At 40.3% G+C, this 144,179-nt stretch overlaps 3 protein-coding genes and 1 non-coding gene across 5 annotated transcripts; 3 read left to right on the top strand and 1 right to left on the bottom strand.

Moving 5' to 3' along the window:
- The first annotated feature begins 43,754 nt into the window (after positions 1 to 43,754).
- Positions 43,755 to 44,723, top strand: LOC146620335 (uncharacterized). The gene is made up of 2 exons (XM_085369881.1): positions 43,755 to 44,081; positions 44,409 to 44,723. The coding sequence occupies exons 1-2, from the start codon at positions 43,755 to 43,757 to the stop codon at positions 44,721 to 44,723; spliced, it is 642 nt and encodes a 213-aa protein (XP_085226007.1).
- An 11,451-nt stretch (positions 44,724 to 56,174) lies between these two features.
- On the bottom strand, positions 56,175 to 136,009 carry cfap46 (cilia and flagella associated protein 46). Of its 2 annotated transcripts, none has more exons than XM_085369554.1 (59): positions 135,961 to 136,009; positions 135,766 to 135,887; positions 133,445 to 133,576; positions 133,066 to 133,130; positions 132,013 to 132,177; positions 116,426 to 116,549; positions 115,690 to 115,784; positions 114,688 to 114,843; positions 114,403 to 114,502; positions 113,090 to 113,188; positions 112,474 to 112,664; positions 110,496 to 110,721; positions 110,098 to 110,215; positions 108,061 to 108,190; positions 107,391 to 107,509; positions 107,071 to 107,186; positions 105,390 to 105,502; positions 101,534 to 101,746; positions 99,382 to 99,583; positions 97,297 to 97,449; positions 95,666 to 95,776; positions 94,754 to 94,935; positions 93,409 to 93,540; positions 93,105 to 93,267; positions 91,920 to 91,992; positions 91,075 to 91,210; positions 90,813 to 90,996; positions 90,364 to 90,517; positions 89,523 to 89,746; positions 89,285 to 89,407; positions 88,272 to 88,433; positions 87,669 to 87,817; positions 86,207 to 86,305; positions 86,071 to 86,131; positions 85,393 to 85,512; positions 81,530 to 81,730; positions 81,336 to 81,442; positions 80,469 to 80,651; positions 79,119 to 79,257; positions 77,501 to 77,698; positions 74,695 to 74,883; positions 74,233 to 74,349; positions 71,934 to 72,113; positions 71,607 to 71,780; positions 69,577 to 69,674; positions 69,198 to 69,265; positions 67,743 to 67,909; positions 67,419 to 67,519; positions 67,025 to 67,095; positions 66,223 to 66,390; positions 61,954 to 62,033; positions 61,510 to 61,570; positions 61,354 to 61,386; positions 61,106 to 61,202; positions 60,847 to 60,959; positions 57,186 to 57,267; positions 56,876 to 57,012; positions 56,566 to 56,670; positions 56,175 to 56,296 (listed from the first exon to the last, which is right to left on the bottom strand). In XM_085369554.1, the coding sequence occupies exons 1-59, from the start codon at positions 136,007 to 136,009 to the stop codon at positions 56,175 to 56,177; spliced, it is 7,752 nt and encodes a 2,583-aa protein (XP_085225680.1). The 2 variants fall into 2 exon arrangements, with proteins under 2 accessions (XP_085225680.1, XP_085225679.1); XM_085369553.1 differs by having other exon boundaries at positions 67,731 to 67,909; positions 95,666 to 95,770.
- On the top strand, positions 81,979 to 82,072 carry trnai-uau (transfer RNA isoleucine (anticodon UAU)). The gene is made up of 2 exons: positions 81,979 to 82,016; positions 82,037 to 82,072. It is a non-coding gene; the product is annotated as a tRNA-Ile (tRNA).
- Positions 120,504 to 129,255, top strand: LOC146620333 (uncharacterized). Its single transcript, XM_085369552.1, has 3 exons — positions 120,504 to 121,002; positions 121,113 to 121,281; positions 129,018 to 129,255. Exons 1-3 carry the CDS (start codon positions 120,513 to 120,515, stop codon positions 129,142 to 129,144), a joined length of 786 nt encoding a protein of 261 aa, XP_085225678.1. The 5' UTR covers positions 120,504 to 120,512; the 3' UTR covers positions 129,145 to 129,255.
- Positions 136,010 to 144,179: the final 8,170 nt, after the last annotated feature.

Raw genomic sequence — 144,179 nt, 5'->3', positions numbered from 1 at the left:
ATAACAGCGGAAAACAAATCATGTTGAAAAAAAAGAAGAATGTTGCAGAACACTGTTGATCTGGTGACCTGATCATGACAAGCAACACTAAGCAGAAAAACAACACAGATTCTCTCGAACTCATAATTACACATTAAATGCAACTTGTGTTCATGTCTGACTCTCTCACAGTCCAATAAAGGAGACATGGAAATTACTTACGTACAAATTGCAGTGATCATGTGACACATAGTTTGCACTTCTGTAAGTTTACAGCTGGACAAGTTGCAGGTAAAATTTATTCCTGCAGCAGACAGTCTCACTTAAAGCGCACGGTCAAGAGAACAGCCTAGTAAAAACATCATGCTTCCAGATGATTTGTGTGTGTAACCTCGTCATATTTTTGGAATATTATAGTTTTCACTTCCCTAGCCTGATTTGCAGGGTGAGCAAAGCCAGTTAACAAAAAAGATATTCTGAGTATGTTAAAGTTGCTTCATACCGTGTCTAAGAAACGAAGGGAACACCAGAAAATTATGAACACGAAATAATATCAGCAAAATCACAACAGGGACCAACACTCCACAAATACCTAACATGGAGCCATGACTTCTCACTGGTTATTCTCTCTTTGGCTTATTTTTTGGAGGTTATGCACACTCTCTCCCTCATCACACAGATTACAACTGACAGTAAACAGTACAAACTTGCAAACTGCCTTTCAGATGGATGTAACACTCTAATAAAATCTGCTATTTAACAGTCAGTAGGTTCGACTAAAATAATGAGCGAGCTTGATGTTTTCTGTGGTTGGATTAATTCTTTGTATTGGCACAGGGATGTGCACATAATTCTGAGTAAGCTCAACCAGTTACATATTATAACACATAATCCATCAAGTCCAAGCACACAAAACCAGAATGCATGGCACATTTTACAGACTAGCAGGAACATTACGGCTTGGCTTTCAGTAACAAACGGCATCTTCTTGAGCTTCAAGGAAGAAAAAGGTCTAGTGAGAATTATTATTGTTATTTGACTATCTGGGCAGAATAATTGGTACTTGTGGTGTGTTTTTAATTTACACTCTACTGAGCTTTTTTGTACACTCTCCCCTTTTCAGGCTGTAATGGATGGAGAGGATGGAGGATAGAGAAACACAGTGTGTACATAGTTCTTCAGTCTGAGATCTAAATAGCACAACATAAAGCTACACAAAGAGTCAAAAGGGTCTCTCATGTTAGAAAGAAGGTTTTCTGTCTTCCTTCTCTTTCTATCTTACCTGTCTTCTAAATGGTTGCTTACAAGGTCCTGTCTGCTTTCCACGCAGAAGAAATCAATATTTGGAGCACATGCATGTTGTAAAACCTGAGCAACACATCACAGACTGTATAAACTAACTTATCAGGAAGCAGCGGGAATTTGTTCAGACCCCATTATGGTGCATTCATTGGGACATGTCCTTAATATTTTAAAATACTCTCAAAGACTAACACATGCCAGATCCATATGTGTAGATTAAACGGTGTGATCTGTAATTCATGAGCCGGCAGGAACCTCCACCCCCTCCATCATCTCCTCCCTCTTCTCTGTGCTCTCCTGGTCTGCAACCAGTGCAGACCCAGACGGTGGCAAACAAATGACCCCCCTACTTCATGTAATGGGGGATATTTGTGCAACATTTAATATATCACAGACACAGTGACTCAGTCCTCCAAGCTGGGAACAGTTATTGTAAATTCACACAGTCCATAAATTGTTTTACAAGGTATAGACTGAATGAGAGCACAAAGAAAAATCTGAATGTTTGGTGACATTAATACAGAAAATTTCATTGAAAAGACTTTATTATTTCAGGTTTTGAGCCCTCATGCAAATGTAAATACATACGACTGTTGCATTTAGTTTTAAACTTTGATATACTTACATTAAGCTACATACTGCAAAAAGAATCATATACGTAACATTATTATTCATTCATGTGTTTACATGAAACTTGCTGCTGGAAGTGATTTTTTGATTACTGGTAAATACTGTTTATGGGGCAAATAACTTGTTCTGAAGGATGTCTGGGAACTTCCTTAGAACCATGTCAAGTGGTCTGAGCATCTGACTAGGATACCTCCTGGTGAGGTGTTTCGGGCACCTCCAACTAGGAGGCCCAGGATCGACCCAGGACAAAGCACCTGCTTTAATAATACCTCAGTATCCCACCAGAAAGGTGAAGGAGTGTCTCTGGTACAACCCAGACCCCTCTACAAGATTTTAAAATTTCCATTATTACCAAACACATAATGCAGAACAACTGTTTTGTACTTTAAGTCTCGCTTCTTTAAAAAAAAATGTTGTTTATATGGAAAACAGAATATGGAAATATTAAATCCGTATTATCAGCAAAGCCAAACTGAAATACAAAACCAACCTAACAAATGGGTATGATCAAACCAAGACAACCAACCAAGGAGAAGAGAATTGCAGAGCAGTGCAAAGTTGAGGAAGAAGGTAGTTGAGAGTCAGTGCCCTGCTCAAGGGTCTGTGTTGAGTATTAGCACTTTCCTCTACTCACTTGAAACTGTCGGTCCATGCTTTGAAGGAACAGTGACGCCAGTGACTTCATATCTATCATGCAGTAGAAGCAGTAAATATTTACAGAGACTGTCAAACCACAGTTGACAGCTGAGATGAAAGTGTTAGTGCAGCCAAAGACAAAAAAAGAAGAGGATGGCACAAAACAAAGTAAAAATAATGTATATGTGCAGTTTTACAGCAGCCTTGTTGCTGGTGTACACACTCAGTGGATGCCAACCTAATCTCTAATGAATATATCAGTCAAAAACGGTGCCACAATGAAAAGTATAAATTTAATTAATGTGTCTAATTAATCATTTTCATCCTCTGACAAAGCTTAGCCTACTTATGGTTATGCTGTGCGGTGCATTCATCAAGCTCGGCTTATTTTGCTTTTGTTGGAGTTTCAGGTGGTCTTGCCCTGTTGATGCCAGCTGACAAAAGTATTATTACATTCAGCTAGTAGAAAGATTACAGACACTTCCTGCTCTCACTGATTCACACAAACCAGAAATCCTCCTCCTTCCCCTTTTTCTCTTCACAACTGAAATCATAGTTGTGAGACTCCTGAGTACAGAGTATTAGTGTACCAATTCTAAGCTTCCCCAAAGTATGTTGATGGATATAACTAGTATGGCATACACACTGTCCAAGCAAAGTAAAAAGATGATCAGGTAAAAATGTCGACATCTTTAATAACCTTATGTGTTCTGTTTCATGAGGCTCAAACACAAAGAGTCTCTTCACTCACATAACACTTCACATATAGGGAACTTTTTACCCTTCTTATAAATCACTATAAGTGCCTTTACTTTCAGCTAGTCAAAACACTCACAGGTGCCATCCATCATTGTGTACATATAGAGAGCAGAATGAAGGTAAGGGCTTAGACAGCACTCTGAAGCCATCAGTCTTTTCTGTTGAAGAAGATGAGACATAATATTGACTTACAAAAAGAGCAGTTCTACAGTAAACTTTTAAGTTTGTAATACTACTACAAACTACTACTACTTAAGACTGGTAACTTAGATCATGCACAGTTAAGCCCATTTAGCATTTGTAGTGGTGGCTCTGTGCACCACCAGCGCCACTGTGGGCTTTAAATCAGTGATTGAAATGCAGACTTCCAGCTTCAAATCAAGGAGTTTATTTTAACAGCCACATTCAATACACAATCCCCAGAGGATCAAAATGAAACTGGACAAAATAACTTAATTTCTAATATAAGGATTTAAAAAAAAAAAATACAGTTCTCAGTGACTGCCTGAGGTCTAGATGCCATGGACATCACCAAATGACATTTCCCTTCTCTTGAGATGCCCTGCCACACCTTTACTTTCAGTCACTGCATCTTTGTAAGTCTCTTTACCTTCAGTGTTGGCTTCAGTAACTGAAAAGCATGCTTTATTGCAGGGGTGGGCAATTATTTTTTCCAAAGTGCCACATGTGAAACCTGAGCTGTGTTAGAGATCTGAACCAACAATGACCTACATATATAAAAAAAAACACCCAGCACGCCCCTGCGGGCGGTTTATCCTTCAAGCTCGGGTCCTCTACCAGAGGCCTGGGAGCTTGAGGGTCCTGCGCAGTATCTTAGCTGTTCCCAGGACTGCGCTCTTCTGGACAGAGATCTCCGATGTTATTCCCGGGATCTGCTGGAGCCACTCGCCTAGCTTGGGAGTCACCGCACCTAGTGCTCCGATTACCACGGGGACCACCGTTACCTTCACCCTCCACATCCTCTCGAGCTCTTCTCTGAGCCCTTGGTATTTCTCCAGCTTCTCGTGTTCCTTCTTCCTGATATTGCTGTCATTCGGAACCACTACATCGATCACTACGGCCGTCTTCTTCTGTTTGTCTACCACCACTATGTCCGGTTGGTTAGCCACCACCATTTTGTCCGTCTGTATCTGGAAGTCCCACAGGATCTTAGCTCGGTCATTCTCCACCACCCTTGGGGGCATCTCCCATTTTGACCTCGGGACTTCTAGGTTATACTCGGCACAGATGTTCCTGTACACTATGCCGGCCACTTGGTTATGGCGTTCCATGTATGCCTTGCCTGCTAGCATCTTGCACCCTGCTGTTATGTGCTGGATTGTCTCTGGGGCATCTTTACACAGCCTGCACCTGGGGTCTTGCCTGGTGTGATAGACCCCAGCCTCTATGGATCTTGTACTCAGAGCTTGTTCTTGTGCTGCCATGATTAGTGCCTCTGTGCTGTCTTTCAGTCCAGCTTTGTCCAGCCACTGGTAGGATTTCTGGATATCAGCCACCTTCTCTATCTGCCGGTGGTACATACCGTGCAGGGGCCTGTCCTTCCATGATGGTTCCTCGTCTCCCTCCTCTTTCTTGGGTTTCTGCTGCCTGAGGTATTCACTGAGCACTCGGTCAGTTGGGGCCATCTTCCCAATGTATTCTTGGATGTTCCTTGTCTCATCCTGGACTGTGGTGCTGACACTCACCAGTCCCCGGCCCCCTTCCTTCCGCTTAGCGTACAGCCTCAGGGTGCTGGACTTGGGGTGAAACCCTCCATGCATGGTCAGGAGCTTTCTTGTCTTTATGTCAGTGGCTTCTATCTCCTCCTTTGGCCAGCCTATTACCCCAGCAGGGTACCTGATCACGGGCAGGGCGTATGTGTTGATGGCCCGGATCTTGTTCTTACCATTCAGCTGACTCCTCAGGACTTGCCTGACCCTCTGCAGGTACTTGGTGGTTGCAGCCTTTCTAGCGGCCTCTTCATGGTTCCCATTTGCCTGCGGGATCCCCAGGTACTTGTAACTGTCCTCTATGTCTGCAATGTTGCCTTCTGGTAGTTCAATCCCCTCAGTTCTGACTACCTTCCCTCTCTTTGTTACCATCCGACTACACTTCTCCAGTCCGAACGACATTCCAATGTCATTGCTGTATAGCCTGGTAGTGTGGATCAGTGAATCGATGTCTCGTTCACTCTTGGCATACAGCTTGATGTCATCCATGTACAGGAGGTGGCTGACAACTGCTCCGTTCCGTAGTCGGTATCCGTAGCCAGTCTTGTTAATGATCTCACTGAGGGGGTTCAGGCCTATGCAGAACAGCAGTGGGGACAGAGCATCTCCTTGGTAGATCCCGCACTTGATGGTGACTTGTGCTATGGGCTTGGAGTTGGCCTCTAGTGTTGTACGCCACATCCCCATTGAGTTCCTGATGAAGGCTCTTAGGGTCCCATTGATCTTGTACAATTCTAGGCATTCCAGTATCCAGCTGTGGGGCATTGAGTCATAGGCCTTCTTGTAATCAATCCAGGCAGTGCACAGGTTGGTCAGTCTGGTCTTGCAGTCTCGGCTGATTGTTCTGTCTACCAGTAGCTGGTGTTTTGCACCTCTGGTATTCTTGCCAATTCCTTTCTGTGTCCCGCTCATGTATTGACCCATGTGCCTGTTCATCTTAGCCGATATGATGCCTGACAGGAGCTTCCATGTAGTACTGAGGCAGGTTATTGGTCGGTAGTTGGAGGGGACCGGTCCCTTCTTGGGGTCCTTGGGGATCAGGACCGTCCGGCCTTCAGTTAGCCATTCCGGGTGTCTCTCGTTAACTAGCAGCTGGTTCATTTGTGCTGCCAGACGCTCGTGGAGTGCAGTCAGCTTCTTCAGCCAGTAGGCGTGAACCATGTCGGGCCCTGGTGCTGTCCAACTCTTCATACTGGAGACCCTTTCTTGGATATCTGCCACTGTGATGGTTACTGGACCCTGTTCAGGGAGGTCGCTGTGGTCTGCCCTCAGATCCACTAGCCACTGAGCATTGCCGTTATGGGTTGCATAATATGCTCTTCCAGTATTGCTCCGTCTCCAGCCTTGGTGGTGCTGTTCTGTTATTGTTCCCTTGCCACTGAGAGTACACCTTTGCTGGTTCTGTGGAGAACAGCTGGTTTATTCTCCTGCCTTCTATCTCTCTGGTGTACCTCCTCAAGCGGCTGGCCAAGGCTGTGAGTCTTTGCTTGGCAGTTTCCAAGGCCTCAGGTATGGACAGCTTGCTGTATTTCTTAGGCACCTTATTTGTCGCACCTTTCTGCAACTCTGTTAGTTGGCTAACCTCCCTCCGTGCTACTTTGATCTTGCCCTCTAGCCTCCTTCTCCATGGAGGGTACTGCCCCTTGTGGCTGTTCAACTTGTAGCCAAGCATCTCACTGATCCCGTATTGTAGATCAGCTTGTTAGTGTCGGTAATCGTGGTTGTAGGTATTGCCCGTAGTGCTGCATTAACATCATCTAGCAGACCTTCTGAGGGTACTTCACGTAATCTTGGTAACCGGCTACGGGGGATCCAGGTTTCAAGCTTGGCCATGATCCTATTTTTCAGGTCAGTTCCTCTCGCACTCAACGATCCTTCTCCTATCGCACTTGGGGCTATGTACCCAATCTCGGGTGGGGGTGATGATATCTCCCCCCTGACCTGGCGTCCTGACTCCTCCTTGCCGTAGCATTTGTGTTGTACCTCGTCAATCTCTAGCTGTGAGAGCAGTCCCTTCTTTCGAATGTTGGAACACTGAGCTACTAGTTGTTTCGCCGTCATTGTGGATGTTGGGTATCGAAGAATCCATAGGTCCCTCATCCTATTCATGTAGCCCCTTCCGCCGGGGTTACTTGCGTAGTAGCATTCCAACAATGCCCTGTTTTCGTCCCTTGCCCACCGATGCCTTCTTGTTCCAGTAGCCCACTTTTCGTCAGGGTGCCCTGGTTCCTCAACACCTGACGCGGACCTTGTTGATCCGGGCGACGTCCGAGCCGGCATGCCTTCATATTTATCTGTCTCGCTCATGTCTGCGGTAGGCTTGCTTAGCATAGGGGGTCTAGCCTTAGGACCCTTACTGGATACAGACGCCCCAGGCAGGAATCGAACTTGCGATCCTCTGTTCCAAAGGCGTGTAGTTTAACCACTACGCTATCCAGCTGCTCTCTCTCTCTCTCTCTCTCTCTCTCTCTCTATATATATATATATATATATATATATATCTCTCTCAAAAATACAAGTCATAACGAGGAAATCAATAATTACAGTATTTCATTTTATTTTTAACACATAGCTAAGAAATACTGAATAGTTGTTCAGTGAGAAAAATAACAACAAGTGCACTTATTTATCTGGACATAGCCCTGCAGAGTCCACCTAGCACTCTTGAATGCACTCTCCATCAGAAAACGCTTTACTGCCTTTTTTAAGAGTTTGTGGGATATGACACAACATATTTGCAAAAGTGCTCCGACATTTTTGGAGATGTTTGTTACCCACCAAGTTGATAGCTAGCCGGGGGTTCAAGGGTCACTAGAGCCGGCCAGAGCAGTGGATTCCCAGCACATCGTTTTCAGACCCCTGCGGTCTTTCGCTACTCAGGTTAAACATGATATATAAGTCACTTAGATGACTTAAAAATGTTATTGTTTGGCTTTTTTCAGTGTTTTATTTGTCCCTGAGTAAATCGGTTTGGCTGAGATTAAAGATTAGATTAGATTTGATGGTCGAGAATTTACGCCAGTGTCCTGTTATATTTTAGATAGCAAGAAGCAGATAGGTGAGTTTATTAAACTCCACCGAGACAGCGGTGACGCAAATCTGAAAGCTAGACCGTCCCATTTCACAGCCTCGCACTTCCGGCCTTCTCGGTCTTCGAAGGACCCGGCCCACATAAACCAAGAAGGCCGGGTCCTACGAAGGATGCGGCCTAGGTTTTGGGACACAGCTATTATGTAGTGGGCTTCAGATAATGGACCGTTTCTCACGTTCTCTATAATTTTCTCTTCCTATCATTCTGGTACAAGTTTATCTTGGTTCCATTTGCCCAAATATTTTTCTTTAGAATTGTCCAGGCTCTTGACTGTTGTTTGATTGTAGACTTAACGAAAGAATGAATTCTGTGATCATCCACTTTGGTTGTCCTGTATGGTCTCAGACCTTTTGGTGATGGTGAGCTGGCCAGAGTCGTGCACATGGCTGTAAAGGATTCATTCTTTTTAAAGTTTGCCAAAATATTTATCACGATGTAAAAAAAACAAAAAAAAAAAACCCTCTAGAATTTGTGCAAAGTGAGGCAAATAAAAAGATAATATTACTTAAAAATAGAGGAAGTCCAGCATCTGTCTGTGATATTTGAATACATTTTAGATTTTACTCTGTATGAACTCTTGCTAATAGATACCTTGAATTATATGTTGTATGCTTACCTTTCGCTCCACATCTGTGAAATCTTCCTCCTGCACAAAGTAGTTGTTTTTTTTTTCACAGTAAAGAATCATGAGTTTTCTATATAAGGTGTCTGATACGAGTCATTTCTGAAGAAGGCTTTAGGTCAGAAGGTCATTCAATGGCTGGCAATGGGAGACACACACACAGCATATGAGTGGTATCAATGAAAGACGGAGAAAATGTGATCCTTTACTAAGGGCAACATGCTGGAAGCTAACATAATATGACATCTGAACTGAAAACAAATCAGGAGAGTGGGCAGCAACAAAGGATTGTTAGGATTAATCAGCAGGACAGCAGTGAGCAGGGTCATGGGTGAAGATGGGGAGCATGACTGAATCTCTAGCACATATCATAGCATCCCTAGAAGATGGAGCTAATTAGTCAGTTTATGTGTGCGTGCCAAAAAGGGGGAAAAAAGGAAAACTTTTTTTTCAGTAATAATTTCCTCACTTTGACGAAGACAAATCCTGTCATCACATTTATACTGTCTAGATAAGATAAGATAACCTTTATTAGTCCCACACGTGGGAAATTTGTTTTGTCACAGCAGGAAGTGGACAGTGCAAAAGTTATGAGGCAAAAATTTGAATACAATAAGAATAAATACAGTACACAACTGTACAGAATAGAATAAAATAAAATACTATATACAGTAGAATAAAATAAAATAAAATAAATATACAATAAGATAAAAATAGAATACAAATACAAATACTATATACAACTGAGTCTACGGATGATATAAGACAAGTACCATCAAATTTCTGACAGAGCAGAAGTTATGGATTCCTAGATACTTAACAGGATTAAGACTAAAAGGAATTTCAGACTGTAAGTTACTGTAGTAAGTAGCACTAAGTGGCAAAGCCAGTATATCTATAGGCAGAGGTGTGGACTCGAGTCACATGACTTGGACTCGAGTCAGACTCGAGTCATTAATTTTATGACTTTAGACTTGACTTGAAAAAATGTTCTAAGACTTGTGACTTGACTTGGACTTTTACACCAATGACCTGGGACTTGAATTGGACTTGAACCGGTTTACTTGAAAAGACTTGATATTTCACCCCAAATATAAAATTTAACATGCATATTATATAGAGATTGAAAATGTGACGTCATTCAGGGGTAAAACCGCAAAGGATTCTGGGAACTCGTGGCAAGAGGTACTATCGCGCGCAGGCTTTCAATTGAAATCAGTTATACAGCGATAAAAAGAAACACAAAAATGTCAAGAAGCTGTTGTATTATTAACTGCAATAGCCGGTCGCATGACAGCCACGGGAAGCCGACGGGTAAAGAGATCGGTTGTTTTTTTTTTTTTGTTTTTTTTTTTTTTTTTTGTTAAATGACATCAGAAACAGCAGTATGCGACATTACGTGATGGCAGAGCTTCAGTTCATCCTTTGTCATTTTTTTTTTTTTTTTTTTTTTTTAATAAATAGGACAGGGGGAATGAATGAGAGAGAGAGGGGGAGAGAAAGAAAGAAAACCCAAGGGGAGAAGAGACGGTGAGAAGGGGGGGGAAGAGAGACAAAAAAAAAAAAAAAAAAAAAAAAAAAAAAACTCCTGGGTCACCTGTATGGAGAAAAAACAAACAAACAAACAAACAAACAAACAGAGGAGACAGCAAACAACAAAGAGCAACATAATAATAGAGAAAACAAAGCACCATCACAATAAACTAGCTAGTCATAGATATCAGTATTTACTAAGTAATAAACGATATTGTGCAGCACGCAAGATAGACAGCGCACAGTGTGCTTTGAGGCAGCAGCCAAGAAAGCTTTAGTCCGCATCTGTGAATACCCATGTGTGCATACCTGTGTGGATCAGCATGCTTGCATTCCAAAGGTTTCTCCATGTAATGATCTGCTAGGGAGTGTGGGGGGGCCACAGCCCCGTCCTCCAGGGTGTGAAGCGGGTATGGAGGAGATCAAAACTCCAGACATCCAGAGGCCCCCAGAACACAAGAGACCATGGAAGACCAACAGAGGGGCAGCCGCGCCACTGTTCCAGAGATCGGTTGTTATCGGATTACGTCGTTGAAGAGAAATTGTTCGAGCCATGTTTCCGAAGTAACAAAGAGGCGACGGATGGCCTGGATTGCAGCCATTCAAAGACCAAATATAACGTCCCAGAACACTCCAGCTCACAGGTTAATCTGCTCCAAACATTTACACAAAGGTCAGTCTGCTGTTGTAGTTAACACGTCATTTTCATAACATAATTGGTGATATAGGTTACAAGCAAGTCTGGCGCTGAACAGAAATTGTGGCGCTATGCTCCTTTATTTATTGTGCATAAATAGTGAATTGTCCTGACACAATATTGCGTTTCGCTTCTGTTATTATGGTACATTAACAAAAACATATACTTTTATTCACAGGATAAAACAGGTTTTTTGTATCACTAATTGTCCAGTACAATTACAGCATACAGTATTATTGTCACTGCTACATTTCTGTAATGAACCAGAAATTATTTCCACTACTAATTAATTACCGTTGAGCTCAAAGGTTATATTAATAAACGGTTAACGAATGTGTATTTATGAAGACGATTTGTGAGACTGGTAAACTTACCTTTGTTCGTACGATGGTCTTTACTTTCTACACGGTGCATTTCAAGGTCCTGCACCCATCCGTCGGTAAACTGTACCTGGGCTTGTTGCAGTGACCTGAAGTTACTAAACTTCATGAGTGTGTGCACTCACTCCAAGAACCGTATGATTATAAATATGCATATAAATATGCTACGATGAGATAGCTGACTTCATCTAACTAGCAAATGTTGTCCAGGCTACGTTGGTGATGCAGTTTTTTTTAATATGTATGATATTTTTGTCATGCGATTTTAAAGCCGGTCCTAAAACCGCATCCAAGAATAACATGCAGCTTATCTCAGAACTGTCGGTGAAAATTATTCTTGGAGCTAGGTTTAATTGAGCTGCATTTTAAAGAGGTACAATTTCACAATTTGTGTATATTTTCTAAGTTCACTATTTTGTCATGTGTTGAGAAAAACACAGATTTAAAAATTACATGGTCTAACATTTACATTTAGCATAACTGCAACATGCTTTTTTCGTTTTTTTTTTTTTTAAAGACTCGAAAGGACTTGAAATTCAAAGTTTCAGACTTGTGACTTTACTCGGACTTTTACACCAGTGACTTGAGACTCGACTCTGACTTGCCTGACATTACTTGAGACTTGACTTGAGACTTGAGGATAAAGACTTGAGACTTACTTGAGACTTGCAAAACAATGACTTGGTCCCACCTCTGTCTATAGGCTAATACATAAATTGTAATTGTATAACCTGAAAAGAAGCCAAGACTCTAGAATGTATACACAATTAACATAAAACTTTTCAGTCCATCTTATACATATAGAAGTAGATCATCTGCATAAAAGGGACAGTTCAATTCAATTCAGTTTTATTTATACAGCGCCAAATCACAACAAAAGTCGCCTCAAGGCGCTTTATATTGTAAGGTAGACCCTACAATAATACATACAGAGAAAAACCCAACAATCAAATGACCCCCTATGAGCAAGCACTTTGGCAACAGTGGGAAGGAAAAACTCCCTTTTAACAGGAAGAAACCTCCATCAGAACCAGGCTCAAGGAGGGGCGGGGCCATCTGCTGAGATCAGTTGGGGTGAGAGAAAGAAAAAGGAAAGTTTTAAGCCTCATCTTAAAAGTAGAGATAGTGTCTGTCTCCTGAATTCAAACTGGAAGCTGGTTCCACAGAAGAGGGGCCTGAAAACTGAAGGCTCTGCCTCCCATTCGACTTTTAAATACTCTAGGAACAACAAGTAGGCCTGCAGAGCAAGAGCGAAGTGCTCTAATAGGGTGATATGGTACTACAAGGTCATTAAGATAAGATGGGGCCTGATTATTTAAGACCTTATATGTGAGGAGCAGGATTTTGAATTCAATTCTGGATTTAACAGGAAGCCAATGAAGGGAAGCCAAAACAGGAGAAATCTGCTCTCTCTTTCTAGTCCCTGTCAGGACTCTTGCTGCAGCATTTTGGATTCACTGAAGGCTTTTCAGCAAGTTTTTTGGACATCCTGATAATAATGAATTACAGTCGTCCAGCCTGGAAGTAATAAATGCATGAACTAGTTTTTCAGCATCACTCTGAGACAGGATATTTCTAATTTTAGAGATGTTGCGCAAATGGAAGAAAGCAGTCCTACATATTTGTTTAATATGTGCATTGAAGGACATGTCCTGGTCAAAAATCACTCTTGACCAGCAAATAACACATCACAATGCAACTTTGATTTGCTGTTTGAGTGTCAGCTTTGATGGCCAAGAAAATCCCCCATTCTTAGATGTAGGATCTGGTATCAGGTCCATGTCTCATAATATCACATCAAAAATGTATTGGTACTAACAAGATACTTAGGCAACCTAGCTACAATTATGTGTCAGTTGGGGCATATCTTTTATTAAAATTAGGGAGGAAAACACTTCTGAGGCAAAATCCATACAGTTTAGACAAGGCTGCAAAGCTGGAAGCTAATCAATAGAATCAATCAGCTGGTTAATGATTTTGAACAGATTATGACGTTTCTTTGTGGAGCATGGAAGCTTCGGGAAGTAATTTGTATGTTTCCTGACTAATACATGCCTCCCCTTTAACAATGAGCTGACATTTATGGGCTTTGTGGATGCCATCGTGTTCTCAGCAGGAGCCCAAATTTTTCACTGAGCAATTCAAGTATGAAGACAATAGCCTGAGCAGGTGATTTAGGATCACTTTGCTCCTTGTTGTTTCACACACACCCTCCAAACAGAATAACAGGACAAATTGCATTGGCTCTTCTGCTATTTATTCTTTTTCCTGTTTATTCCACTGTGACTCTTAAAGGGCAAAAGGGAGTGCTCAGTTGATTGGACCAGAAGCTATTTTATGATTGCCAACATCAAACTCAAGCCTGTTTAGGTGCCTATGATGTTACGTTTGTGCCGTAGGTGTGTGTTTCCTCAGTATACTCTGCACAACAAATCATTCACTGCCAGCTCAATGAGGCTACATCTTGCTCATGTGTCGAGGGGGACATTATTCACAAAGTGGCCAAACTGCTGAAACGAGAGGTGGCAATGTCAGAGACTGAAAAAGCCATCAGACAGGAGAGGGTCATAGACAGCAACGTGAGCAAAGAGCTTACAGGATAAGTGTTTGCTGCTCTGTACAAATGTATTAAATAAAGAAGCTGAAGCTCCTGTTTTAGGAGCTTTAGTCCAAAAGCATTAAAGTTGAAGTGTTAATTGGTCAAAGGGCATCACCATCACAAACATCCACACTGCATGGAGAAGGGCCAAAACCGGTATTTAAGAACAGCAGCATGCCCTGAATGGATAATCCCTCACACCAGGTAATAGGCGGGTACAGTTCATTCTTTTGTAGGTGGTTGCTCTATATGTACAAAAATCACGTCATTTTTTAAAAATGAGCAAATCAAAGTGTCAACACTGTAACAACGTAGAATAGCTGGCCAGCCATGTAACATTCAGGTCAGCAGGATTATTTTGGATTTGTACACAATGTAATGTACAGCAACCCATTTACCTTATAGGAACTTCTCTGTTTTACAAAAAGATAAAAAAACAATACAAATATTTAAATAAAAATACTTAATTATATATATAATGTCTCAGGTGCCAACCACTGAAGAGACCAGCTGGCCAAAGTCCAGCAAAGCTCACCTCTATATATGAATACTGTCATAATACCAGTGCAGGAGCATGGGCTCCGTAGCAAAGGGAATTCACAAACTAGCAAAAATTTAAATTTTTTTCAGGGAAGAAGAGGATTTGACCATTTGACCAGAGGAGTGCCCAAGAGAAGATGATGGGTTAGTGCAGAGCTGAAGGTGAGCGTTTCATGTGTGTTGTTAATAGTGTCGTTGATTTCCTTACTTGGGATTTTCCTTAATTTGCAGATCAGGAGGTTTGTCAGGGTATTTCCAGGGTTTGGAAGCTCTGGAGAGCGGCCAGGCAGGTAAGTGCAAGTCTGGTGAGAATGACCAGGGCTGAGCTGGTCTTTAAATCCAGGGAAGTGAATGGAGACGAGGGGCAGGATTGATGGCTGAACCAGTGACCCAACAGGACAGCTCAATACCCACTCCTGAGAGAAAAAAGAATCATAAAAACAACACTATCTCATTTTGGAAAATAAACAGTGTAGTGCATTACATTAACAGCTGCTGCCGTCAGCTTCTCAGAACAAGTTTGTGCTTTTAACACCACAGTCATTCTCCACACGCACAATATGTTCATCAATATTCATAAGATGTTTGCAAAGGCCATTGACAGTATATGAGAGTAGTAGAAGGACAATGAGACAAAGATTGTTTTTAATTGTTTTCTTTTTACTACATAGGCTGTGTGGACAAGTATGCTTTTGAAATGATGCCTATCCAGTTTTACACACTCGCCCCCTGAGATCAGAAGACTGGCCTCTCATCAAAATGAGCATGAAGCCATAAAAGAATAAGGGCACTCAGAGAGTGCATCCTTCAAGGCCAGTGCCCTAGTTTGCATTTGTAAAGAAAGCAACCCAGATTTTCAACAGATTTTAATGGGTTCTTCCTTTGCTTATGTCCATCGCACCATCAGTTTGTTAGCTTTTCTTTAATGTGCCCGACAAATAGATGGACAGAGAAAAAGACACAGCAAATTAAGAGCAATGATTTTTCTGTAAAAATCTGTTCAAGTAAGTAGTTAACATTGAACGTAAGTGCAAAATGTACTTCATAAATGTGTGTTTCACAGGCTGTAGTGTGTGACACAGTGGGAGTGAGAGACATGAAGAGAATAACGTGAAAATGAGAGGTTCTAATCAGGGTTTGAATCGCAAATGCCGCATGAAAAGAAAAAAAATAGCAAAAGACACGTTTCTGAATGTTACGTTTCGGTGTTGTCAGTGTGTTGTTTTTGGCGTGACTGTTATGTGTTTCCTGTTTTACTTTGAAAGTCTGTGTTATCTTAGTGTTTTCAGTTTACGTTTCCCTGTCTCGTCAGTTCTGAGTTGCCCCAGCTGTGTTTCCCTCTTGTTGTCCATTTTCCTGATTGCTCCCTCTAGGTATTTAAACCCTGTGTTTCAGTGTGTCATGTTCGTGATCTCCCCCGTGTTGTAAATAGTTTGGTGTTTTGTTGTAAATAAATAGTTTGTTGTAAATAGCTGTAAATAGATTTGTCGATACTTTCGTTTTGGGATTTTGGTGGTGAGCTTTAGTGGGTTTTTTTCTGTGGGGTTTTTTTTTTTCTTTATTTTTACTTTTTTCGTGTTGCACTCCGGTTGCCTAGGCTGGGGTGTAACATGAAACACAGACACTATTTTTGCTGTATAGAGATAAACAGTGATAACATGCTTTGGTTGAAACATTAATTCCGAGAATTTAAATGAATGAATAAGTGCATTTAATTCATTTCACTACAGTAAAGAATTATTTATGGAAGAGGATTAAGGCCACCAGAAAAACAAAACGTGGGCACATCTTTATTTTTCTTCTTTTCCAGAATTCTGAGAAAAAAGTCAGATTTCTGAAATTCAAACCTTTTTCTCAAAATCCTGACTTTAATTTCAGAATTCCAACTTTAATCTCAGAATTCTGACTTTTTTCTGAGAATTCCAACTTTTTTCTCAGAAAAAAAGTTTCCTTTATCAGAATCCTGAAAAGGATATGGCAGAAATGTGACTAGACTGAGCAACATTAATTTTACTCTTCAGATAGTATGCATGAATATTTTATAGGAATATTGTACTCATTTGTTTGCATTTACAGTCTGATACTTAGACAGTTATATGTCACAGAGAATATACACCCACCACAACACCCATAAAATAAGCTGGCATTGCTCCCCGTCGGCCTTCTTAACAACAAAAAATAGATCAGGAATAATAATGCTGTTATACAAATCTATTAATTCTTTTGACTATAGGAAAGATTCTGCATTTATTTAATTGCTTTCATCTGTCCTAATTATGTACTGTAGCATCATAGCACAGGATGCATAGTTGTATTTACTCATCTGGCTCCTAATAATCACACTTTATTGTAATATATGAAGTTCACAAAGACAGTTTTCTTGTCACTGGTTGATTGCATTGCACTAATCTGAATTCACTGAGAAGTCTTGCAAGAAGGAAAAAGGAAGGAAGGAAGAAGGAAAAACCAGTCTCATTTAATTTGCCAATAAGAGTAACGATTCATGTGACAATTGTGTCTCATGTAGCATCACATATGACCTTGAACTTGATCTTGAGTACAGCTTGGATGAGGAGATGTTAGGTATTCACTGTGTACATGTTTCACTCAATTCTGATCAACACTGTAGGACACTTCTTTATCGCATAAGCTCATTGGTCCTTCAGCTGGATGAACAAGTAACGTTTCTGAGTCCATGCATCTTTTATGATTTTATATCATGCACTTTTATGCTCATTTAAATTCTTGTTTGCTCTGTACCTGTTGCTTTCCTATGTATTAGTGACAGTTATCTGCTTGCATATTTAGTACTTGCTTTGGTCCTATTTCTATTATCCTCCTCCTATACTCTATCTTACTTGTTAAGCACCTTGGCATACCCTTGGCATAAATAAAGTTTATTATTATTTATTTATTATGCATCAAAGTGGTCCAGTCTGACAGATGCAACAAAGGCCCTCTGTAAGGATGTACCACAGGCAGGGTTCAATGATCCATTAAAATGTTCTCTTGCACATTACCACTGAGTGCAATCCTTTACTTTGGTTTTTAGAATGAAAACTGTATAAAAGCTTTCATGCAAATTAGTTCTTTATATAAGGAGCTGATCACCCAGTGTTGCATTTTGTTCTTCAATGACATGTTAAGAAACTTATTAAAACTGAACTGGAGACTGAACTTGGACTTTTCTTCTCTCGTGTTAGTGAATTGAGGATTAAAAAAATAAGAAAATTAAAAAGTTAATTTCATGTTAAGCAAAAAGTCAGTCTCAAAGCAAGCATACTGTCACGGTCCTGGGCCATGTTGGCCCAGTATTCTTAGTTCTCATGTATATTTGTATTCAGTTCCCTGTTTAGGCTCTGTTTCCTGAGTTGCCCTGTTGTGTTGTTCCCTGAGTGCTTTCCCTTTGTGACTCTCACCCCCTGTGTGCCCCTCTGTGTATTCATGAGCCCTCGTCCCCTTTCGTGTTTATTCCGTGTCTCCCCTGCCCGTTATGTTGGTGTTCTACTTGTTCTCTCTCCTCCTGTCTGAACCTCTGTACTTCCTGTTTCGCCTCGCCCGTCTCCCCGCCAGTGTTGTGTTCACTCCTGCCATGTCTCGTGATTATTATCAGTGTCACCTGTGTTCCCCATGTGCTCCCACTCCGCTCGTTAACCCTTGGTGTATTTATGTCTGCGTCTCCCTCAGTGCTGTGTCGCGTTCTCCCTCATGTTGTGTGGATCTTCCTGTGTCTACCTGCGAGTGTTAGTTTACTTTTCCCAGTTTAGTTTTGTATTTCCTGTGTTCTGCTGTGCCAGCATTAAAGCTGTGTTTCTCGAGTTCATCCCCGTGTCTGTGAGTTTTGCATTTGGGTCCTCCTCCTGCTTGCCACACAGCGATCCATGACACATACAGATGTCTACAATTTATTATTCACACCTTGTGAATCAGCCTTTTGTAATCTTCTATTTTTAGATGAGCTAAGTAGCACAGAGCTAAAGAGCTAAATAGTTTCTGCTTAGCTTAATGACAGGGGTTTGTGATCGTTCTGCACCTCCAGCTAATGAACAATTAAAACTGATAGTATATACCATCAAATTACTTAATTTTTTATGTTCTTCAGTACACTGCTAATATTAGTATCTAGCTAGTGTAAATAGTGTTTTCAGTTGTAGTTTCAATCGCAAGTTTTCTGTTTCAGCGATATCAGGAACCACATAAGCTGTTTCTGTGCAGACACACAGTGTGTATGCAACCTAATGTACAGTTGCTGTGTTTTATAAACTCACTTTAACCCCTGGTTAGCAGTCATATGTAAAGTTTAAGGATGGCTGCTGTAGTGTTGTAGGTGGACCATCCAGTGCATTTGTAGTCTGAACACTTTTTTTTAGAACCACTATAGTCCTTTAGTGTGAATATGGTTGATAGCTTATTTTACTACGGGTTGCATTTGTTAATAGCTAAAGATCTGAGTGGAAATCTGGTTGCTGCATTTGTGTGGGTAACTTCAGGCATCACATTGATGAATGAGAAAAGAGGAGCTACGGTAGAGGTGGGTTGCAAAACAGCTTGCAGATGTAAATTAAGTGTGGGTAGGCGAAAGCAGATTAAATAATGTGCCCTATATGAGATTTGCCAGTTGGATGTGTAACGATGTCAGTTGAGCTCAGTGCCAACTTCCACACAGCTCCAGGCCGTCCTTGCATTCTCCTCTAATGCCTCATCAGTTACTATCCACAGAACAGATCAGTGAATATCTTTTGTTTCACACCACCTCAAGAAAACAGAGTAAAGAGACGGTTGTGCATGAAAATCCTGGACAATTAGCACTTTCACAAAATGCTTGGGTACCAATAGTCATGCCATGTTGCTAAGATGGACTTTTTCCTATTCTGATGAGCGCATTTTCAAAATATTCATATTTACATGCAATATTAACAGAACAGTGTTTTCAAGTCATCCTGGGAATATTTGCCAATTATATAATTCTACTGAGGAAAGCGGCTGTTGAAAACAACACAAGTGTATGAATGTTGTCAGCTTAACAAGATGAGTCATTTGTCAGGGCTTCTGCTCTTTAAAGGGCCCGGTCTAATTGCTGGTGTATAAATATTCCTCAGCATCAGTCTTTTTTCCTCAAGATGAAAAAGGACATTAGGGCTTTCTATTTCCCCCCACACTTTTCTTCCCATCATTAATTGATAAGATGTCATCATTTTGTCAAGGCTTCAGTGTTAATATTTTATCTCAGCAGGAGAAAAAAAAGCAAAAGCAGAAGATTGTGAATTCTGATGAAATGGACCTGAATGAAAAGACTCCGTGTTGTTGGTGCCTTTTGGGTGATTCAGAGGGAGACTAAAAATAAATCTAAATGTCAGTGATAGATTTTAGCTGGAGTAGGTAATGGATTTAAATACTTGCTAAATTGGGCTCTAAAATAATTAGTCTTGAGAGATTAGAATATTCTCTTTCACCTGCTCGGAGATGAGTCACTTTGGCACAGTAGTCTACTTGGTTAATTACACTTTTCTTTCAGTGCGTTTGTAAATCATCTAATCAATTTGCAGACATGCAGGTATTGCAAAATCAATTCTATTGATTATGTTAAAGTTGATATAAACTGGAGCTGTCAGAAAAGCTTTAATTCTTTCATTACACGTTATGGCATTCATAATTATTATCTGAATTGAATCTGCTCAGGTTTCCTGTCATCCACCAATCTCGGTTGAATCGGGCAGGCAGCTTTAAATTCTGTTTAACAGCTTCTTGCTGTCATTTCAGTGTGTGCACAGCTGCTCCATCGCAGTGCCTTCACTTTCTATGGTTGCTTGATTTGCCGATGGTTTCTAATTTGGGCTTCAAACACCTGCAGCAAACTCATCAAAGTGTACTGTAGCTCTGTACTTTAATTATATTTACTCTGACAGGCACCAGTGTAAGATGGTCAAAGAGGGCCCTGCCTATCGCGGTGTATCATAACATTCATTCTACTGCCTTCCTTTGCTCCTTTCCAGCATCTTACATTTGTGTTAGCTTTAGCTAATTAAAGTAGATTAGCAAGCGGTGGCCTCACAGCGTCGCTGCCATAACATGTTATAATGTTAGTGGTCAATGGAAGAACCAGAACTAAAAGAGATGAGGCAGATGACACCTAAATAAAATGATTACTGTTAGATTTTTTCCTGTTTCTTCATGACATGACCCTCACATACTGTATATATAGCTTTTAGGCAACTTCTTTTGTGCTCTACATGTCCAGTCTCCTATATTTTCTAAGTACACCTAGCACACCATGCTAGTTTTTTAAAGGTTTCAATGCTTTTCCATTTTTTCATTGGAAAAGCTTGTTGGGAATTACCTTGTTGGTGCCAAAATACAATTTTATGCCTGTCAAACTCTGTTATCGTTATTCTCATACTACAGAAATGCAAAGAATTTTATGTGTTTTTGCAAAGGTTGCTAGTAACAAAGTGCCTAAAGATACAAATTAGGTCTAAAATGAGTATTAAAACTATTTTATTTGTGTTTTTGTAACCCAGTGAGTTTACACGACTCAGTAATGCACTACAACATGTTATTGTTAATTGGGATTTATCATTACTCTGTTAATCACTGAGTTGATCAAAAATAAATCAATAATAAAAGATAAATACCGTAATTGTCGGGCTACTTTTTGCACAAGCTTTGAACCCTGCGGCTTTTAGTCAGGTGCGGCTTTTCTATGGATTGTCCATGATTTTTGTCATATCGTAAGACGATTTGTTTTGTTTGTTCCGCTGTTGTACGGCACTACGTTGCCTGGCGGAAGGGCATGTGATCAGACACACAGTATCTGGGTTCAAGAGTGGTATGTTGGTCACGTGTCCATCCGCCAGGCAACATAGTGCCGTACAAGTAGCGCGAAAAACAAACTTCAAATTAACGCTACGCGTTCAGCGGGAGTCGTGGATGACGAGCGGCGATAAACTTGCGAAAAGCAAGTTATGCTCAACTCCACCGGTGGAATCTGACAGCGTGGAAAAGTGTGAAAACATCCACGATCACCAACGGATTTCGAAGGGCTGGACTGCTGCATGATGGAGAGGAGGACACCGCCACGGCCCTTCTGAGGGTGTTTGACTCTGACACTGACAACGAGGATTTCTTTGGTTTTGTAAGTGACAACGAAGGAGAGAAGCTGAGAGTGGATGACGTAGCCATCCTGAGCCTGTTCGTATCCGACACTGGAGAAGAGGACTTTGGTGGTTTTAGTGCGCAGGAAGATGGTGGTGAATGACTGACTTTTCTTCTTGTTAAAGCCGTGTCACTGCACCTGAGCCTAAAAGGTAGTCTGAATCTATTTTTCTGGTGTGCTGTAGGTTATTGTTATGTACTACATTTGTTACTCATTTATGAAGCACAGTACATGTTTCGTACTTGTAATTACCGCTACTTGTACATATACCTAAAAAGTTATGCAAATATGTACCCATAACTTGTTTTTCAAAATATTAATAAAAGGGGTGTGTCTCCAAACAGCCATCTCTTTCCTGACAATTCCCTTTGTGCATATTCTCTTACATATGATAAGTCAACATTGAAACACCTGCGGCTTTTGGTCAGGTGCGGCTAATGTATGTACAAAACAGGATTTTCCCCTGATTTTAGCTTGTGCGGCTAATATTCAGGTGCGCTTTGTAGTCCGGGAAATACGGTACTATAAATATAAGAATAAAACCCAAAGAGTATATTTAACACCCCTACTGGTTAGGAAGGAACAAGCCCCGCCTTCCCCTGCTTTGTACCGTCACGTGCTCAGACACAGAGAGAGACGGAGGTGCACGAGACCATCGCTGATTTTCACCGCCAAGCTTTTCGCTGGAAAATAACTATTAACTTGATAAATTGAGCAAATATCCATACCGGAGATCTGCATGGACCTTGGAGAAACGGACCTGATTTATTGTGAACATTTCGGACCTTGAAACCATCGCAGTGAGTCAGAAGCTGTTAAGCTAACCTTGAAGCTAAAAAGCTAACAAGAAGTTAACAGGGAATATAATGGCCCAATTTCAATGTTGTAGATCTGCGCGGGAGCGGATGAAGTGGACAAGATCCTCTCAGAGTTGAACAAGATCCTCTCTGAGAGTTGAACATTAGAAGTGTGCTGGTGAGTTAAACTGGGACTGGGCGAATCAGGCTAATTGAAAAGCTAACTAGCCTAATGCTCATAGCTGCAGCTGTAGCTGACCACGTTTTCACTGTGGGAGAACACACGGGGTTTCTCACGGAGTTCAGCCATTTTGAGCACTCAGCTTGTGTGCTGTTGATGTTCTAGTATTACTTGTTGAATATTAAACGCACTAAAATTAGATGATGGAATAAGTTAATGTTGATCTTAAAGGTCATGAATCTACTTAATTTTGTTACATTTGATGCTTGAGCAGCACTGGATAGATGTCCGTGTGTATTCTTACTGTGCTGATACGTTACCACATACTGTAAAACTACAGCCTGTGAGTTTTTGTATATTCTTTTGGTAATTTTATTCTGTACATTGAGTGTAAATAATATATTGCTTCATTGCTATGCAGTGTAAAGCAATGCTCCTGTAATTCAGTTAAAGGGCAATACTGAAAACAAAACAATCTACCATAGTTTATGGTTTATTTCTGATTTCTGATAGAATTGTGCACCTTAATGATAGAATAAGCTGATTGTGATTTAAAGATTGCATTCATGATTAAGATGCACTGTATAGACTATAGTTAGAAATTAGAATTAATGTTTTGTGCTTGTTTTGTTATAGCACTTACATTATTTACATATGGCCATGTATATCATTAGAGTGTGAACTGAATTAGTAATAGTCCTGTTGTTTACAGGCTAGGTTTTTTTTTTTTTTTTTTTTTTTTTTTATGGGATCGTGAGACCTGGATCTCTTCCTGACGAGGAAGATGGCAAGCCTTTCCCTTTGAACCGAACCACAGCCATTCTGAGTTGGCCCAGAAGGGCAGGTTGCTCTTCTCTCATGAACAATTGCAACAGTGCGGTAGGACGAAATCGCACCAATCACAAACTTTTGACCTATTGGATCTGACTTGACTGAACACTGAACTATTAAGCCGGCAAGACTGACATATCTGAGCTCAGATAGGATTCTGATTGTTAACATTATTGCTGTCACTGTATTTTATTTTATGTTTTCATTCCTGTTCATGAAATGCTGTTAAATTGTTGCTAAATAGTTTAATACAATTCATAGCAACTTTACCTGTGGCTCCAGTCATTCTTCTCCACGCAACTCACTTTATCCCTCCTACGAATCTAGCTATTGGCCCATTCTCTCCATCTTACTTTAATTTCCCCTACCCTATCCTGTACTTGGCTACATTTTCATGTGAAAACACAAATCAACTGACTGGAAAATAAAGGAATATACTAAATAAAATAAATCAAGGAGGACACCATTTCATCGCCTTTTCATTATTTTCATTTCTCATCTTTCCTACTAAACTTGATTTAGACAAAACCAAATCCAATAAGCTAAATGTGATTAGGCACAGAACAGCCGTGTGCCTACTGAGCAGCACTCTTCATTGTCAGCATGCTGGAAATGAATCAGTCCCAAATGACCTCCTTTTCTTTGCTAGGACCCATGTAAAAATGTAAATGTAAAAAGGGAACCATTCCAACTTCCCCTCGGATGGAGTGAACACCTTGCTTGGGGTGTATATTAAATTGAGGGCGCAGGGTGTTCAGGGGTTGTTATAGTTCTGTTTGATTGTCTCCATCTATTGGGTCCGCTCTCCATTTCAAGGTGTACAACTCTCAAGCAGCTGCATAACCTTTGTCCTTGAATGTATAATGCCCACGGCTGTATGAATATATCTTTGCAAATATGAGTTTTACCACACACAAACACACACACACGGATATTTTTGTGCAGGTTGGAAAAGGTGTGAACTGCTGTGCATCTGGGTGTTTCCTGATCTGCAATTTTTTTCAACCCTAACTGTTTAGTTAGAAATATTATATCTCAAACATCACAGGTGAGTGTTTTTAGACACCTTTTAGCCACATATTACACAAGGCACACTGAGTAATTTCAGATAGAGGAGCTCAGGCAAACTTGCACACTTCTGTCCTTGAAAATGTACCATGAGAGTGTATAACAGCTTACAATATAAAGACTGAAATTGTTTGGAAAAAACCCTCTGCATTCTTTTTAAAGATTGGCCCAGTTTTTTGTCTTTCCTTCAGGCTATAAGAAGGAAGGTCAGACAGTTGGGTTAAAGAATAAATGACTGTAGGATCAAACATTTGAACCGGACTGACTCTGGAAATCTGGAACTCGTAAGTGAACAGAAAATTCTTGTCCCACCTTATAACCCTGTGGTTATAGAGGACTTTGGAAAAAGCAAACATAGTGTACAAATTCAAAAAACACAGCACAATCAATAACTCTGCATAGGTTCATATTTTATCCACCTAGCGCTTTGAAATGCCAATATCATAGACAAAGAGGAAAACAACTTTCTGACAAGTGGAGCCACACACTGTCACCGCAAGTGCCTTGTAACCAAGTCCCCCAAATCCCCTCAGATCACGGTGTGATGTATTGCTGTCTCGAACACTTCAAGGATCGTTTCCAGCTTTTTCTGCAGCTGTTTGGAGTTTTCCCAGGACCTCGGCATATGATCCACAGACCCATCCGTCTGGCTAGTTGCTGCACCTCAGTTGAAGTGTGTGACAAGTGGAAATGTTGTGACCTTCAAAGAACCCACACTTTATCCTTGGCTTAGGTGTGCTACACAGCACCCAAGCACTGTACAACAGAATTAATATGTGGGTGCAAAAAAGGACCAGAAGTGACCATATTGGGACAAGGAGATGTGGTTTATAATGATCAATTAATGCTAGCAGATGTAGCCATCATACTGCCTCCATATATACTAACCAGTGCTAAGTAAAATACATTAATAGAATTTCCCTCACCAAAGCTGCAACAGAGTTCTTGCACCTACTGTACACCACAGCAGGCTGATATACAATCATAATCAGTTGGATAAGTGTTAGGGGTGCAACGATACTCGTATCGATATTGAACCGTTCAATACAGTGCTTTCGGTTCGGTACGCATATGTATCGAACAATACAAAATTTGTAATTTATTTTATCAACTTTCCTTCTGACTAGAGCAGGGCGATATGGCCAAAAATATTTATCACGATATATATTTGAAAATTTGCAATAACGATATAACTGACGATATAATTGATGCGTGACAAAATACAACTCCACAACATTACTAGCGCAAAAAGACAACCTATCATTTATTTTCACTTAAACAAGAAGCTGGTTTTTATGTACATTAAAGCTTTATAAAAATGTAACAGTGCAAATGCAAATTCCTTGCTGAAAGTTTAACCAAAAGGCATTTCCAGTAGAAATAGGCTGACATATACTGAGCATAACCATGTATAATATCCACTGAAGTTAAAAAGAGGTGCTTTGCAACATTAAACTGCAGTGTGCAGTACGTATTTTTCGGACCATAAGGTGCACGGGATTATAAGGCACATTAGCAGTCAGATAAATCAAACTTTATTAAACTCATTCTTCTTGCTTCCTCCACTTCTGTACCATTGATTCATTAATGTTGAATTCTCTGGCAGCGGCTCTATTCCCATGTTGCTGCAGTATATTAATGACTAACCTCGTATTGTGGATGGATTATCTCAGTTGTTCTCCTGACTGAAGATTGGTCCTTTTACAGCATCCACAAATGCGATTGCATTTGTCTCTAACCATGAGGAACCTTAACGTTAACTTTTATAAGTGGAAAAGTGTTAGTGTTCGTCCTCCAGCTTCACTGTTATGTTATGCTAACATAGCTGTGTCGCTAGCGATCACGTAGCACATCATTATATACCAGCTAGCCCAACTTCAGTAACCCTACAAACGTCACTGCTGTTTAGTTTCCTGTCTTCATTTATGTTGGAAGTGATAGCAGAGCTGTACATTTGATTTTTTTCAGAAATCTCTCAGTCAGAACATGCTATATCATGCTTAGGTAACTAGCGAAACTAGCGAGCTAACTTCCGCTAGCTTCCTGCTAGCTTCTAACTCCGTTAAATGTAATACATTTTGTTTTCATGGATGCCTGGAAGTTAAACTTCATAGTTACACCTGGTAAAGCAGCAACGCTGATCGTTTTTATTAAAGATGAAAGAATTTAGACAGTTTTTAACTCACAGTGATGCTGCAGTTTTCGTTTGACCTGAAGTATATGGAGTTTAGGACCCAGATTACTCCCAGATTTAAGGGCATCTTAGTCCGACGGCCGCTTGCATGTTCTGCAAAAAAATGTGCTTTGTCGTGTATCTGACAGACAAACACCAAACCAGTTCCACATCACTGAAGTTGCACCATTTTTACAAACCAATTCTGGTTCATCTGTTTCACTCAACAATCGGCCATGTGCGTATGAAAACAAAGGCACTGCGCATGCGTGTTTTACTCATATTCTATCGCGATATTTCATTTTCCTATCGTTGCCTAACATTATACCGGTATTACCGTGAACGGTATAATATGGCCCAGCCCTACTTCTGACGATGCTGTCTGTGTTGAGCGCTCAGTGAATCTGCGTTCGACTACACCGCCTAGGCTGCACTGTCGAGCGCAGATCCACTGAGCGCTCAACACAGGCTGTATCCCAATTCAGGGTCTGCAGCATTAAAGTACGCATTTCAAGGCCGATTACGTCACAGCGGCGCGCCGAAGGCTGTCCCAATTCAAAGGCTGCTCGAAATGCGGCCCTGAAATGCGTCCTTCATTTCCCTGAATTTTAAGGCTGTGGCAGTGTAGACTTCGTGGTCCCATATATCCCACAATTCATAGCGCGGCAGTCGGTATGGAGAATTCTGCCGCAGACGGCAGAAGCGGAGCTGCCGAAGAGTAAACTGTGAAAAGTAAGTACTGAATATTATGTCACTTATTTATGTGCAAATGTTTAATAAGGAAGAACATTAAACATTACTGTTGGCCATATGTCGGCAAAGTTATGTGACATTAGTGACGTTTGTACTAACTTGGTTTTAAAGCCTTTACTTTAAAATATACGCCGTTCAATAGCTGAGCTTAATCTTACAGAGAATGATCAAAGCTCATGTAGAAACAAACAAACAACTGAACAAAAGATTTTCTCCTTCATTTCTGTCAAACAAAGCTATGACACGTTTCCAGTGGTTAGTATCATGGTTGCTAGGCAACCTGGGCAGCGCAACGGAGGCTTTTTTTTTAGCACATGATTCTCCTTATGGGGACATGATATGTTTAATATTGTGGCGAGCTCAGACAAGGTGGAGACGGAGGTGTCGTTTGGTCTTGCTTCCCGTGAGCTAGCCAGGGAGCACAGCCGTTTACTGACATCTGCAGAAGAACGCTGCCGCTAGCTAACTGCTCAGCGCGGCAACCGCACAGCAACAACAACAACAACACACAGGGCGCCCTCTGACCCCGAAGGACACACCGTCGCAGCGAGAGGGCGTCACCCGTCACTATGGCAACATAAACAAAACATAACTGTACAAACAGAACCCCGAACAGCCCTGACCCGCTACATAGCCCCCACCTAAGGGGTCAGTCGTCCCCGACGACCCCAGTACCCCACACAAAGTCCTTCAAATGTCCAGGTGCCTTCTTTTGGCGCACCGGCCGGTCACGACCGGCGGGGGAAAAGTCACTCGGGTCAGAACATGGGGTGCCACCATCATCCTACTTCTGACACCAATGTGGCGAGCTCAGACAACGAGGAGACGGAGGTGTCGTTTGGTCTTGCTTCCCGTGAGCTAGCCAGGGAGCACAGCCGTTTATTGACATCTGCAGAAGAACGCTGCCGCTAGCTAACTGCTCAGGGCGGCAACCGCACAACAACAACAACACACAGGGCGCCCTCTGACCCCGGAAGGACACACCGTCGCAGCGAGAGGGCGTCACCCGTCACTATGGCAACATAAACAAAACATAGCTGTACAAACAGAACCCCGAACAGCCCTGACCCGCTACAATATGCTGCTGAGAATATAGCCCAGAAGAAGCGTATAGTATAGCTTTTATTTTGGAAAGCGGGACGCTGACAGCACTAGTGGGAACACAATGAATATGACTGCACATTTACGCCGACATCATCCTAGTGCAAAGACAAGTGGAAGCAGACAAAAACAACAAGCACGCATGCTACAAACTTTACCCGAGTCATTTAGACAGCCGTTAGCACATGATTCTCCTTATGGGGACCTGATATGTTTAATATACTGCTGAGAATATAGCCCAGAAGAAGCGTATAATATAGCTTTTATTTTGGAAAGAGCCATTTCTCTGTAATAAACTCTCTTTTCCAAAGATGAGTGATTCCTCAATCAGATACAGGGCTCGCAAAATCGCTAGCCCAACGTCCCGGGGCTAGCGATTTTTCCAGTCGGGCTATAAAATCTATCTCTGCTCTGCCCGTCGGGCTATTGTAGGAAGGAAAAATATATGTCAATGCTTTTGCATTCTTTCGGAAACGTAGCTGGGTAATTATGTCATTGGCATCGATGAGCCACTGTCAATATGTGACATATTGAAATCGCGTTTGAATTTGCGCTTGTTTTTTGCTTTCACTTTGCAATCGCGGGAACTGTGTATAGAGAGCGACAGCACTGATTGGTGAGTGATGATAATTTCTGCACCAATTCCTCTGACATCATCTTATCAATCGTTAGCTTACTATGCAAACATGACAAGTGAAATCTCCCGCAGCTTAAACATATGAGAGGTTGATCGCGCAGAGAATCGCTGAGCGTTATGTGTGTGTATGTGTGTAAAAGCAGCAGGATATATATTTTAGTTCTGCTGAGCCAAATAAGACACGTCAGGGTGAAGAAGTGACAGCCAAAGAAAAGCTTACCACAAAACGGAAAAGTTATGACAAATCAGACTATAAGGCAAAAAGAAAGTGCAGCTTTATGGTTTCATGGACAAAAGAATTTCTGTGGCTGCAATATGATGAGCTAAATAACCAGGGCTGCACATAAGTGGTCCGCAGGTGCGCATTCGCTGTCAAAAAAAAACAAAAACGCACAAGATATGAAGTTGCAACGCGTGTTTGCATACATAAGATTTTCTGGAGGAGGACAGACATTTGTTTAAAACTCACTCAAAAAAAAGTAACGTATCACAGATTACTTGTTACTTTTTGTAAAAGTAACACAGTAGAAAATTATTTGTTACACTACTCACTAATTTACTTTCGTGTTGCTACACAAGGTTTACAATGTAAACCTTAGGCTGCAGTGCCACACACTGACAAAAATCCATATCCTAATGGGGACAAACATACATCTTTTAGGGTTTATGTAATAACAGCGGGAAAGCCTGGTTTGAGACCAGGGGCTATTATAAGGGGGTGGGGGACCCCGTGTCTTTGACGTGATTGGTCTCTCTTGGACAGACTTGGTGCTAGTGGAGCTTCCATGACTGGTCCTCGCAGACAGTCGCACAGTGACATACCGTGTTAGGTTTAAAATAGAACCAACAACACAAGGCAAAGTTGAAAACTAGTCCAAAGAGACTTCAGAGTGATCGCCACAGTGATTCCATTGTAGAAACAACAAGCATCAACAGTTACAAAAGTATAAATTCATAAAACTAAATAAAGGCAATCTTGGACCGGTGGGTCTTTTTAAAGGTATCAAAAGTGTTCATAGATGTTGAATCTGATGCGTCACGGAAGTGGGGAGGACTCAGGTGCAGACCGGGTTTCTCAGTTCAGTACAGGTTTTAGTTACAACAGGTGTAATATATATACACATGGTGGGGGGAAATCCAAAGATCCAAAAGGGAAATCTGGGAAAAGGGAAGGCTCTCTCATACTCGGCTCCACTTCACGATTCCACACACCAATTCACTCATTCACGAACTTGGGAACGCGCAGTTTTCTTTTGTCTTTAGCTTAGACGTGGCCTGATCTGCAGGTAATAAAAAACAACTCTGTACGAGATAGCCAGTATACTTATCAATACTGAATGCACCCAATTTTCTCACTGTGGAGAGAACTGAAGATGAAATGGGTCCAAGACTTTCAATTACCAGGACAGATGAATTGCTTATACTCTGAGAGAAATGTACATTTGAGTATTATCTGTTAGAGAGAGTTAAAACCTCTGTAATCACGCTTCTTTAAATTTTAAGAAATCAAAGGCAATCAAGTTTGAAATTGGTCTAAAATTCTGAGGGAGGGAAAATTTGCCTTTTTTTTTTTTTTTTTTTTACAAGAGGTTGGCAAACTAACTGCCTGTTTAAAATAGGAAGGGACAAAAGCCAGAAGTTCAACACTTATTCTTTACAGGCCAGTAGTGCAAATGATCTTTTTGAACAGTGAGGTTGGTAAAATGTTGAAAACAATGCTACCATGCAAGCCTGACTGCTTATCACTGCCTTTGGCACCGGCTGAAGATCAGTCTGCCGGGTTGGGATCACCATGCACTCAGCCCTAACATCACTCTGGGTGTGCAGATGATTGCACTGTGCAATTTATCATCATGCACTAATCTTTTTATGCAACAAAAATAAAAGTAATATCTAGATCAGGGGTCAGCAACCTTTAACACCCAAAGAGCCACTTGGACCCTGTTTCCAAGCAAAAGTAAACACTGAGAGCCGCAAATACTTTTTGACATCTAAAATGAAGATAACACTGTAAATATTGTTTTGTTTTTTTTACCTTTATGCTTTGTGTGAACTAAAGTGTGTTGCTTATGAAATCCATGAAGTGCTACAGAGAAAATTAAATTTTATTTTTGTAATTAACACATTTTGAACTCTTAAAGAAATATAACAAAAGGAAAGACACCCAGCTGAACTAAAATGATCCAGCAAACAAAAACTGTTGTGAGCCGCCACCCTTATATCGCCTTATATCGGGCTTTTGGAGCCTTGACCGGACTTTTAAAAAACAACTGGAAAAAAAAGCACTATCCTGCTAAAAAAATGAAAAATAGATATTTGCAAAATTCTGCCTAAATATGTATTTTACCTGGTTAATGTGTGTGGCGGGGCATGGTCTGCAGTGCCGCTGTATGGGAGTCGGACGCACCTGAGCGGCACCCGCAATCATACCTCGCCGCCTTAAAGTCTGTGCTCTCTCTGCTGTTGTGTTGTCGGACTCGTCCGAATACGAGTCAGATAAAGATATTTATTTACAATGAACAATCTTACAGAAGAAGCCCCAGTCGTCTTCTGCTTCTTCTTCTACTTCTTCTTTTTATCTCCAGAAACCAGGACTGTGATTGTGTGGTTAGTTTGGAAAATCCCCTGAAACAACCTCTTGAAAAACAACCTCTTCTTCTTCTTAAAAAACTGGTGAGTAAGCCCATAAGAGTACAAAGTTTTAGTTAGGTATCCGAGCAAGAGAGCTAAGGACCTTTTTTCATAAACTTCTATACAGCTGAAAGTCTTTCTGCAAGTACAGCCATTGTTACCTGTTACCAGAGGTGTAGTTCTTTGTGTTTAAGTATCTTAATTTTTTTTTACAACCATACAGTCTGTGTTTGCATGTTGGAATGACTAAACAAGGAGAAACACAGTGACCGTAATGATCAATCTGTAACAGAGCTCGGGGCCTGACTAATAAACCCTAAAGGGAGTAATATTGATAAACCCCTTTAATTATAAGACGTTGTTCTACAACAATACAGTCATGGCTCCAGTGCTCCTGTATTGTTACATCTATATTTGAGCCTTGTTGTAAATAATGACAGTGTGTATTTCTCTTGAGATCTCAGAGCATGTGATTCAGAGTTTGTGAATGACAACTCTCTTACTCTCCATACTGACTCTGAGGAGTAGAAGTAACAGGCCTTCATGCTGTCTTATAATACTTGAATCGATCCTACCTTAGGTTTCAAGCATTCCGCTTTGCTTAAAAAGCAATAATGTAAATATGTTTAATGTTCTGGCTTATTAAACGCAAACATCTGTTGTAGTTTCTTTGTAATAAGCAGGAGAACAGAGCTGCAAAATGCAAATGAACTTTGTCACTGATTGGCCTCTAACCAGCCAAAGATTCAGCCTCTCCTGCAGTAAGTAGCACCAAGCAGCTCACTTGGATACAGAAGAATTCGAAGTTTGGAAAGAAGAACAATTTTAAAGCAAGCATGATGTAATTAGCACTTCTTTGAGCAACAATTTCACAGATCTGGACTGTTTTATTAAAAAAAACAAAAAAACCCACACCATTATAATTTGTTATACAGTAAAAAAATTTTTATCCCAAAATAACATGTTGGAACATACTGGAATATTTAATGCCTATCATTAGAAATAAACCACTACAAAATTCCCTGGGCGTGGATACCTACATTCTGAGTACTTCAAACCTCTAACCCGCTCACCTAAACTGTTGATACTGGACTGCTTAATTTTGTCGACTGTGTCAACACAGCGTTTTCAGTTTTGGACCTGTTGTCGCTGTTTAGTTTTCCCATATGTTTCCTGTTTTATTGTGTTAGTCTTTTGTACATGTGCACTAGATTTAGCTTAATTATTCTTAGATTTATTCCAGCTGTGTTCTTACCTGTTTCCAATCCTCTTCACCATCCAGTCTGTTTAAGCCCTCAGTTTCTCTCAGTTTCTTGTCTCCTCCCAGCTTTTGTTTCCTGTCATTCAGTCATTTATGTTCAGCTCTGTCATGGTCCGGGTGTGTGCCAGTGTGTCTCCTTCCGAGCTGGCGTCTCCACCCCTGGGAGGGGCCTCAGTGTTTTTGCTGATCGCTCACACCTGTGGGTAATTTAGCCGGGGACTCATAAGGCCAGCGTACTCAATCTCTCTTCGCCAGATTCTCTGCTAACATCAGTCAGTGCAGGCCACCGCCATGATTCCCTATGTATTTTGTGAATCACCTTGCCTCACTGTATGTTTGTCTTTTGTGCGCCTCTCTCTTAGCTACACCTAACTGCCAATCCCTGCCAAAGAGCTCCTACTTGGATATTGGACCATCTGGCAGTCCCACAGGCTATTACCCGAATCACCTACCTGCCTCTCTGCCTCCACGCCAGGAGTTTTTGGATTACACACCCGGACTACTCACCCCTCTACGTCATCTCCGACCACCTGTGGCAAGTACGCAGTACGAAGGAGGATTCTGAACCAACAACATATTCATATGTCTCCTTATCCGTATCTGAACATCTGCACTCTGTTACAGTGACCCCGACCTTTTCCTGGATTTAATGTGACTCGCTTTCCAGTCCAATCCCCGGAATAGCTGTCCCCTCTGACCCGGACCAGATTGTTACTTAGATTCAGTGGTGGAACGTCGTACTTGTCTAACTCACCTTTTGTTTATGAATATTTGTGGAGTCATTAAACATTATCCTTAAAATCTACTTACGTGCTGTTCGGCGTCCTGCATTTGAGTCCTGTCACTCGTCTAAAACGGTCTCGGCCGTAACAAGCTCTCTCAGTTCAGTCCATCCAGTCTTTGTAATAAACATAGCACACTTTCTCAGCAGTCCTGCATTTGGGTGACAATTTTTAGAGTGAATACTCTAAATAACATTAGCCACGATGTATCAGTATTACCTAAAAGTACAACTAATCACATCTAGTTCTCTATGCATTTGTACAATAATAATGGTCAGCTTATTTCAAGACAACCTTAGTTTTATGCAGTGTTATCTTTTAGTAGTACTTAAAGTTCTAAAGTTAGCTGCTGAGCTACTGTTAGCTACTCTGTCAGAAAACATCACTTTGTTACACTCCTTTTTCTGCCTTGTTACCCAACTATTACCATTTTAATACAAAGCTGCAATAGAAAGTGCGACCAAGAGTTCAAACTTTTATCAGGGCCTTAGACCCCATGTATGTTCTCCTTAGTAGTAGTAAATAAATAAAAATAAAGCTTTTACACTGTAAAATCTAATTAGTTCCCATAACTTGAAAAAATTATCCAAACTCGTTGCATCAAAAAACGAATAAAGCTTACTTAAGAGAGGTAAGTTAGGGCAAGTTATTCATTCCGAAAATCCTAAATAAAAAATTGATTCCCAGCACACAAACTTCGTATTTGCTAAATTAGGCTAAGCTGGAAGGCTCTTCAAAGGGAGCGGAGCCAAAAGAGGTGAATCGTTGAAAAGAGTTGGACTTCCCATCACTAACACATAGTCAGTCCAGCAAACTGAGGAGAAGTGGTTTGAAAATGAAATCAACATTTAAAGGTGAATATTTATTTTCCCAGTGTTTCAGTTTTAAATGTAATTATTTACCAGTTTCTTTGATTACAAACAGAGCATTAGAAAAATCTGATGAGATGACTTAAAAGTAAAAAAAAGGTTTTACTAGTCACTGCTGTAAAAAGATGCTGTCAAAAGAAGAAAACTTACAGTCTAAAAAAAATTAGATGTCAAACTCTGACAGTCTTAGCTGGATGGCCACAGTGGGGGGGCGTGGCCTTTCTTCTGATGTAGGAGTCTTGGCTGAGGCTCCCTCCTTGTGTGGAATATACACCCGAAACCTTACTATGTTTGCGCTTCCTTCACTGCTGCCTTATAAAAGTCGAGCTGCACTGCGTGATGCAGGTAAATGTCTGTCAGACTTTCTTTATAAATCACAGTTAATTTGTATTTTTATGACCAGTCTAGCGTGCACCCTGCAGGTAAGCATCTGTAGAACATTACAGAAGGGAAAAAAAAAAAGCCCTAATGCCACTCTGATGAATGGAAAGCAGCACAGAGATACACATGGCACATATGGTGTCTCATCAGCAAGAATATTCCTACAACCATTAAGATTCACACGCTTACACCAGCAATCATGGGATCAAATGGATAAAAAGGGAGGGAGACACACAGTGGAGTACTGGAGTCGGTGGGGAATACTTAACAAAATGAGGAAGCAATCGTCCCACTGGGCGCAGAAGCCCACTTCCAGTAAATGAAATTCTTCTACTTGACTAAGTAGCTATTTTACTATGCTAATGAGAGTCCAGGACATTCTGTTAAACTCAGCCTTCTCAATCAGAAACATAATTTCCTAAACACAACCACAGTGAAGTGTGAAAACAGAAGGTGAGCAATCAGAAGGTTGCTGATGGAAGCAATCAGACCACAGATGAACTTATCTAATGTGACTGCATGGGACGATAGCCCATAGCATACAGTATCAGATACGGGTCTGCAGAAAGAACATAAAGAAGTTTATGAATATAAAAGCGATGCCACAGTCTTTATTGCTAGATTGCATCTCTGTAGTATATAAAACCTCCCCTGTGCTCATGCATAGTAGGAACTGTTTCCAATTTTGTTTAATGTTTGATTGTGATTATAGACTGGAAATGCTCTTTTCCCATGAAATGAAATTCTCTGACTCACTTGTGTATGAGCACTCCTGACTCCTAACACTAATTCCAGGTCTTTCAAGTCTCCTGACTGCTTTAGACGGTTCTGGTTGAGACATGATAGATGTGACAGCGATAATGTGTTATGTTTCTCTCCTTGTTTGTCATTTTGCACTTTCCGACTTTAATTTGGCACCTGTGCGTAGATCAGGAACAAACAGCATGTAGAACAATTCCACCGGTCCTGCACAACAAAGATCAACTTTGCCACATAATCAGTGTCCCTACTAAGACATGAAAATGAGTGTGTGTGTGGTGAGCACCAACAGGAGGCATATTCTCTCACCTGCTCCAGCTCTGGCTGGCATCGGCTCATCCTCCCCATGGCTACAGTGCAACTACCCCCTCTTCATCAAGTCGTCAGCTACATTAGTGGTAAATAGTGCATGGTTCTGTGTGTTATTTGATTATTACACATGCACTTATCATACACCTCCTCTCTCATCTTAGATCACATCCGGTGTGTCCGCCTTCCTCCTTTCCAGCTATTCTCTGTTGAACATTCCCACTGGTCTGGAAAACTCCCCAGCAAAGATGCTCATGTCCCGACACCTCTGCCCTGTGCCTCCATTCACCTGCCCAACATATTCTTGGGTTTTGTAATAAACACCGTGAAATTTTCTTGCTTGCTCTCAAGATTAAAGCATCTGTCTCAGCAGTTCTGTTTCGGTCCACTATTTCTGGCGAAAATCATGAAACAGGGTGAGGTGCTGAATTATCAGCTAATGCACCAAGAAAGCTTGGTTAGAAATGTTATTATAAGCTGGTCAACAGTTTAACATTTTTGCATGGGGACACATGAGGATTTACTCACTTTTCAAACCAGCCTCAAGCGACCACTTGATAAATTACAGGGCAGTTCTTTTGCTCTTGTTGCACTGGCTTAATTTTTGAGTTGGTTTATTCTACCTAACACCCTGAAACTCTAAGTCATCATCACCAATGACTCTAACCCTAACCCTGTGCAATAAGAATATGCAATTCTTAGCAATCAGGAAACAAATTAAATGATCATTTTAATGGACACATATCAAAAACTAATCCCCAAAGACTCTGTTTTGCCTTTCTTCAAAGTGCAGAATTACACTGTGGTCAGGGTTATCACCTTTGATGACTGAGAACTCAGAGGATTAAAGAAGATTTCATTTGGAATAAAAGAGCAAAATGTATCACAAAAATGTGTGGTGGGGCTGAGGGAGTACAGTAAGCAGATGGCTGATGTAGACAGCCTGGGTGGACAGGAGATGGACAGCCTGGATAAGATGAAGATGTTGAGGAGGAGGGAAGCACGATGGGTGGCTTGAAAGTCACAGTGACAGATGATTATGAATTTAAAGGACAGGGGGTAGGGGCCTGATTGGTTCAGAGAACGTGGGAAGACAGATTATTGGATAAAAATAGTTACACTGACATTTTGAATGAGGTGAATTTGACAGCGAGGAAAAACAGAAGCGATGAAGAAAAACAGAGTGTTAATAATGGACCATTTCACTGAGAAGAACAGAAACCGAACATGAGAGATCTACCTTTATTGAACTCATAGAGAAACTTTAAATTAACTCATTTCCTTATGTTATAATATTACATAAATATTATACTTTTTAAAATGGAAAGCAGATGTATAATACAACAACATCGATGGTTAGCATTTTTAGAGGGTTAGGGTTACCCTCAGGTTTTGAATAAGAGCTAAATCTTGCCTAATTTTCCATAAAATTTAAAGGAGCATAAAGGTGAATAAATAAACCGATTACACTAGAAAATATAAAGGGTGGTTAGTACTGTTGCCTCCCAGCAAGAAGGTCCTGAGTTTGACTCCACCATCCGGTTTAGGGTCTTTCTGTGTGGAGTTTGCTCTGGGTTTGTTCTCTGGGTATCTGGATATTATCGTAGGGACATCACATGGAATTCAGAGATTTGCTGATTGTAAACTGTGTTAGCTGTGGTAAAAAACAGGCTTCTGCCATAACAAACACCCCACTCTCCTTTATTAATATTAAATGTGATGCTGTTTTATCACAATCTGCACCTAGCTCGTGAGCCACAATGCTAAACATTTTATGAAAGGGTTCAGATCCCTTTTGCATGATTCTCTTTGAACACAATTTTAGGAATGGAGCTTGAATCTTTATGAGTAATGTTGTAACCCTAACCTCTTTAAAAATAAACCATGCCATTTTAATGAGTACATAACCTATTTTTCAAAATATAGGGATGGAAACAATGGAGCTTGGCAACTTGGCAAAAATATGGATCTTTTGGTTACGTTATCATCACATGACACATCAATATTGCAAACAAGGGACTCTGTAAATATAGGACAGTCACCATGACACAGCACATAGATGATAAAACTACCTGTGGCGAGGAGTGGAACAGCAAGTGAACTCCTTTTTGTTGTTTGGACATTGTTGCTTATTTAACCTTGAGCTCAAACTGGGCTCTGACAGCCTTGAAAGTATCAAAGAAGGCTATCAGTTGTTTCCTTGAATATTGAGTAAGACAACGCAGGGTCTTAGTCACATCGTCCATGAATCGACTTGCTCAGTGAAGTTAATTCACTTTATTATTTTTAGAATCACACTAGTGATTGGCTGAGATATGGAGCAGCAGTTGTTGATTAGTTATCAGACAGGCCTGTCAATGGAAATGTCAACAAATGTCTCCACAAAAAAGTGCAGATATTCAGGATGTCTAGAGGAGAGTTGGAGCATTAAAATGACATCTTAAATGACCTTTAGTGCAGCGGTCCCCAACCCCCGGGCCTCGGACCGGTACCGGTCCGTGAGTTGTTTGGTACCGGGCCGCGAGAGTTGAGGCTCAGGTGTGAAATGTATGGTTTTCAGGGTTTTTATCGGTTTTCAGCGTTATTTTGTTATCGTTTTTATCGTTAACTCTATTTTCCTGGGTCTTATCACGTGTGTTATGAATAAATCTTCTTTTTTTCGGTACCGGTACTAGTTTTATTTTGTTGTATTTATCCGCGACACCTTAAAGGCCGGTCCGTGAAAATATTGTCGGGCATGAACCGGTCCGTCGCGCAAAAAAGGTTGGGGACCGCTGCTTTAGTGTATTCAGTGGTCTAATCCCAACAGCTCCAGGATGTAGTTTGGAGGGTCACAAAGAAAAATAGGTTTTATTATTATGCTGTGACAATAAAACAATGTCCCCCATAACTTTCAGCGCTGTTATGGAGAATGTAAATTCTGCACGTATTTAATTAATTTTTAGTATATTCAAAATGATAGTGTGTTTAATAAGGACAGTTAAAAAACTGGAAAAGGGAAGAGGAAGGTGAGATCAAAACGGGACAAAGGATACTAATATGAGAAAGAATAAGATCATTTCAGTAAGTATATACATTTTTCTTATCTTTAGCATCCAACCTTTTCTGCTCCCCCCTGTCTATCCTTTGAAAACAGCTAATATATCTCAGATGTGTTATAGCAGACTGCAGACAAAAGGTCAAAGAAAGTCAGGTCTGCTCTGCATGGCAGGAGCAATAAAAGACTGGAAAAATGGTGTAACTCTAAAGAAAAGCACCTGGTGGAACATCCTACATCTAATTAATTTAATTTACAACACGTCAGTAACTGACCGTGTATGAAAAGAGCCTCCCAGAGAGGCTGAGTCTTTCAGACATACTGATGTGGAGGGATTAACTACCAAAAATACTGAACTATTTACCCACTAAACCTTTTGCAAAGAACAAAAATATCACTAAAAGATTGAGAAATCTCTACATGCAAGGACACTGAAAGACTCACTACAAGGCTGCATGGGGTGAGGGTCATTTCAGAAACAAAACACTGTCATTTGTTTAAAGTCTAATGTGCAAATAGAAATATTCAAATGCAGGAATATCCTGTGGTCTGTCAAAATCTGATATTACTTCTAGAAATCATACAAAGGTAAAGAGGAAGGAGCCATCAGTACGGTGTACATTTTAGGACATCGTCAGGTCCCAAGAAAAAAGTTGTCAGGTATCAGACAAAAAATTGTCAGGTCTCAGTTCTCAAGAAAAAAGTTGTCAGGTATCAGACAAAAAAATGTCAGGTTGTCAGGTATCAGACAAAAAATTGTCAGGTCTCAGTTGTCAAGAAAAAAGTTGTCAGGTATCAGACAAAAAATTGTCAGGTCTCAGTTCTCAAGAAAAAAGTTGTCAGGTATCAGACAAAAAAATGTCAGGTCTCAGTTCTCAAGAAAAAAGTTGTCAGGTATCAGCCAAAAAATTGTCTGGTCACAGTTCTCAAGAAAAAAGTTGTCAGGTATCAGCCAAAAAATTGTCAGGTCTCAGTTCTCAAGAAAAAAGTTGTCAGTTATCAGCCAAAAAATTGTCAGGTCTCAGTTCTCAAGAAAAAAGTTGTCAGGTATCAGACAAAAAAATGTCAGGTCTCAGTTCTCAAGAAAAAAGTTGTCAGGTATCAGACAAAAAATTGTCAGGTCTCAGTTCTCAAGAAAAAAGTTGTCAGGTATCAGACCAAAAAATTGTCTGGTCACAGTTCTCAAGAAAAAAGTTGTCAGGTATCAGAGAAAAAAATGTCAGGTCTCAGTTCTCAAGAAAAAAGTTGTCAGTTATCAGACAAAAAATTGTCAGGTCTCAGTTCTCAAGAAAAAAGTTGTCAGGTATCAGACAAAAAAATGTCAGGTCTCAGTTGTCAAGAAAAAAGTTGTCAGGTATCAGACAAAAAATGTCAGGTCTCAGTTGTCAAGAAAAAAGTTGTCAGGTATCAGACAAAAAATTGTCAGGTCTCAGTTCTCAAGAAAAAAGTTGTCAGGTATCAGACAAAAAATTGTCAGGTCTCAGTTCTCAAGAAAAAAGTTGTCAGTTATCAGACAAAAATTGTCTGGTCACAGTTCTCAAGAAAAAAGTTGTCAGGTATCAGACAAAAAAATGTCAGGTCTCAGTTCTCAAGAAAAAAGTTGTCAGGTATCAGACAAAAAATGTCAGGTCTCAGTTGTCAAGAAAAAAGTTGTCAGGTATCAGACAAAAAATGTCAGGTCTCAGTTGTCAAGAAAAAAGTTGTCAGGTATCAGACAAAAAATTGTCAGGTCTCAGTTGTCAAGAAAAAAGTTGTCAGTTATCAGACAAAAATTGTCTGGTCACAGTTCTCAAGAAAAAAGTTGTCAGGTATCAGACAAAAAAATGTCAGGTCTCAGTTCTCAAGAAAAAAGTTGTCAGGTATCAGAACACAAGGTACCAGAGAGAAAATCTTCCTGCAGGTGGCGGTGTTGTCATGTCCCACCCTGTGTTGCCAACTTAGCGAATTTGTCGCTATATTTAGCGAGTTTTCAGACCACCTTAGCGACTTTTTTTCTGAAACGCGACTAGCGACAAATCTGGCGACTTTTTCTGGCGTTATTAGAGACTTATTTATGACGATTTTTTGACGTGAAAGCGCGTATCGCTCTTACTCTCAATAAGCAGCGGGTGCTGCGGTGGGCACCTCGCCCGTGCCAAAGCGCTCACAGGCGGAGGATAGTCCTCCCCCAGCTGCTATCGGGGCAGGGCTCCCGCACTGACTGTAACACAGTCAGTTCTTCTTTTACTGTTATGTTGTTTTGTGGACCACAAAGTTTAAAACTACACACACACACACACACACACACACACACACACACACACACACACACACACACAATAACTCCACCAGAGTGCCTGTTTCGGGTCGCTTTTGGCGGTCCAAGCCCGGATAAAGGAGCAGGGTTGGAATTGTGACATTAAAAAAAACAATAATTGCTAAAAGAAATTTAATTTGTAGTTCTAAATAAATTCTAAATGCATTTAAGACGTTTTTTACTGACTTTATGTCTCTTCCACGATGTTACATTACATTAGCATGACCAATTATGCAAATTAGGCGATGACATCATTTAGCGACTTCTAGCGACTTTTAGGACAACCAATAGCGATTTTCCTTACTGAGGAGTTGGCAACACTGGTCCCACCCGAATTGATTTCCAAATACGTCATCAACGTGTGACAGTGGGAGAGCGTAAGGTCATTGACCTCACCGGAGTTTTACTGCGGTTCAGGCTCCTAACGACACAAGGGCTGTATCCCAATTCAGGGTCTGCAGCCTTAAAGTGCGCAGCCTTAACGGTCCACAAGGGCCGCGTACTTAAAGGCCGGAGGTGAGAGGCTTGTGAAATGGGACGGTCTAGCCTCCGTCGCGCTGCCCTGGATGCCTATTAACCATGACACTAACAGCTGGAAACGTTTCATACAGCTTTGTTTGACAGAAATGAAGGAGAAAATCTTTTGTTCATTTGTTTGTTTGTTTGTTTGTTTGTACATGAGCTTTGATTTGATAAGTATCTGAGGCTGACTGTGAAATCATGATTATTGGGCTTCACTTCTGTACTGAACAGTCATTTAAGATTACCTAGTAAATAACAATTAGCTAATGTTGTTCATGAGACTAAAGTCATCTCACTTTGGTAATGTAAATATAATATGGCCAATATTAAAGTTATAATTTCAATCATTATTAGTTACTTCAGCAGTGAATGAACTCTGTTTCAAATACTGAGCTTCAGTAAAGATTCAAGCTGCATTTATTTATATTATTTATATTTCCTGTCACCTTAAATCTTCACTCAAAGACAGGTTTCTTTGACACAGTATATATAACTGTGTTATATATATGAGAGACATACATTTGGTTGACATTTGGCCAACAGTAATGTTTTAATGTTCTTCGTTATTAAACATTCGCACATAAATAAGTAACATAATATTCAGTACTTACTTTTAAAAGTTTACTCTTCGGCCGCCCCTCTTTGGCCGTTTTTTTCCCCGGCAAAATTATCCAAACCCACCGCCGCGCTATGCATTCTGGGATATTTTGGGCCACGAAGTATACACCGCCACATCTTTAAAATTCAATGAAATGAAGGACGCATTTGAGGACCGCATTTCGAGCAGCCTTTGAATTGGGACAGCCTTCGTCGTGTCGCTGTGACGTAATTGGCCTTAAAATGCGGCCTTTAAGGCTGCAGATGCTGAATACAGCCAAGGTAAGTTTAACTTTGGTCGTCCCCTGAGCAAAGTGAGACTCATTTTTTAGGGTTCGTGGAGATGAGTGTGAAGATCCAAACAATCCCTGTCAGTGATGGAGAAGCTTTGATGAAAATATTTGGTAAAAAGTTCACCAGCATGAAGGAAATGAAGTTTCAAACTTTCCTTAGGAGGAGCCCAGCACGCCTGCTAAAAGAATAGTAAGTGTGGCGATGTGGATGCTTGCAGCGACTGCTGTATAGAGGCCATCCTGCTACACATGAAACACATCAGAGTCATAATTGTTATTTTAGTCACGTGTTTGTTTATTATTCTTATTGTTTGATCTGGGACTGTTTGCAGACATCTCAGAGAGAGGAGACACCAGCATCTGAACAGAGACTCAAACCAGCAACCTGCAGCTCCTTGCTTGGCTGCTCCAGTTTTCTCCTCACTCATGTTGCCCACCAGTGATTTCTAGCTGCCCACCCACACAGCAGGCTAGAATATGCGCTGAGCCTAAGCACCCGATACTTGGACATGTTTTCTTTATTAAATAATGAACCAGACCCCAAAAAGTAAACAGCTGTTATTGCTAGGCAACGGGAGCAGCATTTGGCGATGTAGCACCTGACATTCCTGACCATGTGGGCGGAGCATGCATGAAATGGAATGTTTAGTAGAACTGTGCAACACAAGCACTTAGTTACAGCATGTTTCATTGTATCCAGACACAGCTAGAGACACATCTACAGCAGCATCTCTGTGCAGGACAAACGACAGTTGACGAAGAAAACATCGAAAACTTCACTTCACTCCTCTACAATACGTTGGTTCCTTTGTTTAAAAGGCCAAAATGAATCGAGGGAGAACGAGAAGAGGATCGGCGAGTGCTTCACCTCACAATTCAGTACAGCTGATTAACCTGCAAGAAGAATTTCAAATGATACAGGCTGAAAATGTCAAATTAAAAGAAGAGGCAGAAAAATTAAGAGGAGAAGCTAAAAATTCAAAGTTTGAAACTGAAGTAGTATTGCAGGAATTACTGCATGTGGGTCTCAAACTTAAAGGAGAGAAAATGGGAAAACAACAGGCAGAAAACGAGAATGAAAACATGAAGAAAGAACTGTTGGAAGCTCAAAAAGCATTGGAGGAAGAGAAAAGCACAGCACAAGAAGCCAAAAATAAATATCAAACTGCAAAGAAGGAGGCAGGAAATGTGATACAGGAATTACAGGAGGTGCAGGAAGCTTTTGAAGAGGGAAAAAGGAAAATGCAGTTGGCGACACAAGAAGCTGCAAATGTAATGGCTGAAGCTGAAACACTAAGGAAGGAATTACTGTATGTAAAGCAACAACTTGAAGAAGAGAAAAAACGTAAACATGAGGCAGACAATGAGATTGAAAATTTGAAGAAAGAATTGTTGGAAGCTCAAAAAGTGTTGGAGGAAGAGAAAATTAAAATACAGGAAGCAAAGAAAGAAATGGAAGATACAAAGAGTTACACTCAAAACATGAAGAAGGAACTGATGAAAGTGCAAGAAGAACTTGCAGAAGAGAAAATTGAGGTGAAGGTATTCAAGGAAGAAATGACGGTGACCACGAAAGACTGCAAAGACGCACTTAAAGAAATACGAAAGCACAAAAAGGAAGCTAAAGAGCTCCTCAAACAGAAAGTGAAACTGGCCAAACAGCAGCTAAAAGAAAAATTTAAAGATGCCGAGGAGCAGCTCAACAAAACCTTAAAAGAACTGAAGGCAAAAGAAAAAGAAAAGAAAGCCGAGGACAGGAGGGGATTCTGGAGCAGACTGCTGAGAAAGAACTGACCCAGCAGCATCAATAGTTTCTTCCTCCTTCCCCCTCTCTCCACCTTTCTTTCACCCCATCCTTCTTCTTGGGACGTTTGTTTGTTTTTTAAAAACTCTAATCTAAATACATGTACTGAAATACACAAATAAAATTGCCATAACTTGACCTCATGTTGCCTGCTTCTTTTCTTGTGTGTCTGTGGATGTCAAACAGTAACACACTTTCTGCTCTGTGTCTTTAATTGTAAATAAATGCAATATGTTTTCATTTTAAAATGCATTGCAAAAAACTTCTGCTCTAAATCTTTTTTTTTAGCAAAAAGCTTTTTTTTTTTGCCTGTTGTGGACGTTTCCCATTTAAATAAAGCCTGCAGACGAGCGGTGAGCGGTAGCTAACATTCTTTAATCAAATTCAAATTCAAATTCAAATTTTATTTGTCACACACACACAACCATACACAGTATGACATGGGGGTGAAATGCTTGTAGCTGTACAATGCCCGACCATTAAATGACAGAAGAAATGTTTTACAATATTTACAATTTACTACAAAAATTTACAAATTAACTTAGGAATTTACAGTAAAGAATGTGCAAATAGCAGAAGAGATTATAAAGATAAGGATTATAAATTATAGGAATTATAGGATTATAGGAAATGTGTGGTGGTGCGTGTGGTGACGTGTGTGAGAGTCCAGTCTTATAGTGACGTGTTTGGGAGAGTCCAGTCCTACACCTGGTTCAGGCCCCGAATAGCCTGGGGGAAGAAGCTCCTCTTCATTCTCTCTGTTTTGGCCTTAAGGGAGCGGAAGCGCTTCCCAGACCTCAACAGTGAGAAGAGTCCATTGTTGGGATGGGAGAGGTCCATCATAATCTTCCTAGCTTTGGACTTGCACCGCTTGGTGTAGATGGACAGCAGGTCAGGGAGCTCTGATTGAATGATGCGTTCTGCCGAGCGCACCACCCTTTGCAGATCTCGTCTGTCCTGCTTGGTGCTGTTCCCAAACCAGGTGCAGATGTTTGACGTCAGGACGCTCTCGATGGTGCAGGAGTAGAAGTTCTTGAGCACCTTCAGTGGCAGATGGAAGTCTCTAAGTCTTCTGAGGAAGAAGAGACGCTGACGGGCTTTCTTAACCAGGGTGTTGATGTGACAGGACCATGACAGGTCCTGAGTGATGTGGACACCCAGGTATCGGAAACTGTCCACTCTCTCCACTGGCGTGCCACTGATGATGAGGGGTTTGTAATTCCTCGCCTGCTTTGTAGTGAAGTCCACGATCAGCTCCTTAGTCTTGCTGACGTTTAGGAGGAGGTTATTCTCCTGGCACCAGGTCTCCAGGTTCCTAATCTCCTCCAGGTAGGCCGTCTCGATGTTGTCGGAGATCAGGCCCACAACAGCAGTGTCGTCAGCAAACTTGACAATGGAGGTGGTGTCGGATGTGGCTACACAGTCATAAGTGTACAGTGAGTACAGCAGGGGGCTTAAAACACAGCCCTGAGGCACTCCAGTGCTGAGTGAGATGGAGGGGGAGACTTGTTTTCCCACCCTCACTGATTGGGGTCTGTCTGTGAGGAAGTTGAGGATCCACTGACACAGTGATGAGCTGAGTCCTAGATCCGTCAACTTGGTGAAAAGCTTAGAGGGAATTATTGTGTTGAATGCTGAACTGTAGTCCACGAACAGCATCCTAACATAATTCCCTCTGCCAGTGTCCAGGTGACTCAGGGATGTGTGGAGCAGGTGAGATATGGCATCGTCTGTGGAACGATTAGTCCGGTAAGCAAACTGAAGTGAGTCGAAACACACAAAGAACAGACAACCAGGCTTGATGAAGTCCCTGCATGACCGCGGGACAGACGGTCAGCAGAGTCTCCCTGAGCCTAGCATGGCTCTCAGTTAAATACCTTCTCCAGGAACAAAAGGCAGTACACAGCTGTTTCACACCTTAACACTAGAATTACTGAGCCTTTTTTTCCCTGGTGCGAGTCCCTACTACTAGATTTACTAGCCCTGCGTAAATTTGCGTAAATTCCACTGGCACTGCGTTGTCTTTACAGTCCCTGGCACAGCAGCTGCAGCAGCTTCAGCAGCCTGCGTCTGTGCTAATATTTCCTTGTGCTACATGAATCGGCAACGAAGTTCCTGAGCTAGAAGACTCAGAAACAATCTTCTTTTGCCTGTCCACCCTGTACATGCCTTGTACAAAATGTAGGCATTCACCGCCGCCAGGTCCAGCATATTGTAGAAAACCGCTACTGACCACCTGCGTGCTGCTGCTCTTATGGAATACATCCGCACAAGTTGAGTAAGTTCACGCCAGACTTTATTCACCGTGCCCCATAACGGCGTTTTGCGCTGCAGCAGTCTGTGCGACAGTGACAGTGAAGTAAAGAAATTGTCTGTTGTGACGTTTCTCCCATCATCCAAAAACGGCTCCATCAGTTTCATGACCACGTTCTCTGCCAGCCTCTCTCCCTTCTGACGACTGGGGTCTTTTCCCAAGTAAGGAGATGCACTGCAGACATATTTGGTGTCCAAGGCCGTGGCCATCCAGAACTTGATCCCAAATTTGTCTGGCTTGGTTGCGATATACTGTGTGAATGGACAACGAACCTCTGTAGGGAACAGCTGTTCATCTATGGTCATGTGTTCTCCTGGAGTGAAACTCTTAGCACAGTTCTTGTTGAAGCGTGTCCAGATGTCAGAGATCACCGCAAAATTGTTTTCACCCGTTCTGCCCGCGTGTCCTTGTCATCAAATCGAAGGTGTTGCATAATTGAAATGAATCTATCTCGGGGCATTGTCTCTTTGATTACTGGCACCAGAAATCTTTCTGACCAGCAATCCACAATGGCACCAACAGGACACATGATTGTTCTTACAAACAGGATTGAAATGAATGCCATCAGTTCATGAACTGACAAATTCCAGTCCGGCTCTGTTCTGTGGGCTTGATGGACCGTACACTCCCTGATGGTCTGCAGCATTCCCACGTCTAACAGGCAAAGGAAGCTTTGGAGCACACTTGTAATCTTACGCTGTCAGAAGATAAACAAATAGAGAATGGTAAATTTACATGGACCTCACTCTAAATGGGTTTATATAAATATCATATGTAATATGGCAGTGACAAACCTTAGCAGACTCTGTGGGTCCAGCTTGTGCAGTGAAGCACGAGCGATTTGCTACTGCACTGGGCATTCCAATGTCCAATGTTTTTTCTTGAGAACTGAGACCTGACAATTTTTTGTCTGATACCTGACAACTTTTTTCTTGAGAACTGAGACCTGACAATTTTTTGTCTGATACCTGACAACTTTTTTCCTGACAACTGAGACCTGACAATTTTTTGTCTGATACCTGACAACTTTTTTCTTGAGAACTGAGACCTGACATTTTTTGTCTGATACCTGAAAATTTTTTTCTTGAGACCTGACAATGTCCTAAAATGTACACCGTACATCAGGCTTTTCAGTACCCTACCTCAAAAGCCAGCATTGTTTGCTAAAGCATATAGTTAGGGCTGGATCAGGTGACCCTGAATTCAATTCAATTTTATTTATATAGCGCCAAATCACAACAAAAGTCGCCTCAAGGCGCTTCATCCTCCCTTAGTTATGCTGCAAAAGGTTTAGGCTGCTGGAGGATTCCCATGATGCACTGAGTGTTTCTTCTTCACTCACCTTTGTCACTCACTATTTGTTTACACACCTCTCTGCATTGAATCAGTACTTAATATTAATCTCTGCTTTTGTCTTTTGTCCTGTCTTCCTCTCTTCACCCCAGCTGGTTGCGGCAGATGGCCCTTCCCTGAGCCTAGTTCTGCTGGAGGGTTCTTCCAGTTAAAAGGGAGTTTTTCTTTCCCACTGTCGCCAAAGTGCTCGTTCATAGGCGGCCATGTAATTGTTGGGGTTTTTTATTTTATTTTTGTATGGCCTTCGCCTTACAATATAAAGCGCCTTGAGGCAACTGTTGTTTGGTGTTGAAAATCAGTAAAATGTGAGTAAGAAAGTGAAAGTAATTCAGTAAGTAAATAGGTAGGTACTTCACTGGTCCCACATGTGTTACAGCAGGATAAAGAGTAAACATATTTCATGAAGCGCCTATATATATATATATATATCTATATCTATATATATATATATATATATATATATATATATATATATATATATATATATATATATATATATATAAATAAATAAATAAAAGAATAAAAATAGGAATAAGAACAAAAAAGAACTGAACTTTTGACCCCAATTGAGGTAAAAAGACCAAATGAGATGTTACACTGCAGCATGTCATACATGTCATGTCCCTGACATCCTGCTTGTCTTGCTGGCATCAAATTTAAAGTGAGGATATACATTTTTAAGCAAACAAACAAAAAATCTTAATAAAGGAATGTGGAAAACAGCTTAAATTGCAGTGTGCTTTTTTTTGCATTTCACACCCGACTCTTGCATTTAGTTTTGTGTTGAGTAAAGGTGTGCCATTTCCATGCTTATCATGCAATATGGAATATGGAATACTGCCTCAGCAGTTCTACTCATTCAAGGTGAAGATAATCTGAGAAAATGTCACAGAATAGAAAACTGTCACTGCTGCCAGGGCGTGCTCCCTTTTTCTCTCCATCTGCAAATCTGAATTATTTAAATACTGTCATCATATTCTACTTTATTATTTTAGTTACTGGAAACATGAGCTTTTAATTACAGCCTTACTTGACACCTTATAATGAAATCAATTACAATTATAACACATATTCTCTACAGTATGCATAACAGATAAATTATCTATACTATTATCATTTTCTACTTAAATTTGGCTTTCTCTTTCCATCTCACTTACATTTCATCAAGTCCCCGTGGATCTGCACTTTCTGAGGCGTGATATGAGGCTCGTCACGTAACCTTCTACTCACCCCCTCTTCAGATGCCAAGCTGTTATTGAATCCGTAGCACAGCAATGTCCTTGAAATGTAATCTCACACATAAAGAAGAAGAGCTTATTCAGCCACATCTGAAACTCGACCTACTGTGCACCGCATCTCAACATTAAACTGGTGGAACTCACAGAGAACACGAGTGCTCAGTGAGCAAGCTTCAATCCTGGCTTCCTTGATATGATTACAACATCTAATCACATCTTTTTTAGACAGGATAATATGATTATTTCTATGGAGCCAAATGTAGTGGGGGATTATTGGTAATAAAATGATGCTGGATTACCGGGTGCGTTTTGCCTCCCTGTTGAAATAGCAACAAATCTGCAGTCTCTTGTTCTGGATGGAATTTAGATAAAGAGCGCCTGAAAACTTCAAAGCCAAGATCAAACAAAAACTTTTACTTATGTGTTCCAAGGATCATATAGAGGAACGGTCCACAATATTAAATTCTCTAAGGCTTACTTTGAGTCAGCAGGCAGGAAACCTTAGTGCTCAACTCCACAGGTTTCTGAGGCAGGGCCACTGAAGCTGTTTTGTTATGTGGAAAACTATAACTATGTAGCTATAGCACTAATGGTGGACTATTTGGATTAAACCCCCAAACTACCAGTGAGTCAGCTTTCTGAAGTTAGTTTTGAGATTTTAGTCCATAAAACTGTGTTAGACTTTTATGGTTATCACTCATTTTATTCTAGACCTGAGCACTGTATGCCTCTGTCCACATCCATGCTTTGGCTATGCCAGAGGCCATTAATGAAATGCAGATTCAAACTAGAATTAATTTACATCATGCAATTTGCCTCATTTCAGCCACCAAGCACTTTTGGAAAAACTTCCCAGAGAATGTCTGGGGTTTTTTTGGTTTTTTTGCAGTTCTGTGTCGAATCACAATACAATTTTGTCTTTATTTCGAAGGCAACTGCGTCTTTTTTTTTTAAAGCATCTGCAAGCGAATGCAGCTTCTCTTTAAATGTGTTGGTATTGGTGTTTACAAGAGATGTGAGTCTGCTAACCTCGAAAGATGTCAGCTCACACTAAGAAAAAAAGACAAATTGATGGCAAATGTGAGTTTTGATCAGGAGATGGAGTTCTACATAAGTGTTGTTTACTGAAGTCACAGTTAAAGCTGCATTTATTTGTGGAGAGCAGATTTCTGTGTTCAATTTGAATCGCTATTACCAGACTAAACACATAGATAAATGCGTGGAAGAGAAGAACTTGACTGATACAGAGCAGTGACCAACATCTGATTCTCTGATGTGGATTTTAAAGAGTATTTGGTGCGCTAACATACCCTGAAAAAATGTCACAACATAACTGAGCTGTGATGACCATGACCCAGCCCAATTACTCATCTTTGCACATGGGACAATTCAAGAGTGGGACAAACTGGTCGGCATTACAAATGTGACAGGGAAAAATGTTGGATTTCTGAAGTGGATGCAAGATAAAGTGCTACAGTATTTCTGAGTCTCAGTCAGCTCAAAATTGTGAGATGTACTGTAACTCAAAATAACTAATCTACAGATGCAGTCTGACTGAAGCGCCAAAAAAGATGAACAGAAACAGATAAATGATGCAAGAAGGACTGCAACCATCGGCAGTTCAAGCTTACTTGTTGATAAGTGGATGCCGTTTTACTCTCTGTCCATGACCTTGTACCAACTGCCAGACACAGAACATCTTTCAACTAGCCCACGGTTAAACAAACATGTGCACCTCATTCCTCCACATCTGTGCACCTTCCTCACATACAGTGGGGCAAGAACCTGGGAGGCAGCAGTTCACTTCTTGCTCTCACTTATTTTTAGAAAAGTTCTGAAGAAATTAAATAGCAAGTATATATACAGTTTTTCAGCAGCACCATTACTACTACTACTACTACTACTATTGCTGTAGGGATGGCAGTCATCCTTTTGTTTGATGTAAGGCTGGAAACACACAATGATAGTCCTTAGGGGATCATTCTTATGCATTTACAGCAGCCTTCATTAACCCTCACCTGCTGGTTTATGTTATTCTCTAATTAACCTGCAAAGCTTGTGCTATCCCTGCTCATCGAAGCTGTTCGGTCTATTTTATGCTAAGTTGCACATAATAAATATGCTAAAGCAAGATGCATATGGTAAACATCATAATGTTGGCATTTAACTAAAAGCATTACAGTGCCTATCATAAACAGATACAGATTTGACATTGTTGATGGGCTAAGTGTTGCGCTACGAGTTGATAAAAATATAAAAATTATTTCATAAGCATGTTGTGTTCTAAATGTTAATTTAGAAATACATTGACAGTTATTATTATAGATGGCAGATATGAGGTTTATTTTAATATAACAGCAGTGAGGACAGTGTTTAATGGATATAATGGTTATACACAGTTATATAACAGTCCCAGCAGCTCCAGGGTGTACTAATTTTCATTTTCAATAAATTATATTTAAAATCATTAAGCATAATATCATGTCTTGGGTAAATATTGATATTGTGTGATAGCTTCTCCAAAACCAAGTGCTGTAAAATCTAATACTCTCCCTCCTGCCTGAAACATTAATTAAAGACTAAAATGCATTCATTAATATCAGAAAGGCTATTTACACATTTTAAATACAGCTGTAATTCAAACTTCAGCATAAACACATATAAGTGAATTGATCTGATTTTCTGACTCTATTTGGGAGCTACTTTATAGGTTTGAATGCTACCCGTAAATAGGTAAATGCAGCAGTTTATCTAAATAATTACATGTTTTTCTTTGATGTAATTGCTTTTGCCAAATCAAGAAATGCAACTACTGTTTGACTGAGTTTGGTTTCTCTATGGAGAGGTGAAGGCCATTTAAGGGCCTTATTTAACAGGACATATTTCATAAAATATTCAGAACCCTTCACTTCAGATCAAGGTTTAAATTGGTGTTCTTACTGTTCAATCTACAGTCGACAACTGATAATGACTAATTTGTTAAACACAAACACGTCTGTAAATTACAAAAGCTTCGTTACAATTCCAGCTTTATCTGATTATGAGCATTCAACCTGACTGCAGTCTAGTCCAGTTTTGACAGGACGTTATTTTGAAAGACATAAATTTACAATATAAGGTCCTCCAATACACATTATATGGTAGGACAAAACAAAACGCCAAACAGAACACATTACAACACAAGTAACTGTAAATCTGCCGCCTCCTCTTACATACTCAGGAAAACCAAACTTCTTCCCCTTCATCAACCCTGATCCAGCCAGTTTTCACCCCAGCAGAGACTCACAGGGCAGCAGACACACTGCTCCCATTACAATTAGTAATGCAGCAGTACTTACAGCAGCGTGCTTTCTTCCCATCCTTGTATCTCGCCTCCCTCTATTGTGTTACAAATCCACTGCCCAGTGAAGACCTCTGTCTGACCTAGTTACATATATACAGCAAATAAAGGTCAAACGACAGACTTAGGAAGAGCATTTTCTGGCTGGTGTGTGTGTATATTCATAATGTCGTGGTCTGGGTGGTTTTCCACAGCATCAGCTCCTCCCCACTGGGTGGAGTCTTTGTTGTTCCTCACCTGATGGCAATCGGACCAGCAGTATTTATGACCGGCGCACTCAACTGGTCTTCGCCAGATTATCTGCCAACTTTACCTCTGAAAACCACCTACCAAGCTCTCCTGGATACCAGTTTGCTGCCACCGGTAATCCCTCTCCGTTTTGGAGCTGCCATTTTCTCCTGCCTGCCTCCCTGCCTTGCATGCAGCACCCACCTGGACCTCTCCTGCCTCCCCCCTCCACGCAACCCTCACCTGCAAGCTTTGCCCGGGCCCGCCACAGTTTTCCCTGCCCAGTACCTGCACCCAGTTATCCCTGCCATCTAGTTTTCACCACAGTATTTTTCTCTCGCCTCAGACATCTAGTTTATGTTCATTGATCCTAGTCTGCACTTTCTGTTAGCCTCTGAGCATTGTAAAAATAAAGTCTCTTTTCGTTACACCTCACCCCTGGCCTCCGGTTTTGAATCTGCGCTTGAGTCCATCCCATGTCCACGGGCCACTGCGCCTGACACATAATGCTTAACTGGGTTAGAAATGAGTGTAAAGCTGTCTTCTTAAAGCTCTTAGAGATTGACATGTTAGTGTCCGTGTGTATATGCACATGTGCACTGAGGGAGACATCTGTTTTTCTGCCCTGAGGGGTGAAAACGAAAGAAAAAGGCAGCAGTGACAGACAGTAAGCAGTAGTTATTTATCAGAATGTGAGGAAGAAGAAAAGTCTAATCCTGGCAAATTACTCTGAATGTCATCAGCAAAATAACACGCTGTCTAGACTTTGGCAACACATGATCTGAAACAATAACTTCTTAAACGTTGTGTAAAAATCAGCATTTTGTTCTAACAGTATTGTGTTTATCACAACTCACACAGCACTACAATCCCGCTGTGTCTTCACAGAAGAAATGCTCTAATCTTATAATCGATATCTGATTGAGGACATCATGAAGCAACATTTGGGCTTGACACAAATCAGCTAAATCAGTCTGAATGCTGCTAAGGGCAAAGTGTCAGAGACTGGCCACATCTACATAAATTTGTCATCTGATAAGGCAGTGAGATAACACTTGGGCCCTTCACACTTTTCTTATTCAGTGTCTATGAAAGAAAGCTGTGGTTTTTTGCACAGTTGATCATTGCTCATGATCAATAAACAACAGAGAGGGAGAAACAGTTATGTGTACAAGGTAAGAAGAAATAATTCAGTCACAGAAATACCAAGAAAACAGATATATTTCTACTAAAGTCAGACCCAAAAGCTGTGTCCCGGCCTAGATATTTAATCATCTGAAAATGTTAAATGAGTACTGCTAGTGACAAGCAGAGATAGGCAGTAAAGCGTTACTATAATCTTTCACGGGAACGTGAAATTCACAGAGAAAACCCCGTATCCCCCCACTGACATGACCGCTGTGGCACCGCGCCTCCAACAGCCTCACTCCTGCTACACAGGTGAAAAAAGACTTAGTGGGAAAGGACTTAGTGCAGAGAAAACCAGCAAGACTCTGCCACAAAATAATCCACTTGTGTATCATCAGCACAAGGCTAACTTGACTGATTAAATTCTCTTCTCTATTGAATTCATACAAAAACAGACACATATGGCGTTATAAACGACTATTTCTTGGTAGAAATTCTCTTTTGTACGAAAACTTCGGCAACGGAGTAGCAAAATAAGGTGTCTTAATTAATAAGCTTTAGAAATGCTGAAAAGATGATTTTGTAACCTTGGTACATGTGCAGGTTAGGTGTTTTTTATCTGCATGTGAGGAGAAAGCTAAGACTTCTTTTCTCTTTGCTAATTTCAGCTTTGGCTGAGCTGAATCTCAGTCAGTTACAATAAAATAGAGTCACATTTAAACCTCTGAGTATAATGTTCTTACAGTGAGAATATGTTTTTTCTCAAGGCTTAAATTTAGGACATTTATTAAACTAAAATGTAGAGTACTGGAATGTCTGATAAAGACACTCTTTAAACTAAAATGAGTGTACGCATTTACAGTTATTTTATGCTTCACTGTATGCTTCTGTAAGAATCAAATAAACTGACAGCCTGACATGGGAAAACAAAAGAACTCTGGTAGATGCTGTGTAGAAGAGACTAAATCAGCATCGACTGGTTATACTGTATAGGTGAGATTCTGAGAAAAGGCAATAACAGAACTGTAGTGAAGCTACTTAACTACAGTCAAGACTAAGCCACACTATCAGCCACTGTTTTCAGGCTCCGTTCTCAAATTCATCTACCCATTTATTTTCTTAATCACTCATCCAGTTTAGGGTTGTAGGGGTGCTGGAGCTTATCCCAGCTTTCACAGGGAGAAAGGCAGACTATACCCTGGACAGTTCACCAGTCTACTGCAGGGCCATCACATAGTGAAAGACAATCATTCACAATTTAAAATGACCAATTAAGCTAATATTCACGCCTTTGGACCGTGAGAGGCAGCCACAGCACCTGGAGTGAACAGCCGTTACATTTGATCCAGGACCTTTTCTTGTTATGATGTAACAATATTAGCCACTACACCACCCAATCTCACATTAATATGCAGGTTCTGTATGCCATTGCAAAGACGAGGCAAAGACATTAATGATACTTTGGTAGTTTGCAACTGCTGCAAAAAATAAACTAAAGCTAGATGTAGCACAGTAAAACCTGTAACACCCACCTGCACACTTCGGGTACCTCTGCTAGAAACAGCGGATCATTCTTTCAAACTTCTAAATTTATTTTATTTCCGTGGTCCCACAGGTACAGACATCAATCATAAAGAGGATAAATCACTGGAAGGTATCAACTCCCCAAGCACTAAAAGCTTTTATTTTTTGTTTGCTGTGAAGTAACATTTTTATTTTATAGAGTTGGGCACTACCATGAGTAGTAAAATCACTACTGAGACCAAAAATGTCTAAGTAAGTGACGGATCAACAATCTTTTTCTTAAATAAAGAAGCTTCAGTTAAGGATATCCAGATTATCACATGACAATCAAGTTGGGAAGGCCATAAAGAACGCAGTTGAAGGCAGATGGTGGGAGAGCCATTTCATGCTGATCATCACCTTCCTTTCTGTCTTGTGAGACAGCGAGGAGCTCTTGATCTACAGAGAAAGCAGTTAGCTGTAAGTTTTATTGAATTTTGCTCCTTTTGTGCAGTATTACCAGTTCTATATTTAGTTATGTAACAATTCTGCTCAATATAGATCAAACAGAATTTATAGACAGTGATTTTTTGTACTCAAAGAGAAACATAAGCATGCAAATTGAATGCATTAATAATAAATAGAATGCAAAAGTGAAGCTACATATATATATATATATATATATATATATATATATATATATATATATATATATATATTTATAGTACCATTTGATCCTTTGACCTTGTGAATACCTTGTGGTATCTCTGAACTGTCCCCTTTTCTGAGGGCATGTACGGCCTGGCCAGAGGTTTGTTGAATCCTTAGTATATCTGCAAGTGGTGGCACACACACACACACACACACACACACACACACACACACACACACGCACACACACACACACGCACACACACACACACAGTGCTAATGTAACGTCTAATAATACCCACAGGTGCAAAGTAAATATTTACACATACTAATTTACAATCTCAGCTTGCAGTAATGTAACGTTTTAAATACACGCCCAGAACCTACTGTCTAAAATAGCGGTCACATTATGTGTGTTCTGTTGAAAGCTGCTGTGCCACTGATTCAGGACTATACAGCCAGCACCACTCAAACTGAGCAGCAGAGCAGTCTCCACGGGATTCTGCAGGGCAAACGTTCCTGCACTGGAGAGAAGCAAAGTAAAGACACAAAGGGAGTAAATGTTGTCTACAAACCTTTACCAAGCAAACAGTCAAAAATACTGCCAAGAAAACAAAAACTTGGAAAATGCTTTAGGAAGGCAAAACAGAAATGGAAAATTTAGTTAGTATTTCATTCATTCTAACTTCTTTGATACCTCCTTTGCCTGCCAAGTTTGGACTGACGGAGAACACTGGCCTTGTTGTGAACCTGGTCAAAGAGCAGAGCCATGTGGCACTCTAAGGAAAAAAACATTATTGCCATCATTAGTTGGCAACAGAACATTCAATACTTTGGGTAATTTTAAGAAAAGTCTCTTGCTAAACAAAAGGATAAGATATATGCTAAATGCATGGCATCTTTTTACTTTTATTTTAATTACGCTGTTAAGCACAATGAATGACCAAGGTTGTGCTTAAAATGTTTACATTTTTGAAATAAAGTTGAGGGGTGTATGATGTATTTGAGAGATAACTGATTAAAGCTGCTGTGAATAACAGAGGGACAGTGCGTGTTAATTAACTAAAACATGACATTTTAGCCTCGGACCCACATCTGACCAACTCTCAATCTGATTTACAAAAACAGAAACATGAGATGAAATATGGAAAAGTTATGACAGAAGGTTAGTTTAAGAGCCAAAGAGGCTTTTAGCAGGATTCTCCTGCACATGCTCGTTGGACACTCCATTTACGTAGAAGCACACAGGCACTCGACCTGTGGCTGTGAAAAACTGGTGCTTTTGTCTGCTACATTTACTCCAGCTGACGGAGACAGTAATGTTGGTTTCCAAACCCTTTGGCTTTGTAGCTGTTTCATTTTTAGTATGGCAGTAAATGCATTCAACTCTGAGGTTGTTGTCAAAGCAACATTAAAGTAGTTTTGTTCTTTAAAGAGTCTTATTTTGTATGAAGTACTGTTTTGTCAGGATGACTGCAGTCCAGGACATGTTGTTTCCGTGTGGAGTAAATTATATTTTGCCATATGAGCACACCTCCCTGACCTTTTCATAGGTAAAAATGGAAAGCCAAAGGTGGTGAGAGCAGAAGCAACCCTCATACAAAGGGTACACCCTCATAGATTTTATGGCAGCTTCTCAAGGCTGGCTCATTTAAGTTGGACATTCAAAATTGACAATTCTTTCTGAAAACCACGGATACAGTCACCACTGTATCAGCCTGTATCTGGTTTTAATCAGCATACAGTTCAAATGTCAGCATCCACATGCACACGGCACCTCCGCGAGGACCCCTCTTGATGCTCAGTTTTATGTAAAGCTACTGGAACAGCACACTGGGACTTCTAGAGAATGCCTTTTATAGAGAAGACCTTGCTTATTTAGATAGTAAATATTACAACAGCATAGCTCCGTGATTGCCAGTGATACCCCTCAGCCAGTGTTGGGAAGGTTACTTTTAAAATGTATTCCACTACAGATTACAGAATACATGCCCCAAAATGTATTTTGTAACGTATTCCGTTACGTTACTCAATGAGAGTAACGTATTCTGAATACTTTGGATTACTTAATATATTATCGTGCTTTTTACAACTACATGAATGTACTATTGCTGTGTGATTTATTACTATTACTGAAGTTTATTCGACATAGCAATACCAACTAGATTTTTAAATCTTAATATAAAATGAGTAACAGTAGGGTGGACATTAGGTAAGGCAGCACTGTTTGCAACGATCTCGTATAGAAAACTATCCTGCGTGTATATAAAAAAGGTCTGCTGCTCCGAACCGTAGCAAAGGGACCTCTGGTTAATATGTCGGGTTCGTGTCGGGCTCGTAGCTGAAAACTAGCTTTACTTTGTTGTCTGGGTCAACTTTGCTAGCGAGAGACAGAGAGAGGCGTTGAAAGGCTGCTCCAACGGAACTTATTGTTTCGGAGGAAAACATGAACACAGTGTACAGTCGAGTCTTAATAGCTTACTTACAACTGGGCTACAGTGCCCATGAGGCTACATTCCTTAGGGCTATGCCTGTAACACTCTGCCTATTGCCCTCATATTAAATAATTTTTTGAACAACAATTTAAAAAAATATTTCGTCACATCATTATGCGCAAGTAGAGGTGAAATGGGCCACGAGATTGAGACCCAGAAATTAGAGCCTCTTAATGCGTTTTGTTTGGGTTTCCACCAGCGTGGAATGACCAAAAATAGAGAGGGGACAGCCTAACATACGAAACAGGAAAAGACCGCTGTGTAATCCATTTATTTTAACAAAGTAACTGTATTCTGAATACCACCTTTTTAAATGGTAACTGTAACGGAATGACCACACACACACCGCCCGATAGAGTGATGAGAATACCCCGTCAGCCTTTTACAACTGAGGGATAAAAACATACAAGCAGCAGATGGTGCTACATGTCCTCAATGACACCACTTTCCCCGAAAAACATAAATTGAACAAAACCTAATCACATCATGTTGGCCAGTTAAGCAGTAACAATCGACTGTGTTGTGAAGTAACAGCTGCAATTCAGACCACTGTGTCATTCACACTATAGTTAGCAGCACTAATGTCGGTCTAGTGGGTGCCACATATGTCCGGCCTGGGGCAGGACATATGAGGCACACTGCCAATCACATCTCAGATTACCTTTGCTTGCTGGTGAAGGAGATGAAAGGGGACGTGAAGGTGAAGCACAGTTGTTTTTAAAAAAATATCTTTTGAAAGTGTAAAAAGCATTTTTAGTGCCAGTTATCATTTATTTAAAAACTGCTGAAAGGGAGGAGTGAAGAAACTTTCTATAATCACTCAGAATGTCTCCTCACAGTAAACAGATTACGACAGGCAAAAGTTCCTGGGATTAGACTACCCTTCTTCTACAGTTTCAACTTCTGAAGAAGAAAGTGTAAATGACCCTTGTTAAATTTATTTTTACAAAACATTATTTCCATACAGTCAATTAACAGCAGCCTTCCCAGTGAGCATGGCCCAGTATTAAAGTCAAAATCATTAATCCTCATTATGTTTTTGATATTACTTTATTTATTACAGGCACTCAGTGAAGTTGAGGAAATGTTATTCCAAGTATTAGCTAGTAAAACCTCATTGATTTCTCACTGCAGTGCAAGGATGTTTATATTTATACTCACTCAGGGAATGAAACATTGACAGAGTTAAGGAGATTAAGCCCACTGCTCCATTTACTGTTTACATAATCTACAAAGCTGCTTCAAATTTTAATCATTCATTCATTCGTTTGTTCATTCATTCCAGTATTTTGCCTGTTGTTTTCACCCCAGTCTAGCACCTAAAACACGTCAGGAAACTCAAAGCTTTGTGTGATTTCATGAACTGATACATATAAGAGAACAAATGACTGTTGTTTTCTGCCGTGTCTTTGTTGTTGGTATTCTCTTATTGCTCTCGAATCTCTTCCTCTTCCATGTGTCAACTTCACTCCTCTGTTCCTTCTCGTTTCCCAAACCCGTCATTGGTGCCTTATTAACACAGTATTACCTTATCAAACATCTTCCAAGTATGCCAACCATGTCACAAATTATTTAGGTTATCATTTCATGTATATAATTAAAATACCATTTTTCTTTGCTTTGTCTGTACTAAGAACAACCTTATGAAGTTCATGTCAGTGTGACAATGACATTGGCTGGTTCTGTGTCATTCCACTCATTACAGTCTTCGTATTTTTTAATGCTCACATGCAGTAGTAGCCATAACAAAGTGATGAATGTACTGTGAGTTATTAAATTATGAGATGGAAGCAGTAAATGCATTGTCTTTACATTCCTTTATAAATACTACAATCACAGACGGGAAAATGAGTGTAAACGTACCAGACAAATTGAGGGATGCTAGTTTGTCAGGTGGTATGTTTTCCATGAAGTGTTCCACCCCCAGGTAAATAAAGCCACTGCATCTGCACAACATTTGCTCCATTTCTGACAGGCTTAACAAATATGAAGATATGTTAGCAAAGCAGAAGTGACTGGTCGTGTGTTGAATATAACAGATACAGTTGGCTGTTGCTGTGCTCAAAGAGCCAAGAGGGAAAAAATGGTGTATAACTTTGATTTGCTGCACTCTAAGACTCACCTGGGTGTCTGTTTGCTGCCCATGAAGCCCTCCCACAGATGAGTTACATGCTGGGTTTCCAAAATCTCCTTCATCTTCATGCTCAAACTGGTCCCTTCTGTGTGATATAATGTATATTATTCTAGACATCTTAAACACTTTATCTAACCTACAATGACCAGTTGCATGTCTTTGAATATATCCATCCATCCATCCATCCATCCATCCATCCATCCATTCTCTTCCACTAATATTAACAAATTACTTACCAAAGTGGCCATCATTGTAAGGATCAACGAGATCTTTAAAAGGCATGTTAAGAAGTATAACGGACCTGAATTAAATGAACTGAATTAAATACCCAATCTTATATGTGAAATTACATATTTCTTTTTAACAAAAGTAATTCTGAAAACAAAAGATACATTTGAAGTTACGCATGTCCACTGGAAAGGTGTTAGAAGGCAGCACATGACTGGCAGGTACCTGGGTAAACAAATTTTAGTTTTTACAGCTCAAAGCAGCTAAAAATGTATACAAAGTGGAAATAAATAAATGACATATCACATAAATGTGCAAACATGCAAATATTATTTTGTACACACTTATATGTGCCAACTAATGTATATCACGACTGAGAAAACAGAAGCAGAAAAGAGGGTTTGATGAAAAAACAGAAGTGATGCACAACAGGGGATAAATACCCAGAAGCTTGAACTAGGATCTTTATGAAAACATTATGTAATTGATTGAAAACCACACTTAAAAGAGACGCGGGGAGCAACTTAAATAATTGCCAGTGCTGACAGGAGGTAAAAGGAATATTGCTTTCTGTATCTGGCAGGCCCAGATTAATTTACTGAACTCACCGCTTTGATGACTTGGCTTTGATCTCCCCTCGTTTTAGTTCCCTTGCCACCTTTGGTCTCCTTTTTGTTGTCACTTTCAACTGCCACAAACAGGAAGCAGAATTAATACATACACTTGTCTGCAGGGCAGACTACACAGCTTTTGGACTGGTAAATAATTTTTATTTTTTTAAAACAACTTTCTCAGAGACAGCAAAGTCATTGGCACTTATTGGTGACAGAAGAACCAAAGGTTTCCTCCTGGCTGCAACGCCTTTGCAAAGGAAAACACTTGCTATTAGCATGTGTTATCATTTTCAGTGCATTACTCAAAACTGATGCTTTATACGTTATAAATAAGGTAGAAAACATTAAGTTTATTTTTATTATTCTGTTGTTCCATTTTTAGTGTCAGGCCATTAGCAGGCTGTAGAAGAAGGCTCCATCTGTTGGCTGACCAGTCCAACACTATTCCAAAGTGAAATCTGTTCAAATGTTGCAAAGATACTGAATGCAACAATTCAACTAATTTGGCATATCCCAAACTTCCATTTTATCTTTTAGGAAAAAACAATTTTGAGTAAAATAACAAAGAGAATAAAAAATAAAACCGTAACATCTCTTAAAACGAAAGTAGTTAAACTACCTATGAACATCCATTCTGATATACGCATTTTAATAACCCAACCGCCTTGATAACAAATGTCCTACTATAGCATGTACTCAAACATGTCATTAAAGTCAGATCTTTGCATAATGCACATCTCAGAAAAACGCAAAGTTACTTTTCATTTTTTTTAACGATTATAAACATGCATCCTCATCAGGTTACGCCCTTTAACCCGAACATCATTTACTAAAACTTATTTATTTAATCTATTCATAAATATCCAAAACTAGTTCATGCATTATAGTCCTTACAATCCTTTATTATCAGGCTAAGGCTCCATGAAGAGCCATCAGCTGAACCGAAAAGCCAAAATAAGAGTATTAAGAGAGACTAACAGAGAGACATATTTCTCCCATATCAGCTTGTCTCCAATCCTGAATGTAGAATTCTTCTTTTTACATACAATGTCCTGAATAATCAGGCTCTGTCGTCTCTTAAAGAACTCTTAATAGCTCATAATAATCATTCCGATAAGCTCTTGTGTCATTTATGGTCCCTTGAGTTTCCAAAAGTAGACAGTATTGGTTCCCCCTCATGTGGAACATGGACAGGATCTGCCGTTTAAAAGTTTGCTTCAAACTTTTCTTTTTGATAAACCTTGTACAGTGGTCCCTCGTTTATTGTGGGTGTTACATTCCAAAAATAACCCACGATAGGTGAAATCCACGAAGTAGCCAACTTTATTTTTTACAATTAATATAGATGTTTTAAGGCTGTAAACCCTTAACTTACACACTTTATACACTTTTCTCAGACAGGCATCAACATTTTCACACGTTTCTCTCTTGTTTAAACACTCTCAAAGTTCAAACCTTCGTAGAAAAATAAGTCCAGTATTATAGAACGAACCAAAGATCAAACCCTGTTTTCAGGTCCAGAACATGGGAATAGAGCAGCTGCCAGAGAATCAATGGTACAGACGTAGAGGAAGCAAGAAGAATGAGTAGAGTAAAGTTTGACTAATCTGACTGTTTGGTTTCACCTTCTAATCCTTTGACATTGACACTGTTATGCTTGTTGTCTTCTGCTAGCGAAGATCTATGTAGATTTGACAAGCTGAACGCATTCTGTACTGTACAGGAGACACGACACGAGATTGATTGAAAATGGTCTACAGCTGATCAGGATGCAAACCACAATGTAAAAAAAACCAAACAAAAAAACCATGCAAAACTGCACCCCCCCCCAAAATATCCGCAAAATAGCGAGGCTGTGAAAAGTGAACCGTGATATAGTGAGGGACCACTGTAGTTAGGAATGAATAACATGATCCTGAACCTTAGTTATACTGTTGTGGGCTCTGGCGTGTTGGTCATTATGCACTGGAGAATTTTTAAGCACTCACTCTTTTCACTTTTGTATTTACAATCTATTGCATGTCATTACATTTTCTTTTCTCTTTCTATGGTTCATCGTTTCTTGGCCTTGTTGTTTGTTGTTGCCTCTCCTCTTTTCTCCCATTTCTTTATTCTCACCCTCCCAAGGATTGAAAGTAGATGTAGTAGCACTTTATCAACCCCACAATAGTAGTAGTAGCTGTCTCTCCCTGACCCTGGTTCTGCCCCAGGTCTTGTCCTGTTAGAAGGAAGTCCTTCCTTCCTAACATCACCAAGTACCTGCACATAGGAGACCATTGCCTTAACACAACTGCACCTCATCTTATAATTACTTCAGTATGATTGAATAAAAATGCCTTTACTCTGTTTCAAATGTTATGTTAATATTTTGACTGCATACCTTTCATATCAGGATGTTTTTAAAGATCACACAGCATCACTGACTACATGCTATCAGTATGTTCTACCTTAATCTAGACCACCCACCGCAGTTTGCTGTGACTCCCATAGTTAATTATAAATCTTTCTGGCAATAAAAAATAATTCTAATATAGAAAACTGCTTAGCACCATGGTTTTTTTCCTAAGTGAAAATTAAATGTAAAATCTGACTGTACAGTTAAAATCACACAACCTGATCACTCAGTAACACACACACAGTAAAATCTGAAGAAGCAGTAAGAACAGACACGCGTGCAAAAGCATGTGTTTACCCCCCTGAGGGCAATCTTTTTATAGTTTGTGCTAATTTGTCCTGTGTGTACTTCATGCAAAGCAGTGCACAGAATAACAAATAGCCCTTTCAAAAGTGGTTTCAGGCGCTACATCTTCTTGACACAATGGTAAACTGTAGATGTCAAAATTATGGTAATCATGGTCTGGGGGAAAAAAAGCAAACACTAATTTTTTCTGTGGTCTGATCGTCACCCGTGTGTTTGATCCAGACATCAAAAGATGTATTAAGAAAAGCTTGTTGTAATATTTTCCCATCTGTGGCATACAAGTCTCAAGGGATACACAGACACACACATACATAAATAGTAGTTTAACAGTAACCTTTGAACAGTGACTCAAGAGATGCAAATGATTCAACCTTTAAAAAGGTACAGATGTCTGCAGGATCCCATTCAGTGCTCTTTTTACCTCCTTTCTATTCACCTATTCCTTTCCAAAATAGTAAAGCACTGAAACACCATCAACCCCCCAAAAAAGAGAAAGGAAACAACTGGACCGGGCACGATATGTGTAATAAAGTTGATTAAAATGATGCTCATTTGTTTCTGTTTTTACTGTATCAAAAATAAAAACACAATGTGAATACTGTCCTAGGCTTCATTTATTTGCCTTATAGCTTTGCAGCCATGTTGGTTGATTTATCTGAAACAAAAACCTATCCTTAATAAATGTGGATACAATTTCGAAGGGCGAAAGAGAAAAAAACGACAGTGTGTCAGTTTCGGTTAAGGTTCTTTCTTTTTTCTGCCTCTAAACCCTGCAATCAGTTCATCTTCTGGCACGCTGAGCAAGTCAAGACAGTAAGTGTGCAACAGTTTACGAAAAACTTGACGTGGTGCCTTTTTGCGGACCATTGTGGACCATTGACTGTGTCTGCTGATTACAAGCAGGAGACACAGTTAATGGACATCTATTTAAAAAAAGAAAAAAAAAAAGGTTGTGGTATTCACTTCACAGACGTCTTCATGAAATTCTGCATGACAGCAAGATGTGAAATGACCTTTCTCTCCTGAACAGATTTCTATGGATGGCTGCTTGCAGTCTACATCCTGATGTCAAGATACCTCTGCAAATGTAAGCTATTTTTCACTCAGATAACGAGGAATTATGTGATGTGAGGCAAAGGTCCGATCGTACACCTATGTATGGGTGGGTTTAGGCAACCCAGAAAGGGCTTCCTTCATTTATAGACCTCCGCTTCAAATATATATGAATGTGTGTGTGCGTGAGTGTGTTTGAGTGTGTGTGTGGGGTGTTTGTGTCCTCGACTATAACAAAGTCAAACTTAGGACCTTTTTAATAGTCCATTAATTTAAATTAAGGTCCATGGTTTAGCAATGCCTCACAGTCACATTGAATGGCTGGAGTATTGCAAATATTTAGCTGTAGTCTATAAATGTCAGATATAAATTCTTTATTGGGCTACATATAAATACAATCAATTTTCACATGGCTACTGGTGTTAAAGTTGCAGGTCCCTTGGAAAGGGTAAGAGATTTAGTTCGTGCTTACAAATATTTTAGAGTATATACATGTGTGAATGTATTACCTTTTTCTTCTCTCTTTAGGCGACTGTAAAAAAGCTGAAGGGAAAAGTCCCGAGTCACAGAACTCAGGCTATCTTCTTTCAGGATAGACATGGATTCCAGAGGCAGCTCCAGCAACCTCTTGTCTGCCAGTACCACCACATACTCCCCTGGTTCAGTTGGCATTTTAACTGTATATATCATATACATAAAAGTACAAGTTTCACATGCATCACATATTTTGTGACAGTGTAAATGTCATAGAGCAATATACTCCCAACTGTACAGACATTATAAGGCATCAACCTGTACAGTTTTTAACCATATGTGCAGAACTAAAAGTATTTAAAAAGAAAACTGTAGATGGTGTGATAATTCCAACAATGTGCAGTAGAAAAATCCCACCAAATTTTGGAATAATGGTTCATATGATACAGAGGAATCATGCCTTCAACAAACAGCACAGTTTGCAGGCTGGCTAGTAAGGCTGCATTCCTCTTTCTTTCCTAATCATCGGGATTCCCATGAGTGTACTGCAACCTAGCCACATTAATAGCCTTAAACAATATGGATCTTTATGCTTTTAAAAAAGGCATAGGCTTCAGTCACTTTGCATACTCTGAATGTGCAGAGGAGGTAAAATTGGTGTCATGCTCTGAATATTCTTCCTATGACATGACTAAAGGTAATTACAACCCATTCAATCTGGATTTATGACAATTTAATGCTTTTTAAAATCCTTATTCGATGCAAAAATAACCATAACAACCTTAGGCTGTCAGAGACACAGGCAAGCGTATGTTCAACAGCTCACTGCTCCTTTACCTGAGCTCTCTTTCTCTTCTTTATCTTTGGTTTTGGCCATTTCAGGGGTTGGCAGAGATGCAGCATCTGGCCTGAAGATAAGACCAGGTGAGGATCAGCAAAACTACACTTATGTAGAGGCATTTAAAGTATAAACCATTCATATTATCAGAATTGGTCAGACATTTGTTTCATAACTAAAACCCTGTGTACATAAACCATGGCATAAACAATACAAAAGATTCACATACACTTGAATTGTACACCATTCAAACACTCCATTCAATAGCTCCTTTTATAATTGAGTTCAGATTTCTGAGCATTAAAAAAGTGTTAAAGCCTCCTTCCCTGGGTTAAAAAAAAAACATGTAGGGAATATGTAGTTGTTAGGAATTAAAGTGTCTGACATATTCACCTTAAGCAAGAGAAGTCAAACTGTTTGAGGAGTGGATTTAAATATTCTTCCATGTCTTTTACAAGTTCTCTGAAACGACATGCTAACTCTCCTGATAGTTTCTGTATAGAGAAACAAGAGAGAAAGCAGGGTGAGGGGTTTTAGACCACTGATCAGTTTCACACGTACATTTCTTTCAGTTAGATGTTGCTTGGGAATAAAAGTTTTCCCAGTAAGTAAGAAATAGACATGACGTAAAATTAAGTGCAGCGTAGTGAGTGCATTCGTCGAGTAATAGAGTGAAAGGCAAGTCGTGGCTTTAACAGGACAGACATGGAGAAAAACCTGATACTCCTCAGAGGCCTCCAGCCTGTCCTCAACGCTGCGCAAAGAGTCTTTATTGAGGAGGGCATGTCTTGTCTCCTGGCAAAAAGCCCGAGTCTGTTCCCTCAGTGCCAGTAGAGCCTGTGGGCAGACTGAAACCTTGGCCATCCCAGAGCACGTCAAGCTACCTGGAACCACAGAATGACACACAATCAGACATGCATACTCACAGACGCTGAGTACTTACTGGCTTTGTAATTGGTCCCCGTGAGCATCTCTCACACCCTCCTCTTCTTGGTCTTTTCATCTATCCTTTTCTTTTCCTCACTGCTTGTTGTTTAATGAATTTTCTCACATTCTCAGGCAGTGCATCCAGCCCTTTGCACCACTCTTACCACTTCTTATGTCAATCAAATCCCAGAAAAGGTCATGAGTAAAGTAAGTAAAGCTATATGCTAATATCATGACTTATGAACTTATTATGACTTATGAAAGCTGGTGTTTCATGCCCCCCCCCCCCCCCCCCCCCCCCCCCCCCCCACCACCACCACCACACACACACACACACACACACACACTCTTCTTGATTTTATCCCCTCTTTTTGTTCTCATTAAATCTGAAATTTTCATTTGCCTTTCAGACAAATGTTACGTGGGAATATTAAATTCGCCTTGTTATGTATAAATGCAGACAACAATGATGCATGTGTGAGATAAAGACCACATTCCTCAGATGCAGATGCAAATCAGATGCAGTGTAAAGATACAGAGAAAAAGAAAGTACACATTCTTTCAATTCTAAGTTTTTATATATTAGGGTGTAATAAAATATCATCTGTTTCCCATAGCAGCTCATATAATTTGGTTAATGCAACCTTAGGCCAACAACAACATATGAAATGTCACAAAAAAGTAAAGCAAAATGCAGAAGCAATGTGTGAAAAACTAAATACACCATTCTAGCTTCTAGAACCATGTAATTGCTTTCTGTATAATTATCATGCTCTCACATTATTGTGGAGAAAGTCTGAGGCTCTTCTTTGTGACATTCCTTCAGTTCATTGATGTTTGTGGGGATTCCTTTATGCACAACTGCCTTAAGGTCCCGCTACATCATTTTAGCCATGTCAAAATCTGAATTTGACAGAACCATTACAACACACTGGTTCTTTTCTTTTTCAGCCATCCTGTTGTAGATTTGCTGCTGTACTTGGGATCATGTCCTGTTGCTTGACCCAATGTGGGTCAAGCTCTGGTTCTCGAATAGATTGCCTCATATTTGACTCTAGAATCAACAGCATTTGATTAGCAGTACCTAGCTGTTACTTACCATCTAAATTCATATGGAAGCAGTGAATGTATTTAAATTTGTTTTTTATACACTGCTTCTGCATTTTGGCTTAGTTTTTTGGCTTAGACACAGTGCCCACCTAAAGATCTATCTCAACAGTATTAGTTTAAAAATATGTATCACACCTGTAACTTGTGGTGTCCTTCCCTTCTGAGCTTTAGTTGCCTCATAGAAACCACCATAGAGTTGTGACCTAAAAAAAAACAACACAAAAAGGAAAATAATTTCTACTCTTTAACTATAAACCCTTAAAATATGTGGTGCATCACCTTTACTTAGAACATACTTAATTGAAAAGAACATAGAATTCTCTAGTCACGTTAAATGCTACTCTCAACATGAATCATTGGGCTCATTCAGCTCCTCCAAACAGGACTACAACTAGTGTGACTTGTGACCTGTGATTATTCACTCAGTTGCTTTAATACTATTGAGATAGGGGACAAAAGTTACACAAAAGAGACAACAAAGATATAAAATGGAAAATGAAAAAACATAAAGTACCCATCTTCAGAGTGCTGAAGCAGCAAGATCTTAAGAGTGGGGGGGAGTTCTCCCAGAATGCTCGGGTGGTTGGGGATGATTGTCAGGTGGCTGAAGGTCTGCAAATCAGATAGTAAAGATCACAAATGTATATATAGTCATAGCAACTGCTTTTTGTTTCTCTCTCTCAAATGAAAGATCTTACTGAGCAAAATTCTCATTTGAATTCCACAACCCCAATCCCAAAAAAGTTGGAACACTGTAACATTTAAATATCAAAATGTCCAAACTGAGACAATTTATAATTTTGTTAAAAATCATAGTTCATTTTGAATGTGATGACAGCAATACATCTGACAACTCGGGAGAGGGGCAACAAAAAGCTGCAAAAGTGAATGACACAAAAAAGAAACAGCTGGAGGCACATTTTATAAATAATTAGGTTAGAATTCTGAGATTAAAGTCAGAATTCTGAGAAAAAAATAATTCTGATGAAAAAGTCAGAATTCTGAGAAAAAAGTCAGAATTGTGACTTAAATCTCAGAATTGTGACTTTAATCACAGAATTCTGACTTTTTTCTCAGAATTCTGAGATAAAGTCACAATTCTGAGAAAAACGTCAGAATTGTGACTTTATCTCAGAATTCCGACTTTAATCTCAGAATTTTGAAAAAGAAGAAAAAAAAAGACGTGCCCACTTTTTTCCCCCCAGTGGCCCTAATCCTCTTCCATACATTTAAAATGGATTAAGCTGTTTAAGCCTTTTTTGGAAAACATGAACGCCATGTGCTCTGGACTAAAGAATTGAGAACTTGTTTTCAGGTCTCTGTTTAAAAGCCTGCGTCTCTGATGGTATGGATGTACATCAGTGCCTTCCTTGGAATGGCAATGGTTGGGGAAGATGTAATAAAATGATAAAATACAAATAGAAATGCACAATGTATTGCCAACTGCTGCACCTGTAAGAAAAACAAACTTACAACACTGGGAACATAAACATTCGAAAATGCACAGGTACATAAATCAATCTTCTTGTGGTTTGAGTGTGAGAGAGAGAATGAGAGAGACCGTTGGGGCGCACATGGTCATCTGGGACTCTATTGGGTGGGAGTCCCAGATGACCAGGGGCGATGGGCAGCCAACCCCACTAGAGGCTGGTGCGAGCCGGGATCAGCATCCCAGGGCTCCAGGGACCCAAGAATAACCCAGTACCTGGGAGAGCCTTAATATCAAAATTGAGGGGCAGATAGCAGCCCCACCCACCAACTGCTGGTTAGCCCACCTGTCCCCCAAAGCCCTATGTGTTTGATGATGTTGTGAACCTTAATGACTATAGTGTAGAGGGGCAGGTCGCTGCGCAGTACAGCGAGCAGAGCCAGATGAATGGCTCTACCCGCTGTGACCTACGAGACCCACAACCCTCCATCAAGACTCTACCCTAGAGGCTACCCCTGGAAGGATACAGCCGGGAAACAACTGGTTCAGTAGGCAAATTGGTATGTTCTGAAAACAACATCTTTCTCTGACATTACAAATGACAGAAATTACAAATTCTCTCATTCCTATTACCGTTTCCTAAATATTCTTCTCGTCCATAAATGCTGATTTAAATATTCTCCTTTAATATTCTCCTTTATTCTCCTTTGTGTCAATGCCTGTCTATCATCAGTTTTTCAATGCATATGTTTAGGAGGTCTCAGCAGCAGTTTTCTAAAGCTATAAACAGCTGTTTAACTCTTTCATTTCATTTTATAGCCAATATCAAAACATTGAACTGTTTCTGATAAAATTTGTTGGCTGCCCAGAATGCTCACAGGGCTGCAAATACTACAAAGACGTCAGACACTGGACTTGCTGCTTTGACATAAAACCCTTTAAAGCCCCAAAAAATGTTTCCAGCTCCACTGCTCTGTGTGACTTTGGAACCCTACAGTGCAATTGAAGCAAAGGGCATAACAGCACCACTATTATGCTCCCCATCAAGGGAATTTACTGAGCTGGGTATGACAGAATCCATAAATCATGAGCATGGGTGTTTGGTGACCTGCTACCTTGGAGAGGCTGCTAAGGGAGTCCTCCACTTCCCTTATCATGCTGCTGGGTCTCTCCTCGAGAGAAAGAAGCAGATTCCTGCGGATGCTGAGCAGAGCTGAGAGCTGGGATGCACTGGTGTCGGCACAAGCAGAATTTAGGACCTCAGCCATCACAGCAACAGTGCGGCAGCTCTGGGAATAAAGGAGACGGGTGGACGAAAGAGCGGTTAATCTTAAGAAATTACCATAAGTGTTCTTAAAGAACATCATAAGCAAGCAAAGACAAAATCTGAGCACACACACATCATCTTTGCAAAACACAATAGGAATGTGTTTTGCATGTACCTGAAGCAGGGCAAGATATTGACCTGCCACTGCAGGGTCAGACTGGCCATGACACTCCAACATGTTCAGAGATGCACCGGCCAAGATGGAGGAGGATAAATTGTGTTGGAGACATAGGCTGATGGACTCAGCCAGTGCTTTGCTGGCTTGTGCCAACAGTTGCTGAGCTTTCTGGCTTTTCTGTAGCAGAATAAAGAAACATAAGAAGCACACATGTACACATCATGGTCATGCAGTTGTAAATATATGTTTACATGCATGTTAAAATAGGACTTCTGGAGCCAAAGTAACAAAAATGTATACTTCTCTTTAATGAAAGTTACCCCTGCATATGGCTTAAAATCAAATTCTACAACTGTGATTGTATACATATGCAAATTAGTCTCTGCCTCACCCCTCTGTTGCTTGTCTACATAGCATCCCTGTAGTTGCTCTGTATCAGTGAACCCCATACACTCACAGTTAAGTTCTTGCTATATGGTGTAAGTGTTTTAGACGAGATATGAAAATCCAGTGAGTAATATGTAAATCTAAAGGTCCTGTCACACAGAGAAGGAGGCTGTTCCAGCACGTCAAGGGAGCGATAAAGTCACAGAAACAATGAAAAAATACACTGTGTCCAGAGCACACTGGAACATACCTATGTGCTAGCAGTTAAAACTAAACACAACTGTCAAAGCTTTTTTGCACATGCAGTATTTAAGTTAGAGTAACTTAACATGTTGTTGTCAACTAAGGTAATGCAATCTTCACTGTACCTCACTTGTGTCTGCTCAAGTTCGCTTCATGTGTGTCTGTTTTCACCGTGAAAAACACACAACAGAGAACAGGAGGAGAACGAGGAGACGCACACACACCTGATGTTTTCAGCCAGCTAAAAATGATACACCAAGTTGCCAGCTCTGACAGCCTCACCCCACGTTACAAGTTTCTTGCCTTTGGAAACTTTTTTTGGCTTCACAGACAATATATGTTTTATGTAAAAAGGTATTTTCCTAGGGTTATAATGCTATATCACAGGTGTGTAGAAATGTGTAACTACATTGGCAACAGTGTAAGTGTGATTTGTTAAAGCGAGCACTTTTTCCAAAACAGTGGTTGTGGAGCAAAACGAGCTCAAGGCTTTTTACGTCAAGGGTTCGACCGCTTTTTTCCTTAGAACACAGACAGTGGAATGCAATTTGTCAGAAATTTCAAATCATAGTTTTTCCTGTCAGCATGTGGAGCATAATCCATTTGAATATGATGTGCAGGTATTTCTGTATTTATACTACATTGGAGGTGACGTTTATCAGGTAAACAGTTATCTAGATGCCAAAAATACTGTTGACATCTAAAGTAAAAAGCAAATCATTGCAGAGAATAAAGAGTTCAACATTTTTACAATAAGTGTAAACAGATTTGGTGTTAAATGTATTTTCTGCCCCCCAAGAACTCAGCAATATTAAGGGTTTAATTATGAATAATAATATTTAAGGATGCGCTTTAAAATCTGGTCTATAAAATAGTTTGCAAGTGGTTTCTCCGATGGCTCATTTTAAAGATATTATGTAAATAATAAATACTTTCTACATGCTTACATGCTCTTACATGTTCCAGTTTCACTGTACAAAGCATACGTACAGCAACAATAACAGCATCTTGATCTATCTTTACATAGGGTGTGGAGCATGTAGACCACGATGATCACTTCTGTGAACACTGCTTATTTCATAAGGTTTCAGTTAATAGATAACAGTCCTAAATGGTGCTTTAATTCCTCATATTTCTTTAACTACAAGTGTTATTAAGTAAACTTAAGCAAGTCAAAAGAAGGAACAACAACAACAACAACAAAAAACCTCATCTTACCCCACCATGCTCTCTAACAGAGAATTAGCTTAACAGGCAAAGCACAGTCCCCAACCTCCCCAAATAAAACTGCATAATAGAGAAACTGGTTAAAGCTGTCTGTGCAGGTGATTATCTCATTTTGATAAAATTCAAATGGCGCCGGGATTTTAGGAATAATACATTTCGTGACAATATCATTAATCTCAAAGCAGACAGGCACGTCAAAACCGAATCTTACTTAACATTCCAAAATGTTGCCACATAAATAATACACTTCCTCCCTTTTTTCTTCTGCAAGTTTGATGTTTACAGGAGATCTTTCTGTGCTCACTTTCAATATGAGAACTATGCAGGATGCCTGGAAAGTTCCCTCCGAGGGATTTGAGAAGTGGGGAAAACCTTAATATAAAACCACAGATTAGAGATGAGTCTAGGGTGCAGGGATCACTTGTCAGAGGGTATGTACCTGCAGCTCAGAACTTTTGGCAGAGGTCGTTCGCAGCTTTTTTCTGCTCGATCCTCTGTCTTTCTGTGAATCCCCTTCCTCTGTGGAAACGGCTTTAGAACCGGCCCAGGCTTCCTTCTGCACAAAGTTGTTTCAAGATCATGATTAGTATAAAATTGCATCATGATCACAAACCTTGAAGTTCTAAGCTTCTCTGTCTTAAATTATGTAAAAGAATATCCATCTCTCTAATCACTATAAGCTTGTAACCCCGTGTTAGGTCATCTGTGCACCGGTGCATGCATGTGTGTATCTGGGCCTGCATCCAAAAAGGCCTTATTGTTCTCCAAGATTTCTGACTTCCACAGATAAAGAGAAATTATATGAATGATAAAGTTTCTACAGTTTTCCTTTCTATGGCCCATAGGGCTGCAGACATATACATTACATGTAAAGCTATAGCTGAACTTTTGGGTTATGCACCTGCTTATGTGTGTCCCACAGAGAACACAGATAAATGGGATCCTCCTGCACAGCCAGCAGTCTCATGTACTTTCCCAATAGGCTCATGCAGTGAGCTCTGGTCTCCATACTGTCCAGGGACTGAGAGCTGACTGCAGCCAGCTGGCCTAGAGCAATCTGCCCCAAGGTTGTTCCCACACTCATCCATTCCTGGACAAGACACAACAAAATTAAGGTCAGATGAGGAGATGGATCACAAACAAAGTGCTTACTTGCACTGACAAACAACTAGCTGAATTCACAGACTCTAAATTTGATTGGATACATTCATTCATTGATGTTTGGGAGTTGGCTGTAGAGAAATTTGCTTTGGAAGCAAATGCAAGCCCAGGTTTGATCTGTTTTTAGCTGATCAAATTTGAGTTGATCTGCTTTTCTCTTGTAATGGGAAAAGATTTTATGAAAGCCGCTAAGAAGAGGCAGAATCGGCCTGTGTGGAGGCAACATGAAGTACTCTAGCTACAAAATGTGTGTATTTCTCAAAAAATAATTTCCTATATGTGGAGAAAGTGATGAAGAGAAAAGCAAAAGAAGATGAAGGAAAAAATGTCCATCCCGGTTTTCCCTCCAAGGCACGAGCGATAAGCAGAGTTCTGTCCTTTCCTTCTAAGATTCCTAATTATTTAAAGTAACACTCAGGTATGCCATTCAGCTGGGTTAGTTACGACGTCGGGAGCAGCTTGGGAGAACAAGGAAACACAGACTGCTTCAGGTTGTCTTCCCAAATTGACTCAAAGGTTTATTTAGTACATAACAGCTTATATAGAGGAAAAAAAGGTTCGTGTGTCAGCAAGTTCTCAGTTCAAACCGGTACAGACCAAATAAGGAAACGTCTTCCTGCCTTGTGAGCAAAGAAGTATCCTGTGTGTAGTTTATCAGTTCAGCTACAATTTATGATCATCCCAGCAAAATACACTCCTAGACATAGAATACAGAGTTCTTTCATTAGTGAATTCTGAAACAAACCACCTGGCCTTTAACGAGCCTTTTTCTAAGAGATAAAGAAAAAGGGAGGATGGGAGTAAGGAAGTGGTCTCGTCTCTGTGGTATTTTCGACCTTGGGGTACCAGCCTGTGAGTCTTACACATTAATTCTTGGGTCACAGAGAAAGAGAAAAACAACTATTAAATGGGCCTTATTGAGTAACTCTTTTCTGTATAATATCACAATAAAACAATATCCTGTAAATGCTACCATGGTATCAAAATATCACAACAGAAGATAAGACAGAAAGATCGGAAACAAAGAACTGGGATTTTACAAAAATAACACACACTGTCTGATAGAAGGGCAAAGGTTGATAGTATTTGTCATGCTAGTAGAACTGCGAGCTCTCAGACTCATAATTTAAATGATCGATATTAAATTAATAATTTCCACTTCAGACTTCTGGATGATGCAGTTGCTAACGTCTTATTGGACTTTCCAAGCATGCATCAACTGTCAGACAGGACACTGAGAATGGATACAACTCTAAAGTAGTTGTCAACAGAGTTGAGGCTAAGAGCAGCCTTTGTAAATGTGGATCTTAACAGAAGAAATACATGCTAGTACTGAGTGCAATATGAGGCTCTCTCTCACCTGAGGAGCATTCTACAGCAGAGAGGAGTAAGTGCATACCAGCCCATGAACGCTGGCAGCTATTCAAACATCTCTTGCACATTGCATTACTAGAAATCCCACAGACGACTCTCATAACAGTGCACACACGATGGCTCCTAGTACTTTGCATGTTAGCACCCCCAAGTGGCAGCTAACCTGCACACACCTCTGAACTAAATTTTAAGGAAACATTAGGAAAAAATGGATCTTGGACATAATCAACTGTCTTAAAAACTGTACATAGGAAACATGACAAATGAACTAAGGGTTTATAGGAGGATGGGGTGTTTTTCATTTATTTAATAGCTGGTTTATTTTCTATCCTTAAAATATGTTTTAGATTCTAAGAGTATTTTCTTAGAAAAGATCATTTCAGCTAAACTGCAGTATGGTGGCAAAGTTTTAAGTCAAGCCTTGTTTTGTTGTGCTTTGTTACAGATACATGCAAACATACATGGAAATCCTGTAATGAGCTTGTGAATATTTGGTATGACCACCTTCATTTTTAAACTTAGCCTGAAATCTCTTTGGCAGCTTTCCTGTCATTTCTTTAAATAGTCTTAAGCAATAGTTCTCCAGGCTTCCTGAAGGACATTCAAAGCTCTTCTTTGGATGTTGTCTGCTTCTTGTTCTGTTCTCTGTCGAGATAATCCCACACTGCTTCAAAAATAATTTTGAAGTCTGGGCTCTGGGGAGGCCAATCAACTGACTGATAATGTTCCACTGGGCATGGAAAGTATTTGTGCCCAAATACTTTTAGATTAAATAACATTGAAAGAATACACATTTAAATAAATAAAAATCTACAGGAAATGTTTCCAGTTGTTATCTTTGTTAGTTTGTAAAAAAAAGTTTTAACATAACCATCCTGTAAAGGTTTATTATTATAACTGAGGCTAAGATTCCTACATGACTGTGAGTCTACTGTTTTGTATTATTATATTGTAAAAAAAAAAAAAAAAAAAAGAAGGAATAAAATAAAGCTATAATAATAATTCAAATGTGTAGAATGCAGAACGCCGGTGTATAGCAGAATCTAAAAATGTATCATATCAACTCATGTCAAATGAGGGGTCTGTGTTGTGCTAGGCATGATCGACTACATCTGAATCCAACAAAAAGATCTCACATTTGTACCACGATGTCAAAGTGTTTGCAGTCTAACCTCTTCTTTGGAGTTAGGCTCAGGTGTGCAGCGTGAATATTCCTCCAGTGCTATTTCAGCTAAGGTCATCTTCTCGCAGGCCAAAGCCTGCAGCGTCTCCTCGGCACAGCGCTCCTCTAGCATGGACAGGCAGAATTCAACCAGGGCCAGCCGCAGGCCAAGCAGCCTCCGCGCGGCTGCCAGTGACAGTCCATGTCTCTGGCAGGGATGAAAACAGCACCAGTGTAAATACACATGATACAAATACAAGAAGCAGATTATAACAGAACTCTAACATACACAAACATATTCTTTATATGTTGTTGTGTATGAGGCAGAACTCAAGAAATGTTATACTTCAAGAAAGTGTTATAGTAAGCGTAAGTGGGCAGTCTATGGTTTTTAAGATAAAACTCCAAACAACCTAGTGACATCACATGCTGTGTTCACACAAGAACACTAACTTCTTAAATCCAGCTTGACAGACAGTGTTAAATAGATGACAGCTTTTTAGAGAAGGGCTCCATGATGTAAATTAGCCTTAATGCAATTAGTGTTTCATTTCCACGTATCAGCTGACAAATATTCTCTCTGGTCTGTTTGGGTATACGAGTGGGCTGTGCTGATGAGTTCAGAGAAGATCCTAGATACAAAGTTGGATCAGATATTCTGAGATGTGGATATCAAGAAACTCGGGCAGCAGTTTGAAGGTGAAAACCCAGATTTAAATAGCACAGAATTAAAAAACGGGTGTACCCAGATTATAAATATGAATAAATGAGCATGACTTCAGAGGTTACAACTATTTTCAATGTAGGGTGGCAAAACTCATCCAGTATTGGGCAGCAGCACCACCTACTGAAAGCACAGTGCTACGGCATAGCTTTCAGCCTCCAACAGCTAAGTCAAACATCCATAGCAGATTTAATCAAAAAACGAATTGAACAAGGATTTGTGGCAGGTGTGGGAACTGTTGGATCGATCTCTCTTTTGTGATTCTATCAGAGCTGCATCCATCGTTATGCCAGTTCATCTCTGCCCCTGAAGCCCTCATATAACTTCATCTGTATGAGAGTGTGAGGGCTACACTGAGGCCCAGTAGCAGGTTAAAAAATGATTATGTTTAACTGTGAACTACTTAAGAAGATTTACATGAATGAATATGGAGGTATATAAAGAAAACATAGATACACTAATAATTAGCTATCATACAACAAGGAAGCCCAGAATATGACAGTGACACAGTAATACAAGCTTTATTGTGATTCGGTCAAGCAAAGAGCACAAACAAAGCCTGTTACTTAGATGTTCCAGAGTAAATTCCCTTCCTCATTCCAAATAAGCTCAAAACTTCTCTAAATAAAAACAAAAATTGAAAGAACTTCACCATCTGCACAACAATCTCAGCCAGAGTGCTTGGCTGTTAAACTCTGACTGTTATAACCAAACAAATGTACTATCACAGCTGCTCAAAGTCCTTTTTCAGCCTTATTTTCTGCTGCTTCAAACATGAGCAGACTTTCTGTGACTGGCTGAAAGCACAGATAGGAAAAGAAGTTTCTAAGAACATGTAAGAGATTAAAAAGCTCACAATGTTTTTTGCAGAAAACATCATGACAATGACAGATGACAGATTTACCTCTTCCTGTGGGGGGAGCAGACTCTCAGCATTCTGTACTGCATGTTCCTGCACCGTGACAGCAAGCTGCAGCTGAGAGAGCCCATTCATCAGGAAGCTCTGTTTCGACTCTCTTTCAGTAGTATGATTGGCTAGGATTCTGTAATAGTTGTAATAGGATAAAAAACGAATGATAGTAGAAGATAAAAAGCACACCAAGACAGAAAAAAAAGGTGTAATTCCAATCTGTCCCCTACATCCTCCCACTCGGTAATGAGTCTAACTCTGTGTGGGATCACACTTGCAGCTCCTGAAGGGCTTCTTAAATAAAACAAATTCGGGTGTATGCTTTTTTCAACATAAACTTTAACTACCAATCAGCAGCTGCAGCATTGTACACTCTAATGGATGGAAAATGCACCTACAGTTAGAGCATTTCATTTGTTGAATAAAGACAGTTTTTGTTTAGCCTCTGTTTGTTGGTTTGTATTTAATACTTGGATGAAAATACTTGGATGAAGTCAGTGACTGAAGTCTAGAACCCACAAGCATTACTTGAATTAAAGCTGAAAGTCCCCATTTCAATCACATCTTTGTAGTTTGATTTAAAATACACTGCAGCAGTGTACAGAGGCAAAACTACAAAAAATGGTCCAACAATAATGGGCCTCACGTGATTCCATTTTATGATACACTTCTTATGATTATTTTCTTCTTTATTGTTTGTTATTCTTATAACCTTCAAAACTATAAATGTTTTTTATCAAAAATTTAAAACATTAAAGTCCATCCATCCACTTATCAGGGTCGTGGAGGGGGGGAGCTGGAGCCTATCCCAGTTATTACAGGGCAAGAGGTAAGGTACACCCTGGACAAGTCACCAGTCTGTCATAGGGCTGAAATTCACATAGGCAATTTTGAATCATCACTTAACCACATGTCTTTGGACATGTAGGAAGAAGCTAGAGTACCCAGAGAAAACATGCAAACTCCAAATCAGACCTGATGGTGGAGCTGAACTCAGAACCTTCTTGATTGTTAGTCACAGTGCTAACGATTACACCACTGTACTGCATTGTCACCACCAAATTCTTTTCTTTTGTTTTGGATTTTTAGAAAGACAAAGTTTTGAACAGTACCCAAGTAGAAAACTATTTGAGTGTGCGCAGGGAGAGAGTGTACCAGCTGGATTTGGGCAAAAGTTTGTCTGTGTGAGAAAACAAGACTGAATGAAAACAAGCACGGGGAAACAGAGTTACACTTTAATTTGCTGTAGTGAAAACTGCACTTCCATACTGCACATAGCATGGTTTAAAACTGTTCCAATTTTAAATACTGTTCAATTTAGGCCTGGTGTAACTGTTGACTAACCTCAAACCATGCGCACATTCTCCATGTGCCTCTGCTGCCTGTTGTCTATAGCCGAGTTTAGTAAAGCCACTGGCGCTCTCTCTGAGTGTATCACAGGCAGTCATTAGCCTCTGGAAAGCCTCAGTGTGGAGTGTCTCCATAGGTTCCCCACTACCAATGGCACGTATACATTCCAAGGCTCCTCTGAAAAGCAACACATCACACTGAGTTAGATAAAGATTACATCAAATACATAATTGATGTAGACATTGCTACATAATCAGTGTTGTCAGTTTCTTTAAACATTTATAACATAATTTGAAACAGATGTTCAAATGAATTACACTGAATGCACATCATGTAAAGCAACTAGAATAGTTTCCAACATGCAAAGTAGATCTTATTTCTTAAAGTTTAAGCCAAAGTCTGTAGTGAAGGCACATTGCGACATTCTGTAAATGGCTTAAACAGTACTTAAAAATACAATATATATTATACAGCTAAATAAACCTTAGACTTAAAACAATACAATAGTTGTTTGGGACAAAGCATCAGTGTGTTCCAGATATATCTGCAAATGGTAGATAAATGGTAAATAAACTGTTAATTATATAGTGCTTTTCTACTCTGAGTACTCAAATCACTTCTTTAATGCTTAGCACTATTCAAAGCTGTATAAGATATTTATAAAAATATTCAACTGTGGTTAAATATAAAATTGATCTAAAATATTCATTGAGTGTGAGTGTTTCATTTTCACTTAAGATCAAAAGTAAAGTTCAGAAATGAAAACAAATCTTAAGAAAACAACAAACATTTATAATATAGTCAGCTTAACTAAGAAAAACCAAACACTATTAACATCTAAGTAGAAAGCTTCATGTTTACCTCATCTCTAATGAGGTGATCAAGAATGTGAGCGCTGGGGCTTGGTTTACCCGCTGCTCAAGTACTAGCTTCAGAGCTCTACAGCCTTGTTTTATAGTCTGATCAACCTATAAAAGAAAAAAAAAAGCCTTGAGGGAAAATTTCTACAAACACAACACTGTGCAAAGACTTATCAGAAGGTTGTAATTCGATACCTTTGTTTGAAAATCGTTGTCTCTCTGGCCTACCACAGCTGTGACTTTGGTAAGGGTAAGCTGGTACCAGAAGTCCTCATCCCCACCCAGGGTTTGGGCTTTGTCCAGCAGAGTCAGAGCCTGGGCATAGTTCTGCTCTTTACAAGCCAAACTGGCCAGATAGATCAAACTTCTTGATATAACACTTTGGTCTCCAAGCACCTCAACAGAAACAGTTTGAATCAGAAATTAAATCAATTATAGAAGAGTCAAAGCAACCAAATGCAATTTGGCTCTGAAGTAATTCTAGTCTAGACATCATCATAATTTTTGTAATTCAGTTTGTATAGTGTTAAAGACCACATATCATTTCCAAACTGTAATCAGAATACATCTTTCTGCAGCAAATTTCAGTAATCTTATTACGTGTTACACAATTAAGATGATACTTGAATTGCAACATAGCACAGGCTCCAGTGGCGCAATCGGTTAGCGCGCGGTACTTATATGACAGTACGCTGTAGAGCAATGCCGAGGTTGTGAGTTCGAGCCTCACCTGGAGCACCCTTTTAAATTCCTGTTGTCAACCATACAAAGCAACAGAGGGTGAAGTAGAGAGATGATAGCACCGGAAAAAAGAAGAAGTGAAAGATCCTAAGCCTTTAGTTAACATGCAGCGACCAGGCAAGGCGGAATTAGAAGATGATGGAGCCACCAGGGAAGAGGAAGGACGACATGCTGAGGGTTAGTGTGACAGACAAAGATGCCAGGGATAGGGTGAGATTGAGTCCACTGTAGTGACTCCTAAATTGAGCAACTCAAAGAAGTAGAACATTCACGTTGCCATCAGCTGCCTTCAGTTTCTGAGGCAAGAGGGGAAAAACAGTGAAGCAGTCTATAACTATAACTATGAGGGGACAAATATCTAATGATAAAGTTAGAAGCCCACTGCTTCTAACAAGGGATCGACTCTTTCAAAGACAGGATTAAAAGATAGAGGCAGCAGTGAAGAATCCCGGTCGATGTGATATTAGAGATAAATGTCAGGCAGCCAAAGGTAATGTACAACAGGCCATAACCAGGTGTTACAGTGGGATTTAGAAGGTTGGGGAAACCTAATGTCCAAACCTAAAATCACTTTGAAATAAAACTTGTGAAAATATGTATCGTGAGCTCCAGTAAATTTGTCTTCTTTGAGTTATCAGTTGATCTTTACTGCTGCTGCTCTAAACATTAGAGATGCAGCAGTTTTTTAACTGAATTTAACAAAATAAAAGGAGACAGAGCTGTTTAAACTGATGACTGCTACTCTTGATGTAACCCAACACTGACCATGAACACCACAGTCTGCCCTGCACTAGTCCAGCATAGTGCATTACTGTGAACTTCATCAGAAGATTGAAAACTATCCAGTTTAGCCTGCACTCATCTGCCAAGCATTCTTATGCAACCTCTAACTAATACAAACTATTATACTTTAATTGGGTTTTCAAGTAGGGTTGCCAACCGTCCCTTAAAATACGGAATCGTCCCGTATTTCGAAACAAAAGTACACGTCCCGTATTGAGCTAATAAGGGACGCACTTTGTCCCGTAATACAGTGAGAATCAAAAGTAGTCTATAAATGTTAATGGAATTAACGCTTTGTTTGAAAACATAATTCCCAGCCCCTCTCCTGCTTTGTGACCAATGAGCTGACAGCACACTTATGACAATTCGAGTATGACAATTCAGATTACCGCTCATCTCATTGGTCGAGGAAAGGTCGCTTGCGGAGAAAATACCGGAAGACAACAGATGACCACAACAAGAAGCATGGCCAACAGGGGAACAAACGCCGACACTGCGGTGCAAGTCTCGGATGACAGTACACCTAAAGCTGGGCAAACACTGTGCGATTTTTTTCAGTCACGTTATTCAGCTCCTGCTCAAACTGCACGATTGACTCGCAGGGGTTAGAAGTTGGTAGGTCACGATGCAGGTCTCACACTATACCGCCCGATGCTCTGATGCGACCTGAGTGCTCACACTGTGCCTCCATAACATGAAGGTTATAACAGAAAATCTGTCGCGCTCTCCCTCTGTCTTTCACTCACACAGACACACCACCACCATCAACTTTGCTAAATTGCTAATGAAAAACATTGATCAGGCAGCTGTGATTGAGCAGCGATGTAAATCCAACTATTTTCACGGTTGTTGTGGTCGTGATAATTTTGTGATGCCACATCGAAAAGGCTCGGATGAGCTTTCCAAAGTTCTACAAGTTGTGCCTCCATCGCTTGTGTCCAGATCACACGCTGCACAGCCGTGCTGCGCCGTCTTTTTCACCAACGTTTACGTTTGCGCGTGAGCAGTGTGAGCGGCTGTGGTGACACCCTCACGAGCGATTGATGATCGGGAGCTGGTCGTGAGGTGTTAATCACTTCTCGTTACCCCACGTATACTACACGATGCACGATGAAGGCCAAAATCGGTCCGATCACTCAAAAATCGGCTCAAAATGGGCCAAAAATCGCACAGTGTGAGCCCAGCATTAGAGCAGCAATGTTTGTTCCCCTCAGACAAAGGAAAAAAAAAGGCTGCAAAAGCACAGGGAGGAATGGGAAAAGGAAAACACCTGGCTGGAAAACGTTAATATGGGCATGTGCAGTGAATATCAGCGCTATGTGGCCAGAAGTGTGATAATATAATTTATTTTGTGTAATAAACAACTGCAAGAATAGATGATTACAACAAATTGATGACTAATACATAAAAGTAATACATAGATGAATAATGATGATGAGTTATGATGCGTAATCATGGGAACAAGCGGGTTTACAAACAGGAGCAGCTGATTAGCATTAGAAAAGCTGAAATAATACCTCAACTGAAGCCAATTGTACTAAATGCACTAAATGTGCACTGTTACAAGAATATTTTTCTTTCTATTGTTTTCTATTATTTTAAGTTAAGCAGGACAGAGTGCTTTTAAAGAAAGATTTACTTATATTCTCAAAAGTTAAGCATGACAGGCTTCTGTTTAAGAAAGAGACCTGTTTTACTGTGTTAATGTTGTCATTTTGAGCTAAAAATAAATGGCTAAATGATCATTTGTTTCACATGTGTTCATATCACAAAGAATAGAATATGCATCTACTTAAATCAACTTCAAGTCAAATGGTTAAAAAAATAATTTCACACACAAAAAAAGAGCTAGAAAATTCACCACACTGGGAAGGGTGAAGACAACTGGGTCGCCCGGCCCTGGCCACGAGGTGTCCCTTATTTATTTTTCAGGGAGTTGGCAACCCTATTTTCAAGTCTTTCACAATGAGAAAAAACATAACCTCTGAAGATGAAAATCTGTGATCAGCGAATTTTTTAAACTTATATATAACTTATTATTAAAAGCTATTATTAAATGCTTCAGCATTGTTCCAGATTGCTGTGGCCCATGCTAACCCCTGGCAGTACAGCAGAATTGCTGCGTCAATATCATTTTTCTGTGAAGTGTTATTTAGCCTGGTTTCCAAAAACACTGCTATCAACTTCAATACTAAAAGAAAATCCTCTCTATGTCCTCCTTAGTAGTTTATGGATTTGTGCCAGCATGTTAGCATGTAGCCTGTAGTTTTATTGTTGTGCCAGTGCATATTAGGCTATGCTGCAGGGTAATGGGTAGTGAAATACTTTACTTAGAATATCCTGGATGTAAAGTAACTTCATAGCTTGAATACTGTGTCTCGTGTTAGTTGAGGGTATTTTCTTGTCATAGTTGAGTCTATTAGAATAAATGTTCTTTCTGATAGTGGCGACAAAGAGTAGATCAGCAATATGTTTGTTAGAATGATAAATAAAGCTTAGGGTAATATTTTCAAATATTTCCTTCCTAACCTTACCATAGACACCATGTGGGCCTCAGCCAGGAGTTGTCTGGCTGACTCATAGAGTCCCACACTGAGGCAAACCTCAGCTTTGTCCAGCCAAATGTCCGGCGCACTCTCACCCATCTCTCCTTTCTGCCAAAGTATTCACCAAAGTATAAGACGATAACGTTTTTTTAAATAAACTGAATCAAACTCTTTCTCAAGCTTTCAGTTGACAACATGTTGCATACACATGAGATATCAAGAAGAAAATTACACATTACACATAGCACATCAAGTGTATGTGTAATATTTAATGTGGATGTAACATTACGTAACTAAATGTATGTAACATGTAAAAATCATTACATGTCCTGCTGGGATCAGAGTCTTATAGTGTTTATCAGCTGTGATTACATAATCAACATTATTAACAAGCTGAGATTATAGAGAATAACAGAGTTGGAAGAATGGGAAAAAAGTGATAACTATTTATAATTCTAGCCACAAAAATCATCATCTTAAACATCCAATATTAATCTGCCATAACTCTGTGCTATATTATAAAAGTACTAATTTAAATACCACAACTACTGGGGCTGTTGTCAATCATCCTCTGAGAAGCAATACAATGAATGCTAATTAAAGTATAATTTCTTTAACATGTAAACCATAAGCACAGATGCATCTGTTTTGTGAGAAGAAGCTGACCTGGTTGCGAGCTTTGCGGAGGCTGCTCCTCTCCTGCGAAAGCACTACGGCTCTGCGGCACCTGCAGTCATGAATATGATATCATAGGTTATTAAAGATGCACAAACATTAAATCTTTATAGCCCAGTTCACGTACCCCATTTGTTCTCGTTCTGGGACTGCACTCAGAGGCAGAAGCTTCTTCTGATATGGTGAGTGTGCCTCCAAACCCAGCTCAACACAGGTTCTGGCAATTCTAATAAGGTGAAAACAGGAAGAGGAACATGACATTCAATGATGGAGTAACTTATGGGACCGCAGGCTGACGCTCCTCAGTCAGTCAGTTAAGTCAAGTAATTATTTTACTCTGGGACACAATTTAAATGAGATGAAACGTGTGCTGGAAACAGCCACACTTACTGTATACAAAACTGACATAATATTTATTAATATTTGGAAACAGTAAGTATTCACTGATTGAGCCACACACAATTTTATCACTGCGTATCTTCAAGCTATGATCCAAAAGTTTTGGGAACAAGCCTAATAGGTAAAATGAAAACGCTCACCGGATTTAAATTTATCCAGTTTTTCATTCAAGATCTCTCAGTAGAAGTCTGTCGTGAGTGAAGAAAAGTGGGGAAAGTGGAAAACTTGGCAAGCAGGAAATGAACAAAAAACTGTGTGTATTTGCTTTTTAAGAAGATGATAAAATTTATAAGAGAAACTGATATTTATTATATTGAATTTCTTTCTCACTGGAGAAACTGCTCCACAGTGATAGTGGTCAGAATGGGCCTTTTGAGAAGTCATCTGAAAACAAAAACTGCACTGGAAGCCTTTTCAACAAATCTCATCAGATTTTAGCAGGAGATTTATTGACCAGTTCCCTGAACTTTTCAATCACACCTTGTACCTTAACAGTGATACAAGTGGTTAGAGAAGGTGGCGTGCAGCGCTTTTAAACATAGATCAGGATAAAGTAAGCTCCCCTGTAGCTGAGTCCATCCTACATGTTCTGACCCAATCAATTCTGTTTCATGAGCCCTGAGACATCACACAGCGCCTCCTTTAGCCATAAAGCTTTATACAACTTTTTTAAAATATATAGCATTACCTGAATACCTGTAAACTGACAGAATGTTGAAAAATTGATAGGCACACTAAACATGATGTAAATCGTAGCTTTATAGATAAAGTCAAAGGTTTATTTATTCAAATATTTAATTATTAGGAAAAAATGCTTGGTGTAAACTTGCTCTATACCAATAAAGTAAATCTGATGTAACCCGATTCCAGTAAACTATCAATTTAATTTGAACAAATGAAATTTGATGTTTTACATTGCACTTATGTAGCAAAAATTCCACGGAAAATTTACATGTTATCCAGTGATTTAAAGTCAGCAATTTGGGCGTAAATATTTTTTGAGTGCAGCTTTTTTTTTTTTTTACCAAGAGAATATTATCTTGTATTTAGTGAATAAAGTTCATCACTGAGCAAGTTATCTGATTTTTGTACCACCCTCTGAACCTCAAACGCTTTAAACAACATTCTTCTCATATACAGTAGGACTACCTAAGACCTGAGTGTGAGGTGTAGGTCACCCTGGTTTTTACCTAAGCCTGTAGAGGTCAGAGAGGCTTGTCATATCCAAAAGCTCATGAGCAATGGTCTCAGCTAGATGCACTGCAGGAAGGGTCAGGTGGCCGAGTGACAGTGAGTTCAGTTCTCTTTCCAGCAGGTTGAGATAAAACAGGCTTTGTTTCTACAGCCAAACACAAAGAGAAACATAAAGGTTTAAAGACTTTCACTAACAAGTATACATCAAGACTTTTCAGTGTTTTATCAGAATAGAAAATGGCTCTTTGCTCCTTTTTCTAACCAATTAGATGAAGTCTTGTTACATATTGCCATCCCACTGAGGCTGTAGATCCATGAATGGATCACAGTACATGTTTCATTTAGAATACCAGGGCTTTATCGTCTTCTGACAGCTTAACTTGATCCCCAAAGATCAATAAGTGTGCTTTCTTGTCAACAAAACTTTGCAGCAACACTGACTTTAAGTTACCGCTTCGCTTTTATATAGCCAAGTCTTTGATTCTATATAGCTGGGAGATACAACCTCTGCTAAATAAAAAGTGAAGTCTGAGACAATACCACAGATGTTACACCTTATAATGCAGAGAGAAATGTATGAGAGAAGTTTGTAGTCTTGCCTGCTTTGTAATGCTGTGAGTGTTGATACAGTGGGGGTTGCTGCTGGTTCTGAATATCTGCCTGGCCTGGTCGGGACAGACAAAGGAGGCCCAGTCCCTCGTGGTGGAAGGAGGTGTCTGATCCAAGACAACAGCTTTAGGTCTTTCATCAGCAGATGTAGGCTGGTCAAACAGATGAGACACAGTACTGACTTTTGTTAGGTTTTGTATTGTTGATTGTCATTTATGCTTAGAAATATTTAACCATATATGCTTAGAGGTGTATAATCAATTGTGTAGTGATAGGATGTGTGATCTTTAGCAGGCTGCAAAGGCTTGGTGTGTATTCCACACTGGAATGCACACCTACATCCTGGGAGCATGGGAAGTGGTCGTACCTTGTCTTATTGTCTTATGGTAGGATAAACGTATCTATATCTGTTTTAGGCTAAGTGCCTTTTGTTTAGATGAACTGTTGGACTTCCAGACCAGCAGGTTTAGGGAAGTCATTTATGGGGTCACACTCTGACCCCCCACACACACACACACACACACACACACACACACACACACACACACACACACACACACACACACACTCAGTATTCTTTGTTCACATGTATACCTATGTAAGATGTTATGTGTTAATGACCCTATGCATATTCATCATGTAACCACAATAAAAGGAGTGCTATGGGGAACCTGGCTGAGAGTCTGACGGAGGTCAAGTGGTGCAACGACACTTGACTCCAGGCAGGCCTCCCTTATGCATGAGTAACACGAAGAACTTTGCCTACTTGGTGTTCAATGCTTTTGCTGTGTAATTATATTGTCTTCAACGTTCCAGCGAATAGGTTCAAGCTACAAACCTATCAACTTTTTGTTTTTAACACCGGTGTGCAGTCAACACGTAACTTGTGAAACGTGAAATCAAACAGGCAGAGTGGATGAACATAACTGGCATAACTTTACATTAAGTCAAGTAACTGAGTTAAATTTCAAAGCAAGCAAAGGCACAAATATGAGAAACTTACCTGTTTGGCTTTTTTGTCTTTGCCCTTGTCTTTGCCTTTTTTGGATTCAGCAGAGGCAGGAGGTTGGAGTGCCTCACTCTTTGCCGTCTCCCTGGAAATCTCACACGCTGCTGCCATAGAAACCTGTAGTGAAATACGGTGCACACGTCATGGCACATACTGCACTCAGCTTGAGCCCAATTTGCATCTGAAGCCGCTGTCAAAGTTGTCAAGAGCAGTGGAGTTGAAGATGCACTACCTGCCATATCTGGAGCACAAAAGTGTAGGCTCTGAGCAGGTTAAGTTGGTGCTCAGGCGAAGTCTTGTCCTCCATGATGGCAAGCAGAGTGTGTGCTTGTATCAAGTAGTCCAGACGACGCACTTCCTTTAGACCGGACACATTTTGTGTAAATGACAACCCCTGGACTCCGAGCACGTACTCACTTTTCACAGGGCCCAAATCCCTCTCTACAGATTCATCCTCTGGAGAAAAAAGAGACATAAAAGATGTTAAACGAGAAACATATCTAGGATAATCTATCAGAATGACTGAAACACAGTTACAACTTAAGAGAATAATAAAGAGGTTTTATTGAAGAGGGCAGTTTATCTCTGAGGGAATATTAATGGTACTCACAGCAGGAGTACCATTATCTTATTCTCAGTGGGTACCCACGTGGGATCTTGACAAATCTGTTTCCTCGAGTGGTCAGTTTGTTTTCCTCTGATCCAGTCTGGGTTTTTTTTGTTTTGTTTGCACAGGGGAACACATGGCTTTAATGTTGAAGCAATTACACATAAGCAGTGGCAATGCTCATTTTAGGATCAGACTGATCAGATGTTAACCTAACACAGTGTAAAACATCAGGGATGGTTAAAAAAAAAAGCATGCAGACACATGTGCTAATGTGTAATCGCACACATGCAGACTTAATCCAAGTGGAAAAGCACTCCTGAGATGTGAACCTCAGGGGAATTCTCAGAATGTGTTACCTTCCCCCCCAGAGATTTTCAGAGTGCACAGTAGCAGAACTGGCAAAACTAGTCAGTGACACTTGTTTGACATAATACAATGAGCGAGACGAGACAGGGAGTCCTACCTACTCCATCTGCCTTCCCAGGTTCCATGTGTAGAAGGATATCTATTACCCATTGAACCTGAAGTTTGGCATCCTCTTTGGGGAAGTTGTGATTGTACAGCCACTGTCCAAAACTTAACAGAATGCTGACTTTCTGCCATTTAGTCTCTGCGCTCTGTTCAGAGATGACATTAAAAACACAAAAGTTAAAAAAAAAATCATAAACATGAAAAATTCAAGCCCGATCATATGGAACTCTTCACACCATATAAAAAGGTATTTGAAGTGGGTTGTAATGGCACGTCAGCACCACATGATGGTACTAAAACCATTGCTACAAATATTGCACTACCTCCATGCACAGTCAAAACACAGGGATTAATATTATGCACTTTATGACAGTTTTTTTTAATATGAAAAGTTTATAAATCATCCGCATGCATTATGTTTTCCATTTCGAGGTATATTACTGTGAGAGAGACGATGGCTTTCTGGTGGCAAGTCAGTTGTTTGGCTACCGTGTCAGCACACAGTGCCACCTGATGCCACATGAACGAATGGCACTGCTCCCCTTCATCTTCTAATTTCTGCATGTCTGGCAGTATGTTCTCTCCCAGCCGTGCTTTCACCAGCACACCATATTTGAGCAGAGACCTGGGTTAACACAACAAAGAGTCAAATGTCTATGTTTTTAAGCTCCTCTCATCTCTTCATGTTCATGATTTCACTCACAACCGGTGTCTACTGCGAGGCATGTCTCTCATAGCTTTGGCCAGCAGCTGCAGGGCGCTTTCAAAGTCTTCCTCATCGATGTAGATTTGGAGCAACAAACGGTAAATAGCTGCTCTCAGGGTTAGGACCTCTTCATCTTTCAAAGACGCAAATATACAGACACAGAAACATATAGAGTTTAAATGTTCGCCTCTAATGGAAAAGCAAACAAGTGTGTGTTCACCATTTTGTTATCAATTTGTTATCGGTAGCCAGCAAAAGCCACTAATGCTAACATAGCATGCATGTATTTAGACTGTGGGAGGAAAGCAAAGCATCCAGAAAAAAACACAGCCAAGCACAGGAAAACAGAGGTTTGAACCCAGAGCCAAACCATACCACCAATATACAAAACAGATACAGAATAAAACTCATTGCAGTTTTGGGAGAAAGTTCTATATGTGTTTCATTTAAATACATGGAGTGGACTGGTATTTATCTATTTATTAACACTGGATCTCAAAGCACTGTAAACTCAGCTGGACAGTAGGAAGAAGCCAAAGTACGGATGTACAGGGAGAAGATGCAAACTTCACACAGAAAGGCTCCAGCCAGGGTATGAACCTGAATCTGTGAGGCGAGACAGTAAACCACTGCACTACTGTGCATCACCGTCATGAGGACAACCAAGAGTAATTATGATTTATGATTTTATGACTTTCACTGCTTGGGAATTCACAGGTATGTTATTGTCCATCAAAAAGGAGCACATAGCTATACTGAGGTCAAATAATTAGCTGTAGGGTACATTTGTGTAGATTGTATCAAAGTATGTATTATATTTTGAGGCTCTTTTTGGTGCTTACTTGTTGCTCTGTGTTTTGATCTCCTTAGAGGCTGTGCTGCCAAGGTCAGCGGCCTTTTCACTTTGCTCTGCTGCTGAAATACAACAGGAAAAGGATTAATGCTTTATTTTAACTCTCTTGGGAAATCGAGCATTTGCCGTAGGTAGTCGGTCATAGTTAGAGCTCACTGATAACACATAGGAGCAAAGGCTGTGTGACCTTTCCTTATATATATCCCTGTCTCAATATCTGTAAATTCTCTTCCAGACTCACTGGTTAGCAATTTGGGAATACTATACAAAAAAAGTCCATCATCTGTATATAAGCTAGATCATGTTTACCCCCACTTACAACATGTTGCTTAAGAACAGTGTTGAGAAGAGAAGAGCACGACAGATAAACATCATTCTGAATTCTCACATAAGTGCTCTTTAATTATAGATTTTGCAGTTGAACTGCTGTTTATCCCCGTGGCTGGATTGCTGTTCACAGGCAGAGATGGGCAGATGTTTTGCACAATTGCCACACCCACAAGCTTTTCCCCTTTAGGACCAAAAGAAAAAAAAACTGCACTGATTTTCAGAGGATGTTAAGACACCTTAGTCACCTTGATAGCAACAAAAATCAAGCGTTCAAAAAGATATAATTAAAAAATGGCATGAAAGAAATAGAGATTTTTTTTATTTTTAATGCTTTGCTCATTAGTGGCTCTTTTTGTTGTTGACTTTTTAGGCTGACGTTTTGTCTTTTCGGCTGTTGATATAGCAGAAAATGTTATAAATGATCCGGGAGAGGCTGTCTGTCTGTGTCTAAACCATTTCCCATAACATGGAGGCTCAGTGTCTGTTTTCGTTACTGCTGAGCTCTGTGTTAGTGCTGTACCACCACATTGTTAAACATCACAGAAATCTAGCATTGTAGTTGTGGAAAAAATGTCTTCCCACATATGTATTTTGGCCAGGTGCAGACAAAGAACAGTAGGGAATACCTGCAGTCTGGAGATTGTCTACATATGGGAAATACTTCTATGTTAAGATATTTAATTTATATGTGCAATGTATCTATTTCTACTAAAGCTGGATAACGAATTATTTTGATTTACGTAGATATGGAGGGTCATCTATGTAAAATTCTTGCTCTGAATCGTTGGATAAATTGATATGGATGAATATGAGAATAGCTCATTAAATAACAAACGATTTATACATTTTCTTGTTTAGTGGTATGAACCAGGGCATTCAGGATCATCTTTAGGTTCTCCCGGAGCTGCTGCCTTTCCTCAGTGCTCCCTGTCAGAGGTAGACAAGTATTCCAGTAATGCCCGGCAGCAGTGACACACAATGTTGGACTGACAGCTTTCTCTGCGAAACTATGGACGAGAGAAAGGAGAACTCTGATTTAAGGGCAGAAATTTAAAATGCCTGAAAGTGCAGACTTAGAGACTAAAAAAAAACAAAAACATTTTCAGCCTAAAGCATTAATCAATAAATCAGTTTACTCTAAACAGTACCTGACACTTGACAGGAGCACTTCCATTGCCTCCCTATAAGAGTGTAGATCTCCCCTGGACTCATGGACTAAGCTCAAACCTCTCAGGCAGGTTGCGATGCTCAGCATTTCATTCACTGCAGTTGGGCCATACCTACACATGTGAGATCATCTATCAGGCATTATCAATCAACAAACCAAACTGTAAAAGTGAAATATGTTAGCAACCTATGGGCTGAACATGTTTGCTAGGTTAATTGGTAATTCTAAATTGGCTGTCGGTGTTGAGTGTGAATGGTTGTCTGTCTTTAAGTGTTATTCCTGCGAGAGGTTGGAGACCTGTCAAGGGTGTGAAGTAGCTGTTAGGTGGACAGCATTTACCCGCTATTTGTGTGAATGTACCTGATCAGAAAGTGGCTGCACACAGTAAGCAGATTTGGTGTTGTAGCTTTAACGCTAGTGAATGCACTCACATAGACAGCCAAACAAGAACGCCTGGGTGAGTGAAGAGCACTGGAAAACTAAACTGACAAACATATCTCACAGTCTGTTAAACCTAATAACTTAGAGGAGAAATAAGAGAACATTTTGCAGTATCTGTCAGTCCTGAAGGCCTGAATTTCTATTGAAAAAAACAAAAATAAAACAAACAAACCCCAAGACATGTTTTTTTGACTTTTTATAACTTGCTATATTTGTGTATAGTTTTGATTCAAAAACGAACTAAATGCTGTGCAAAAAGACTTTTTTAGACTAATTTGTGTAACTGTAACTTTAAGATCTTCACAGTACAGAACTGCATCTCTACATGTAACAGATATTAGACATTTAAAAACCGTACTGTCTATTTGAATAACGAATCATTAAGGGTGGCAATCATAAGTGGTGCGCCCTCTGTTGGAATCAAACACTCATTTAAGTTAGTCACCTTAAGATTCATTAATACAGTTTTCTTTTTTTTTCAGAGGCAGGATTCACATGGTTCACAGGCTGGTTCTGGCCCTCAGGCCATACTCTGCCCATGTAAGCTCTAGGTGAAATACTGGTAACACAGAACAAAAATATATGAGAATATCTCAATCAAACGAGATCAAACTTGGCACCGGACTTACTCGGGACGAAAGCAATACATCTGCCAAATCTGAAGCGGACTGGCTGTATAGTTGTCAAAGCCAAACAGAGCAGGCAAATAGACAGGTAGCTTAATACGCATCGATTTCTTGAATTATCAGTGGGTTATGGACAAGATGTCAACTGAGCCTCAAAGTCTTAACTACTTTGCCTGAAATGCTTTCTATAAGGAATCCCCATTTTTAAAAATGACCCTGGTACTTATTTTACAGTTGAAATAAACCAACCACACTTACAAAACACACGGCATGGTGTTGAGACTTTTTGTGGCTGCTTCCTCCAGCAGCAGAGCCCTCTTGGTGCAGCTGCACACTAAGCTGTAGTCCTTGACATCGTGGCAGAAGGCAGCCAGCTGGCACCACACCTGCAACTCCACCACGGCGTCGGACCATCTGCATTCCGACGCCATGCTCACCAGCTTTAGGTGAAGAGTGAAGAGAGGGGAGGGAATGAAAATGATGGTGGTGGCAGTGGTGGTCAGGGAAGAGGAAATGATGAGAGGGTTGTGGGAATACAAGGAAGGAGGACTGGAATTTGGAAGGGAACAAAATTAAGGGAAGGTAGGGGCAGACAGGGGAGGGTTGGGGCAGGGCCAGAAAAGTGATTGAATGGAGGCAGAAAAAGAAAGGTGAGAAATAAGGAAAGGAGTGGTGAGTGAAAAGGCAAGAGAAGAAAGTGAATGCATGGGTGTAAAGGATGAAGCAGGAGGAAGAAAAAGAAGGACAAGGACCGAAAAGAATGAATGGACATATGCAGACAAGAAAAAAATGGCAGAAAAAGCAGGAGCGGGATCGTAAAAAGTGAATGGAAAAAGCAGAAACATTGAGGATCTGTCCTTACTGATAAAAGAATAAGAGGAAGAGTGAAAGCAGATAGAGGGGTGGAATAAAGCCAAACTGTCTAAATGAGCAATTTTCAATAGGAAACTAAAATAAAATAAATGCACACGTGCTAATCATATCAGAGGAGTGACAACCATAATCCTAGTAAAGCTGGATGATCAAGGTTGGCACAGTACTTTTTTCATTTACTGACACTACTGACAAATGATGAGATGCAGACAGGCTGCAAGGGCTCAATGGGTCATGTTGACATCTGTTGTTGCAATCTGGGCATCAGCTACTGTAGGAAAACAGAGAAATACATACTGTGGAGAGACTGGGAACAGAGAACTCCATATGCCTCGGGTTCCTATTGCACTGGAGCATCTCCACTCCAACCAGCACACACGCCATCACAGACATGTCCTCATTCTCACTCTGCAAACACAGTGGAAAACAACTCATACTCAGCTGAAATCTACTCAATATATACATACAGTTTACTTAACTGAAACTCATATACATATACATTTGTGTATAAATTACACATAAAGATGTAGTATAATTAAGATATCGCATGTGTTCCAAATGCTGCGGAGATGCTCTTGTTGATAATGTATGACTTCCCATTGTGTGGAAAATGAGTCGATGAATGATTTATTGATTGCAATTAGAGATGAGCCGCTGTTATATTAACAGTGCAATTCCTAATTTGCATGACAAGAAGCGAACCTCATCTAGCTGTGAGTCAAAAACACATCAGGCCAAAGGAACTAATGTAGGGCAGGAGATTCTCGGCTGAGGAACAGTTAAAGGATTACAGTGACTAATTGAACGGTCTGCTCGAATGACAAATCACACTTCTGTTTTCCCCGTGTTTTTGTCCCCCTCTGAAGCCGCACAATCATACGACACCTGGAGACAAACACATACACTAGCAGATACAAAGCTTGAATATGAAAAGGGCGGATGCAACACCTACAGCATCACAGAGCATATCAGCAGTCATCACAGTATCATAAGCACATTAATACTTTATAATAATGACATTATTATGTTATGACACTGAGCCACACAGATGACTCAGCAACAATCCATCCTATGTTACATTTGACGTATTTTGTCATGTAACAAGAGGCTTCCAAAATGACTGTTTTAGGCTTATCATAAACTAAAGAAGGAGCATTAGTCTTAAAGTGACCCTCAAAGTGAAAATTAAAATAATGCATGCACAGGAGGGTAGAAAAATAGCTTTGTTCTTCTTAATCATTCTTGTCACATGAGGAAAATTGAATTGCTTGAGGGCTTACATCACTGAAGTTTACTTTTTTATTTCTTTATTTTTTTATCCACTTATGTCAACTCCATTGGAAAACTGCAAACGCAGCAATATAAAAAACACAACCTCCGAAGCATTAACCTAACCTAATTTGATTCTGTCAGGATTAATTTAGTCAAAACAGACTTGTTATTCCGTCCTGGCTCTGTTCTAGGACCAACCCTTCTGTACATATGTATATGCGCAAAGTCTAAAATGAGGAAAGCCTACATCTCTGTCCCCTTCATGTCTATACTTGAGAAGCCAGTGAGAACAGTGGCGGGAGCTGATTGAATCAGAAATAGCACGACATGGAAGCGCTGCAGGAGAGGTGGGTATGCAAGCAGCTTGCAGATGTAGAGAAAGGTCAAACATAAATGGACACAGAGCTGGTTTAAGTTATGTTGCCACAAACACTATTTATACCCAGTGACTCCTAGTTTAACAGTTGTTTGTCTGAACTTGTATTTGATATAGTGTTGTAATAAATCTTCGAGACTGTAAATTACACAAACTCTAAATTAACTCTAAAATGCTAACTAATTTTCAATGGTGATACTTGGTTTCGTGTGAATGATTAGGCCCTAGACATGAACTAGCACCCTTAAATGAACCTAAAGAGAACTGCTAAGAATAGTACCTCTTCTTTCAGCATATTCATCTTTGAACCCGTTTGCTGTTGCAAGAGCCCATGGATCTGCACCCATGTAGCCAACACCCGTTTTCTTGCTGAGATGGGGACAGTCTCCCCTGGGATGGTAGCATTTGATATGCGAAGGGCGTGCTCGCATAGCTAGGAGGAGAAGCAGAAAACAATAATGAGCTATCTGAGACACTTAACAGGTGTCAGTCAGTTATTATACATCATGATGCATAATTATACTTCCCTAATGCAAGCTACAAAGGAGTCAAAATTCAGTAAGACTTTGTTCAAGTTGGACACTGGATCTGACCCTGCTATACCATTAATAAAACATACACAGCAAAGGATAGTTTTTTCTTCTTTTCTTTAAAATGGAAATAGACACAATGAAATTTAGTGAATAATTCACTGATAACGTGTCTTTTATCTGAAGTTACAGCTGGATTTCATGGCTGACCATCAGAATACATCAGGAGAAAGGAAACAAGGTTTAATTGTCAGGCGAGAGAACAAAGAAATCAGTCTTCAACAAAGACGTAGTCTTGAAAGCAACATGTGATCGTGTCCGCACGTGTGTGCGTGCGAGTGTGTGTATAAATGGGTGGATGTGCAGAATAAGAAAATACATTTCCTGTTTTAAGAGTTGTGTGATGCTTCATCATATGTCATATATATCCAATAGAGAAAGATCTGATATTCCCCTGTTGGTGGTCACACTATCTGTGTTTGTCCAGTTATTGCCCTGAATTTTTTTGCATTCGGTGAGCGGTTGCAATTGTAATAGATGCAGTGACCGGCTGTTTCTTGAGCGGTTGAGCATGTCGTCCCCTTGTCCTGTAGGCGACTTGAAGTGACTGCAATCACTGTTAGACAGGGAAGGTTTACAAATAATTGCCACATAGTTAATAAATGCAGACAGAATGCCTTTATGCTGCAATAAATCTGAGTCAGTCTGCGCTGGTTAGGACAACTCATCTTTTTGCAATCAGGGACTTGACCCAAATGTGTTGCCAGCTCGTTTTTTCTCATTAAATTTGCCTATATAAGCAAGGCTGCCAAACACCTTATATCATTTTGCTGTTATGTTACTGTCCTGCAGCAACTACACTGCTATTTAGGGAGGTTCTGACTCCATCTATGTCCCCTTTTATTGCTGTCTTGAACAACCAAAGGGCAAGTGACTGAGCAGTCACAGACCACTAAAAAAGCACCCATTTTAAAGCTGAGAAAGCTGAACTACAATTCAGTGCTCAGTGGCCAAATCAAGAGAGCATGAAGGCTGCTCTCTATACAAACAGACCATTGTTTGCATAAAGTAGAATCATATATACAGCTGGGGAGCATTTCAAAGGTTTCTAGTAAGTCCTGATGGTTTAGACTCTGATTTGGAAAGTGACAATTTAGATTTGAAAGTCTAAAACTTTTTTTTCTTTTTAAAGATGTCAGTCTGTAAATGTTAAATTCACACTGTTAGCTGTGTAATATCTGCACAAAGAGATTAACGCTTGACTTTCTGAACACGTCTTGCAAACATTCAGCAAACTGCATTCAGAGATTGTACACACTGTGCGCTAAACTCTTTTCACAGATTCCAATCAGTTCTTAAGCTTTCAGCGCTGGGATTTTAGACATTGTTTTCACAGTGAAAAGATAAAAACTGAACAAAAACAAACTCAAAACACTCCAATCAGTCAGACACAAGGAAGATTCTGTGTTCTTCCACAACATCCATCCAAGAAGTTAGCAGGTTTCTAACTAAATATGCTTTGGTTAGTTAGAATGTACCATACATATACACCCTGTTAGTCATAATTACATGTTACATAACCTTTCTGAACACGTCCCTGTAGAGACAGTGGTTTAATTATATCTTATCGTCTCCACAAGTATCAGCCAAAATCAGCTCCAATCATCAGTGGCCCTGGAGATAGCTTTGCTTTAAAGAAATCCCAAGATAAACATATTTAATCTTGATGAAAATATCTCTATGACCTAACAAACTGCTTCAGAAAATCCTAGGTCAGGAAGTTTTAATATAACTTTGTGATATAAAGAAAAGCACAGCCACATTAAGAGACTCACCTCTAATGCCTTGTGGACATCCTGGAGGCCAGCAGGATCTAAGAAACCCCCACAGGTGCTGGCAGCCTTTGCTATGCCCTTCTCAGCTCTTTTTTTGCCCTTGTCTTCTGCTGGAGCTGGCACAACGCTGTCTGGCCCAAACAGAGGCTGAATCAACCCTTGGGCCACAGCATCACACAGCAGCACAAAAAGAACACGGTTCCTGAGAAACACAAACAAATAATGTTCCCCTCACCACAGATTTGGCTACGAAAAAACTAAGTGTTCCTTGGGTCACATGTCACATGAGAATGCCAGTGTATTCTAACATTTGCACAATTATTGTTATGCCCAAGGAGAGTTTGGTCTGTTCTCATGAACGCTTCACTGCTTCTTTCTATAGCCAAAAATAAGAGCAGTGCTTAAATGGTCTCCTCTGCTGTCAGGAGCAACAAAAGAAATAAGCTTCAGATACGTTTCTGAGGATGAACGCACATTTTGTAAGTTTTACTTGAACTGAAGGACTTTGTATTCACTTTATTCCACAGAGAGTAGATAAAGAAATGTCTGGCCTGATGAAAGTCTTTCAGAACGCACAGAATAAGATAAAATGTGTGTGATCATCAGTCTAAAAACATTTTCATTTCTAAGAAATGCGGAACAATGTACTGATGAATAGAGACAGTGTATCACCAAAAACAAAGAAACACACACAAATGCAGAAAACTATTAATTAATTGTTGGTTAAGCAGCTCTAACATATAAAACAAATAAAAACAAGAAGCACTCCATCAAGGCAGCTCATTCTCTGGGCAGTATTTACTTTTAAGGGAAAGGTATTGTATGTTATAGACATACAATAGCTCCATAATCATATAGCTCTCTATGTATCAACCTATTGAGCTTGAATAAGTGGTCAGAGGTTTTAAATTGCTACATGTTATTTCCTATGTGTTGACAATACACACCACACATGTAAGAATCAGAGTTTATACGTTATAAGGCTTTTTTTTTTTTTGCCAATTTTAGACCAATAAGTCGTTAAGCTGACCTTAGTGGATGTAAAACAAATTTTAATGGATTGTTAACAAGAACTGAATCTGCACCAAGTTTCATTCAAAATGTTTCAAGCTATTGTATTTACAGACAGAACAATACACATTCAAAGGCTACCAAAAAAACATAACCACCTTGGGGGAGGTAGAGAATAATCAAAATAAAATGTAAATAATAATGTAAATAAAATGGATGAAAACCAAAATGTGTTTTGTCATTTAGAGGTTGCTCTTATTTGCTCAACACACAATGTATTTACAAAACATATTTATGTGATTTCATCTAACTTTTTTAGTTACACCAGCAAGACATAATATCCTGTGTAATTTTCTCTGTTTCAGCTAAACTACAAAGTGCGAGGAGCTGCAGGTGTCATGCTGATGAGGAAAGATCCAAAGCAGACAGAAAACTAGCTTGGGCTTGCAGGGACTCAAAAGGCACTATAATAACCAACTAAAAAAAAGAGTGCTGCATAATGATAGCATTTCAAAAGGGTAAAAAATAAGAACACAGACTGGTATGAAATGAAAACAACCTCACACAGACAGAGACAAAGACACAGACTAAGAAGAAACATATGAACTTAATCAGAATCTAAGGGAGCATCGAATAACTCATTTTTGCAACCACTTATCCTTGACCTTAGTGGAAAATGTCATGAAGTCGAGGAAAGGTGAGAAGAAGAATTTATAAGACCACAGAAAATGCATTATGCTCTGAGAATCCAGCTGAACATAGAATATACTCACTAAATTAACAATGTGATGTCTCCTGGATGTCTGCTGTGTTGAAACTACCAAATACATATCTTGGAGCCTATCCCAGCTGCCCTGAAGCAAAAACTAATTTAATGATAATCCTAAGTGCTGGCAAAAACAACAACGGGTATAACTAACGTAGCTCATGACCTTGATTTAGAGAAGTAATGAGTAAGAACTTAACAACTTGATAAGAGGCAGATTTCATCTAGAATGTCATGGATTTTGTTTCATAATGAGTTTTTCTGTGGTGCTTTTACAGTTCAGATTCTCAGGGTGTGTTTTAATTATCTTTATGTTAGATTAGTGAAGCTGTGACACCGCAGGTAAGGTATAATTTTCTAAAAAAAAAAGCCTACCCAGTGTACCCCGTCTTCTGGAGCATGTCCACAAGACTCTGGAAGGTGGGAAGCAGGCGTGTGTATTCCCTAGCTGCCAGCAAGTGGCTATTGTAATTCCACAGGTAAATGGCTGCATTAGCTACCACCCACGACTCTCCGATCTCTGCTCCGAGCTCCCCTGCCCGCAAGAAGTTGGAGGTGGTGTAGGCACATAGAGCCTGGATCCAGTCCCTGGGTGAGAGAAGCACAGAAATATAGAAGAGAGTGAAAAAAGGATAGAAAAAGTACTCTTTGTGCGTGTTTGTGTGCAGTACAATATTTTCAATTTCATCTTTAAACTTGTTTTAGCATGAACACGTTCATCTACTGAAGGAAAATTACTCAATCAAGTTTTTACAGAATTTGCAAATTCTACTTAAGAAGGTATTCATCTTATTTCACAGTAACAGCTCGCAGCCCTTGTAATTCTACAATATGCCAGAAATAGATTTCAGGCAGGTCTCAGGCACAGCACATCAGTACAGTGATTTCAATGGTGAATGCCATGTGTCAAGTCTTGTCAAGTCAATAAAGAAAATAGGCTGCTGTTTTATCTAATACAACGATGGCTGGAATCCAAGAAAGAAGACAAGATGGAAAACACTCTGGAAAAATAGAAAATAAAAAATATCAGATTCTGGATGCACATGTCCATTTATCCAGTTTGCCCATTTTCCAGTCCCAAAATATATTAAACAAATGATAAATAATAATATACTATAGTGACCCTGACCACCATAATGCTGATCTCACTATAACAAGCAATGAGGAGTATCTGATCCTTACCCTTTAACTACATTACACAAGATATCTGAACCCTTCTTCCATAACATCTGATTGCTTTAGAAATGTTCCCAGATCAGGTTTGAACTCTTAGTTTGACAAATAAGGAAATTAAGCTCATTTAATTAGTAGGTGCAAAGCAGAGTACTCGATTACTGTTTAATTGTAAGAGTTAATGTAACTGTTTAGTTTCAATTAATCAGGTATTTAGATGCTTTTTCAAAGAAGCAAACAATTTCTGGTAAATATGACAGTATTTCTCTGCTACTTTTATTTTGATGGAAGAAAAAGAACAAGACAAAAACTCATGACCTTCCCAATGTTTGTGTCTCCCCCCCAACTCTTTGGCACACAGATGTGTACAAGTGGAATGTACAGTGGGGCAAAAAAGTATTTAGTCAGCCACCGATTGTGCAAGTTCCCCCACCTAAAATGATGACAGAGGTCAGTAATTTGCACCAGAGGTACACTTCAACTGTGAGAGACAGAATGTGAAAAAAAATCCATGAATCCACATGGTAGGATTTGTAAAGAATTTATTCGTAAATCAGGGTGGAAAATAAGTATTTGGTCAATAACAAAAATACAACTCAATACTTTGTAACATAACCTTTGTTGGCAATAACAGAGGTCAAACGTTTACTATAGGTCTTTACCAGGTTTGCACACACAGTAGCTGGTATTTTGGCCCATTCCTCCATGCAGATCTTCTCGAGAGCAGTGATGTTTTGGGGCTGTCGCCGAGCAACACGGACTTTCAACTCCCGCCACAGATTTTCTATGGGGTTGAGGTCTGGAGACTGGCTAGGCCACTCCAGGACTTTCAAATGCTTCTTACGGAGCCACTCCTTTGTTGCCCGGGCGGTGTGTTTTGGATCATTGTCATGTTGGAAGACCCAGCCTCGTTTCATCTTCAAAGTTCTCACTGATGGAAGGAGGTTTTGGCTCAAAATCTCACGATACATGGCCCCATTCATTCTGTCCTTAACACGGATCAGTCGTCCTGTCCCCTTGGCAGAAAAACAGCCCCATAGCATGATGTTTCCACCCCCATGCTTCACAGTAGGTATGGTGTTCTTGGGATGCAACTCAGTATTCTTCTTCCTCCAAACACGACGAGTTGAGTTTATACCAAAAAGTTCTACTTTGGTTTCATCTGACCACATGACATTCTCCCAATCCTCTGCTGTATCATCCATGTGCTCTCTGGCAAACTTCAGACGGGCCTGGACATGCACTGGCTTCAGCAGCGGAACACGTCTGGCACTGCGGGATTTGATTCCCTGCCGTTGTAGTGTGTTACTGATGGTGACCTTTGTTACTTTGGTCCCAGCTCTCTGCAGGTCATTCACCAGGTCCCCCCGTGTGGTTCTGGGATCTTTGCTCACCGTTCTCATGATCATTTTGACCCCACGGGATGAGATCTTGCGTGGAGCCCCAGATCGAGGGAGATTATCAGTGGTCTTGTATGTCTTCCATTTTCTGATGATTGCTCCCACAGTTGATTTTTTCACACCAAGCTGCTTGCCTATTGTAGATTCACTCTTCCCAGTCTGGTGCAGGTCTACAATACTTTTCCTGGTGTCCTTCGAAAGCTCTTTGGTCTTGGCCATGGCGGAGTTTGGAGTCTGACTGTTTGAGGCTGTGGACAGGTGTCTTTTATACAGATGATGATTTCAAACAGGTGCCATTCATACAGGTAACGAGTGGGGGACAGAAAAGCTTCTTACAGAGGACGTTACAGGTCTGTGAGAGCCAGAGATTTTCCTTGTCTGAGGTGACCAAATACTTATTTTCCACCCTAATTTACGAATAAATTCTTTACAAATCCTACCATGTGGATTCATGGATTTTTTTTTTCACATTCTGTCTCTCATAGTTGAAGTGTACCTCTGGTGCAAATTACTGACCTCTGTCATCATTTTAAGTGGGGGAACTTGCACAATCGGTGGCTGACTAAATACTTTTTTGCCCCACTGTATCCAATACTAGGTCCATGCCAGTGCACATATTAACCTTGGGCTTCAGTCACACAGGCCTAGAGGCCGGTGAGTGGTGGCCTGGCAATCGCATTATAGAAGAAACTGGAACCCTTATTTTGTACCAGGGTCAACCAGGAAACTGAGGAATACTTCCTGGTTTCCTGGTTGTGAGAGGTTGCTGGAATGTGATGTGAAATCAACTCTTTAGCCACAGCCACAGCCCAAGAGCAGTCAGTGATCCCCTGATAACCAGCTAGGGAAAATGTTTATTCCCCAGCTGGTTGGTTAATGGTTGTGGAAGGCATGCTGTCACTAAGTGAAAGTGGTTATGAGGTATATTGTAAAACCTTGCCAATACTTTAGCCGCGAGCAGACTTCTGCAGTCTCTTCTAATTTGCATGGAAAATGCCAAGTAGTTACCAAACACTTTCCAACTGCTCACTAAGTATTTGTGAAACTGTGATGGAAACTGGAAAAGTTGCCCCTTTTGAAATGTGTTGGTTTTAGTGGAAAGTCACAACTTTTTCTTAGAATGCAAATGATCTATCATCTGTGTCTCCCTGTTGTGTAGCACTTTTTCGGCATAAATTTGCAGACAAGTCTTCCAAGCATGTCTCTAGACCTTAGCTAGCAAGATGGTGGATCGAATGGCTTACAATGTGGAAGTATACTTTGTGCCAGGATCACATTTTGAAGAAGCGCCTGCATGCTCAGTACAGCTCCACAACACCGCAACAGTGGTGAGCCCCACTGAAGTGGAGAACAATGTCGGTGCTGCAGCTATGCCATCGCTAACTTGTAATTTTAGCTAAAGTTGTCACTATGATGGAACTTAGTTCCACTGTTGCTACAGAATAGAGTGCACACCCTTGGGACAACATAACCACTGTGTGCAACCTAAATGCAAAGACTGCTTTTTCGGTACTCTAACCTTTGTTTTAAAAAAGTAAAAAATGTTGTTTCAAATTACTTTCATATTCAAGTTATAAAAAACAAGGTACAGTAAACAGCAAAGACACACAAAATCAAAATATCTGGTGTTCTGATACAGGTGTATATTGTGTTTTCACCTGTAAATAACCCACTGTGGATCCTCTTCTGACACGCAAAACTGTTTATCCTGTGGGGGGACAGCAGGGCTATTTAGCTGTACCCCCTCTTCAAGTAGCTTTTGGATAGTGGCCTGAACAAGAAAGAATACATTAATTTCACAAACTATAATATTAAAGATGACTTCCTGTTTTGACAACTTTATAATAAAAAAGAGAAAAACCTCCTGCTATGGGGATGACAGATTCTTTAAAGGTATTAAAGCTCAGATATACAGATCAAAGACAAAAAGAAATGTCTGGTGAACATTTTATCCAGAGGTGGACAACTCGGTTAAGACAAGAGGAACCAGTCGTCATCATCAGACTGAGAAGAATGTAGCTTTTGAATTAATGAAATCTAATCAAATTTTCAGAAAACATATCCCTGTGTCATAGAACAAAGGTATAAGAAAAGAGGCTACAGCGTGTGTCAGTTTTGGCAAGGTTGTGCCATGGGTGTGGATAGTTCTCTTCATTTTCTTTAAAGTGCTGTCAAGTTAACGTCTCTATAGACTTAATAAAGACTTGGACACATTTGATGGGAAGCACGTATGCAGAATAAGACAAACTCATGAGACAAGCACAGCAGTCTCTGACTCCAACCACTCACCAACAACTTCACAGGCTTGTTAAAACTCCCATAATGCACGTCAACTGCTGCAAGCAGTCTTTGTTTCTAATGGTGTATTTCAAAAGGATGGCGCAGCCTAAAAGAAACAGCTTGATCTAAGATCATCCACAAAATGAACATGAACACCTTATAACAAAAACATCTGAATTCAAATAAAGTTTCATTCAGAAGCTGGTGGCTAACAAACCAGGTATGGAGCCTTTAGAACCAGACAACTTTCAGTATGAAGAGTTTCTGTCTGATCTGCATAAGAACATATTCAATAATAAATCTACTGTCTTTAATTATCAAAAACAGAAGGAATATGAGCCCATTGATGTTACACCAGTCACTGTTCTGAATATACATTACAGTAGGAACATGAAAACCTTCAACTTCAGTTATTACTATATCATTCAAAATACTCTTTCAGATCATGCTGGAACATTACATTTTAAGAGAAACCAAGAAACCTCTCAGTGTGTTTACGATACTCATAAAAAAAAATAATATGGCACAGAACAGCTATCCTGCACTCACCAGACACTTGAGTAGTTACACCTTGCTAGTACCTGACTGAAGCCCCTTTGGCTTTCAAAACTGCCTTAATTAATTTTTAATTCTCAAGATGGTTGTTTGGGAAAATCCGAGCATATGAGCATTTCCTGAAATACTCAGAACACTGACACCATTACACATTCAAGTCACTTACATTACCGTTCTACCCCATTCTGTTGCTCAGTTTGGACCGGTCAAAATTTGCATTAAGCAGCAGTTGAACAGGTGTACCTAACAAAGTGGACAGTGCATTTCGCTGTGTTTGTTTAATCACAACATTCTTCAGTCTCCTCTCGTTCTGTTGACCATTGTGCAAGAAGCTTTTGCTCCACATTTTTTTTATAGTTCTATAATACTTGCCTGTAATGACTAATCAAAAGGGCCAACCTTATAATACTGGAGTTATAAGAAACCTGTTGGAGTGTGTTGGTTCCATCTGTAGGAACACAGGAGCTGAAGAGTGGCTGTGTGTATTAGTTAGTAAGAACAAACCTCAGCACTAATGAAGCGAATTTCAGCTAAAAGGCGCAGCAGGTGCACAAAGCTTTGACTTTCACTGGAACCGTGAAGACACTGTACACAGCTTTCCCCCTCTGAGTAGTTGCGCGCTGGAGAGAATTAGCAAAATATGTTATGTGAATAATCAGTGACAGATCTCCTGCTCTTTTTGTATTTAGCAATAGCACAAAAACCTAAACTATAGCCATAGGAGTATAAGCCTGACTTCTCATTACTATTCTGTATTCTGAAACTCAGTATTAGAAATATTTCTGTTATTTTAGTGTTACTCTTAAGATCATTCATCATCTTACTGTCAGTCTTCTTCCATCTCCCGTCATCATAAAGCAAACAGAATCCACAAGCAGCTCGGCACACATCCCAAACTTCATGCTTCCTGGCTGTCTTTGCTAATGTTGCCCACAGCCTCACTCTGAAACAGCCACGAAATAAAGATAAATTACAGATAAGTACTTTTTGAAAAGGTTAAGGTTGGGACAAGGGTACAGCTACGTGTTGTATATGATCGAATATTGTTTGTTTGCAGGGTCATGAATAATAAAAATCTGCTCTCAAGTTGTGATGGTTCTGCTGTCTCCTGAGCATTAAGTCTGCCATTAGTGACGTGCACATCTCTTTAACGGTAATGACAGGGGCAGACATGAGGAAATCAGCTATGCACTTTGAATAGGGATATTAAATGGAAGGGTGCAGAGTTATAGTCGCACAACAACTTTAACAGCAGAGAGGACCAATAGATCAAACATTCATTAGTATCTAATATTCGGTAAAAGCAAGAAGTAATAAATTCAACAAGCCATAAAAGTCTGATTATATAGGCAATTTTCCAACTGGGTTTCTGGGAGGTGTGACAACTAAAACTAACCGCTGAGAAAACTTTACACTGGTAGGATCATTTTGCTTACATTCATACATCAAAAGCACATGCGCAAAATTAATAGACTTGCATTTGCAAACACGCACATCTCTGTATGATCTGTATCGCTGCCCTGTTTGTCCAGGTGTCCTTCCACCCTCTGTATGGATGTAGAGTGATGCTGAGCCTTTGCAGCGAGCTGAGTCACTGGTCCAGATCCAAGACCGCCTGCGGGAACTAGACAAATGTTGAAACACTGCATAAGTCGAACCTGATTAATACCGGAAAAGCTTTTCTATCCCCCCCCCCCCCCCCCCCCCCCCCTTTTATTAGTAATGAAAATTATAGGTATGAATAAAAGGCATATTTATTCTAATGTACAAATTCTCAGGCTTACATGGCTTCAGAAGATCAGCATAGAAATTGTGACAAAGCTGCACAACTATCTGTTTTATGCAACATTCATGTAAGCAAAAGGAAACACAACTTAGGCCGTTTTCTCTTCAGTGCCCTATTTCCATTGCTAACTCTTTCAAACAGGAGCGCTGCTGAGCCCAATGTAATCAGATTAGATAGCAGCATATTCCAAATTTTTACTGAAAAGCATCTGCACCAACACAAATATGGGACTGAATTATGAATACACTGACTGTGTGTAGAGCGGCAAAATACGCAAGTGCCGGTGTGCTCACTTTGAAAGTTCAAACACACACACACACACACACACACACACACACACACACACACACACACACACACACACACACACACACACACACTTCTCACTGATGAACATCTTAGGAACTATAAAAAAAATTGTGGCACCATGGTGCACTTAATTAATTCTTGTAGTCCCAAGGGTTACTTTACGTGCTGGCTTTGAAGCTCACAACACAATGATTAAGTGGCTTCAACTAGGGCATGCTTAAGGTTCATGGACAAAAACAAGAGGTGCCTCTAGGGACCAAAGCTTTTAACCCGTGCCTGCAGTAGGAGCCCTTTGACAAGCTGTCAGTTTTTCCCCGGGTCATTAGGACTGCTGAATGTTCATTTGATGCTATGAAGCAAGGAGCCTTGAACAAGTGCGAGATCAAAGGCTCCCCCCAAGCTCTGGCCCTTCTGCTCCGTGATTCATCGCACGCTGTCGATGTGGCTTTCACTGTTAGCAAAACTAGAACACACTCTCGAAGCAGTTTTTTTTCTGAGAAATTGCACACCACTGAGCAACAAAAGCTCAATGTGACCCCGGGAAGTATCTCTGAAGATTGTGGGTTAAATTTAAATGCAACACATCAGTGCACATCAGTGTAGGTCTGTGACATCCAATCAGCCTGCATGCAACAACTGCCAACTTTACTTATGACTAAACAATTGCGGCATGAGTTTGCATTCCAGGTGTGTTCTACAAATGTAGGAGGGCTCTGTCAGCACAAATCAGTGGGGTTTATCTAAGATCAAGTTGCTCACAAAGACATTCTGCTATGAAGCATTAGTACATATGTATGTTACAGTTCCAGATATGATTATACAATAATTTATATGGTCTCCTGGTCCTAGGCCATATGACTCACTAACAGAAGTAAGATTGCCACAGTGAACCCTTACCATGCATCCATGGCCAATTTAGAATCGCCCGCCCATGTTAAACCATGTTAAGTTTAATCTGGATGTTTTGAGAAATAGTACCTGACGCTCACACAGGCACAGGTAGAAAATGCAAACTCCACACAAAAAGCCTGGAGCCATCTTGCTGTGAGATGACATCACTAGCCACTGTCACCTTACTGTACATCACTGTCACATTTCTATGACAGAATAAATAGCAAAGATAGTAGCAGAACTGTAACTTCCAGGTGAAAAAGAAATACTGTCTAATTTCGGTTTCATTTATGCTCCAAAATAACTGTCCCAAAGGTATAGCTGAACAATATAACTTGCTTCTTCTTCTAGGCTAACCTGTCCTTCAAGCATGTATGCTGTCATTTTATGAAGTATTAACAACGTGCGTTATTCCTGGTGTAGATAAAAGAACTTCATTTCATTTGGACGTCTGTTTCAAGAGAACATCTTATTGCAAATCCAACATAAGAAAAAGTCTTAGTTTGGCTTTGTGAAAAGTGAAAGTAAGAAAGAGAATTCTGTACTTTTTGAAGTGTCATCTGCATCCAGGACCATCTGAAAATCATCAGGGGCCAAAAGAAGGCCCACAGCGACCAGGACGGGTCGAAAGTCTGTCTTATCTTGGGGCGGCATGTCTCTTGCCTGAGAAAGACATGGAAGAAGGGAATTAACTAGACTAGACAGACTCTTAAAGCCCTTCAGCAACCACATTCAAGCAAAGCATATATTTTAAAAGTGAACTTATTTGAGCATATTATTAAAGCTCTAACACACCATACCCCGAAAGGTCAGGTATGTTTTAACTCAAAGTTAACTAAAAAGCTTAACTAAAGCTTAACTAAAAACTCTTGTTTTCAGCAGCCTACTCTAAATGCGTTTTTGTTTGGTGTGTAATGTTACACAGTACAGATGGACAAGAAACCTGCTGCATAAGCATAGCAGCTTTATCCTCAATGCGGGAAGGGGTTTGGTAGAGGGTCTGCCTAAGCTGCAGGAGGCGGAAAGCTGAAGACAGGCGTTCTTGTTGTGTCCCATTGTCCAGCAGCATGGCTTTCTGAAAGTGAGTCAAAGAAGCCTCAAGGCGCCCCTCCTCCTCTTCAGTCACTGCCAGCTCTGAGTGGACTTGACAGCGCAGCTCCAACAACATACTGGAATAGTAACACACAATTAGTATGACTTAATACAGTCATGTAAAAAAGCAAAAGTAAACCCTTTCTAAATTCTGAGGTTCTACATATCAGAATGTAATAAAGTGGCTCTCAGCAGATTTTAAAATATGGAAAATACAGGTTCAGATGCACAACAACAACACATGATATGTTACATTGTGTCATTTTCTTTTAACACTAATGAATGAAGATAAAAATTAAGAAGCAGTTTGTAAAAAAACTCAGTACTGCCTTACTCTTTCCTTTCCAAGAATTAAGAGGGTGAGTAGCAGCTAGGTGCTGCTAATCAAATGCACTTGATTAATAAACCATCAGCAAGTGTGAGCACCTTACTAAAAGCAGAAGTTTTATCATTTTGTATGTCTGGAACATTCAGGTTTGTGCTAACAAAATGCCAAAGAGGAAAGGTATCAGGAATGATCTTAAAGCAGCAATTTTTCAGGGTGGGACGACTTATGAGGCCATTTCTAAACAACTCAAAGTCCATCATTCTACACGAAGCAGCTCACAGCAGCATGGTGATGAGAGGCCATGGGAAGTCCAATGAGAGTGCAGCATGCCAGTGAATGACTTTTGACAGGGTACTAAATATATTAGAGTTACCTAGGCAACTGTAGCCAGGAATTTCCACTAGTGATCAAATGGTAAATGACCTGTATTTATATAGCGCTTTACTAGTCCCTAAGGACCCCAAAGCACTTTACATATCCAGTCATCCACCCATTCACACACTGGTGATGGCAAGCTACATTGTAGCCACAGCCACCCTGGGGCGCACTGACAGAGGCGAGGCTGCCGGACACTGGCGTCACCGGGCCCTCTGACCACCACCAGTAGGCAACGGGTGGAGTGTCTTGCCCAAGGACACAACGACCGAGACTGTCCAAGCTGGGGCTCGAACCGGCAACCTTCCGATTACAAAGCGAACTCCCAACTCTTGAGCCACGATCTCCCCATCAACCACCAGGTCACTAATGTTGTGCAACAGGCGAATTGCTTCCTGCGTGCACATAGCTTCAGCTCGAAGTTGATCTCACCAGAGATGTCTGGTGATTATGCACAGTGCCACAGCTGATGAAAATCAAACAGAGCATATCAGAGCAATCACCTCAAACCTCACAACCTTTAAGCACAGTGGAGGAGGGGTGACAATTTATGCTTCTTTTGTAGTCCCATAACCTGGGCACTTTGGAGTCCCTGAGTCTACCATGTAGAGGGAGGGTCAAATGTGACACCATCTGTCCAGTAACTAAAGCTTAGACCACACTAGGTCATGCAACAGGACAGTGATCCTAAGCACACCAACTACCCAACAGAATGACTGAAAAAGAAAAGAATAAAGGTGCTGCAACGACTCAGTCATGACCCAATTCCAGAGCTCAACCCAAATGAAATACTGTGGCAGGACCTTAAGAGAGGTGTGCATTTATTTGTAATTTAAGGCCTTTTTATTATTATGTAATCTTAGAACTGACGGATTATGTACTTTTTTATCACCAGTATATATTGTGGAAGTAAGGAAATGTATAGGTCTGTGTAAACTCTGTGTGATTATTATTCTGCGCAAATAATGACTTTCTCATATCAAATCATGGCTAGACTGGAAGTTTCTAAGAGGGCAACACTCAGCTAAACATATTCAGTGAAACATGAGTACAATAACGAAAAGCAGCCCGAAAAGCTCCAGGACATGCACACAAGGCCATGATGATTATGTAAAAAGATGAAAACCTTTGTGTCTCTTCCAGTGCCTGAGCGACCCTGAGCAGAGGTGTCTTGATGCATTTTCTGAGGTTGTGCTGCAAGAGGGGCAGGCACAAGTTCCACTGTGTAGCGCACACTGCCTGCACAGCCTGAGGGCCCCCCTCCCTCGCTGCAGTCTGCAGCCACTGATCCAGCTTGCCTATCTCTTTCAGCCGGGCCTGTGGGATAACAACTACAGATTGAGAATCTCTCCTGTCGCAACGACGGCACAACACTTCCATCACTTGGCAAGCAAATTTGGATTAAAGTGGGCTGAATATGTTGTATGTGCCAGTTCTTAAATGTGACAGTTTTCACAGTAGTGTATAATGAGATTACATGATCCTACTTTCCAACATCGTTTTTTCTCATTACAGGGGAAAAAACTGCAGAACTTATATTAGGATGATTATAATTCAAAATCTTGACTTGTAGTTAGTCAGAGATACCTATTCAAGTCAGATCTCTGAATTTAATGACAATAAGCAAGCCATTTTACTGTAAAAAAAATTATTAAATGAAGCATCTGCTAATGGATCTGCTGCTTTCACTCTAACATGAGGGTAAAACATATGGATGATAATTCAAACATATGGCCAAGCACCTCTACACTAGCTTTGGAATAGTCATTCATCTTCATTTCTTTCTTCAGGAGGTTGATTTCACCTTGGACACATTCCATTACTAAGCGTTGGCTAACACTCTAGAAAGACAAAAATAACACATGTGAGGTCAGGAATCAGAGGATGGGCTGAAAAATGTACAAATTTGTATCACCAGATTTTATACGGCAGAAGATCCTCCATATGCAGCATCATTAATTATGTTGTCATTCCACATAATTCACTCATACATACAAAACATACAAAGCATAAAAAAGAGATTGTATAAGTTAAATGTAGGGTCTATAAAAAATCATCTGATTTCAAAAGGTTAGAATTTTTAAACTTAAAAAAAAATTATCATTTTGAATGAACACAGAAGCTTGTGGCAAATTCTAAAAGATATGGGTAAAGGTAAAGTTTCACATACAAAACTTGTACAGTGCTCACAAATGCTCAGTGTGTCTTACTTTTGCACGAATCTGCTCTTTCTGACAGTAGGAATCTCAGTCGCTGCTGGTGAACGGCTGCGGATTTAAATACACCCTGATACACCCTGTATGTTCTATATTGCTCAAAGAAAAATGCAGCATCTCTGTAACTTTTATTAATAAGCCAGATATTCCCAAAGTCTGGGCGTGGCCTCCTGGTATATCAGAAAAAGTTTACAGCCTTGCGAACACGGGTTCAGATTTGGGCAAAAGAAAAAGTTCACATTTCTAAATAGGCAGTGACAGACTTACAGTAACTTTGAGAATGCTAAGTTACTGTAAGTCAAACGCAATTAATCTCACGTATTGTCAAGGGCCTGTTTTTATTATTAACCTTTACTAGAATAGCTTTGCATGATTCACAGCTCAAAATAATCCTTATTTATTCTGTGCTTTCCCATCAATTTGTCCACTGTCTGAAACAAACTGCTTTAGTTCCCATCCTCCCTTATTTCTTCTGATTGGCGGCTCCTTATAAACAGAAGGTTTAAACAGTTTGGGGGTACTGCTTCTGTGGTCACAAAAATTAGGGATATGTGCTCTCACTGACATCACAGGGAGCCAAGAGTAGAAACAGCAGAGCAGTGAGAGCAGTCTAAAGCCTGAGTCCCGGTTTAAAGTGATTAACTGTACGTATGCTAACCTCATTATTTAAACGTTACATAAGAGCACTCACCATTGTACCTATGACAAAAAATAAGGAAAGGCATAATAGGTCACAGTTAATGTCAAACCCATGCATAAATTTGCATATTTGTAAACTGTGTGCAGTTACATCTTCTGCCCCTACTGCCCGAGGTTTTAAGAGAATATCGGACACTCACAGCTTCTCCCGACGACTTTAGCTCTTTCAGACAGTCGGCAGCTACTTTCTGATGCTTCACTTGCAAGGCCAGCAGAGCCAACTCCAGGAGGAAGGCAACTCTGCAAATCCCAGATAAAACATAATTTATACAATTCACAATCCTTCAGTACAGTAATCTGAGACATGTACTGCCCCTGGGATAGCCATGTGTGGGTTTATGGTAGAGAGAGGTTTAGGAAGAGAACAGGGAGCAATAAAAGGTAATCTCGCAGGAGATTTGATCAGGACACTTTAGGTCACAGACCTGTCAGATGGCTGGATGGGTGTTGAGCTCTGAAGAGGACTGGAGTTCAGAGGTGTAGCAGGCTCTTTGCTACAGTCCACCAAGAGATGGAAAATCTCCTCAAGCCTAGTAGAATTCTCTTTTGTCAGCATGACCTTGTTAAGTCCTCCCAACCTGCTACAACATCAGGAAAACTCTCTTTACATTAATGTACATGCATGTGAGCATCCAGAATTAAACTGATACTTTCATTTGCCCTTTAACAGACTCACACAAAACAGTGCATAAACCTTAGGCTAAATAACCTATATGGTGCTGACGACGGCCGAGTCTGACTTAGTCATGCTGTCACACTGAAATGAGGAGCCATAAGGAGCTGTGACATGTCGAGTACATGCCTGCAGAAATGGGCTGGGGGATGGGACTGTACAAGAATACGCCACACCAGCAGACATGGTACTGTACTACAAATGTGTTCAGGCCAGCAGAAAAACATGGCTGCCACAGGATGCGCTGAGAGCCAATGGATGATGGACCCGCTGACCTTTGTCTCCCAGTTTTTAAATGTATCTGGAGGCATAAAAATTTTAATATAAAAAAACCCCACAATAAAATCCTCACTCTAAGCGCTACATCTTAAGATAACATTGCAAAGAATAAAATAAAGACATACGCAGGTTAGAAACACGGAATACTAGATTTAAAATTTTTAGACCTTTAAACAAGATCATAACTGATCAGGTTTAGGACTCAACCTGCCTCTATTGTTAGAAGCATTGTAAAAACAATAAACATGCAGTCAATCAGAAAAGCCTGCTTTCAAACAGTTTAAGTTCCAAAGCAAGCATTTCTGGAGCAGATCAAGTGCTTCTTTTTGGTGACACCGTACATCTTGTTTTTCCTAGCGACAGATAAAAATGCAAACGACTTTCATCCTGACAGCACAAAAACGACACTTTCAGCAAAACAAACCCTCCAGCAAAAAAAAGCAAACATTTATATGAATGTAACTCAGAAACTTACTTTTTTAATTCCTGCATTTTGTAAATGACTGCTAACGTAGTGCATTCCCTGCTTGTTTCCAGGAGGACATCACTGTCTGACAGCTGGTGTCGCACCTAAGAAGAGTGAAGTCGGAAGTTATGCTTTATTATCAGGTTATGACAGGGTTGAATTTTATGATTAATGTCAAGATCAAGGAGTTTAGCGAGCTATTGTTATGCATGTAGTGCAAATAAGACTCCTGAAGACATCTGAATGGTGTATTTTCATATTATAAGACTTGTATAAAGATACAATTAAAGTTTAAATAGCATTCGTTCTGAGGTCTGATACATGGCAATCTTAATGCCCCCAAGGGTGAATCAGAAGCTCAACCATGAAACATGAGCCAATCATGTTGCTGTGTTGAGTAGGTATCAACACGCTTATTGTTTTTTTTTGTGTTACTGCATCTATAATGTCTACTCTAATTAATGCTTTGTTAACTGCTCTGTCGGGACAAGCCAGAGATCTGGACACGTGTTGAATTGGACACGGACAGGAGAAGTACAGCTCTAAACTTTATTTGGGGCAATGTCACAAACCTTTAAGGTAGTTTTACAGAACTTTAATAAATTTATTAGACCACTTCTGTGTAGATATATCAATATCTACTTAAAAAGTATCCACCTAAAAAGTAGATATTGAGGATATATTTAGTTATTACTGAATGTATAAGCAACCAAAAACTGCCATGAAAGCAACATGCTGTGTTTACCAATAAAGTAAAGAGTCCTGGGTAAAGTTTTGGAGTATGCGACTTGATGAATTCTTCTGTAACTTTTGCAAAACTTGTTGCATCCTCAACCTTCTTTGAGTCCACAAGACATTTGATCAGGTGCCTGAGCAGAAACAGAGACAGAGAGCAAACATGTGGGCATGTGTCAGTGCTATTAGCCAAGTGCTCAGTTTTTCTATGCTACTGAACATTCAATGTAATTAATATGCCAACAATCAAATAACAGCCTTTCTTTTCTGAAGCTTGTCATGTTCACACTTGTGTGGCATGAGCTATCTGATATTACTGTGCTGGTGTTGTTACTACAACATAAGTCATGTTATTCAAGGACTATCTTAGGGAAAAAGACAGCAGTGGGTGAAGGTGCCTTTAGGGCGTTCTGGCAGAAAAGCTTTCTGACAAAAACACTCTAAAGTAGAAAGGCTTTCAGAAGTCAGGGCTACAAAGTTAATGTGAGGAGCAGGTTGGTGGTGGATGTATGGATCCGCTTCACCTGACAGACTGGGTAGTTTGTTCTGTGTAAAACCAAAAGTCAATGTTCACTTTTATTTTCTTGTACTCAGTTCAAGAATATTTCTATTATTTCAGTTTAAGTTTGGTTTGGTTTAGGAAAGGACTGTGGTCTGGGTTGAAACTGCACTGTAAAAAAGGGCAGTGAAATTGACATAAAAACCATGTAAAACCCCTACAGAAATGTATAGTAAACCCCAAAACACAACTTTCCTGTTTCGATCACAGTGAATTATTGTAAACCTTTAAACAGAATGTTCCTGTTATATTTACAACATGAATGTGTGATTATAATCAAATTTATTGGTTAAAACTACAAATACTGTGAATAAAAACAGTGAAACACCGTAATACTCATAACCAAACAATCATGTTAATTTGACATGCAAATACTGTAAAAATCACAGTTTTAGTCAGTTTTTCTTAAAAACACATGACCTATAAGTCACTTTACAACTGCATGGATGTACTGGGCCTACTTTTAACATGATTCATGAAATGATGCAAAGTCATGGATAGGACTAATAAAAATGTTTTCACAGAAGATGTCATTGTGAACCTGAGAGGTTGCCTCTCCATTTATAGGCTATATAAAAATATACAATTAAAATTGTTTACATCATGTTTTTTTCTTAAATCATTCGGGCTATTTGCAGCCTATTGTAGGGTAACCAATAAGAAATTATTATTTAACGACTAAGTAATGCTTCTGTCATAATGCTTGTATTCTTTATGTTTCTTTTAATTGCAATGTGATACTTAGACTAGAATACTTTTTTGGGTTAGGTCAGCAATGTCTCATTATTACAGGCTAAACAAACTTACAGTGCCTCCCATAGGATCTCTATGGTGCCTCATCTCCACAGAGCTGTAAGCTACTTCAGGCCACTCACGTTGCACTGAGCGCGCCTAATTTTGAATGTGCATCTGAAGCTCGTCTCTGATTGGATAATGACGTGAGGGCGGGAGGAGAAGAGCGCCTAGTTCACGAACTTAGCTAACGAGCCAGCACTAGAGAAGAAAACGTCGAACTTTCAGCAACTACCTTGTTAGGACAAATTACAAACATACGATTTCAAGTGTTTTTTGAGGATCTGTGTTTGTTCGTCAGAAAGTCTGCACGGTAAGTTCAATATCTTGGCGACGTTTTTTCGAGATAAAAGCACCAGTTGATATTTAGACCAATGCTCATAACCTAGGGCTAGCATGCTAGTTCAGCTGAAAAGCACAGGCAAACTTTTGAAATACTAAAAATGATCATCTGCGTCTTTTGTAAAAAGGTATTGGTCACATTAAGAGGCTATGTAGTACATTGCAGAGTGCATAAGAATGAGCCTTGTTGTATTTTTAAATGTGTTGGCGCCAATTGCAGCCAAACATTCACCACGTACTCTGCTTTCAAGGGGCATTTTTATCGTGTGCACAATGCACCTGCACTTCAAGCTACTCCTAAAGCTCTTGTTGCAGATTTTAAATGTGCGGTTTCATTATGTGCCCGCCATTTTCAAACAGTGAAAGAGCTAGTGTCTCACTTAAACGATCATATTGCAGAGGGCAGGTCTGTGTCATGTCCAGTAAGTGGTTGTAAGCATATGTTTACAAAAAAGTCATCATTTACTTCTCACATGTGTAGGAAGCATAAAGCTTGTTCTCCAGATGGTATTGATGACATGTACAAGGAATCTTGTCCTCAGCCCCCAAATGATTGATTGGTGACAAAGTACAAAACCATGAGGATGAAGTATGGCAGTTAGCTCTCCAGTTGAAAGACATTGTGGATCTTATTTGTGCTCAGAGCATTTCCTTGTCCCAGATAGCATTCGCTGACATTTTGATCCAAGAATATTTGGAGATGAGAGAGATGTTGTTTCCTGGAATTAAACTAAAACCCAAGCACCACTATTTGCGCCATTATTCAGCACTGTTGTTGAAATTTGGTCCATTGATGAGGTTATGGACGCTTAGGTTTGAATGTAAACACAGTTACTTCAAAAGATGTGCCAGACACTTGAAAAGCTTCAAAAATATTTGTCAAACTTTGTCAACACGTCATCAGATGTATCAGGCTTATCTTTTAGCAGGGCAAGAATGCCGTGAACTGCTGCAAGTCAAGGAGAGCTGTGCGTTTTATCCCAACCTCTACAGTGACACTATTCAGCATGCGGTCAGGGAGTTAGCTTTTTCAGAAAGCAATACCACAGTTACCACAGACATTCAGTACAAGGGCACTGCATATAAAAAGGGACAGTTTCTTGTGTACAGAAATGACGAGTGTATGGAGTTTGGTGAACTTCTACTCATCTTGATTCAAAATGACACATCTGTGTATGTTCTAATGGATATCCACAAAGGCATCTTCCTCTCAGAATACCATCTGTATTCTGTGACAAAGGACAGTCTTGGGTTACAGTGTATCAACATTAATGACCTGCCTGATTTCTATCCTTTGGTATCATACATTCTTCAAGAATACAGAGTCATTCCACTAAAGCATAGTATTGTGGCAAAATAATGTCCAACTAATAGCTCACTTCTCACTGTAAATAGTTTAACATTAATATAAGTGTCACGTAATCCACACCCTGCTCCATCAAGTGTATGAACTGTATGTGATTTTCTATTTTGTTTGGATGTGGCATTTCTTCTTCAGTGCAAGTATGAGTGACTCAGAGCGAACCTTCCTAGATGTCGCCATCACGGAAGTCCTACCAGAACTTCAAGCTGTGAACAAAAACATCCTGGAGGAGCACTTGCAGTCCATTGGAGTTGAGACAAGTGATGATCTACGCTTCGTAACGGAGGCAGATTTGATGACAGCATTAAGACCTGTACAAGCAAGAAAGCTTCTTTCTGCTTGGAAACAGAAATGTAAGTAAAAACAACAAACAACTATTCAAACTCAAAAGCAGAGATGGTCATGAACAGACATACAGTGTGAATCATAATTGTATTTGTTTTGTAATTTAAAGACCAAACTCCAGAGAACAGCTCGCTATCATCTGTGGAAGCCTCATCAACCCAGTCGCTGTCATTGCTCTCACTTTCACCCCAAAGTCTATCGTCGACCTCTTCCAGCAGCCCAGGATGTGACACACAATGGGATGACAACTTTGAAATTCCATGGAGTAAACTTCCTGCAGAAGTGATGCATTTTCTTGAGAGGGGGAAAAGGCCTCGCCCAAAACTGAGGAGGCAAATGGTCCGGATTGTTGTGACTGAGATGATGGAAAAATGCCCTCATGTAGGTAGAAAACATTCAATTGACATTGCAAGAAAAATGGTGGCAAAATATCCCAATTCTCTGCAAGATTTAATAGAGGGTGAGATTGTTGGCGCAGGCTACCTTTCACTTGTCAAACAGTTGCAGAACAGAATTGAAAATGTAAGGCACACTTCAACACCCAAAATAAGAAAAAGAAAACATCAGACTGACTCAGACCACACAGACGAGATCCCTTTAGAAGAAAGAGCAGCCATGCAGGATACATACGGGTGCATTAAATGGAATGTAGAATTTCTGCCTCTTGAAGAAACTCCAGAGAGCCAACAGCAAAAGATGGAAAAACTCAAGGTGATGTTCCAGCAAGCTGACACCAATCCAGAAGAGGTAAAAAGTCTAATGAAGTCCACTTACTACACACAACGTCTGCATGTCAATCAGGGGAAAAGTATCAAATGCCTTAGGGAGGAGTGGCCGTTTTGGTTTGATGAACTTGGCATGTCTGTCCACTTCAAGGAACTTACTGGGATTGACCTCAAAGAGACATTCACACGTAATTTGGATTTGAAGGGGAAAAGGCTACTGGACTACTTGACCACAGTTGCTGTCAGCAAAAGCAAGGTGTTCCTTCAGACTTATGCAAGGCTTCAGAGGATGCGGGGACCGCAGAGTGGCTGCTCAGATGATGTGAAAGAGATGGTCCTGCTTCTGCTCAGCTACTTTGAAGAGAAGGAGGAGTCCATGCTTCTCTGTGTTGAAGATACATGTCTGGCAGATGAGGTACAACTGGAGCAAGTGCCTCTGACACCCACTATTATCGTGTGTGGTAAGTCTGTTTCATAGCTCTCTCTTTTTTTTTTTTTAAGTGCACTTTTTATAGAATGTCATGTGACTGCCGTGTTTATTGATATAACCTGTTAAATAATTTGTTCACAGGACAGTCCTGCTATTCCTCAAGAAGATACATGCTGAGTGTTGATCGGAACCTCGTCAGCACAAACATATCCTCCTTCATTTCTGCACTGTGCCTCATGTTCGGGAGCTACTACAATTTCAACATCCATTATCCATCTGAGCTGGCTTCCACTTTAGAGTTTCTTCAGAGGTGAACAAATATGGCTTTGTTATTTCTCATAACTGAGACTCTGGGATCTGGAGTCTGGCTTTGATGTGGTTCGAGTCCAGGTCTGGCTCTGAGTCTCGGTCGGCTTTGGAGCCGGTTTCAGTTGTTTTTTTTCTGTTTTTTGTTGTTGTTTTTTTTGTTTGTTTGTTTTTTTTAAATACATTAACAGTCTGAATCCGGGTCCAAGCCTGGCCGAGACTCAGGGCTAGACCAAGCGTCAACTGACGTCTGACTACCTATAACCTTTGCTTTGGATTTTAACAATGCTAAAGTGTGACATATCACTGCTGTTCTGTCCTCACTAAGCGTTGTCCTCGTGAACGTAGACTCAGCTATACAGACAGCTAAACACTCTCCTAATCAAAATCCAGGGAACAGGCCAATGTGTTGAGTTGGATGATTTAATAAGGAAAAAGTGTGAAACTGTTGACAAAACCAGAAATAAACCAATAAAAATGTTGCCTCAATATACAGTATAACAAACATATATTCAAAAATATGAGCACAATATTTATCTGCTTAGTGAGTGCCCGAATAAAACATCAAATGAAATCACACTCATGATCAAAACGTTAAAGAAACCACATGACATATGAGCTAGCTTAACCTCACTAGCTTAGGTTATACATGCATTCAAATTAAATTCTAACTACAAACTATATCACGCCTTCACAACAAATAATAATGCACACAAGTTGTCTCAGTGATAACAAACAATATTACTCACAGATGATGCCGTTTATCAGCTTGTGAAGGCATGGATGGCAACAGATTAATGGAGGTGAAACTGCCTCTGGCTCGATCTTACAGAGTAAAAAAAATACACAAAAACAACCACTAGAGGGCAAACTGCTGCAGAACAGAAAATACCTAATGCCAGCATACTCCCCACCTGACATCCCCAGGATGTCAAACTGCACATCACTTGACAGAGTTTCTCTGCAACAGGAGTATAACTTCAGACACTGGCCTTAAGTAAAGTTTTGGAACACTGTCTCTGAAAACTTTCACCTCGACCTTCCTGACCTTCCCATCGTCACTTGGAAAAGTCCTTGTGATCAGTCCTGTGGGCCAGTCATGTCTCTTCAGTGAATTGTCTTTCATTAGAACAACGTCTCCGTCTATGAGATTAGGTCTCTCCGTTCTCCATTTCTTTCGACCTTGTAGACTACTGAGGTACTCCCTTTTCCACCTCTCCCAGAATGTGTTGGCCAAGCTTTGAACCTGATGCCACTGACGTCTGAAGATATTACTATCATCAAAGTTACCAGGAGGAACAGGAAGTACAGCAATCTTCTGAGTTAGCAGCATAGCAGGAGTGAGGATGAGAGGTTCGTCTGGATCTGTGGACACTGAAGTAAGTGGTCTGGAATTGACAATTGCAGTTACCTCTGCCATAAATGTTGTCAGGACCTCATGTGTGAGCTGAAAAGACCCAAGCTTGAGGAACATTGCGTCAAGGATCCGACGTGTGACACCGATCATCCTCTCCCAGCTTCCCCCCATGTGTGAAGAGTGGGGAGGGTTAAACAGCCATACACAGCCCTGATCAGACAGGTAGTTGGACACTTCCTTGTTGTTACAGCCTTTGGAAGTGATCCCAAGCTCTCGACAGGCTCCAACAAAATTAGTACCACAGTCTGACCTTAGCTGTTTGACAGGCCCTCTAACTGCAAAGAAGCGTCTTAGAGCGTTAATGAAGCTGGATGAATCCATTGATTCGATGACCTCGATGTGTATGGCACGCACGCTCATACATGTGAAGATGATTGCCCAACGCTTACTGTTGGCTAGCCCTCCACGTGTCCTCCTTGAGGTGACACACCATGGTCCGAACACATCCAATCCAACAAAGGTGAACGGAGGATCTGTACTCAAGCGATCAGCAGGCAGGTCTGCCATTATCTGCTCCTCCTCTCTCCCACGCAATCTTCGACATGTCACACAGTTGTAGACCAAACTGCTGACAGACCGTCTTCCTCCAACAATCCAGAAACCAGCACTCCTCAAAGCGCCTTCCGTCAAGTGTCGTCCTTGATGGCAGACTTGTTCATGGCAGTGTCTGATAAGCAAGGAGGTAACATGATGTTTACCAGGCATGATAACTGGCTGACCCTCTTCTGCTGTGAGCTGTGACTTTTTCAGTCGTCCTCCGACGCGGAGAAGACCTTCAGAATCAATGAAAGGACAAAGCTTGCTGAGAGAGCACTGTTTAGGGACCTGACCTCCCTTTTGTAAGCAGTGTATTTCTTCTGAATAGACCTGCCTTTGGACAGCAAGAAGAATTCTGATCCTTGCATGATGCAGCTGGTCTGGACTGAAAAGCAGCTTGCAGTTGTGCCAACCGTGGCAAGGACCTTCTTTTGCTGCCCTTGTAAAGGAGTAAGCAATGTGGCAGAGCCTGGCAATAGCTCTGGTGAGTGACCTCCAACTTGAAAATCGCTCAAAGCGTTTACTGCCCAGCTGAAATGACAAATTTGTGGCACAAGTCACTACTTCTGGACGTAGTTCCACATCTGTTGCGGGTTCAACTAGGCTGAAAGCTTCCTGTTTTAAGTGACAATGTTGCTTGTCTACAAGAAAGGCTGGTCCAGACAACCAGGAGGAAGCTGCAAGCTGGTTAGCTGGAATCGCTCTAGTTGCCTGGTCAGCTGGGTTGACATCAGAAGGAACATAGTTCCATTGGCTTTTGTTGGTTGAACGTCTGATCCTTTGTACCCTGTTATGAACATAGACGTAGAACCGTCTAGAGTCATTAAATATATACCCAAGCACTACTTTACTGTCTGAGAAAAGCTTGATGTCGTCTACCTGAATGTCCAACTCTGCAGACATAACCTCTGCCAGTTCCACTGCAAGAACGGCTGCACAGAGCTCAAGCCTTGGGATGGTGATGTCAGACTTAGGTGCCAACTTTGTTTTCCCAAACAGGAATCCAACTTCGCTATGTCCTGCAGCATCTGTGACTCTCAGATAAGCAACAGCAGCAATAGCTTTGGTAGATGCATCACAAAAGATACAGATCTCCTTGCTCTGAGCTGTGGAGAGTGGGACCATTGTGTAGGCCCTTGGGATCTTCAACTCTCTTAGGTCTTGAAGAGATGTGCACCACCTCTGCCACTGTTCAAGCTTTTCTCGGGGCAGTGGTGCATCCCAGTCACAAGTCTCAGTAGTGAGTTCTCTCAAAATGAGGCGGCCCTGAACACTGAAGGGAGCAGCGAACCCCAACGGGTCAAATAAGCTGTTGATAGTAGACAACACACCCCGACGTGTAAAGGGTTTTTCTGCGCAGTCCACATGGAAAGTTAGAGTATCTGTAGCAAGATCCCAACCAAGACCCAGGCTGCGCTGCATGGGAGGGGAGTCCTGACCCACGTCCAGGTCTTGCAGGTTGCTAGCAAGATCTTCAGCTGGAAATGCCCTCATGACCTCAACACTGTTAGACACAATCTTGTGTAGTCTGAGGTTGGATTGCGCTAGCATGTCTTGTGCACCTTTCAGCACTTTGATGGCATCTTCTGCACCGAGGAAAGATTTCAGGCCATCATCAACATAGAAATGTCTGTGCACAAAGCTCCGCACTTCGGGTCCATAGTCCTCTTCACCCTCCATAGCCGTCCTCTTCAGGCCATAAATGGCCACAGCTGGCGAGGGACAGTTACCAAACACATGAACCCTCATGCGGTACTCCAGCACTTTGTCATCAAGTTGGTGGTTACGAAACCACAAGAATCGGAGGTGGTCCCGATGATCCTCCCTCACTAGGAAACTGTGGAACATCTGTTGAATGTCTGTCATCACAGCCACTGGGTCCATTCTGAAACGCATGAGAACCCCAATTAGGGTGTTGTTGAGGTCCGGGCCTTGTAAGAGCACATCATTCAATGAGATGCCTTTGAACTGTGCGCTTGAATCAAAGACGATCCTTATTTTTCCCGGTTTCTGGGGGTGATAGACACCAAAGGAAGGTAAATACCAATACTCTTTGTCAGGCTCTGGTGGAGGAGCTGGCTCAGCGTGTCCATTTTTGAAAATATCCTCCATGAAATCTATGAAATGATGTTTCATCTCCGGTTTCCTATTCAAGGTACGGCGAAGTGACATCAGTCGGCTGAGGGCTTGCTCTCGATTATTTGGTAAACGTGGTCTTGGACTACGAAATGGCAGGGGAGCCACCCAGCTGTTGGAATCATCTTTCTTGAACTCCTTGTTCATGATCTGGAGGAAGATTTCATCTTCGATGGAGGGTGCCAGCTTATCATCCTCTTTTGAATGGCTGAAGACCAGCTCACCTAAGCTTGGCCGACTGGAAGTCAGTGTGTCAGGGGATATTAGCTGTTCCTCTATGAACTTTTCTTTGCAGATGATCCTGTTCTCACAAGGCTTGAAGTAGCTTGGTCGTCCATTCTCAAGGACATTGGTCTTGCATGTGTTGACAGTCGGCCGGTGAGCCCCACCGAGACAGACGTCACCGACTATTACCCAACCCAGGTCCACTTGTTGGGCATAAGGGTCGTTGTGACGGCCGTTACGCTGACTGCGCACTTTGTGAACTCTGATGATGTCCCTCCCAAGTAACAAAAGTATCTCAGCTGACGCATCAAGAGGAGGGATCCTGTCAGCAATACACCTGAGATGCTTGTGGCTTTGGGCGGCTTCTGGAGTAGGGATTTCGTCCCTATTATTGGGAATCAGGTTGCACTCAATAAGAGTCGGCAATGATAAGTGCAACTGTCCATCAGCTGACTCCACCATAAATCCAGAGGCCCTTCTTCCAGCAGTCTCGGTGATTCCTGAGCATGTTTTGAGGGTATAGGGGGAAGCCTCACCCTGGATGTCAAACATGTCAAAGAATGCTGATCTGGCTAGCGACACATTGCTTTGGTCATCCAGCATCACGTATGTCCTCACCTTTTGGTCTGGGCGACCCTTGGGATACACACTGACCAGACAGATTTTGGAACATGATTTACCTTTAAGACCCTGACCACACACGGCTGTGCATGAAGAGGCTGCTATGTCAGTGACACACTCGGTAGGCTCCCCACCATGCTCTGCAGAAGGTGGTCTGGAACTTGGAGCCCAAGGTGCCGGTCCAGGATGGAGTGCTGCAATGTGCCGGTCGCTGTCACACTCAGAGCAGTGGGTGTCAGCTTTACACTCTTTAGCTTGGTGAGTTGCTGAAGCACAACATTTAAAACATATGGAGTGCTCCACCAGGAAGCGTCTTCGCTCTGCAAGTGGTCTTTCTCGAAAGCCTCTGCATTTCCTGAGGGAGTGAGGTTTCTTGTGGAGAGGACACTCTCTGTCTAGATCAACGGTGAGTCCTTTGGAGGACTGAGAGGTGGGGGGGTTTCCTACCTCAGTTTTACTTACGGATAAAGGAGGTTTGGATTTCCATTGTTTGGAGAAGGATCCGTCACCTTTGAACACAGCTGAACTGAAGTTAGCAAAAGCAAAGCTAGGATCATTTCTCATCTCTGCATGGTTATACACGAAGTCCACAAAAAATGAGAAAGGGGGATATGGAACTTGGTGCTCCCTCTTATAGCGAGACCCCTGAGTTATCCACTGTTCTTGGACATTGTGGGGCAGTTTCTCCGCTATAGGGTTTATTCCCCTTGCAGTGTCTAGGAAGCTGAGCCCTGGCAAATATCCTTCTTGCTTAGCAGCTTCGATCTCTAGGAGCAGGTCTCCGAGTTCTTGAAGCTTCTGGTGATCTCTATTTGAAAGCTTTGGGAAGTGGTTCAATCTATCGAAGAGAGAAGCTTCAATGGCCTCTGGAGAGCCATAACACTTGTCCAGCCTTCGCCAAAGCATGTTCAAACCCATGAATGGATTGTTGACATAAACTGCCCTTATCCTCTTGGCGTGGTGTAGCGACTCCCCACCAAGCCACTTAATGAGCAGGTCCAGTTCTTCACTAGGTTTGAGGCTAAGTCCCTCCACAGCGTTAACAAAGCTAGATTTCCATGACAGATAACTAGCAGGCTGGTTATCAAACACTTTTAGTCCAGCTGTGACAAGGTCTCGACGCGCCAGATATACAGCTAACTCAGATACACCTTGAGCCTCCAGTGGTGAGCGGGGTGGAAGTTGGTTTGTTGAGTCTGTGCAGCGATGTGTGTGCATGGAGGGGACATCTCTATCTGTGTTAAAAGGCAGAGGGTCAGGGCGATTCTTTCTCTGGTTGCCTGGGTGCAGGCCTTCAGCCGAGCAAGCAGAAGGATACGGCTGTTGTGTGTCACGACTGACGCAATGAACTTTGATATCTGGGAGGTGTCTGTGTTGTGGTACAGAAGCAGCAGCCTGTGTTTCTTTCTCATTTTGAGCTAAAGCATAACTCTGCCCTGAAGAGAAATGTGCTTGGATGAACTCACCAGTTCGCTGTAATGACTGCTTCGTTGCTTGAGCATGACTGGCTTTACTCCCAAGGTCACAGTTGTCTAAATCCGCAGCAGCCTCAAACACTTGAGCCTCTGCTGAGGCAGCCTCAGCTTCACACTCTTCTTTTAGTGCATTCAATGTAGCCTCTATGCGTGCTTTCTCCACTTGCATGTCTATTTGACGTTTTGCATAGGCTGCTCGTGTGCGTGCAGCTTCCGCCTTTGCACGAGCTTTAGCAGCAGCGGCACTAGCTGAAGATTTATTTGAACTTTGCTTGGAAAATGCAGCTGAGGCAGCACACTCTGACCTAACCTCCAGGCTCTGAATATCGGCGTCAATAGGGTTTGAGCTGGACATCGTTTAATACAGGCAGGTGAATGGGTCTTCAAATCCCGTAAAAAGATACAGAAGAAGCGAACGTAGCCTCTTTGATGTTTTTCTTCTACTTAGTGGTTACTGGTGGCGAAGAAATAGGCTGCCGAGATTCCTTCAAAGCTTGATGTGATGATTCATCTTTTCACTGTTCTGTCCTCACTAAGCGTTGTCCTCGTGAACGTAGACTCAGCTATACAGACAGCTAAACACTCTCCTAATCAAAATCCAGGGAACAGGCCAATGTGTTGAGTTGGATGATTTAATAAGGAAAAAGTGTGAAACTGTTGACAAAACCAGAAATAAACCAATAAAAATGTTGCCTCAATATACAGTATAACAAACACATATTCAAAAATATGAGCACAATATTTATCTGCTTAGTGAGTGCCCGAATAAAACATCAAATGAAATCACACTCATGATCAAAACGTTAAAGAAACCACATGACATATGAGCTAGCTTAACCTCACTAGCTTAGGTTATACATGCATTCAAATTAAATTCTAACTACAAACTATATCACGCCTTCACAACAAATAATAATGCACACAAGTTGTCTCAGTGATAACAAACAATATTACTCACAGATGATGCCGTTTATCAGCTTGTGAAGGCATGGATGGCAACAGATTAATGGAGGTGAAACTGCCTCTGGCTCGATCTTACAGAGTAAAAAAAATACACAAAAACAACCACTAGAGGGCAAACTGCTGCAGAACAGAAAATACCTAATGCCAGCATAACTGCAGAAGACACTCGTGAAGGGTGCCAATACTTTTGACCATGCATTGTTCACTTCCCCACAGCATTTTGGTTATACTTTGTCTTGAACGTGGTCATGGCCATGACTGTGTATATATATGTATATACTTAATTTTTACTTACTTTGTACGTGTATTTTAACTGATCAATTATAAAAATGCTTAATAAACTTTTATATGATTGTTATTCTACAGGTGTTTCTTCTCCATAAACCCAGAAAAAGGAACCAAAGTAGAGAACAAAAACTCAAAGCGTCGTCTCAGTGTGAACCCTCGAGTCCTCACCCTGATTCAGGATCTCGCCGACCACGAGTGGCGCTAAGCCTAAATCTTGACTCTCTGTGGACTGTTAGTTTTACTTTGTTAATTTTGTTCCACAATGTGTACTGGAACCTTTTACTGGTCGAATGCATGAAGCCAATTCATGAAGATGTTCTTTCTTTGTAGGAATGTTCTTTATTTACATAAGAAAAGAAAAAAACAACATGCTGCTACTGCAGTGTTTCTAGACCACATGTGTAGGTTTGTTTCACCACGTGGTTTTGCTGATGTTTTCTGACCAGGGCCATGGTTGTGGTGACAGCAGGGTGCGTGTTGCGTTGCACGGTGATTATGATCATTTTTGACACAATATGTGTTTTTTGTTTTAAAGTCTTAACAGGTTAGTTAACTTTTTCTGGTGGAGGGTCTAACAAATGCTTGTTTCATGAACATGGTTCTTGCTTTGCAGGAATGTTCCACAGCTTTTATAGCCTATATTTTGATTGAATTGTGTAGTTGCTGTGTGCCTTGCATATTGTGTTAGTTGGAAAAATGGATCCATTTGCTGTCATTTTGCTAATGTGGCTGCAAAATAAATTTCCCAAAAGTGATATTTTCCTCTCTTGTGTTTTCTCAAGATGTATTTTTGCATGTTTGGGTGTAGGCGTAGCAGTAAGAAATTTGCTGGGTTATGGTTAAAATTTTACATTAAAACATATAATATTCAGCATAGATTTTATGTATAATTTACAGAGCAGCTCCATTTAATATGCACAGTTTCACTGTAGTTCTACCATTTTAAATTAGTTCTTTGTACGATATTTCCCTGTTAATTTTGCAGTTTATGGATCCACAAAAAGCATTTATTACTTGTAAAAGATACAGGAAATAGTGTATTTATATATCACATCTATGTGTGAAATTAACTTCTTTTTCCTGTAGATTTAACAGTTTTAATCTGAGATTCATTCACTGTAAATCAATTTACAAGTTGCATCTGTAAAGCGTTTTTACAGGAAGTCCCTGGTAACCCCAGCTGCCAGGGTTTTCCTGTAAAAACAGCACGTTTTTTTTTTTACAGTGTGTGCTCGTCTGTGGATGCACACAAAACACTAGTCACAACTACAATGTGACATTGATTGTCCTGAGGCAACATATATAAATATATATATATATATGTATATATTTATCCCACCACAGGGATATCAGACAATGCTTGCCTCCATGGTCAATATGTAGCTTGGGTTTTAGACTTCCTGTCATACTAATACTAATACTAATATTAATGTACATAATATAGCAACATAATGAGCCAAATTTACTAAAGGGAGCAAAATAGCATGCAAGTGCAATCACCAAATAGGCCAAATTATGGGCGTGGTTAGTTTTATGGATGATTTTTAAACACAGACACAGTCAGTTCATTTTTGAGAATTAAATTTTAGTGCAATTGTCAGTAAATTGTGTGGCAGACATTTGTCAATCAGTTTGCATGCTTGATTTAAATGTTCTTCTTCCTAATGTTTTACCTGAAGAAACAAATTTCCAAGAATACAAACTGTTATGGAAATGTTAACAATAACCTGCAACACACCCAGTGAGCTTGATTTGAAGTGGGTTTAATTAACACATTGCAATGTGGAGAGAGCATCCCAGTGAAACACCAGGATCATCTCTGAATTTTGGCCACCGCCCTTACATCTTATATGCAGAGACACAGACAAAGAACATTCCACAAATGTGGAGGGGGGCTATACCTTCTCCCTCACAGAGAGAATTATGACCTTGTTTTCTGCTTGGCCATCACCTAAGGATTTACATCCCTGATAAGCAGAAGGAGTCCCACTATCTGTTTAACGTCTCCCATCACAATGGCCTCACTGTGTTAACATTCTACATGCATGCAAACTAGTGACAGGGGTACTCTTAATATAGTAAAGTGAGAAAGTGATATTACTATAACTAATGTGATATGATTAAATATGTGATTAATACATGAGAGAAGAAATTTGCCTCCACAAAGCACAACAGGATTAGTTACAAAAATCTCTGAGTTCCCACCTCACACGCAGTCTGGTCATCATGCTCCCTTTGTAAGTGCCAACAGTACTTTTTTTCCACACCAAACCCCAGTTTGCACTGGTGCAACGCATTAGTAAATCTGGACTAATGAGTCTTTAACTTATACAAATCAACCCATATATGGGTAAATGCAATGCATACAGCTGTGATGGAACATTTCACAACCAATGGTAAACTGGACATATTTTTCGTATTCTTATAATAGATGTAATGTAGCACGCCATGCTAATCTCATTATATTTATCATTGGGGCGACCGTGGCTCAGGGGGTTGGGAAGCGCATCTGTAACCAGAAGGTCGCCGTTCGATTCCCGGGCTCTCTGTCCTGGTCGTTGTGTCCTTGGGCAAGACACTTTACCCTCCCGCCTACTGGTGTTGGCCAGAGGGGCCGATGGCGCGATATGGCAGCCTCGCTTCTGTCAGTCTGCACCAGGGCAGCTGTGGCTACAACTGTAGCTTGCCTCCACCACTGTGTGAATGTGAGTGTGATTGAATAGTGGCATTGTAAAGCGCTTTGGGTGCCTTGAAAAGTGCTATATAAATCCAATCCATTATTATTATATCTGTCACTGACCCAACATTATATATATGAATGATACATTTTTGTCCTCTGATCAAAGATAAAACTAATATTTTTTTGAAAAATGATTAAACAGCTTGGAATAAAACAGATACTTGACTCTATAGAAGAAAAAAAGCAGCCCATTAACTGAGGCTAGATGAAGCTGTGGTCATAAATAAACTGCTGGTTAATAAGCTCAGTTCATTATCTCTATGAATTTTCAATGAGTATGAACCAAAATCACAACTGGACATATTAATGAGGTCTAAGTAAGAGAGCACTTGCATCATGAGTTCAGCCCTCCAGCTGTGGTCGTGGTCTGCCACCTCCTCCAGACTCTGCACCACCTGCCTGAGAGAGGGCACCAGGTGGAGGCTCCGCCCCGGCTGCAGAAGAGGTTGCACTGTCTGGAAGTACAGCACCGAGGCATTGAACACCATAAAGTGAAGTCTGTAAGGCACAAATCAAATGCAGAAGAAAGTAAACACCGAGCAATGAATTATTTATGTGATACACTTGCAAGCCATTTTATCTCTTAGTACGACTCAATTCAAACCAAGTGTCAGCTCTCTATGAGGAAGTCCTGTGAATTCCAAATGTGTGTGGATTAACAATCGACCAATGAGCCACAGGAGAGCGGCCCGCTGAATCTTTTCGATGTGAAATAAGTGGAATTTATGAATTTAAGCTACAGTTTTAAAGAAAACTCTGTGAAGAGACTGTTTGAGCGCTCCTAATTTATTCACCAGAGTGTGTGCTGTCCATTAGTGTGGGCTGCTTGAATTAGATATGTATTCCTTTGGTGTTAATTGGAATTCCTCATTGAGCCTTTTTATTGACAGGTTATGAGTTCATTAGCAAAGAAAACCAGTGCTCATTGCTTACAAAGGCTAACCGAGTACCTCCAAACGCATCCATCAAAGCAAATAACAAGGGAACGCATCTGTCACAATTTCTATTATTGCATCGATATGTGCATCACCCGTTTCACCCTGCTCACAGATGCATCCAGTCAGCTGTTAAAATTGAGATGAAAACACATTGAAAATGTTCCGCTTGTGAATAAGGGGTCGGGGTGAAGCATGAAAAATCGTGTTATATTTGATTCTTCTTCGTAGCATATTTCTGCGCATCAGACAGAGCCTAACCTATCACAGCTAAACAACATTCCCTGGTGAGAATGTCTGGCTTTCATTACGTGTTTTACCAGCGCACCTTACCGCTGTGGCAGCAACTGCCAAATAATATCAGAGATGATCAACTGTACGCAACAGAAAATGGTCATCCATCTTTCTCGACACTGTAACAACAAAGCCGAGCATACTCGAGGTTGCATACCTTGGTTCTTGCTTTGAAATCTCAATTGCTTTCAGAAAATACACCACAGCCTCCTCAAAATCCTCCTAAAATAGAAAATGATGCAAAAAGGGGACATGAGAACCTGTCAGAACATGGAAGCATAAAAACAATGACAAACAGTTTAGCAAAAAAAAAAAATTTAAGCTGCACTCAAATGTAGCAAAGGCCAATATTTGTTTGAGACCGAAGAAGCATGGTAAAACCGCTGGAGTTTGTTTGCAAAGCTGCTGCATGTTTTTAGTGCAAATGAGTACAGTATGCCGCTACAGTAATTGCATGTGTATATATCTCTGGGGCGCAGAAACACACACACACACACAACGCCCTTGAGGGTATGTGTCCAATTTACTGTCCTCACCACATTCCCAGTGGCTGGCGGAGACTTCAGCTGGCCCTGGCAGAGGTAGGCTTGACACAGAAATTGATTAGCCGGCGGATTCCCTTCAAAGTACATCTTTAGACACGCTGTGCTTATCTCCAAACAGCCCATCTGAAAACACAGAGACAGAGCGGCACAAAGGCCAGAGAGAAAAAGAAAAAAAATTCAGCCTCATCTGCAGTTAGATCGTGTAACCGGCAATTTTCCCTGTATGATGCATTATTAAAAACTATTGCGAAAGGGCTTAATGTATGGGGAGGTGCACATTTATTTTTTGCATGACAAATTAATTCCATGCTGTTTTACAAACTGCCTCCTGTTAATTGTAAAATTAATTCAAACTCAGCAGCTTTATACTCAGTGATGTGCAGCACTATCGTGGAAGATGATCATGCAGCAGAAATTTTTGTTCTGCAAGCTTTTATATGTGTTGTGAAGAACAATAAGTCAGGCTGGAAGATCACTGAATAAGTAAAACCTGACAGTAATGAGCAATGGATTAGTATGTTAGCAAATGTCTTAATACAACAAGAATATTTATGCTTCTCTGGAAAATTGAAGAACGGAACTGTACTGCGGATGAAGACTAATTCAGCATTCACTGACACTTAAGTCTTCAGGCTAAGCTGCATTTTCACAGAAAACTTGCTGCGTGATATAAAGGAGAGAGAACAAATCACATTATGGAATATCCCAGTGTTTCATTATACAAATATGTTTCCCTTGCCTTAGGACAGCTCAGCCTGTATTAGTGAATATTCATTGCTATTCCCTACTGGGAAAATAGCTCGATTAGAAGAACTAAAGTTACTGCACGAAAACAGTGACATAATGAAACGAGTCCTCCAGCAGGGAGGTCCTGCCGGCTTTTTTATTACCTTGATTTTTCTATATCAATACCTGTAGATACCATCAGCAACAAAGCACTGATGTTAATCAACAAACAACCCATCCAAATGTCTAGGACCTGCTTTATTTTGAAGCTTTAATAATTCAGGAGCTTTCACAGATGTAGCAGGCATTTACTTATAAAATGTAAGCTCCACATCTTCACAGTCAGATGCCAACCTTTTGTTCTAGGAGGCTGCTTGAAGCACCATGTCTTATGCCACAACTCAGCAGTCAGGAGCTTCTCACATCATAAAAAACGCTTCTCACAGCAGTTGAAAAGCAAGGTTGCAGGCACCTTCAGAGAATGTGTGTTCACATTATAGTCTTTCATACAAAGAAATTCAGCCTGTCTGATTCTGATGCTGACTGTAGGTTAATACGCACACATCTAAATTTGATGTATTCACTGATCTACCAACATAAACCTGGTGAGATTTTAAGTGATATGTGCGTGCGAACAACCTGACATAGTAGTGGTGGATAAGGCCGAATGATAGATGTGGCTATACCAGGTGATAGAAACATCAGGAAGAAATAAAATGAGAAGCTCAAGAGGGATGAGAGAAGCTAGAGAAGATGTGGAAGGTTAATGCACCAGTTGTCCTTGTGGCAATTGGCGCACTTGGTACAGTGACTCCCCCAAAACTGGGTGAGAGGCTCCAACAGATACCAGCAGCGAGAACTGAGATTTCTGTCCAGAAGAGTGCAGTCCTAGGAACAGCAAAGATAATGCACTGGACCTTCAAGCTATAAGACTCTGGTAGAGGACCTGTGCTTGAAGGATAGAAGACCATTATATATTAGTAGTAATAATAGTATTTTGTATTTTGATTCAACTTGATAACCCAAAATACTTTTTTTATTTTGAGAGAGGAACAAGAATGGAAACACATACAATGGAAACAAACAACAATGGCACATAACATTTTTTTGTTATGTTATGTGTTATGTTTTCATCACATTTAGAAGAAGTAATGGTAGTCTGCAAAGTCATTTTAAGGTAATTTTGCCCCCTCCTGTAGCTTTTAGCCTTTCATCCAAAAATACAGATGTGTGTGCAGAAAGTACAGGGATTCATAAATTAAAATAAATACACCTATCTACAATATACGCTACGAACAATAGCTACAAACATAGCCTGTTATGAGACATAATCTAATCAACTTGGTACTCTCTGATTCTCCAGTTACGAAATAAACAAGAAGAGTAATATAATTCAGACTAATTTAGCATACACTAAAGCATAAACATGTAATACTCAATACCTAATTGATAAAATAAGATTAGCACTGCAACCATTTTTTTTCTTTTGTTTATTTCCAACTCATCACCTCGACCCTGGTGGCAAAACGATCATCAAGTGAATTCTTCATCAACAGCTTCGACAGTAACTCCTCATCCTCTCTCACCTGTAGCCCAGCTTCGGCGCACAGGACGCACCACTCCGGATCAATGCGTGGAGTTCGTCCGCCGGTTTCAACTACTGCTGCCCCCTTGATTAAATCGTAGGCTGACTGCAGAGCTCCACAGTCTGCATGTACGAAATAAACACAGTAAGCTTGTTTTCACAACTCTTCATTTACTTAACTGACTGCGCGACAAACCTTTGTTCTCTTTAGCCTTGGCTAGATGCTGGCGAATATCTAAGTCCATTTCAAAGCGTTACTTAGCTAACGTTAAAGTAATGACAATTTACTTCTTTTTATTTCATGTCCCATTTAGCTGCTACTTTCTTGAATACAGAGCAACCCATCGAAAATAGCAAATACTTTCTTGAATTGTAGTAGCCAACAGTCAGTGCTTTTAGTTTGGGAGTGTTACTAAGCAACCGGGCTTGAACTACGGTGTACGGATAGGACAAAAAGGCTGGCTTTTGGTCGCGATCATTAACACGCCACCTCAGTTAGCAGCACTAACGTGACTTTCACTGGATTCTGTGAGTGAAATACAGAACTGGCAGCCTACAAAATATAAAGCAAACACTCTCAGTTAACTGGACTTCTCCACCAGTGGTATTGATGCTTTTTGAAGCACTTTAATGACATCACCTAATAAAAAGCCGAAGAATGTGCTGTAGTTTTAGTGACTACAACCCCCCCCCCCCCCCCCCCCCCCCACCCTCTATGGATAGTTTAGGTCTCACCTTTGGTGACTGGAGCCAATGAAGATGTAACACAGTCTGTGCTGTTGGTGTTTTATGGAGCATTTGATGCAATTATCTGACTATTATATGGTACAACCCATTCACAATTCTTTTATTAATACTAAAGCATGTGCTTCAGTAATCTAGTATTTCACGAGTCTGTTATTTGGTACTAGTTATCACATATTTGTCTGTGTGCATTGTACTAGTGTAGCTTGTAGATGCAGTTTGGTAGGGGTAGCAACCTAGCACCTTATGCTTCCATCTAAAATGGTCATGTAGGACTCCAAAAATCCAAAATGTCAGTGGCCAAAATATCAGTATTGAAGCTTTAAAATAACTGCAAAACCAGTGGTGGATTTCATGATTACAGTGGTCCATCTTTTATACTGCCTATGGTTACAGCACGACTTCTATAGTACATTTTCTACTCTGACTGAGCACTTTTGTGTTTTGGCATGTTAGCCAAGCAACTCTAAAAATAGAGCTTTTTAACCTGAATGAGATTTCTTTTTGGCTAATTCCTAAAATTATCTATATCTGTGCAGTGCACTTTGCTAACCAAGCTTGCTAACATTAGACAATTGTAATAAGTAAGACCTCCACATTCTTGTCCAAATATGGGTATTTATAGCTACAAAAAACCCCAACAAACAAAAGAAAAAAACTAAATATGTCACAATCCTTATATTACTAATATTATGGTAAAATATTATGATGAGTGTGAGCTCACGAACCAATGCCTATATCCATCTTTTATTTACAGTTTGGTAAAAACCTTAGCCTGTAGGCTTTACTGGCACGATGCATATTTTCACAATACATTTTTATTACTTCAAAAGGTATGAATAAAAATGAAAAGATGGTACATAACAAAAGCAAAATAACATCTCTCCCTCCCGCCGTTATGAACACACACACATACACACACACACACACACACACAGGGGTACAAAAAGCCCTTCTTTACTTCAAAGTGCATCATTATAGAAATCAGGTTGCTTAGTGTGCAAATGTAATTTACTTGGTCAAACCACATACTGCAGCAGATGTGACAGGGGACAAAGTCGAGAGGGAAGGCAAACGGCTGTGGCTGTACTTTCAGTACATACTTAGGATTCCAGGTTTGAGGTTTAATTGACAGAAGTATGTATTACCTGCCAGCAGTTCAAAGCAGCGTAGATAGCTCCTTGGTGGCCCTCAAGCAAATTTGTTAAGCAGTTCATCGTGGGGATCTGTCTTAAAATACACACAAAGCTTCTGGAATGGCTTTAAGTGTGAAATATATAATTATTTTCTGGAAGAGATTTTTCCTCTGTCACTTGACCTACTTAATGGTTTGAGTTGGCACTTCTATTTGTTACTTAAAATTTCACAACTGTCATGCCACAGTTCTGTTGCTTGTGACTTTATGTTTTATACTTTTGGTCTATGACTGAGTGGCAGAGAGAGAATTATCTATAGACTGGACACTTCAGAGGTGAAAATGGAGAAGAGATGAAAATCTCTGGGTCTCATAAAGACTTGGTACTTAAATGTAAGAATTTTTATGCAATAACTTTATATTACGTCACCAAATGCAAATATCAGTTAGACAACCATCATTTTTTTCATGACAGCTGTACTACAAGTAGGTTTTTAAAACTGAATTAAAAATGTATTACTAATTTTATACATTCCTTTATTTTACGTCATATACACACTGTTAAAGTGGTGGGTATTTATTTTCATCATGGTTAAAGTTTGAAACAATGAGGTCAGATTATGTACAGTAGAGGAAGAAATTATTTGATCCCCTGCAGTTTATTGTTAAGTTTATTGTTAAGTTTATTGTTATTTATAAGAAATTATTGGTAGTTTCATCTTATGGAGAGAGACACAATATAAGCCAAAATATATCCAGCTTGTAAATTAAGCAGGGGATCAAATAATTAGTTCTTCGACCGTAAAAGTCTGTAAACCAAAGTCTCAGGCTCCTGACTGCCCATTTGAAGCAATTTATTTCTATGCTTTCCACTGGATGATGTCATTGAGTGCAGATAGCACAATCATTTTGTGCCGAAAACAGGAGGACACTTATTGTTCAGACAGCCAATCAGTAGAAGGTTTGTGTAAAAGGAAAGGAGCTTGTTCCAGAGGACTGTGTTAGAGGATGAACTGAGGGCTCTACCAAGAGTTGAACAATAAAAATATGAATTCAATTCAATTCAATTTTATTTATATAGCACCAAATTACAACATAAGTCGCCTCAAGGCGCTTCATAGATACAGAGAAAAACCCAACAATCATATGACCCCTATGAGCAAGCACTTTGGCAACAGTGGGAAGGAAAAACTCCCTTTTAACAGGAAGAAACCTCCGGCAGAACCAGGCTCAGGGAGGGGCGACCATCTGCTGCGACCGGTTGGGGTGAGAGAAGGAAGACAGGATAAAAGACATGCTGTGGAAGAGAGACAGAGATTAATAACAGATATGATTCAATGCAGAGAGGTCTGTTAACACATAGTGAGTGAGAAAGGTGACTGGAAAGGAAAAACTCAATGCATCATGGGAATCCCCCGGCAGCCTATGTCTATTGCAGCATAACCAAGGGAGGATTCAGGGTCACCTGGTCCAGCCCTAACTATATGCTTTAGCAAAAAGGAAAGTTTTAAGCCTAATCTTAAAAGTAGAGATAGTGTCTGTCTCCCGAATCCAAACTGGAAGCTGGTTCCACAGAAGAGGGGCCTGAAAACTGAAGGCTCTCCCTCCCATTCTACTTTTAAATACTCTAGGAACAACAAGTAGGCCTGCAGAGCGAGAGCGAAGTGCTCTAATAGGGTGATATGGTACTACAAGGTCATTAAGATAAGATGGGGCCTGATTATTTAAGACCTTGTATGTGAGGAGCAGGATTTTGAATTCAATTCTGGATTTAACAGGAAGCCAATGAAGGGAAGCCAAAACAGGAGAAATATGCTCTCTCTTTCTAGTCCCTGTCAGGACTCTTGCTGCAGCATTTTGGATTAGCTGAAGGCTTTTCAGTGAGTTTTTTGGACATCCTGATAATAATGAATTACAGTCGTCCAGCCTGGAAGTAATAAATGCATGAACTAGTTTTTCAGCGTCACTCTGAGACAGGATATTTCTAATTTTAGAGATGTTGCGCAAATGGAAGAACGCAGTCTTACATATTTGTTTAATATGTGCGTTGAAGGACATGTCCTGGTCAAAAATGACTCCAAGGTTCCTCACAGCGTTACTGGAGGCCAAGGTAATGCCATCCAGAGTAAGAATCTGGTTAGATACCATATTTCTAGGCTTTTCAGGGCCGAGTACAATAACCTCAGTTTTATCTGAATTAAGAAGCAGAAAGTTAGCGGCCATCCAGGTCTTTATGTCTTTAAGACATTCCTGCAGTTTAACTAATTGGTGTGTGTTATCTGGCTTCATGGACAGATAGAGCTGGGTGTCATCTGCATAGCAGTGTAAATGTATGCTATGTCTTCTAATGATGCTGCCTAAGGGAAGCATGTATAATGTAAACAGAATTGGTCCTAGCACTGAACCCTGTGGAACTCCATAATTAACCTCAGTGTGTGAAGAGGACTCTCCATTTACATGCACAAACTGGAGTCTATTAGATAGATATGATACAAACCACTGCAGTGCAGTACCTGTAATACCTACAGCATGTTCTAATCGCTCTAATAGGATATTATGGTCGACAGTATCGAATGCTGCACTAAGGTCTAGCAGGACAAGCACAGAGATGAGTCCACTGTCAGAGGCCATAAGAAGATCATTTGTAACCTTCACTAAAGCTGTTTCTGTGCTGTGATGAGCTCTGAAACCTGACTGAAACTCTTCAAATAAACCATTCCTCTGCAGATGATCTGTTAGCTGTTTGACAACTACTCTTTCAAGGATTTTTGATATGAAAGGAAGGTTGGAGATTGGCCTATAATTAGCTAAGACTGCTGGGTCTAGAGATGGCTTTTTGAGTAAAGGTTTAACTACAGCTAGCTTGAAGGCCTGTGGTACATAGCCGATCATTAGAGATAGGTTGATCATATTTAAGATCGAAGAATTAATTAATTAATGAAGTTTTAAGTGGATATAGTAGGGCTGCCTTTAAAAGAATGCATTCGTTTTGTGTAAGTGATATTTTCAGTTCCTGTACACCGGCAGTAACAAGGCAATCTGGCCAACACAGTTGTTGCTTTATGGTGATGAATAGACTCAAATAATGCAAAATGTGTGAGCATTCAATCCACAATGCAGCTACAATACACCTGTCCTGCTGTACACATAGTTAACAAATACAAGATATTGTCGTTGTAATCATTTAACACTGAGCCAACATACGTCTGGGTGGGGGGAACCCCTAATAAAAGTCCAGAAACTTGGAACAAGGCCTCAGTATTTAATGTCATTGCAGAAAATGGAAATAACCTACCCCTAACCGACCCCCGAGAGCTTTTTAAAACAAGAGTAATATAACAGTTTAAAAAAATGAACGTGCCAATATTCTGGGGAAAAAAACAACCAGGGCATTTTCGCAGTGAACGCAATATCTGGCTTTAATTTACTGTCATTGAGGCTGCTTTAGGAATTGTTCATATTCACAAAGAACCATCTTGGACTACATAAAAAGAAAAGCCTGGACTTTTTTCTAAGCAAAATTTAATTTAAGCCATGGAAGAGCGAGTTGAAATCCAATCCAGCAAATAAACGAAAAGCTCCAGTCAGGGTTCAGTAGCTGATTTTACTTCCATTCAGCTTCTGTTTACACCCCATCATGAATATTATTTTGCCAAAGCACGGCATGTTTGCATCGCGGTCTCTTGTAAACTGAGAAAGGAAATTGAAATGCCATTAAGAGATGATCCACGAGCAGCGAGTTATCTTTGGACTGGTGCACAGACACCAGCCACATTTAATGAGGATATAACCACATGACACAATCTTGTCAGCTGCACTGATGCACACCAAGGTGGAGAACAAAGATAAACAATGAAGCACCAGTAGAGAAATTAATCGCCGGCATTTCTCAAACATGAATAGGAGGGGAAAAAAACAAACAAACCAACAGAAAAGGCTGTAGCTTCTAGTTTTCACACCAGGAGGCTCATTGTAAGCATGAATTCAGATAAACAAGATGAGTCAAAAGTGATTTGTTAGCTGTTTATAATTTATTATTTCATTTTAAATGCTTGGAAGTTATAATGAGGAAAGCAAGGGGGGAAAAGAGCACACCAGTGAGGTCCATCCAGGTTCACAGCTGCTAGCTGATATCTCACACTCCAAAGAAAACTCTACTCTGCTCAGTGTTTTGACAGAATACATTTAGCTTGACATACTTTAATCAAAGCTTAAACCTCTAAGAGTGGGTGTGTTTTTATTAGCAAGCATTTACATATGAAATCTTCCATAAACACACCGGTTGCCATGAAGATGCACACAAGACACGTGCGGCTCATCTTGCTCATTCAAAATAAATCAAAGACATTGTGTGCAGTGCCCTTCTTTGCATTATGTAGACCCCCCCGGATGGGTTAACTTTGAATATCTCTGAAAATCTCCCACAACACTAGCATATCCTTAAGATGTTTAATCAGCGGGATCCAATAAAATATTGATCAAGTCTCAAATTATTATCAATAATTAAACATTCTGCACATGTGAAACCCACATGCGCAAGAGTAGTAGCAGCCACACAGCATTTACATCACGGCAAGTTATAGTGTACAGGCTGCATGTTTCTCCAAGTCCTGCTTTACTTTACTGTTTGGATTCATATAGAAGTTAAATAATGCCTTAGAATTAATGTAAGATGGTAAAAAGAGATGCTTCTAACTGCATGCTAAAGCAAGGCTGGAGCAAAGCATACTGCAATAGAGCGCAATACTTCCAAAAGATGTCTTTATTAAAAATATTTCACACAATCACACGAGAAACAACTTTGTTGTGAATTCCTTCAATATTTAATCAGCGAGATGTGTCTTTGATTTGTGTATTAAAATCATCTGCAACTTTTGCTAAAATTTATATTGGTTCCAACTGAAACTGTTGCCGTGGTCCGTGTACTGTTGCCCTGCAAAAAAACACTTGACAAATTCAAACCAGAGTTAAACACAACAGTGCTTCGAGCAAGACACAGTAATGACGACCACTGTTTATTATATTCAGCGTCGTGGTTCAGTGCGTTAGAATGTTGACATTTGCTAAATGCTGTTTATAGAACGATGTATGTACATAACCTTGGGAGCTACATTTCTACTGCTGTTATGTTGCAGCAGGGTTCTAGCTATCCGAAGTATTAGTGTTGTGCAGTTTGTGCGTGAACTGAGCAGCAGGCAAAAGCATTTCACAGGGAGGAAATGGTTTCTGAAACAGCAGTTCGGAGACAGTGAGTGAATGTGAGGTTAGTGAGAGAGTAGTAATAATGTTGAGCATGATTGGAGGAAAAGTGTTTTTTGATATCTAACAGGTGATGCTTTGGTTTTTATAAAAGGCACATTTTATTTGTCGAGGGTTGTGTTATGTTACAAAACTACAAAACTGGTTTATGTGAATGTGAAACTGGTTACAACTTTACACGGCTCAGAGAAACTCCGAATTGCAAAGCATGTCAAAATGGGGATTTTTGAACTTCAGCAGCTGTTCATTATTGCTTTTTGTTAAAAAATGAACTAAATGATGTAATGAAAGCAACTGTGTTAGGTTTTATTGTCTTACTGTTTCTATGGAAACTGAGCGATAGAGCGAGTATGTTGGTACAAAGGCCTGCAATCAATTTGAATCAATTCAATTTGAATTAAATTAATGTGTCCATTACCAGTTTTTTAAGCTTTGAATCAGACCTGTGTTAACATCCAGAAATGGATAAGGAGCATCACGGCAGCATATCTGGATCCGTAATAAGTGCACTTGGGCATTTATCTGCATGTTAGCATTTGTGATTAGTAGCGAGCATTAAGTGCTTCAGAGGCTGATGGGATTTATTTTAGATCTCTGTGGTCATTTATTTCATATCGGCTCATGCAGCTGGTTCAAAATTTTACTCACAAATGTGTTTCCATCTCTGTAGGAAACCTTGGGCATTATTCTCTCGAAAGTAGGCATATTGTTTAATGGGAATTCATCCAGTAGTTATCAAGATATTTTACTAAGAGCAAAAAAAGTTAACCTGCTGAGCACTCAGTCAGAGGATGATCAAAGTCAGCTGGCTTTATCTGTGGACAGCAAATATTTGTACTGAATTCATGACAGTCTAATACATGTTGGAATGAGTGAATGTTGACTAAAATGCTGGTTTTGACAAACCAACAGATTCTAATCTGGCTAAAACATACACAAGCCTTCATCCTGCACATGTATATCCACAGACTGATACCCACAAGTCTTTTCTGCTGCAGTGAGTTGTCTGCAAATAATCAGCAAGACCTCCTACATGTAAGATATAACTCAATGTGCACAGAATTTTAAGCAGACGTAGGTGTAATTTAAACGAATGCATCCAAAATTCTCTGTGTATTTGCTGAGCAAGCCCACAGTGATCTGGGTATAATTACTTTCTTATGCACCAAAGCCTTCTTTTTTTAATGCATACAGTAGGAAGAATCATAGATTGAATAATAACCCCCGGGATAATTTCTAAACACTTCTCAAGTGCCCATTTGAAAGCTGTTCTGGCG

Source organism: Diplotaxodon limnothrissa, linkage group LG13 (genome assembly GCF_057381915.1).
Source record: "Diplotaxodon limnothrissa isolate DT_005_m linkage group LG13, D_limnothrissa_male_GT1.1, whole genome shotgun sequence".
Taxonomy (NCBI): domain Eukaryota; kingdom Metazoa; phylum Chordata; class Actinopteri; order Cichliformes; family Cichlidae; genus Diplotaxodon; species Diplotaxodon limnothrissa.
Note: the sequence above shows the minus strand (reverse complement) of the source record. Positions and strands in the feature narration are given on the sequence as shown.

Bases quoted from the DNA above. Each gene is read 5' to 3' on its own strand.
- LOC146620335 (XM_085369881.1), top strand. From the start codon at position 43,755: ATGAATCGAGGGAGAACGAGAAGAGGATCGGCGAGTGCTTCACCTCAC. The intron at 44,082-44,408 runs AATAAATATCAA...AGTTACACTCAA, and splicing joins GCACAGCACAAGAAGCCAAA to AACATGAAGAAGGAACTGAT.
- LOC146620333 (XM_085369552.1), top strand. From the start codon at position 120,513: ATGGAAAAACTCAAGGTGATGTTCCAGCAAGCTGACACCAATCCAGAA. The intron at 121,003-121,112 runs GTAAGTCTGTTT...ATTTGTTCACAG, and splicing joins ACCCACTATTATCGTGTGTG to GACAGTCCTGCTATTCCTCA. The intron at 121,282-129,017 runs GTGAACAAATAT...GTTATTCTACAG, and splicing joins ACTTTAGAGTTTCTTCAGAG to GTGTTTCTTCTCCATAAACC.
- cfap46 (XM_085369553.1), bottom strand. From the start codon at position 136,009: ATGGACTTAGATATTCGCCAGCATCTAGCCAAGGCTAAAGAGAACAAA. The intron at 108,191-110,097 runs GTACAGAATTCT...ACATTTGTCTAG, and splicing joins TGCAGATGACACTTCAAAAA to TTCCCGCAGGCGGTCTTGGA. The intron at 62,034-66,222 runs GTAATACATTCA...TGTTTGTGGCAG, and splicing joins CCTAAAGAGAGAAGAAAAAG to TTGAAAGTGACAACAAAAAG.